Source organism: Rhinoderma darwinii, chromosome 3 (genome assembly GCF_050947455.1).
Source record: "Rhinoderma darwinii isolate aRhiDar2 chromosome 3, aRhiDar2.hap1, whole genome shotgun sequence".
Taxonomy (NCBI): Eukaryota; Metazoa; Chordata; class Amphibia; order Anura; family Rhinodermatidae; genus Rhinoderma; species Rhinoderma darwinii.
The window spans coordinates 189,475,977-189,616,570 of NC_134689.1; the positions used below are offsets into that span (position 1 = coordinate 189,475,977).

A 140,594-nucleotide genomic window follows, 5' to 3' on the forward strand; every position below is an offset into this window, starting at 1 on the left:
AGGAGGAACAGGAAAGGCAGGTATAAATAGACAGAGGGCGGGAGCTAGCTCCGTCTGGCCAGGCTGTGATAGGCTCTCCCACTCCTAAGCCTGCCATCCTGAGTGGTGGAAGATGGAATCAGTCTCACAGACATAGAAGCAGGTGCAGACTGATTACCTATGGGCGTGGTTACAGAAGCTGTGCCTGGCAGATCCTTAACAGTACCCCCCCTTTTATGAGGAGCCACCTGACCCTTTCTAGATGGACCTGGTTTATTGGGGAAACGAAGGTGGAACCTCCTGACCAATACCCCAGCGTGAACATCCCGGGCGGGTACCCAAGTCCTCTCCTCAGGCCCGTATCCTCTCCAATGGACCAGGTACTGGAGGGAGCCTTGGACCATCTTGCTGTCCACAATCTTGGCCACCTCGAATTCTACCCCCTCAGGGGTGAGAACGGGGACAGGAGGTTTCCTCGAGGGAGCCAAGGATGGGGAGCAGCGTTTAAGGAGGGAGGAATGAAACACGTCGTGTACTCGAAAAGATGGGGGCAACTCCAGTCGGAAGGAAACAGGGTTAAGGACTTCAATGACCTTGTACGGCCCTATAAACCGGGCAGCAAATTTCTTGGACGGGACATTAAGGCGCAAGTTCTTTGACGATAGCCACACCAGATCCCCGACAATAAACAAGGGGCTAGCAGAACGTCTTCTATCTGCCTGAGTTTTTTGTATGCTCTGGGACGCCTCTAGGTTCTCCTGAACCTGGGCCCAGACTGTGCACAGTTCCTGATGAACGACCTCTACCTCGGGATTGTTGGAACTACCAGGTGGAATGGAGGAGAACCGTGGATTAAACCCAAAATTACAGAAAAAGGGGGAGACCCCTGACGAGTTACTGACCCGGTTATTAAGGGAAAATTCGGCGAGGGGAATGAATGAGACCCAATCATGTTGACAGTCAGAGATAAAACACCTTAAATATTGTTCTAGAGACTGATTAGTCCTCTCGGTTTGGCCATTAGCTTCAGGATGGAAGGCAGAGGAGAAGGACAGATCAATCTCCAACTTTTTACAGAAGGCTCTCCAAAACAAAGACACAAATTGTACCCCTCTGTCAGAAACAATATTGACAGGGAGCCCATGCAGACGCAGGATGTGTTTGACAAACAAGGTAACTAACGTCTTAGCATTGGGTAGTTTTTTGAGGGGCACAAAGTGGCACATCTTACTGAAGCAGTCTACTACAACCCACACCACCGACTTGCCTTAAGATGGAGGCAAATCGGTGCTAAAATCCATGGAGATATGGGTCCAAGGTCTCTGGGGAATGGGCAAAGAACGTAGTAAGCCCACTGGTCGGGACCTGGGAGTCTTGGACCTAGCACAAACCTCACAAGCGGCGACGTAGGCCTTAACGTCTTTAGGCAACCCAGGCCACCAATAGTTTCTGGCAATGAGGTGCTTGGTACCCAGGATGCCTGGATGACCAGATAGTGCGGAGTCATGATTTTCCCTAAGTACCCTTAGCCGGAATTACAGGGGAACAAACAGCTTGTTCTCAGGAAGGTTCCCGGGAGCTGAACCTTGCTCAGCAACAATTTCAGAGACTAAATCAGACTCAATAGAGGAAATGATTATACCTGGAGGCAAAATACAAGCAGGATCTTCCTCCGAAGGAGGGCTGGCCATGAAGCTACGCGACAGTGCATCAGCCTTAATATTTTTAGACCCAGCCCTATAGGTAACCAAAAAATTGAATCTGGTAAAAAATAACGCCCATCGAGCTTGTCTCGGGTTTAGCCTCTGGGCCGATTCTAGGAAAACCAGATTCTGGTGGTCGGTAAGGACCGTTACCTGGTGCCTAGCCCCCTCCAGGAAGTGGTGCCACTCTTCAAATGCCCATTTAATGGCTACGAGTTCGCGGTTGCCAATATCATAGTTACTCTCAGTGGGCGAAAACTTCCTGGAGAAGTAGGCACAGGGACAGAGATGGGTGAGGGACCTGGTACCCTGGGACAAGACAGCCCCCACTCCCACCTCGGACGCGTCAACCTCCACGATAAATGGCTCCATTTGGTTGGGCTGAACCAACACCGGGGCCGAGATAAAGCACTTCTTAAGGACCTCAAAAGCCTGGACAGCCTCAGGAGGCCAGCAGAGGAGATCAGCACCCTTGCGAGTGAGGTCCGTAAGAGGCTTAGCGATGACCGAGAAGTTATCAATAAATCTCCTGTAATAATTAGCGAACCCCAAGAAACACTGTAACGCCTTCAGGGAGGCAGGTTGGACCCATTCCGCCACAGCCTGGAGCTTGGCGGGGTCCATGCGGAATTCATGAGGAGTGAGGATTTGACCCAAAAATGGTATCTCCTGCACCCCAAACACGCATTTTTCGGTCTTCACAAACTGTTTGTTTTCCCGAAGGACCTGGAGCACCTTCCTGACATGCTCAATGTGGGAGGACCAGTCCTTGGAAAACACAAGTATGTCATCAAGGTACACTACAAGAAATACCCCCAGGTAAACTCTTAAAATCTCATTTATGAAATTCTGGAAGACCGCGGGAGCATTACACAACCCAAAGGGCATGACGAGGTATTCGTAATGACCTTTGGGCGTGTTAAACACAGTCTTCCACTCATCCCCCTCTTTGATGCGGATAAGGTTATACGCCCCCCATAGATCAAACTTAGAGAACCATTGGGCCCCCTGAACCTGATTAAAGAGATCAGGAATCAAAGGAAGGGGATACTGGTTCCTTACAGTGACCTTATTCAAGTTACGGTAGTCAATGCATGGCCTAAGACCACCATCCTTCTTCCCTACGAAGAAGAAGCCAGCACCTACCGGAGAAGTAGGGGGGCGAATGTAACCCTTGGCCAGGCATTCCTGGATATACTCTCTCATGGCTTCACGTTCGGGACAAGAGAGATTAAATATCCTACCCTTAGGGAGCTTAGCTCCTGGTACCAAATCGATAGCGCAATCGTATTCTCTATGAGGAGGTAACACTTCGGAGGCCTCCTTAGAGAAAACATCAGCGAAGTCCTGAACAAACTCAGGTAGCGTGTTCACCTCCTCAGGGGGAGAAATAGAATTAACAGAAAAACATGACGTCAAGCATTCATTACCCCATTTGGTAAGATCACCAGTATTCCAGTCAAACGTGGGATTATGCAACTGCAACCAGGGAAGGCCTAAAACCAAATCGGACGATAATCCCTGCATCAACAGTACAGAGCACTGCTCCAAATGCATGGAGCCAACAAGGAGTGTAAAAACAGGGGTATGCTGTGTAAAATAACCATTAGCAAGAGGAGTGGAGTCGATACCCACTACCGGGACAGGTTTAGGCAAATCAATCAAAGGCATAGCTAGAGACATAGCAAATTCCACAGACATGGTATTAGCAGACGACCCTGAATCCACGAAGGCACTGCCGGTAGCAGACCTACCACCAAAAGAGACCTGAAAGGGAAGCAAGATTTTATTACGTTTCATATTCACGGGAAATACCTGTGCGCCCAAGTGACCTCCCCGATGATCACTTAGGCGCGGAAGTTTTCCGGCTGCTTATTATTACGCCTAGGACAGGTGTTCACTTGATACTTGTCATCCTCACAATAGAAGCAGAGACCATTCTTCCTGCGGAACTCTCTACGTTGTTGGGGGGACATGGAGGCCCTGAGTTGCATAGGTACCTCCGAGTCTTCCGTGGAAGAACGAAGCAACGGAACCTCGGGAGGCATCATGGGGGAGTCAGAGGAGAAAACACATAAACGTTCACGTTGTCGTTCCCTGAGACATCGGTCAAGTCGTACCGCTAAAGCCATAACCTGGTCTAGGGAGTCAGAAGAGGGATAGCTAACTAGCAGGTCTTTCAGGGCGTTCGACAGACCCAACCTAAACTGGCACCTTAAGGCAGGGTCATTCCACCGAGAAGCTACGCACGACTTCCTAAAGTCAGAGCAATACTCCTCAACAGGTCTCTTACCCTGATGTAAGGTCACCAGCTGACTCTCGGCAAAGGCAGTCCTGTCAGTCTCGTCATAAATGAGTCCGAGAGCAGAAAATAAAATATCAACGGAGGAAAGTTCAGGGGCGTCAGGAGCCAAGGAGAAGGCCCATTCTTGGGGCCCTTCCTGGAGCCGGGACATAATTATACCCACCCGCTGGCTCTCAGAACCTGAGGAGTGGGGCTTTAAACGAAAATAGAGCCTAAAACTCTCCCGAAAGGAGAGAAAAGTCTTCTGGTCCCCTGAGAACCGGTTAGGCAACTTGAGGTGGGGTTCAAGAGGTGAGGTGAGGGGTACTACCATGGTAGCATCTGGCTGGTTGACCCTCTGAGCCAGGACCTGGACCTGTAGGGAGAGACCCTGCATTTGCTGAACCAGGGTCTCAAGGGGGTCCATAGTGGTGTGAGGGACCAGGGTAGAGTAGGTATATGGGCTTGTGATTATGTAATGACAGGGATAGGGAAACCGACAAGTGAGCCCTAATCTACCCGCCACTCACTCCCTGCCTACTTGCAACGACCCGCCCTAAGCGACGGGGTACAACTGGGCGACGGTCCCTACACTCAATAAGTGCACGACAGACAACAGACAAGGAAACACAGAACAAAGGGAAACGGGGCAGTTGCCCACAGGAAACACCGTGAGCAACAAGAGTAGTAAACGAGCCGAGTCAAACCAGGAGAGTACGAGGTGCCAAACGTAGAGCAGGTGAGGAGTGAACAAGCCGAGTCAAACCAGGAGTGTACGAGGTACCAAACGCAGAGCAGAAGAGTAGTCAGTAAGCCAGGGTCAATACGAAGCAGGGACAAGTAGTACAAGAAGCTGCAGCAGGGCCAGGAAACCAACAGAGAAGAACCACAAGCAAGGAGGAACAGGAAAGGCAGGTATAAATAGACAGAGGGTGGGAGAACACTCCGTCTGACCAGGCTGTGATAGGCTCTCCCACTCCTAAGCCTGCCATCCTGAGTGGTGGAAGATGGAGTCAGTCTCAGAGACATAGAAGCAGGTGCAGACTGATTACCTATGGGCGTGGATACAGAAGCTGTGCCTGGCAGATCCTTAACAGGCGCAGTGTATGGTGCTATTATATATAGGGGCACAGTGTTTGGTGCTATTATATTTAGGGGCACAGTGTGTGGCACCATGATAATTTTATCTTCGTTTATAGGTGTGGAAATGTTGGAAAAGTGAGGAGCCGAAAGACATCTGAGTGGCAAATTCTGCAGAAATGGGTCATGACCAGGAGAAGTGATCATGAAGTCTGGACCAGATGGAAAAGGAAAGAGGGGAAAAAACTACTAGAATCTGAGAAGCCGTCACCTGTGAGTCACTGGATTTATAAAGAATCTGTCACCTCTCCTGACATGTTTATTATAGGAAATTATGTATTTCACAAAAGGTCTTTGTGCAGGCCAGGACTGATGGACAAATGGCTGTTACCATTCCCCTTGTCAGGAGTATGTGTCCCTACACAGTGTGATACTGACAGCGATAGTTGGAGACTGTCAGTATGTTGGGACTCAGCCCTTTGACGAGGGGAATCGTACCACCCATTTGTTAATGCTTGCACAAAAAGGTAATGCTAACAATAGTTACGAAGCGGCAGGGCAGAGGTGGAGAAGGGGGGCCGAAGTTTGGGTAACAGCCCAGGGCGTATGGTCTACTTAATCCGCCACTGGGCTGAGGCTACATGGAGAATATTTTTTTCATTGACACTCCAATAATAACAGCTGCAGTCCAGAGGAATGAGTTACATGCAACTCAATGGATTTCAGCTGTCAAGACTTATAACCTGTCTCCCCAATAATTACTGACCTGACCTTAGCCTGGATTAGCATAAGACCTGAGGGACTTTAACCTCCAAGTTGCTCTGGTGTCAAGGGAGATGGGAGAAAACATAGGAATTAAAAAAAGAGGTAAAGAAACAAATAGGGCAGGTTAAAGAAATACCGTAACTATCTAGTGATAAGTATCATCTGAGGAGATCTGGAGAGTATGTGCAGGGTTGTACTGGCCCAGCAGTGGATTTGAACAAATCTCATCTACCTGCTGCATAAAAGATAAGTGGAAAAAACGCTCAGAAATTGACGTGCAATTTTTTAATCCGCAGCATGTCACTTGTATTTGCGTAATCTCTGCTTTTTTGTTGCAGGTTTTCCCGATTGAATTCAATGGGAAGTAAAACCCGCAACAAATAGCAGATGTTGCGATTTTTGCAGGGGAATAGCTGCATTTCCACCGCAAAAATCACAACTCATGAAAAAAAATCTAATACTAACCCAGAATTCTATGCTTCTTCGTCAGGCTGGCCTCCTGGGATGACATTTCAACCCATGTGACCGCTGCAGCCAATCACAGGCTGCAATGTTCACGTGGAATGACATGTCATCCCAGGGCTGCAGAATGCCAAGACATCAAGACGTTGGAGGGACATGACGCCATGGCATGGTAAGTATATAATTTTTTTTTATTGCAGAATTTCCGCAGCGGTATTCCAGGCTAAAAACGATACCACAATTTGGTGCGGTTTTTCTGCCACAATTCCCTGCTGGCAACAGGGAGGATACACTGTGTATCTTTACCTGTACCTGTGTGAAATTACTTGAATTATTCAGATATTTGATTCTCAACAGAAACAATACAGAAACAATACTTGCATTACATGGGGAGTTGGTTTCACACATGTCAAACATAAGCCCCCGAATCCGGCCCGTCACCTCAGTTTATGTGGCCCACGAGATCCACTGTATGTAAAAACCCAAATCAGGTTTTTACATGCAGCGCCACAACAGCAGGACTTCTAAGTCCACAAAAACAGGTGTTTTTTTCTGCTGTCCATAGTGTCTAGTTCAATCGGAACATTGCACTGCACATGTGTCAAAAAGTACATGCGCAGCGCAAAGGAAAGAGTAGGCGGCCGAGGGCATATTTTCAATCTGAAAATATGCAGGCCGCGGCGAAGTGAGTAAGTCTGAGTGAGGTCAGTGACAGTAGTAGACCACTCCAGTTACCTGACCTGAGTCACCTGACCTTACGTCAGTGAAGTGAGGTCAGGTGACTGACTCAGGTCAGATGACTGGACTGGTTTATTCCCGGGCCGGTAGCGACCTCACTCAGACCGTCGCCTGACCTGCTAAATGTGAGTCACGTCAGGCAGAGCGGAGGGGCTCTGGGGCCTATGTGGCCTGCGGCACTTTGGGCCCTATGTGTGGGACTATCTACAAGGGGCAGACTGTGTGGGACTCTCTACAAAGGGGGCTGTGTGGCACTATCTACAGGGGGTAGCTGTTTGGCACTATCTACAGGGGGTAGCTGTGTGGCACTCTCTACAAGGGGGGCTGTGTGGCACCTCATACAAAGGGGGCTCTGTGGCACTCTACAAGAGGGGCTGAGAGGCACTTTCTACAAGGGGGCTGTGCGGCAGTCTCTACAAGGGGGGCTGTGTGGCACTCTGTACAAGGGAAGGTGTGTGGCACTTTCTACAAGGGGGGCTGTGTGGCACTCTGTACAAGGGGGCTGTGTGACACTGTACAAGGGGGCTGTGTGGCACTCTGTACAAGGGGGGCTGTGTGTTGCACTCTATACAAGGGGGTTGTGTGGCACTCTGTACAAGGGCGGGCTGTGTGACACTCTGTACAAGGGGGTGTGTGGCACTCTGTACAAGGGGGGCTGTGTGAAACTCTACAAGGTGGGGCTCTGTGTTTGGCACTCTGCACAAGGGGGAGCTGTGTGTGGCACTCTGTACAATAGGGGCTGTGTGGCACTCTGTACAAGGGGGACTTAGTGGCACTCTGTACAAGGGAGGGCTGTGTTGTACAAGAGGGGTGTTTGGCGCTATCTACAGGTGACTGTGTGTGTTGAGCTATCTACAGGGGGCTGTGTGTGGGGTGCTATCTACAGGGGGCTCAGCTGGGGCATTATTACTGTGTTGGGGCACGATTACTGAGGGGGCACTTTTATTGTGTCGAGCACTGAGGGATCATTTTACCATCAGGGGCACTGTGGATTAATCTAAATGTAACTAGCTGTTATATTTATAGAGTCTTTCAATTACAATCGGACCTTTAAAGGCAACCATAAGACTGATGTGGCCCTCTGTGAAAATGAGTTTGACACCCCTGCCCTATTTCTATCTATGTCATCTACATCTATAAATTAATGACTAGGACTGAATATGAATCTTTTTTCATTGGGTTTTTGCATTTTTTCGAAATATTAAATTGCAAATTATTTTTTTTCGAATTAAATTGATGTACTGAAATAAATATTCTAAAGCACAAATGCTAGCTGAATGCTTTTATGTGTGATATTTTATGTGAATCCTTATATTTGAGGAATAGAACATCTTCACAGGCCTGTGCTCCCTGTGGCATTTGTCTGTAAAGTGTTGTTCTGCATTGAACATCTCCAGTCTTCCACTTCATCACTTTCAATTAAGCCACATTTTGAGCAGTGGGTTCGCTGCTTTTAGCTAGACACAATGTTTGGAAAATAGAAAACTGTACCTCCGGTAAATATTCAAGACGGCAGGGCTCATTTTCTAGCTATATCTAGGGGCAATATTTTTACTACACTATAGCAACCCATTAGAACAGTGCTAACAGTTAGAAGATAAAAGTTAAGTTATTATTCGTGATTGTCTGTACTAATAACAATAATTTGTCCTGAGTGTACATTACATTTTTTGCTGTAGAGTGGTAGTTTCCCTTCTCAGCACGTAATGGCATATCGCTAATATTTTCTATCACTTTCTGATCAATGGGGGGCTCCCACTTTCTTATCTACCTCTGGAATTTCCACTGATCATGAGAATGAAGGGGCCATAGAGCTGGTTTAGCACTGCGCCTCCTTGAAATGCTACCCTGTACAGTGGCACTCCCAGGCTGTACTGCACTGTGCAAGGAAAAACAGTGAAGGGGCTGCAGCAGTATCAAGATTGGTGGGGGTCCCAGGGGTCGGATCCCCCCAGATACTAAAGTGATGACATAGCGATATGCTATCACTTTTTGAGATAGGAATATCTCTTTAAGTTTGCATTTCAGGTAACACTTCATTTTTTATCCTATTTCTCTTTATGGATAAGAAAGAATTGATGGTCACTATTGAGGGACAGTCCAAACATTGGGCAATATCTGACTCCATGAATGGCATTCATACTATACCTAAAGGGAGTTCGCCATTGAAATTATTTATTACTTTTTCATAATAATTTCTGAACCATGCTTTTTGCTAAGCAGTTTGCCGCTGTTAAGTTTCAGCAGAGGTCACCACAAATAACACGACTAAATCTTCACACTCTTGTGTAGATCCCACATTTTCCCCAGAGTTGGGACTGGAGGTGTGTATGCATAAGATACTCCATGTAACGTCTATGGCCACAGTCTGTCGTTCTAACTTACCCCTCGACGACCGCGGCCATGGACGTCCTGTTGCTGTGCTGCTCCGTCCTCCTGTGAGGTGCCGGCACTCACTTCCGGGTATTGAGCCTGTCTCCCGGAGGGTGCGCTCGCACGCTCGTGCCCGCTCTTAAAGGGCCAGCACGCGCACCTGAAAATCATCATCATCAACTCATGAATTCCTGGACTATAAGAGGGTCACCACCCTTCTTATCCTCGAATGAGCGTTGTTGTTGTTTCCCTTAGTCTGTCTTGCAAATGGTCTCCTAAGTGTCTTCCAGCTTCCCAGTGTTCCCCGTACCTGTATCCTATATCCTGTTTCCCATGCTATCAGTACCATCCTGGTCTACTGCCGTGCTGAGCTGTTGTCGTGTTTTTCTGCATCTCCACGCCTGTTCTACTGCACCACACCTGACGTCTACCTGCTGACTGTTCCCAGCCGAGCCTGCCTTGCTACTGTCTCAGGTACCCTTTTCTGGACTATAGACTTTGTACCATACCTGTTTGGCCAGCTGCCATCCCGCTACGCGGTATGGCTCAATGGGTCCACATCCCGTCCCGTGACACTCCAGTACTTCCAGTACCAGAAGTCAGAGGTGATGAAGGTCAGAACCTAATACTGAATCATGTATTTAGAGGACATACAGAGAAAAGTGAAAAAAAAAGTGGTGTTTTCTTTAATTCATCAAAACATGAACATGCAACATTTCAACCCTGTCAGGGTCTTTCTCAAGCATGCTTTCTTTGAGTGCTGTGGTCTCTTTTCTCTGTATGGATTTGTGATCCCTTTTGGAGCGGGGATACTTACCTGCGTGCGCACCCATTAAGTTGGGATACTGTTGTTTCATCTCAATTGCTGGTCGTGCTGCTGGATATTCACGTTTTGTGTTTAGAGGACAGATAAAGTCCAACTTTTTGTTCCCCTGTTAGAGTTGTAATTTTAACTTATTAATAGATTTCAATTCTATAAATTTATATATAAAATACTTATATTTGGTGAACACGTTAATACAGTTATTATTTGGTCCTGTAAGAATAAGATATGCCTTGAAAATTATAATCTACAGAATATGTAAATTTCTTAATATTTCATATAGAAAAGTATTGTTTAACTGTATTTGCAGCAGAACTTTTCACTATTTTCATATTAAAGGGGTATTATTATTTTTTTTTGCAAATAAATGAAGTTCTGCAACTTTTAATATACCTTGGGGCAGATTTACTAAGACTGTCTTTTCATACACCAGTCTTATCTTTCTTTTGCCCTGGAGCAAGATGCGACAGAGTTATTAAGAGCCGCATGCCTCTTAATAAATCTGTTGCATCTTTCCGCTGGCCATCCAACACAATTGCTTCGCAACGACTGGACATAATTTAAAAAAAAGGATGCTCACCTTACCACTTTTTGGATCCCTTCAGGCTCTCACTACAGGTCACAGATTATACGCCTTGACACCAATGAGCATCAGGACCTTATATGCGACGCAGCACTCAACATCATCATTGCTGCTTCACATACAATGTCCTGATACTGCCCAACATCAGTACATTGTATGACCTGCCTGCGGAATGTGGAGGGGAACCTGGGGGGGGGGGGCGGGGAGAAGCAAAGAAAGCGGTGAAGTGAGTATACATATTTATTTTTTTATTTCGATTTTTCTTTATTGTCCGGTGCGGGGTAGTTTGATGGGGGTAGTCTAATTGAGGGGGATATGGTACTAGGCCCAAAACATGCCTCTTCGTTGCTACACTCAGCCGTTAGAAAGAGAGGGCCCCCTCCCTCATTTCATCATCCACACCTCGCAATCTGGTTGCAGGGTGTCGATGGCTGTTACGGCAGTCTGGGGGTCTAATGGTTTTTTTTGTAATATACAAAGAAAAAACAAATATTAAAAGTTCAATAAAAACTAAATAAAAAACGTTAGAATTTCTATGTTTTATTTGTCACCTTAGCACCCCAAAAAATGTAATAAAAAGTTATCAAAAAGTTGTATGTACCAATTGTGATGGATGGTCTATTTGTTTATATTCTCTGTATTAAATTTCATTGTGAATTATCAAGCAGGATGCCAAATTATACAGAGATTTAGTTCATATCCCACCTGCAAGTCATCTGTTGCTTTAAAATAATCATAAGACAAGTATATTAATGCTGATGTTGTAAGTTAGTTATCCTTAGCCTTGGTTCTCATGCGAAGCTTGTGGAAAGAAGGAAAGGGGAGGGAGATAAGAAGGGGAGACACACTCACATATGTATGTGAGTAAAACTCCCCCATCTTAGAAGAACAAATCTATTATATCCTTGCCAAGAGAAATAGAACAGGTGTTACCTGATGTATAATAATGCATTTGAAATATTCTCATTGGCTAAATCAGAGTTATTGTCACATTGCCTCTGATTGGTTAGCCTCAAGCCTACACCCCTTTTGAATGATATTATTGTAATTAAGTTTGGCAATAAACCTCAGAGGAGCATACGAGCATTGTCTGTGTGTTATTCCTCTTCTCTCTATATATATCGGTATGAAATTTCCTGATTAGGATGCTGGATAAAGTTTCTGGCATGAGTATCTGTTGGAATACTCGTCTAAACTTCAGTATAATATATTTTGAGCCATTGACTTCCACAACAGTAATGGTGCCGAAACTCGGGAGATTGCTCGTCTGATAAGCTGTTGCTGGAGTAGGGCTTTACATATGTGAATTAAAAAAATTGCAGTAGGTAAGGACCTTATTCTTACACCATTCACACATGTATTGCGTAAGCCTTGGAATTTAGCTGTAATGATGTCACATCTTCTGGACGGGGCACTTTATCCAGTAATGGTATGAAAGGATGGATCCAAATAGGTATGTTGAAACTTTTTGAGTGATGAAAGATTGCAGGTGCGTAGGTGATCTTGAGTTGTTGTTGAAGATGTGTAAATCTTGAATTTACAGTAGAAAATGGTGCGTATTTTGCTGTGTTTTTCACAATGTTGGGAGATGGTCCAAAAAATATTTCTGCTCGGAATTGTTACACATCGTGTGGATGAGATATGTTAAATCTCATCCACTATGCTGCTACTGTATTCTGCTGCGGTTTTTACATCCAAAATTCTGTCCGGAAATAATGCGGCAATTCTGCAGCGTGTGGACGAGCCCTTACAGGGGGCCAAACTAGTGCCCCCAGTTAGAGTGCCCAACCTTAATATGTTGAGATATGTAGTTTTGAACCCTCCTACATTACTACCGCAGTGTCTAAAAAGGAGGGCGTAGTGATGAGACTGATCAGGTAACATTTTGTTTTGTCTTGTATTTTGTTTTGTTTTCAATTAATGAATTTGGTTCTAGGAGTATGAGACCCCAATGAGTAATCCAGATTAAATGTGTATGAGAGTAACCCAGATTTTGAGTTTTTTCTGTGTAGATGGTTCCAGATCCTTCCAGAATGGTAAATATGGCACTGGGTATGCTGTGGTGTAGTCTCCGCCCAATATGAGGTATTGTGTAAGAGACCACTCCCCTCCAGCAAATCTGTACAGAAGGCCGAAGTGACGTCACTCACAGACGAGTCTTTACAGATTTAGATGTGAAGGCAGTGGAAATTGTCTGAACATTGTTAATTTTATGCCAGATATTAGTAAAATAATTTTTGGTTGTTTTTGTATTAATCGGGTATTTACAGGACCTGATGGAGGTGGGATTTACAAGTGTTCTGAATCATCAGATGAATGTGGAAAAATAAACCTCCACCCTTTTTAAATAGTTTATCTATATGCAACATGGGTTTTCAATGTAAATTTGTAATGTAGAGATACTTCATCATATACAGTATGTACAAGACAGGATACATGGTAGTCACGATGCACGAGGTAAATCATACAGAAACCACTCCCACCTTCTTGTTCATCTCAAGAATCGGAGCTGGAGGTGCTCGCTGAGGCTTGTAACCTGGCAAAAGATATGACGGCCGACATTTACACTGACTCTAGGTACGCTTTTGGCATCGCCCACGATTATGGGCCCATTGTTAGTAGGACCTTTGTTGGATTATCGAGTGAAAGAAATGACAAGACAGACCTGACAACAAGAGTATGTGAAGCCAGGTATCAGCAAATTGTCTTGTTCCTGGATTCAATAATGCCACCACGAGTTTTGTAGCAGCCTGCATGATATGCAGACGGCATGACATAGGTAAAACAATAAAGGTACCTATAAAAAGTGCACCCCGCCAGATTATCCATTCCAGCGACTGCAGTACATACAACTACCCGAGGTAGGTGTGTATGAAAATGTGCTCATATGTGTAGACCTGTTCTCAGGGTGGCCTGAAGCCTGACCAGTATTTTCCCCACTGCTGATGTTGTGTGTAGTGACAGGGGAACAGTTTTTATCCCAAGTATTGAACTGGTGTTTGTACAATGACTAAGATATCAGCAGCTCTCTAGATGCCATCCCAAAGTTAGTTTGTTTGATAACGTTATTCAAGAATTGTTGTGGGAATATTAAATACTGAGGTTAAGTTTTATGTAAAGTTCTAGATCAGCGTGCCTTAACATTGCACTATTGGAGGCATGTGTCAGTGTTATAACTTGTACATGATAAAACTTCTCAGTGCAAGTAGATTCCCATTGCACAATATTAGTTTTGCTGAGGATTGAACCAGTCATTGACTTCCACAACACAAAAGAAAATACAGCTCACCCTACATGAAACAAGCCCTCACACTGCTCCATCGCTGGAAAAAAAAGCTTTGGCTTTCAGAATATGGCGACCCAAACAATTTTCTTCTCAACAAATTGATTTTTGCTTTGTAAAAGTAGTATATCATAAAAAAAAATACCACCCCACATTTTTATTTCAGTTTCCAGTACAATATATGGTGCATTAAATGATGCCATGAAAAGCTACAACTCGTCCCACAAAAAACAATCCCTCATACGGCAATGTTGAGGAAAAAATAAGAAAGGTATAGCTTTTGGGAGGTGCGGAGGAAAAGACTAGAATACAAAGATGAAAAATGTCGGTAGCAGCAAGATGCTAACAGTGTCATCGCCTTAAATAGAGCTTTCCTGCTGTCCCCCAATATTTATGCTTCTGCTGCCCCAGTATTGTGCCTTCTACTAGCCCTAATTCTGTGTTATACTGCTACAATACTATCTGTATATTTTTACATAGTATTCATGTAGTCTGCCCAAAAACAATAGTGCCACACATAGTAACCCCAATATTAGTGCTACACATAGTGCCCCCTTAAATAGTGCCACACTTAGCCCCAAAAATAGTACTGTATATACAGTGTATAAGACCATATATATTCAGTGTCCCTCAACCTCATCTGTCTCTGCTCCCACACGGCATGATGATCTCATTACACTAGCTTACACAAACCAAAAGGTTATTGCTGCGGAATAACTAGTCTGGGAACCTAGGGATCCTTTTTACATGCTGGTGCAACTTTGTCTATTCAATTATATCCTCATCCTGAGGACACAGATACAATTAAACCTAATTGGGTTAGGATACTAATCCTTCCTGGTTCTATTCTATTTTTACAACCTGTTTGGAAGAACCGGGAAGAATTGTCTGAATCCAATCCACCAGGGGTATAATTAAAAAGTGCAGATACCACACACATAATTAGAAAATTTAGAATGGGGGCATGAGAGGCATCAAACCCCAGATCAGATCCCTAAATGAATTCGGACCCCAGAGCAGGCCCCAATATAAATTCAGACACCAGACCTCTTTATTAATTTAGACCCCATACCAGACTCCTAAATTAAAATAGCCCTAGACCAGGCCCCTAAATAAATTCAGATCCCAGACCCGACCCTTTTATATACTAACCACTCCTCACTCCTGGCTCCTCTACAGCTTTAAGCAGTGCGGCACACAGGATCACACAGTGTCAGAACCCAGTATGGCGGCACCTGGAGCTAAAGAGGAGCCGGTAGTGGAGAGAGGTGAGAATTACTGGCCGTTATCTGTTGGATCAATCCAATAGGTAATGGCTGATTCAAAAAATAAATCTGCATTTTTGTTTAAGGGGTGAGCAATTGCCCCATGGCCCATTCCCCTAAATCCATTCCTAGGTAATTTTAACCAATATCCAGAAATTTACAGTATTTATTCATTGAATATGTACCCAATAACCACACTCCCAGACCTGTTCATCTTTTGACCTGCTAGATTTTTACATGAAATAACCTTTCACAGTTGAGCATTATTCTCCATGAAGAAATTATTTATGCCAATTTCGACAAGTTGGTGTCATAGGATCAGGGCTGGTTCTCGTATGTAAAGTACAATTTTAAGCTTCCACAGTGGTTCTACTCATCTGTGCTTAAGAAAAAAACCTGTCAGACTATAAATGCTTTATTATCTTTGAGCTCCTTCTAATTACCAGAGTACCATAGCAACCTCGTTGTGTGCATTGTTTAAATCCGGTACAGAACAAGGGACCAAGCTCTAATTGATCTTTGCGTGAATTAAATCTTAAAAAGGTCATTTTTTTTTCTTGTTCACACTTGATTCCCCTGAGGCACAAAATCTTGGATGAAGATTCAACACATTACTCAGGTTTTTGTGTGGTTTTATGAAAGAACTTGACAGTAATTGTACAATAATTTTCTATTGGATTGTTTAGTGTTCGTGACATATTTAGATCATCTCTTCCTCACTTAAAATTAATTGGGTATTGTATAAAGATTTCCCCTTCTGTTAAAGTTGTTTTTATTATCCCCGTTTATGTGAGAGTTTAACCCCCTTAATAACCGGCCGCCGTGTTAAAACACGGCAGCCATTAATGACTTTTTTCTCCTATAGCTGAGGTTGATATGAAATATAAGAAATACTACTACTACTACTACTACTACTACTACTACTACTACTACTACTACTATTACTACTACTATTACTACTACTACTACTACTACTACTAATAATAATAATAATAATAATAATAATAATAATAATAATGTCCATCAAAATAAAAATTGTATTTTAGTTTTTTTTTCTGTGCTTATAACAAAAAGGAGTTTAAACTTGAAAAAAAAATGCATTATTTTTCACAGATGAAAATCCCAATAATAATGAATTGGCCCCAAAAGTGGAGTACATTTTATTATAGTTACAAAAAAAAGAGCAAGGTGCGTCGGTACTGTTCCAGTTGTGTCGTGCAGCCTGATTGGGGTCTTTTGTCGTGAACCAAGGTGGTGCTTCAAGGCATTTTAGTCCATAAATATCCTTACAGAAATAGAGCAAAGAAGCGGCAGTCACCACGGTTATAATCCTTCATTCTTTTTTTTTTCAAATGGGAAACATGGTGGCGAGTACAGACAGTGAGCTAAATAAACAGCTGTTTTGTGTTGATACATGCTTTCTTGCTTACAAAATTTTACAAAACAGTTAAATAAAATTGTTAGTATGGTACAAAAATATATTAACATTTTAAAAAACACTAGTTTTCTCATTTTCTACTATATGTTATGTAAAAGTTACAAAGTTACATAGTTACATAGTTAGTACGATTTAACCCCTTCCCGCACCTGGACGTAACTGTACGTCCAGGTGAGCAGTAACTTTGCGCACCTTGGCGTACAGTTACGTCCGCGCTTTAACAGTTAACCGCCGCGCGGCGCTACACCGCAGCGGCGGTTAACTGTGCAGGGTGTCAGCCCTGCTCTCCCCGTTGCCGATCAGCAGCCTGTCGCCGCTGAAATCGGCAATTAACCCCTTCGATGCGGTGGTCGATTGCGATCACCACATCGAAGAGGTTTACAGCGGATCGGCAGCCCCCCACATGTATTTGCGGGGGCTGGCGATCCTTATCACGGCAATCGGAGGTCAGATAATGACCTCCGGGTTGCCATGTACGGAAGCCTCGGAGGATCAGCCCCCGGCCGGTCCTCCGATGCTTCCTGTCAGTGTGACTGTCACGTCACAATGACAGTTAGAACACATTACACTACGTGTGTAGTGTAATGTATTCCAGCAGCGATCAGAGCTGCCAGTCTAAGTGTCCCCTAGTGGGACAAGTAAAAAAAGTAAAAAAAAGATAATAAAAATGTTTTTAAAAAGTGTAAAAATAAAAGTTAGAAGTGACATAAACAAAGAATGCTTTTTTTCCTATAATAAGTCTTTTATTATAGGAAAAAAATTAACACGTTAAAAAAAGTACACATATTTGGTATCGCCGCGTTCGTAACGACCCCAACTATAAAACTGTAATATTATTTTTCCCGCACGGTGAACACCGCAAAAAAAATAAACAAAAAACAGTGCCCGAATCACAATTTTTTGGTTACCAACCCTCCCAAAATATACAATAAAAAGTGATCAAAAAGTCGCACGTACGCCAAAATGGTACCAATACAAACTACATCCCGTCCCGCAAAAAACAAGCCCTTACATCGCTTTTTTGACTGAAAAATAAAAACGTTATGGCTCTCAGAATAGGGTGACACAAAAATGTATTTATTTTATAAATAAGTGATTTTATTGCACAAACGCTGCAAAACATAACAAAATTATATACATCTGGTATCGCTGTAATCGTATCGACCCGCAGAATAAAGTATAATGGTCATTTATAGCCCAGGGTGAAGGCCATAAAAAAACGAATAAAAAACATTGTCAGAATTGATGGTTTTTGGTCACCTTGCTTGCCAAAAAATGGAATAAAACGTGATCAAAAAAATTTCTGGTACCCCAAAATGGTACCAATGAAAACTACAGATTGTCCCGCAAAGAATAAACCCTCACACAGCTCCGGTGGAGAAAAAATAAAACCGTTCTGGCTCTCAGAATATGGCGATGCAAAATGTGCGGAGTGTTCCAAAAGCAGATAAGATTGGGCGCCATTTACCAGTGCGACACCGGCCACACATCTGCGGATTATTATTTATTTACTGCATTATTATACCCTCTTATTATACCCTGATGTACCCCGCACAGATAACATGTACCCTGATGTACCCCGCACAGATAACATGTACCCTGATGTACCCCGCACAGATTACATATGCCCCCACATTACAAACTGAAACACCAGTAAAACCCCAAACAGAACAACTACCAAGCTACATCTGCGCCCCAAAAGCCAAATGACGCTCCCTCCCTTCTGAGCCCTGCAGCGTGCCCAAACACCAGTTTACGTCAACAGATATGGCATCGCCATACCCGGGAGAACCCGGTTAATATTTTATGAGGTATTTGTCTTCAGTGGCACAAACTGGGCATAACATATAGTGCACTAAAGTGGCATATGAGTGGAAAATTGTAATTTTCACTCCGCACCATGCGCTGCGCATTAACCCCTTCGCGCACCACAACATAGCATGTCTTAGTGTGGGGGGTGATGTATGGAGCGTCTCACGTGAAAAATAAAGAATTTAAAACGGCAAAATCGCTGTTTTTTTGGTCACCTTCGCTCTAGCTAAAAATGTAATAAAAAGTGCTCAAACAGTTGTATGTACCAAAAAATGGTACCAATAAAAACGACCGCTCGTCCCTCAATAAATAAGCCCTCATACCGCTCTATTGACTGAAAAATAAAAAAGTTGTGGCTCTTCGAACGCGGGGAGGAAAAAACTAAAAAGGAAAAGAAAAAAATGGATCAGTCCAGAAAGGGTTAATTACTTTCTAATGAAAAACCATTTATGACCACACGTGGGGTATTGCCGTACTCGGGAGAAATTGCTTTACAAATGTTGGGCAGCTTTTACCCCCTTTATCCTTTGTAAAATTTAAAAAAATGCAACATTTTAGTGGAAGAAATGTTGATATTAATTTTCATGGCCCAATTCTAATAAATCCTGCAAAAGACTTGTGGGGTCTAAATGCCCACTATACCCCTAGATAGATTCTTTAAGTGGTGTAATTTCCACTTTTGGTGGGTTTCCACTGTTTTGGCCTCTCAGGGGCTTTGCAAATGCGACATGGCACCCAAAAACCATTTCAGCTAAATTTGAGCTCCCAAAGCCAAATAGCGCTCCTTCCCTTCTAAGCCCCGCTGTGGGTCCAAACAGCACTTTATTACCACATATGGCGTATTTACGTAATCGGGAGAAATGGTTTTACAAATGTTGGGGTGCTTTTTCGCCTTTATTCCTTGTAAAAATTAAAAATGACTACCTTTTTTCAGAAAAAAAGTCGATTTTTACCTTTACAGAATAATTCCAATGAATTCAGCAAAACAACCGTGTGGTCAAAATGCTAACTTTACCCCTAGAAAAATTCCTTGATGAGTGTAGTTTCCAAAATGGGGTCACTTTCCGGGGGATTCCACTATTTTGTTCCCTCCAGTGCAATTCAAACGCGACATGGCACTGAAAACTATACCAGCAAAATCAGAATTTCAAAATCCAAATGGTGCTCCTTCCCTTCTGAGTCCTGCTGTGGGTCCAAACAGCAGTTTATTACCACATATGGGGTATTGCTATAATCAGGAGAAATTGCTTTACATATGTTGGGGTGTTTTTTCTCTTTTATTCCTTGAAAAAATTACAAATTTCTACGTTTTTTCAGAAAAAAAGTAGATTTTCACCTTCACAAACTAATTCAAATAAATTTAGCAAAAAAAACTGTGGGTTCAAAATGCTAATTATACCCCTAGATAAATTCCCTGAGGGGTGTAGTTTCCAAAATGAGGTCACTTTTGGGGGTCTTTATTGTTTTGGCCCCACAAGACCTCTTCAAACCTGACATGGTACCTAAAATATATGCTAGAAAAAAGGAGGCCCCAAAATCCACTAGGTGCTCCTTTGCTTCTGAGGCCGGTGTTTCAGTCCATGACCGCACTAGGGCCACATGTGGGGTATTTCTAAAAACTGCAGAATCTGGGCAATAAATAATAAGTTAAATTTCTCGGGTAAAACCTCCTGTGGTATAGAAATTTTTTTATTACAAATGAATTTTGTAAAAAAAAAATGAAATTTGTAACTTTCACCTCTACTTTGCTTTAATTCCTGTGAAACGCCTAAAGGGTTAATACACTTTCTGAATGCTGTTTTGAATACTTTGAGGGGTTCAGTTTTCAAAATGGGGTGATTTATGGGGACTTTCTAATATATAAGGTCCTCAAAGCCACTTCAGAACTGAACTGGTCCTTGTAAAAATCACCTTTTGAAATTTTCTTGAAAATATGAGAAATCGCTGCTAAAGTTCTAAGTCTTGTAACGTCCTAGAAAAATAAAACAATGTTCAAAAAACGATGCAAACATAAAGTAGACATATGGGTGATGTTAACTAGTGACTATTTTGTGTGGTATTACTATCTGTTTCACAAGCAGATACATTTAAATTGAGAAAAATGCTAATTTTTGCAAATTTTCTCCAAATCTTGGTGTTTTTTACAAATAAATATTGAATTTATCAACCAAATTTTTTCACTAACATAAAGTACAATATGTCACGAGAAAACAATCTCAGAATCGCTTGGATAGGTAAAAGCATTCCGGAGTTATTACCACATAAAGTGACACATGTCAGATTTGAAAAATCGGCTTCGTCCTGAAGGCCAAAACAGGCTCAGTCCTGAAGGGGTTAAAAAAGGCACATGTCCATCAAGTTCAACCAAGGGATGGGAAAATGGAAGGGAAAAATTTCTACACATAGGAGCAAATATTTTTTTATGCTAGGAAATTATCTAAGCCTTTTGTAAAGCCATCTACCGTAGCTACTGTGACCAGCTCCTGCGGTAGACAATTCTATAGAGTCACAGTTCTCACAGTAAAGAAGGCTTGTCACCTCCGCAGGTTGAACCTTTCTTTTTCCAGACAGTGGGAGTGCCCCCTTATTTTTTGAGGGGGTTTTTACATGGAACAGGATTTCACCATATTTTTTGTATGTGTCATTAATATATTTATATAAGTTAATCATGTCCCCCTTAGTCGTCTTTTTTCAGGGCTAAATAGGTTTAATTCTTTTAATCTTTCCTCATAACTTAGATTCTCAATGCCCCTTATAAGCTTCGTTGCTCTTCTTTGTATTTTTTCCAACTCCAGGGCATCCTTTCTATGAACTGGAGCCCAGAACTGAACTGATTATTGTAGATGAGGCCTCACTAATGCTTTGTAAAGCGGTAATATTATATCCCTGTCCCACGAGTCCATGCCTCTTTTAATACACGACAAAATCTTGCTGACCTTTGAAGCAGCTGATTGACATTGCATGCTGTTATTTAGTTTGTGATCTACAAGTACACCCAGATCCTTCTCAACAAGTGACTCCCCAGTGTAGCTCCCTCTAAGACATATGATGCATGCAGATTGTTGGTACCCAGATGCATAACTTGACATTTATCTACATTAAACTTAATTTGCCAAGTGGATGCCTAAACACTTAGTTTCTTTAAATCCGATTGAAATTCACGAACATCTGCCATAGACTGAACATTACTACATAGCTTGGTGTCATCTGCAAAAATAGAAATAGTGGTATTAATCCCATCCTCTATATCATTAATAAATAAGTTGAATAATAGTGGTCCCAGCACGGAACCCTGGGGTACACCACTTATAACCGGGGACCATTCAGAGTAGGAATCGTTGACCACAACTTTCTGGATACGGTCCTTGAGCCAATTCTCAATCCAATTACAAACTATACTTTCTAAACCTATTGTCCTTAATTTACCCATTAGACGTCTATGAGGGACAGTGTCAAATGCCTTTGCAAAGTCCAAAAACACTATATCCACAACGGCCCATCTGTCTAAGCTTCTGCTCACCTCTTCATAAAAAGAAATCAGGTTGGTTTGACAACTTCTGTCCTTAGTAAAACCATGCTGGCTGTCGCTTATAATACTATTTTTTTGTCACATAATCCTGTATATAGTCCCTCAATAGCCCCTCAAACATTTTCCCCATGATAGATGTTAAGCTTACTGGTCTATAATTACCCGGGGAAGACCTAGAGCCCTTTTTGAAAATAGGCACCACATTTGCCCTGCACCAGTCCCTTCTTTTGATCCCCTGTGACAAACTCCCTATTACCACTAATTAGGGGTCCTACATGTTCAGACCTTGGCTTTTTTGCATTTATATACTTCAAGAATTTTTGGGGATTTCTTTTACTATCCTTGGCCACCTGTCTTTCATTTTATATTTTTGCTGATTTTGTTACCTTTTTACAGATTTTATTAAGCACTTTATAAATTGAAAAGGCTACAGCTGTACCCTCAGATTTGTATTTTTCAAATGCCCTTTTTTTTATCATGTATTGCCCTTTTTATAGAAGGTGTAAGCCATTTGGGGTTTAATTTTAGTCGTTTATACTTGTTACCTATAGGAATCATTTTTTTCACTATAATAACCCAAAGTAGATTTTAAGATCTCCCATTTATCCTTTGTACCATTATTTGACATCAATTGCTCCCAGTCTATGTCCTGAATTGCAGCCCACATCCTGGGGAAATTGGCCTTCTTAAAACTGTGTTTCTGCCCTCCCAGCCTGTGTTTGTTTTTTACAGTATAGGTAAAATGTAACTATATTGCAATCACTGTTACCGAGGTTTTCACGAACATTGACATTCCCAACAAGTTCTGCATTATTAGAAATGACCAGATCCAACGGAGCCTCACGTCTAGTGGGGTCTTCCACAAACTGGCCCATAAAATTTTCCTGCAACAAGTTTTCGGAAATTTCTCCCCTTTGCAGTTGAAGCCGAACCATGACGCCAATTAATATCTAGGTAATTAAAATATCCCATTATTACTACAGTACCAGCCTGTGCAGCCCACTCCATTTGTTTATATATCTATCTCTTCAGTTATATTGGGGCGGGGGGGGGGGGGGGGTCTATAGATTACACCACAAGTAATATTTTCAGTGTTTACCTCCCTTTGTAATTCCACCCACAAGCTTTCAATCTCCTCGCAATCTTCACCCAATATTGTCTCTTTCACACTCACCTTCATATTAATTCTCACACACAGACATACACCACCGCCTTTTCTATTTGTCCTGTCTTCCTGAAACAGGGTAAAACCCTGTAGATATAGAACCCAGTCGTGTGAAGAGTCTAGCCAGGTTTCAGCAACACCTACTATATCTATATGTTCCTCCAGTACCAAGGCCTCTAGCTCCCCCATTTTGCTTGCTAGACTTCTGGTATTTGTGAACATATATTTTAACTTGCCTTTAAATTTTTCACTTTCAGTATCAGAAATGTGATTATTTTACATTATTTGGGAATTTTTATTTTCATTGCTGTTTTGTAATAAAAGGATCTAATTATCCTGTTGTCTAGTCCTCTCCCCACAGTCTGTTTCTCCCCCCACCAATATAGTCTGACCTAACTACCCCTTTATTTTCTACTTTGACCTCCCTCCTCAGCCCTAGTTCAAATACTCCGCCACCCCATCTAGAATTATCTCCCCCAGCACAGCAGACCCCCTTCCATTTAGGTGCAAATCATCTGCAGAATACAGTTTGTACCCCAATGAAAAGTCAGCCCAGTGCTCTAGGAACCCAAAGCCTTCTCCTCTACACCAAGACTTCAGCCATGCATGTAACTCCCTGAGCTCCCACTGTCTTTCCTGTGATGCGCATGGCACAGGCAGTATTCCTGAAAGACTACCTTGGAGGTCCTTCCCTTCAGCTTATAACCTAGTTCTTTCAAATTATTCTTAAGGCTCCTCCACCTACCATGTATTCTATCATTGGTACACCATGGACCACGACAGCTGGATCATCACCAGCCCCTCCCAGTCATTTATACACCCGTTCCACCACATGCCGAACCCTGGCACTAGGGAGATAGCAAACCATTCGGTTGAGGCAGTCTTGGCGACAAATTATTCTATCTGTCTTCCTGATTATAGAATCTCCTATAACTTCCAATTGTCCTGCTTTACCTGCATTACCATCCCGCTGACTACTAGCTGGGCTGTTCTCCCGGCTGTTAGGGAGAGAGTATCCACTAGGGTTGCCATTTCTGAGACCGACACCCTCGCATCATCACCCAACTTGGCAACTTTGCTTGGAATATCGGAAACAGGATTGGCCTTCCTTTTCTTGGACCGTCTTCTACTGCCCCTAACTACATTTACCCAGCTACTGGCCTGGTCCTGCTGACCCATGTCTTCACCCTCCAGTTCTACCCCACTAACTGCTTGCTCAGTGAGCAGCATGCCCCGCTCAAGATTTTCTATCGCCCTCAGTGTTGAATTTTGCTCCTCCAGATCTCTAATGCGAGCTTCCAGGTAAACAACATAATCACATCTGCCACAGAGGTATTCACCCTGTAACTCCGGCTCCAGTCGTGCATACATATGGAAAACTGTGCACTGAAGAAAACCTCCAATTTTGCTGTCCATTATCCCAGTTACAAAAAAACTGTGAACAAATGAAAAAGTAAAAGAGAAGAAGAGTACTTACAGTGGCTTTAACTCCTCTTTTCAACTCCACAATTCAGCAAGGCCAAAACAGAGCAAGCTCAACGGAGGCCAGCAGACTAATTTATACCACCTGAGAGCAGTTAACCCCTCCCCCTAGTCAGCTGCACTGCAGAGCAGAAGCTGCAAAGAAAAAAAGGTTTTTAACCCCTTAGTGACCACCAATACGCCTTTTCACGTGATTCACTAATGGGCTTTAGGCTAGGCTGACGCCTTTTCACGTCAGCCTAGTCTAAGTCCTGCACGGGTCTCCCGTGCAGGCAGGAGCCGGGGCTCTGCTGTCTGATGACAGCTGAGCTCCTGCTCCAACGCCCGCGATCAAAGTTTACTTCGATCGCGGCCGTTTAACCCGTTAAATGCCGCCGTCAATAGCGACCGCGGCATTTAACTTTGTTTACAGAGGGAGTGCGCTCCCTCTGTCACCCATCGGCGGCCCGCGAATGAAATCGCGGGTCTCCGATGGGGTGTCATGGCAGCCGGGGGCTTGATAAAAGCCCCCAGGTCTGCCCTGGACATATTCCTATTAGGACGCGCCGGAGGCACGTCCTAACAGATTGCCTGTCAGATTTACACTGACAGGCAATAATGCTCTGGTATACGAAGTATACCAGAGCATTATAGCAGCGATCGGAATATCGCACAGTAAAGTCCCCTAGTGGGACTAATAAAATCAGTCATCAAAGTGAAATAAATATTATTAATAAAAAGTACAGTAAAAAAATAAATAAAACCATTTTTTTCCATAAAAAGTGGTTTTATTTAGTAAAAGTGTAAAAAAAAAAAAAAAAGTACACATATGTGGTATCGCCGCGACCGTAATGACTCCATTAATAAAGTTAATAGGTAATTTAAACCGCAAAGTGAACACCGTAAAAAAAAAACGCAAAAAACCATGGCGAAATTCCAATTTTTTTCCATTGCCCCCCAAAAAAGTCATAATAAAAATGAATCAATAAGTCCCATGCACCCCAAAACAGTACCATTCAAAACTACGTCTTGTCCCGCAGAAAACAAGCCCAAAAAATCACTACATTGATGGAAAAATAAAAAAATTACGGCTCTTGGACAGCGACGATGCAAAAGCAAATAATTTTAGTTCAAAAGTGTTTTTATTGTGCAAAAGTCGTAAAACATAAAAAAAACCTCTACATATGTGGTATCGCCGTAATCGTACCGACCCATAGAATAAAGGTAACATGTTATTTACGTCGCATAGTGAACGGCGTCAATTTAAAAACGCATAGAACAATGGCGGAATTTCAGGGTTTTTTTATAATCCCCCCCAAAAAGGTTAATAAAAGTTAATATAAAAATTATATGTACCCAAAAATGGTGCCATTAAAAAGCACAACTAATCCCGCAAAAAACAAGTCCTCATACAGCTATGTAGACGAAAAAATAAAAAAGCTATAGCTCTTTGAATGCGACTATAGAAAAACGAATAAAATAGCTTGGTCATTAGGGCCTAAAATGGGCTGGTCACTAAGGGGTTAAATTGTGTCAGTTTTTGCTATCTTCTATTTGTAAGCACTCAATTCAGTTATCTCGCACAGTATCACACACAGGAACACAGCAACACAATCCGGTTTAATAACTCCACCTATATCACAATGCACTTAATTCAGCAAGGCCAAAACAGAGCAATACAATATCAAAACAAGTGATAATTGGAAGCTCTGCGCCTGTAAAAGTCCAAACTATTTGAATATAAGGTTAAATAACCCGAATGGTGAACGCTGAAAAAAATGTAAAAGAAAAAAAAAAGCCATTATTTCTGCTTTTTACTTACCTTGGATCCCAAAACAACGTGAATAACAAGTGATCAAAAAGTCGTGTGCACTCTAAAATGGAACCAATAAAAATTACAACTTGCCCTACAAGAAAAATAGCCCTGACACCGCTCCACCGATAGAAAAATAAAAAGTTAGAGCTCTAAGAGTATGGAGAAACAAAAACATTTTTTTTAACCAATTGTGTTCTTCTTTGTAAAAGTAGTACATCATGAAAACAAATTTATATCGATTTGATATGCAATTAACATGTGATTTTTATGGCATGGTGAACGCCGTAAAAACGAAACCCAAAAAACAATGGAGGAATCACAGTATTTTTCCATTGCCATTCCACAGAGAAATTTTTTTTTAGTCTCCAAGTACATTTTATGGTATATTAAATTGTGCCATTAAAAACTACAACTTCTCCCGAAAAAAAAAAAAGCCCTCATAAAGCTAATTTGAAAGAAAAATAAAAAAGTTATGGGTTTTTAATAGCGGGGAGGAAAAATGAAAATGAAAGACCGAAAAATTTCTGCAGTGGTAATGAGATAATAGCTCGAAAAAAAATAAAAAAATTATAGCTGTTTAACTAGTATAAATGGAAAATTCCTAAAATGTGTCCATTCACGAAATCCTAAAATACATGCAGTATTAAGGGTTTAAATAACGAGTTGTAAATTTTGATGCGTAAACGTAATATTTAACAGATTTTTTCTGTTGATTGTTGCGTAAGAGAGGGTATTGTGAGGTGTTTTATGGCAATTACATCAAGATCCTCATGCACAAGATAGTATTATGATTCTGTTTTATATGGAGTTGTAATACAGCACCCATAGAAGTGCATAGGGTGTTCCTGATTTCATATAATTTTTTTATTTGATTTGTATGCGGCATGCTCTTTTGGTCTTATTTTAGTGTATAATCATAGGGGACGCCGTATTTTGCCGTACAGCCTCTCAGATATATGCATAAGTCCTTAATGTGTAAAGAAAAGGGTGTTTGTTGATGCTCATAGCTTTTGTTTAACCTAATAGCAGTAGTGGGAGCCCTGGAGCCGCAGCACTTTGGGGGAGGTGTGGCTTGATCGGGAGGGAAGACACTGCGCATGACATCAGTGGGAGGCGTTTGGCAGAAGCGGCAAATGGAGTGAGGAGAAGGAGAGGTTTGGAGCACGCTGCTTGTACCATGTCGGTAGAAGAATCACCGGAGAGCGTGAGGGCACTGGCAGTAGATCGGGGATCTTCCTGGCTGGCAGCATAAGTTTCGGGAAAGGGGGCTGCAGCAGTGGTATCCAGTTGACCGGAGCATTTAAGCCTGATTGGGTCTTCGGCAGTTGGGAGGAATGAGGATCTGAGAGGAAGGAACACAGGGGGGGGGGGGGAAAGCAGTTGGCCGGCTGATGCCTTGCACCCTGTGTTTTTAATGCTCGTAGGATGGATGGCATACCTGGGTCTTCTCGTCAGTCCCCCAGAGATGGTCCAAGACAAAGACGGTCAGCAGGGAGAGGAATCGGTTGGAGTTCAGGAGGCGTGTTCCTAGGCAGGCGGACAGGTCCAGCCCTGGAGGTTTTCAGGTTTGGGGACGTCCGGCAAGTAGTGGTCGAGAGGACTCTAGTAGGAGGACCTCAGTTTATGGTCGGGAGACCTTATCACCAGTTCAGCGAGCTGGTCGGCGTCATAGACGGACAAACTCTGCTACTGTCCAGGCTGGGGTGCATCAGGAAGAAGTGCAGTTGGAATCCAATCGGCAAGTGCTGGCGGTCAGTGGGGGTCCGACGGGCTCAGCTTCTGTATCCAGAGGTGTTCTGTGGTATGTCTGGGGATTTGGTAGAATTGTTAGAGGAGGTTAGGAATTTATTGTCGTCGCAAGCGAGTCATCCGTAGAAATTCCAAAGACTTTTGGGAATTGGCTACGGGCGTTTTGCATTTTCGCGAGTATCTGGGGGGGCAAACTTTCTAGAAAAGTGTACGTCCTTGTTTTGTTATGTTGAGGGCCTATGGAACACTTGCAAGACATATGGGGGGCTAGCGTGCTGGCGGTACGATAAACAGTTTAATCAACATTTGCCCATCTATGCGGTGGGACCAATTGGACCTGCCGTCATGGATGTGGTTGATGATGTCGCAATGTCCGGTACCCTTTCAGAGAGGGGCCGGGGTACAGCCCTCCAGCCAGCAGGCTCTTAATAATGAGGGAGTGGTCTGACTGTTTAGTGACGGGCAGTGCAAGGCGGGAGTTTCGTGCAAATTCTGCCACGAATGCTCGGGCTGTGAGGGAGCTCACCCCTGCTCCAGGTGCTTTAAAGGCAACGGAAAACATGCAGGGAAGGATGGAAAAGGGAAAGACACTGGTGAACCTCAGCGTGATGCTGCCGTGGTTAGGTCGACATGGTGATATGACTCAGGCAGAGTTATTAACGGGATGGTTTTTATGTGGGTTTTCGGATAACGGGTGGCGCGGGACGTGTCTAAAATCAACGGTTCAGTATCCTTAGGTAGTTAGATCCAAGCTGGACACTGAGGTGTCTTTGGGTAGGATGGCGGGCCACTTCTTGAGTCCTCCCTTGGTTGATTTGAGGGTGTACCCCATCAGAGCAGTTCCAAAGAAAGAGTCTGGAAAGTTCTGGATTATGCATCAACTTTCCTTTCCAAAGGGGTCCTCAGTCAATGATGACATAGACAAGGAACTTTGTTCCGTGTCGTATGCCTCCTTTGATCGGGAGGTGGATTTGGTTCGGGAGGCAGGTCCTGGGACCCTGCGATGTTGAATTGGCGTTTCGGCTTCTCCCGATTCACAAGGATAGGGATCACCTTTTGGGCTGTTTTTTCAACGGGGGTTATTTTGTGGACCATTGCCTTCCCATGGGCTGCTCGTTGTCTTGCTTGTACTTTGAGGCGTTCAGTAGGTCTGTGGAGTGGGTGGTCCGTGAATCGTCAGGTTTTGACAGTATCATTCATTACCTGGATGATTTGTTATGCGTGGGCAAGGCTGGGTCTGTGATCTGTCATCACATTTTGGAGACTCTGATGAGGGTAGCCCGGGAATTTGGTATTCCGATGGCAGAGGACAAAACTGTGGATCCGGTTTCGTGTTTGATTTCTGGGCCTGGAGTTGGACTTGGTAGGGTGTGTTTGTCGCTTGCCAAAGGATAAGTTGGACAATCTCAGATTTGGGATATCTCGTCTTCTGGGGCTCAGGAAGGTCAAGCTTCAGGATTCTTAATTGGTTTTGCGTAAATTTAATTTTTAATGTCCAGTCATTCCGATAGGGAGGATTTCAGCAGGCATTTGAGTAGAGCTACGTTGGGAGTGTCGGAGCCACATCACTTAGTGAGGGCCACTGGGGAACATCGGGAAGATCTTTTGATTTGGGAGTCCTTTCTAGTATGCTTTAATGGGGTTTCGGTCTTCCAGATGGGATTGGTGGATTCGGTGGAATTGGGGCTCCAAACTAATGCATCGGGTAGCGTTGGTTTCGGGGCGCTACTGAGCTCTAGATGGTGTGCATCGAAGTGACCATTCTCTTGTATCGGCTCTCCTCTGTTGAAGAACTTCACCTTTTTGGAGTTATTTCCAATTCTAGCAGCGGTGAATGTATGGGAGGAAGAGTTCACGAATAGAAGGGTGGTATTTCTTTTGGATAATATGGGCGTGGTACACGCAGTTAATAACTTGACGTGTAAAGGATCTGCCAGGCACTACGTCTGTGGATACTCCCAGGATTAATCAATCGACACCTGAGGCCGGACCTCTTAGACTGACTCCGGCTCCCCCCACCAATCAGGGTGGCAGGCTCAGGAGTGGGAGAGCCTATCGCGGCCTGGTCAGTCGGAGTTAGCCCCGCCCCCTGTCCATTTATACCTGCCGTTTTCTCTTCCTCATTGCTTGTGATTCTTCCTGGTTTCCTGGCCCTGCTACAGCCTTGCTCCAGCCTGCTACTGCCTTGCTTCAGCCTTGCTACAGCTTCTGCTTATCCTGCTTCGCTCTGACCCCGGCTTGCTTCCTGCTCCTTGCTCTGCGTTCTTATACTTCGTGACATCCTGATTCTGACTGGCTCGTTGACCACTCTGGTTTCCTCACGGTGTTCCGTGGGCTACTGCCCCTTCCCTTGCTTGTTCCCTGTTTGTATTCCCTTGCACTTAGTCAGCGTAGGGACCGCCGCCCAGTTGTACCCCGTCGCCTAGGGCGGGTTGTTGCAAGTAGGCAGGGACAGGGCGGTGGGTAGATTAGGGCTCACTTATCCCCTTCCCCTCCTTCCTGCCATAACAGACGTCTGGTGGTTCAATTGTTGTGGATGCTGGTACTGCAATGTGTAACATCCATGGCCGCGGTCCGCCAGGTTTTCTCACCCCCTGACGGCCGCAGCCATGGTCCTGTGAGCGCTGGCCCGCATCTCCTCCTCAGGAGACGCCAGCGCTCACTTCCGCTTCACTCTGCTGTGTCCCGTAGGGTGCGCGCGCGCGCTCGTGTCCGGACTTAAAGGGCCATCTGAATCTGTTGTTAAATAGCCCATGATCCTGGACTATAAGAAGGGCTGTGCCCCTGTCTGCCTTGCCTGGGCTTTGTTGTCGTTGCCTATGTTCGTCTATGCAAATGGTCCCTTAAGTGTTCCCGTTCCTGCTTCTTGTAACCTGTATCCCGTGTTATCCTGGTCCAAATTCCATATAGTATTGGAGTCATGCTGCCCTGAGCCTACTCCTGCTCTGCTACACCAAGCCTGGTGCGTGCCTGCTGCCAAAGTCCTGTCTGAGCCTGTCCAGCTACTGTCTGAAAGTTACCACAGGTACACCTATTGAATTATAGACTTTGTCCTGCGTCTTGCTGGCCAGCTGCCATACCGTCAAGGCGGTACGGCCCAGTGGGTCCACGTACCCTACGTGACACAATGTCTTCGCCTCAACGTAATGTTCTGGGCGAGACATGTTCCCAGAGTTTTGAATAATGTCGCTGACGCTCTCTCGCGTTTTCAGTGGGTGCATTTTCTAATGGAGGCACCAGTGGCTGAAAAGATGGGGGACGTCTGTCCGCAACATCTGTGGTCCATTGTCGAACCGTGCTTGGGGATTTGGTGAGGAGATCTTTGGTGCCATCGACATGGAAACCTTATGAGAGGGCGTGGTTGGAGTTTGCTGTCTGGGAGGAGAAGTGGAATGGTGCTTCGGTCCGGCCTGGGCCTTTAGTCAAAAGTCTTGTGGCCTTCGTAGTCTAATTGGTAGACTTGGGCTTATCGGCGTTAGGAGTGGAGAAGAAACTGGCGGCGTTGGCCTTCTATTTCAAGTTGTCTGGACGGCCTGATGTGACGAAGGAGTTTCGTATACCGCAGACTCTCAAAGGGTTGAAACGCCAGAAGAGGTCGGTGGACACCAGATGGCCAATCACGGTGGAGGTCCTGCGGAGATTGATTGGGGGATTGAATGAAGTCTGTATTTTGGGATATGAAACCTCTTTGTTTTCTGTGGCATTTTCTTTTCCCTTTTTTGGGGCCTTTTGAGTGGGGAATTAGTGAGTAAAAGTAAGGCTCTGCCCGGGGGTATACTGTATAAGGATGTGGCATGGGATGTGGGGGCATTGAGGATATGACTGCAGGGTTCCAAAACTGACCAACTTTGCAACTTGACTGTGGTTTTATCATCCATAGCTGACGTGTCCATTTGCCCGGTGTCCACTTTTACTGACTTTTTGCGCGTCAGGGGGTCACATGGGCCGGAACCGCTTTCAATTCTCAAGGATGGCTCCACTCTTTCCCGCTTCCAATTTTTGTTAGTTCTCAGAAAAGTTATTAGTCAATTAGGGGGTGTTACAAGGAAGTATTGGTACTCACACGTTTAGGGTGGGGAAGGCAACTGAAGCCTCCCGGCTTGGTCTTGGAGTGGTGGGGGTAATTGCATTGGAACATGGAAGTCGAGGGCTTATAATCGCTATGTAGGTCCGTGGAGAGTGTGGGTACCCGTAGTTTGAAGGCTGGTTGGGGGCAGTTGGTATGGAGTTTATCGTTCTGTGGTTTGTGTTGGTTGTTGGTGCTGGTGGTGACTTTACTTTTGTCAACAGACTCGTGTCCAGTAGTGGCCTGGATTGTGGTGCATTCCTACATCTATTGGGCTCATTGGATGAGCTGTAGTGCAGCGGAATGCTTTGCTTTCCGGTGGACTAACTGGATTTAAGATAGTTTGGATACAGAGGACTTCGATTGGACAACTTGGTGAACGAAGTGGTTCAATTGGTGAGGTTGATTGGTCCTCCGAAGATCCTGGTGTTGCATGTCGGGGGCAACCACCTGGGAAAGTGGACACAGAGAGACCTGATTAGAGCCATGAACAGGGATGTGGTTCGATTGCTGGGATTATTGCCTGGCGTAAGATTGGTGTGGTCAGAAATGGTACCACGTATTGTGTGGTTGCATGCCAGGGACACTGTGGCCTTGTGCTGGTCCCGGGGCAAAGTGAATAAGGAGATGGCGGCATTTGTACAGCTCCTTGGGGGTGTGGTGTGCGCCACCACCTGCTGGAATTGTACCATACAGATGGAGTTCACCTGATGGAAATGGGATAGAACATCTTCAATGTTGGGCTGCAGGACGGCCTGGAAGAGGTCTGGGCATTTGGTTGAGGAGCGCAGCTGGCATGAGGTTTCATACGGCTGGCTCTTGGCGGTGGTGCTAGTCAGCCTGTGGGTGTTTTGGGCTGAAAATGGGGAGTCTGAGCGCATGTTCAATCAGTTGGTATACTGGGTGCGGCATGAGGACGATCCCATTCCGGGTCAAATATTAAACATGTTAATTTATGCAAATAAAGTTTATGTTATATGGCTGTCTAATGTTGTTTGTACTTAGGTACAGAGATTTTATAGTTAATGAATCACCTTGGCCAATTTTATTCCAACAAAAGTGTCTGTGTCTTTTGGAAGTGGGTGGGGTAATTAATAATGGAGCACGTTATCCCATTCATCGGTCATGAGATTAAAACATACACGTAGATCATTGTGACTCTCTAATCCTTCCCGTCATATGAATCTGAAAGGTACAGTATATCACATACTGCATTGGCATCTATCCTTAGGTCAGTCTCAGCTTCTGTCTCTAAGAAAAGATTGTATCAACAAAATCAATCGACAGCAAATTTGTTCATGTCAACAGATGGAATATTGAATTACATGCATATAGTTATTGTATATTGTACATGTTTCATTGCAAAGGGTGAAATCTTAAGCAATTCTGCGGTGGATTCATTGAAGCCAAATCCGTGGTGAAAAATTATGCCACGTGTTAATCCACCCTAAACTGGTTAAGGTGTAAATTGCTTAGTAGTATATGAGGCACTTGAGTTTATAAACTGGGCCTTTTTACGAAAATGCTTAGACAGCAAAATCACGTGTCAAGGTATTCCTTTGGTACAGTTGTGATCCTGGCAGCCAAGTGTGCGGAGATACTTATTCAATTTTGAATACTTTCTTATTCACATCTGATATTAATAGGTGAAGGAATTTTTTTATGCAGTTTTTTTAAGCCACAACTAGGAATGCATTAAAAATAAGTAGAATCTTTCCTTTATTCTTTCCTTCCATTTACGATTCACACCTGGCACATGGGACAAAAATGCTGCAGATTTTCAGTGCAGATTTGCATATGGAAAAACCGCATTAGATTACAGTACCAGCCATCTGGAGGAGATTATAACAAATCTCATCCAAATGCTACTGAACATTTTCTGCACGTAAATCAGAGCATGCTGCGGATTTTCAAATCTGCAGTATGGTATTGTTACGGATGTCCGCAACGGATTTCAAAATTTTTAATAGAAAAAAAACTAAATACATATGAGAAAGTCAAGTGTTTGGATGAATGTTATTGAACAGCAGCCAAACCAAAGGAGTTGAATATGATGAGTGCCTGGTTACAACACTGTGCTGACATTTAACATCAGTACTACTCCCAGCCATTGCCTTATATTTATGACATTTAATTTTCAGTTCTACAACTAGTTTGCAATAGATTTCACTAAAATTTAGATCTGGGGGCCTCCCATTTCTCTAGATGTTTCTCAATGTTTCTACACCTTAATTGGAGTCCACCTGTGGTAAATTCATTTTATTGGACATGATTTGGAAAGACACACTCCTGTCTATATAATGTCTCACAGCTGACAATGCATATCAGAGTAAAAACCAAGCCATGAGGAGGGAAAAACTGCCCGTAGCGCTCTGAGAGAGGATTGTGTGGAGGCACAGATATGGAGAAGGGTACGAAAAAATTCTGCTGCACTGAATGTTACCAAGAGCATAGTGGCTTCCCTAATTCTTACATGGAAGAAGTTTGGAACAGCCAGGACTCTTCATAGAACTGTCTGCCCACCAAACTAAGTCAGATGAGAAGGGCTTTGGTAAGAGAGGTGACCAAGAACCCAATGGTCACTCTGGCTGAGCTTCAAAGATCCTGTGTGCAGATGGGAGAAACTTCCAGAAGGTCAACCATCACTGCATCAACCATCATACCTAAGAAGAGTGGAGGCTGTTATCGCTGCTAAAAGTGCTTCAACTAAGGGTCTGAATTCTGTTTTAACTTTGTCTTTATGGGGTAATGAGTGCAGAATAATGAGGAAAAACTTGAATTTTTTTATTTTAGCACAACAAAATAAAATCAGACAAAAATTGAAACGGTCTGAAGACTATCCAAATGCATTGTATACTTATGGTTTCTCAGCTTATTTAGTAGAATATAGAGACAATTATAATCACAGTGTCCCCCCAGCATGTAGAAATGGTATGCTCTTGAGCTGGTCATGTGATGCTGTGCTGAAGCATTATGGGATTAATAGCAAAGCAGAGCAGAGAGAAAGCTGGGGAAATCTAAGAATCAATATGGAGGCTTTTTTTAAAGCACAGACAAGGCAGCAGTTTAATAAGTAAGTGTAGTATACATAAAAGAAGTGCAGAGTGTGGTATACAGTCAGGTGCGGGATGCAGACATGCAAAGTTGTGTTTCCACTTGGAATCTTCTTTAAATTGTATTATTGCTATATATTACTAAACTTATAAATGTAAGGTTCTTCGTAACAGATTTTGACCAAATTGTGGCTTGGCAGGTGGGCTCAGACAATTTGATCACAATGAGCATTAAGAACCTCACATATATTATAAGTATAGTAAATATAGCAGTAATGCCATTTAAATGAATCCATATATTCAATGTTTGCACATATCTTAGTACCTGCTGGGTGCTGCTGCATCTTTGTGTTTGTTATTGCCTTTCACTCACAGGGTATTGGCATCTGCCCGTTTATTTCACTTTGTTATGCGGTGCTGATTAACTTTGTCTAATGAATTATATCAAATATATAGTTTTTTTTTGTTTTACTTCTTTTCGAAAAACAAACGCACTTTCTGCATATCGAGAGCCATAACTTTTAAAATGTTAGTGGGACAAGATGTAGTTTTCATTGGCACCATTTTAGGGTTCATATCACTTATTGAATTACTTTTATTTTTATTTTTTGAGGGGATTGTAACAGAAAAAAGCAATTCTAAAATATTTTTTGTTATCATTATTTACCGTGCTGTAAAAACAATGTGTTCATTTCACTGTACGGGGTTATTACGATTGCGGTGATACCATATATGGATTTTCTTTTCAGTAAATTTTATTATACATTGTTTAGTCTCACTAGTGACTTGAAATTGCAATCCAATGATTGCTTATATAATACATTGCAAAACACCTTTTGGAAGTGTTTTACCTTTGACAAAGTTAAACTACTCCTTATAAAACCCTTTAAAACGCCTTAAAGTGTAGCAAAACGTTCGACAAACTTCTGACATGTCAAAGTGACATGTCAGAAGTTTGGATTGGTGGGGGTCCGAGCACTGAGACCCCCACCAATCGCTAGAACGAAGCAGCTGAAGCGCTCGTGTGAGCTTTTTCCGGAAAGCCGATGTATCGGAGTACGGGCTCAATAGAAAGTCTATAGGCAACTACGCTATTGCTTCCGGCAAAACGACGGGTCCGGTGCACAACAGAGACAAACGGAAACCATGGGCACCGGATCCGTCACAATTTAAATCAATGGTGATGGAAACGGAAACCTCTGGTGTCAGTTTGTGTCTGTTCAGGGTCCCGTTCTGACGGAAAGCTCTGACGGAGCATCAGAACGGGACCCCCAACGCAGATGTGAACGAGGCCTAAATGAGACCTGAACAAATCTCATCTACATGCTGTGGCATTTTTCTGGACGGCAGTTTTTAAAATCCACAGCATGTCAATAACTTTTTCATATTTTCATAGTGGATTTCACCCATTTTAATGGGAGTAGTGAAATCTGCATCAAATTATGCATCAAATTCCACATGTGTAATGTGGATTTTGCTGTAGATTCGGGGCAGATCTGGGATAAAATCTGCAGGCGGTTGTGTGGCAGGTTTTTCTGCCACGAGTGGACCTACCCTTACTCATTTTATATAACAATGTAATTAAATAAAAACATATTTGAAATATATGTCTATTACTATTGCAGAAGAGCAGTGATTTTGAATAAAAGAATTGGTGATATATATCAGCTTCCACATATGAACACTAGCAGTAAGCGGCAACAATAACATTTATCAAGGTCACAGTAATAACAATCGATAAACTGAATATGACAAACTCATGACTATAAACTTTTCTCAGCAGTGACATTGGATTTTATTGTTTTTTTTTTAATGTACTGCAACAATATAAAAAAATTGCAAAACAAGCACGTTGATAATTTGACTTCTGCTGTCACCGAACAACAGCCTAAATCATAGATAGGAACCTTTTCTATTTGAAAATATTACCATGTTAAATGTGACGGTCAAAAGTAAAGTCACTTGCTCATACATTTTAAATTTAGCCCCTTCTGTGCGGAAAATCCGCAGCGAAATACAGTTCTAGCAATGTGGATGAGAAGTGAACATATCTGATCCACATTCTGCTGAAATCAGAGAATGCTGCGGATTTTAAAAAAACCGCAGGATGCTTGTTCTGTTCTGGATGTTCACTGCGGATTTCAGCCTTTCTAATGTTAAAGGATGAAATCCGCAGCAAAATCCGAATGTAGAATAAAATTTTAGCCTTTTTGTCCCGTGTGAATCCAGCCTTATTCTTGCTTTATCAACCTAAACACCAGATGTAAATCAGCAGATAAAGTGCAGCGTTTTAAAGGGCTTCCACAACATTTATAAATAGTGTTCATTTGATGGGAATGTGCCATCTATACCACACCTTCTCTAAATAAGGACTCGCTGGCAACTAGCTGATTTCTGTGGGTCCGACAGCTGATATCCCATGGTGGTAGCTGTTCTCACCGAGAAAAAACTTGTGGGCGGCGCTGAGTCCCCCATGGTAAGCGATGGTCTTTGCCGCAGCTCTCTGCCCTGGCTAACGGAGAACTGTTCACGCATGGTACCCCCTTCTTTGCCATTTACATGCCCTTAGCGCATTTGGAAAAGGATTATTAATTATAATTAAATTCTTCTTTTAAAATGTGGTCCCTATTCTGAGAAGTCAGGGACAAGTCACATGAGCTACTATGGAACAGCTGTGTGCACATTGAACTCTATATCCAGAATCTGATTTCGTGCTGATTAAACACTTTGGTAAATAGTACAGAACCTCTTCTGGTCTTTAGAAGTCCTTGCATGGGATCACACACCTTCCATCGTGCACATAATAATTTAATTATTGAAATTATTTTTTTTATAACCTATACCATGCATGTATTATTCCACAAGGTATTCTGCTTTGCCAGTTATATTGTACGGCAGAAATTTTTCTCTATCTGCATTATACAACTAGTCACATATAACACAGCATATAGTACCCTGCACACCAGTGAAAGCCAGGTATATAGTAATAGAAGTGGACAATGTGGAGTTACATTTGTTAAGTATTAGGACATGGAATTATAACCTTTTTCTAGATATATTGTCAAACGATGATTATGAACGTAGGAGAGGTAAACTTTTAGTTTTTAGACTGCTGAAAAAAATGCATTTTTAAAGAGATCCTTTTTATGTGTCTAGATTATTATAACATCTCTCCTTCCACATGAATTCTTTCATGACATCTATAGTGTTTCTCTTGCCTGCCATATAAGCATTGAATACTATTTGGATTACCTACAGATAGGTAAAGTTTTTTCATTAAGTTCTTTAGCTTTTATAGGGTTTTGTGTTTTAGAACAGCTCTCCTAGGCCAGCTGTTCCTAACCTTTAATGCTGCCATACTGACAGCGATATACTTTACACTGCCGCCCTGCGTCACTCAAACTTATCTGAGCTAACAGAACTTGCAGATGGTCATTTGGCGTGGCTTACTACTAGTGAGTCAAGTGAGGACTGATAAAGTATGAGAATTCCTGGCCCAGTGGCAACATTAAAATTGATGAATTTCACTTGAAGGTGTAGAACCATACCAGAATTCTTTGTTTCAGTTTAGTGTATTCATGCATCTTTAACATTTGTCCTAAATTCAATTAAAATTATCTTCCTCCCAGCCCGAAGCCTAGCTGGAACTTTATTTGGCCTGGCTAGTGACTAAGGCTCATAAAATGAGGTAGGCAGAATGGAAACGAATTTCCTTTCTCATAAACCATATTTTGAAATGGCATTTTACAGGTTTGTAAAGTAAAACTGAATACAATACTCCATGAGCATGAGGAGAACACAGTCACAATCCCGTACAATTCCAATTAAACAGTTTAGCATCTGCCACTACATTTAATTCTCTTTGCTCATGGATAAAATGTACTAAGTCCAGTTCCATATGTCCTCTTAAAATGTTGATGCTAAGAGCCGTAAACTGCAGCCATAATTTATTTCTATACTTCCGTAGTGTTTTATCCTGGACCTGTCTATTTCAACTATAAAGAGTAAATGTGGCAATGAATGATAGCAATGTATGATAGCATCACATAATGTTAATAATATCATACTTACCCTACCAGGGAAGTTTATTGGGTTGATAGACGTAGGTCATAGGTAGCTCCTGCTCATGTTTATATCTGGTAGTGGTCATTTTCCTCCCCAATAAGCCATTTACAGTGGCTTTCTGCTTTTACACTTTTAGTATAGATTATTAGCATATTGCAAAGAGATCATGATAAAAATTGTGAAATGTTTGATGTATTGCTGTATAAAATATCATTTATTTCAATATGGAAGGCGGTTATCCTCACTACTATATTGTACCAATACATTTATCACATTATGAAATGCAACTTAACAACAGAAATAAAGAAACCCTCTGACTTAATAGAAAGATGCACGGCATCATGGGAGCACAGCAGTGGCATCACACATTAGACGACTTTAAGACGGTCATGATAGGCACCAGATGTCCTTTGGTCCTAACTTTCATTGTTTCACGAGTAACATGATGGGATATTTTGGAGTTGTACCATATATGTAAATCTCTATCTGTCTTTTGGCTATAGATTATCCTATCTGACATTTTGTATACTGTATGTTTGAATATATGATCTCAGTCAGCCTACTACTTTTCCCCCTTGTAAATCAGAGATGTAGTGAACTCCCCTAGATTGCCCTTTTGTCTTTACTTCCAGTCTCGATTGGCATCCAGAAGAAGGGACTGCTGAGGCACTGTCTGACAGCAGCTAGATATGTCATCCCTTGTCACTGACGCTCCACCCACATGCCCCTCATGTCGGAATCGCTACCGCTTCAGGAAGAGGGACTTGACCGTGGAATACTCAGGCACTACTGACATGTTTTTGAATGTCTGCAAGTCCAAAATTCCCCGTGATTTCAGTTACTTTTCATATAAACTCATATACATTATTTGGGTCAGCGTGACATAATTTTCCCACTCGCCCTTTTTTTTTTTTTTCTGTCCGTTCTTTCTTCTCTCCCTAATCTTCTACCCCATTAATTTTTTCTTCTCCTTCCTACTTGTTTGCTGTTGTGCCTCTGGACTGATGGTGAGGGCTCTCTGGCTTTCCATTGTTTTGGTAGTTTACCATTTGCTGGAGCAAATTTAATTTAAACATGAGATTGTGGGTCTTCCTGTTGATTCTTGATGTGACTGATTCTTCTCACAGTCGCATCAATACTTCTCATTATTGCTCTGTGGTTTCAGGCGTGGAAGTGGGATGTTTGAGGTGGTGGGGTATTGTTTATAATCTTGTATTGATTGTATTCCATTTGTATATGTGAATTTGCATTAAAAGGTATGCTTTATTTGACATGGGGTTATACTCAATATGCAACTGATTATTGAGTTTTTTGACTGGCATGGTTAACGGTGCAAAATTTATAATGCAAAAAACAATGGCGGAATTGCTGTTTTTTTCCATTACCCACAGAATGAGTTAATAAAAGGTAATTAATAAGTTGTATGCACCATAAAAATGTGCCATTGAAGACTCCAACTTATCTAACAAATAACAAGCACTTATACAGCTATGTCAGCGAAAAACTAAAAAGTTGTGGCTCTCAGAATGCATGGTCGCAAAATGAAAAAAATCCTGTGGTCATGAAGTCTAAAATAGCCTTGGTCCTGAACAGGTTAAACAATTGAGTTAGCTAAATATATTGTTTACATTCATTTTCTTTCACATACCACAGGATGGACTACAGAATCATTATTTTACCGCTGGGGGCCTTTTCTCATGTGCCCATTGTCTTTACCTGCTGATGTTTTTTGTATTGATACCAATAGGTGTGGGAATCACTCTGCTCATGTTTCAGGCACTGAAAAGTGGATTATCTTTCATGCTCTAGCACTACCTAATATAAAGAATATGTTCTTGAGCATGTAGGAAACTTTTCAGATTCTAGTAGTATTCTTCTGTAAATCATACGATATTGTAACAACATACATAATGTAACAAAACAACCTTTCCATTTTGGGAATCTCTGAGGCACCAGCTCATGAATGGATATGATATCTCAACTAGAGGTGTAATTTTTCCTATTTGCAACATATATGTGGCATATTTATCTGTCAGAATAACAGCCTAGAGCTACCCTACCGACATTATTGTTATGAGCTCTATGACATGATCTAAAATATTGGTATGTGTCATACAGAAAACAGACTATTGATTCATGACCCAGATAGTCGTTTATCCTATTCTAAGTCTTATGGTTGTTGTAATTTTAACAAAATAATACGGACAAGAATATTTCATAAAAACAAAATAAAATTTATTCAACAGCTAATTTTGTAAATGTTAAAGTAAACAAAACATTACAATATTTCAATTCAGTGCAAACCACCTTGGAGTATAATAATTTTATCTAATTTGATGTATATTTTAAAAAGTTACCATTGTGATTATCAAAAATCTAACAACTACCTATTTAAGGTGCAGAAACATGTTAATAGTTTCTTGGAAACATACCCTGTTAGGAGACCTAAAACATAATAAATACAGAAGATACCAAAATTGTTCTTACACAAGTCGAATGTTTCATTAAAAAATCATGAACTAAAAATCATTTAAAATGTATATCACAGAGTATTTACAAATAAAGTGAAAACTGACTATGTTCAGCAGTGAGTTCCAACTGAAGCAAATGTGGACATTTCACGACGTATAGTACTGAAAGGGGAAAGTTCTAGCTCTGTCGTATATTCATTGTCATTATCATCGCTGGTTGCAGTTGAGGACTTCTGAATGCATTCATCACAACAGCAACAACAGCATTCCATGAAAGCTCGGCTAAACGGCTTGCAAAGGCAAAACAGAAGGACAGGGGTAACACATGATTTAAAGAACAAGAGAAACTGACTGATTAGATGAAGAAGATCCAAGGTCTGCCTGGAGACACCAGTGGACATATAAGCTGTTACAATGTTACAGATATTTTCAGGGATTATGCAAAAACCATACAAAATTGTAAGGGCTACGACAGTACAGTTCATTTGACTCTCCAGTTGAATCTGACGTTTGTTACCTCTAGTACAGGCTTTCTCAGCTCTTCTGATTTTTCTTGCCGTCACCAAAGAACATGTTATTGTGAAAAGAGTGGGCAAACAAAAATAACAACCAAAGTACCACCACAGTCTAGCTCCATCATAGGTAAGGGCTAAAACATAGATGGTATCAGGGAGATCTGTGGAAATCTTAACAACACAGCGCTCACTGAGTGTGTTAGCGCTCAAAGCTGACTCAGCTCTCGTTAACTGCCGTAGGACAACCTCAGGCAATGCTAAAAGAAGAGCACCCACCCATATAACCGCTAGCTTGGCAGTTGTTGATGTGCAGTTCTCAATCATTTCATAATACATCTGTACATTAGTGGCAGCACGGAAACGGTCAATGCAAAGGGCACACAATGTAAATGTAGTAACTCCAAGCGAGGCCACCTGAAAAACAAGAAAACATAAATGTCAACTTACACCCATTGTAAAAATAAAATGTAAATCTTATCTTATATTCAAATAGGACAAAGGAGTTTAAGAAAATACGTTTTTAAGAAATGGCTTCAATTTCAATCGTTATGTCTACTTGATTGTGATTCATTTTGGACGTTCTGAGCCTCTGTCGCAGATTCTGTAGGATTTAACAGAAACATGACAAGTGCATACAGCGCTTTCTTTTTCCATCAAAACTAAATGTGGTCCATCAGGTTTTAGTATCTACTGTACAACGGATCCAGAACTGCGTTTTGGTTTCCGTTAAAGGGGGAAACCATGACGCAAATGTGAAAAGAGCCTTAGGCCTTATTCAGACGGTCGTGTTCGGTCCGTTATATATGGACCATGTGTTGGCCATAATTACCGGACCGACCACAGTTCAGGGAGCCGGGCTCCTAGCATCATAGTTATCTATGATGCTAGGAGTTCCTGCCTCCTCGCGGGAATACTGTTCCGTACTAAAAACATGATTACAGTGCGGGACAGTATTCCCTCGGGGAGGCAGGGACTCCTAGCATCATAGATAACGTAGACGCTAGAAGCCCGGCTCTCCAAACTGTGTTCGGTTCAGGAAATACTGCCGACATATGGTCCGTATATCACGGACTGAACACGGCCTTCTGTAGAAGGTCTTAAAGGAAAAATAATACAAAGGATCTCTTAATTGTTGATATTTGTTATACTATGCAATACTTTTATGAAGATGTCTATTATGCACATATAGACAAAAATAATTATAATGCAAACTGTCAGAAATATCAGGGCACGTTCAGTAATCTACTACAGCTTAGTTAATGTTAAATGAAAGGCATTCAAAAAATATGTGCATATGATGTGCCCCTGAGGAGCTCTACAGCTGATGTGGATGTTAATAATTTACATGGGGCAGCGTGAGGTTAGAATTTTATGTATCTATGGATTTTACTTTACTGAAGCCCATGTATAAAAGATGAAAGCAGAAATATCTACTCTATGTTCGTTCTGCAAGTCAGGCTCTGAGAAGGTGATGGAAAGAAAATAATTAATGATGGTAATATTAACACAAGCACATTTTTTCAGCTTCCCATCATATTTCTTTGTCAGTGAATCAAATATTCTTCTGTACATTTGTCTGTAACAATGAGGAAAGGACTAATAACAGTACAGTCAAAAAGAACATTTGAAGACACATAAAGAAATATTCAGGAAGGTTCTATGAAATGTTCCTGTGTACAAAACTTTTAATGTAGATAAATAATTATAGGCAAATCTACAACCACACAGAGGATGTCTGCACATATATAAAGTTGGCTAAGGACTTTTGAAGAGGGTTTGGGGTTTTTGAGATGGTATAACCTCATGCCATTTGTGAATGGTTCCACAATGTCACTAACATCCCAAAATTATGAATGCACGATAAAGATCTTTGGTGTAATTCAGTCATAATAAAATCATTGGTTTATTTGCCCAAAAGTTTCATGGACTCCCAACAGGCTTAGGATACATAATTTAGTATCAAAAGAAATACGGGTACCAATATCCCAAAATCCTGGGCAGGCCCTAAGTAGATGTAAGAATTGATTCAGGATATTTGAACTTGGGTGTAGTAGGACAGATGAATCAACATATACAAGTGTGAATAAGGCCTATGGATGGATTGTTAGCCCTGCACATGCCTGCAAGAAAGGCAGCCTATTCTAGACCAATAGTTACCAAAAATAGATCATAATCCTCCATTGTTATGTTATTTGTTTGAAACAAAAAAGGAAATTAAATTACCTTCTGATTTAGGGCATATTCACACGTGGCGGAATTGCTGTTGAATTCCGCTGTGGACAGTCCGCAGTGGAATTCTGCAGCAACTCGTTTTTTACATTTGTTTCTATACATTTTTAGGAAACTTAGTTCAGATGTTGCGGAAAATAACTGTGCGGAATTTAGGCTGCAGTGCAGAATTTCCCCTCCGCAGCATGCTCATTATGTTGCGGAGAAGAAGTGGAATTTCACTGCGGATTTCAGCCTCTGCAATGCAAAAACTGAAATCTGTGGCAAGTCCGCTGTGATATCTGCAATGTCTGCATTATATTGCATTAAATATGCAAATGTTGGTGCAGATTTGTTGCGTAATTGCCCCGAATCAGCACCAACATTTGCAGCGGAAAAATTCTGCCACGTCTGAACATGGCCTTAGGCTCTGTTCACATTTGTGTCAGTGTCTCTGTTTAACCCCTTAATGACCGCCGATACGTCTTTTTACGGCGGTCATTAGTGGGCTTTATTCTAGAGCGCCGACAAACTACGTCGCTGCATTAGAATAAAGTAAACAGAGCAGGGAGCCGTGAAATCTCCCTGCTCTCGGCTGCCAGAAGCAGCTGAGGGCTGGGAGCGTCCCTGCTCTGCCGGGTGAGATCGATATTAGTATCGATCTCACCTGTTTAACCCTTCAGATGCGGTGCACAATAGCGAGCACCGCATCTGAATGGTTTTGGAGAGAGGGAGGGAGCTCCCTCTCATCTCACTGACACCCGGCGATAAAATCGCCGAGTGTCTGTGTCTTCTATGGCAGCCGGGGGTCTAATAAAGACCCCCAGGTCTGCCTGCAGCGAATGCCTGCTAGATCATGCCGCAGGCATGACCTAGCAGATGCCTGTCCGTTTTAAACGGACAGGCAGTAATACACTGCAATACAAAAGTATTGCAGTGTATTATAATAGCGATCGGAGGATAGGGAAGTCCCCTAGTGGGACTAGTAAAAAAGTAAAAAAAAGTTTAATAAAGTTAATAAAAAAAAAAAGTGAAAAAAAAAATGAAAAACCCAGCTTTTCCCCTTACAAAATGCTTTACTATTAAAAAAAACTACAATAAAGCAAAAAAGTTACACATATTTGGTATCGCCGCGTCCGTAACGACCCCGACTATAAAGCTGTTACATTATTTAACCCGCACTGTGAACGCCGTAAAAAATAAAATAAAAAACAATGGAAAAATTGCTGTTTTCTGTTAATCCTGACTTAAAAAAAATGTGATAGAAAGTGATCAAAAAGTCGCATCTACTCTCAAATGGTACCAATAAAAACTGCAAGTCGTCCCGCAAAAAACAAGACCTTATACAGCTATGCCGACGCAAAAATAAAAAAGTTACAGCTCTTCAAATGTGACAATGGAAAAATCTAAAAAATGGCTTGGACATTAGGGCCCAGAATGCCAGCAGGGGGAAGGGGTTAAAGTCTCTGTCGCAAATTCAGATTTGACAGGAGTTTTAGCGTTGGATACCATGACAGAACGCAGACTGACCCATTATAAGTGAATTGGATCTGTCAGGTGCTGGTGGTATCCATCGTACAACAAATCTGGCAGAGCACAGTAGCTTATGTTATCTATGAAAGCCATGACACAAGTGTTAACATTGCCTTAAAGTGTTTGCAGAATATTTTAGGGAATAATTTAAACAGGAATGCTGAGGCATCATACAATAGTTTTGCATTTCTCCTTAAGCTGTGAAACTGCATAATAACATTATATCAGGGAACGTCAGTTTAAGCAATTCTCTAGTTTATTCTAAAAAATAACTTCAGTGACGTGATGGCTTTTTTTTTTGCATCAGTTATGTAATCTGTTCCTCATATAGATTAAAGAGCTTGTTTCATTACTTATAACCCCTCTAATATGGGAATTGCCACAGCGATCAACCGATCAATGTGGGTCTGGCTCCCAAGATCCCTGGCAAACAGCTGATTTTGCTGAGGGAAGCTGAGATTTCCCCTGCAGCAGCCGTTGATGGGGAAATATAGTGTGACATGCTATCATTTAGATGAATGGTAATACATAGAGGGTCGCGTCTGCCAGAGCGAGAGCCGCTGCTCTGGCTCATAGAGGGCGTCATGAGCAGAGGTCCCTACATTATGATGCATATGGACAGAAATTATTCTATTGGGACAACCCTTTTAGTGTAATAGAATGTAAATTAATAATTACTTTTTTTTTAAGGAGAGAATAACCACACATATCTCCACATAATAACTAAAATTAACATTTTCCTTTTTTTTTTTTAAATATCGAACGATAAAGTGAATAAAGTATAATGCTGATAAAAGCCACGTGAGTAAATGCTGCATGAAGTGGACGTAAAAATGGACAGTACACACAGATGCAGCTCAATAATGTTTCATGTAACATATAACCAGCCACGGTACAGAACACATTGTTCTAATGGGATGCTGCCATAGAAACGTGCTTTTCCTTACTCCACACTTAGATATCACGCTTCCTATCAATTAAATAATAATCCATTAACGTTGTAAATATTAACATGTTAATGAATGCACTGTAAATTATTCTGCTATCGTGTGAGACCATGAGTCTGTGTTTTTAAAGTGCAACCAGCTTTATCAGCTTTTTGTAAAGAAGCGTAAAGTTTGAAGGAGGGAGTACGGTACATTTTACATTTCTTGAGCATGATTGTTTATGAAAATATATGGAATATATAGGTGGGTAACAATATTCGGGTGAACTTATTTACAGAGCTGAATTCAATAGATATACTTTTGGTTATTATAGTAAAGAATATGAATTTCATCTGTTGAGTGATGCAATAGATTCCTTCTGACCTTGGAGCATTTGCAGTTAGCTTGGTATGTTTTTGTGGTTGGAATTGTGGACCTCTAAAGTGATGGTACACAGTTTCTTATGCATAAAGGAACTGTATAACCTTCAGGTTAGGTTCCACACAGAGCGGTCGTGATAAGGGTATGTTCACACGATGAGAGGCATTTACGTGTGAAAAGACAGACTGTTTACAGCTGCCTCGTTTCACACGTAAATGCTCCTCCTCGTAATTTAAGAGGCGTCTGAGATGCTCGTAAATCTTGAGCTGTGCTTCATTGAGTTCAATGAAGAACAGCTCAAATTACGTGGCAAAGAAGTGCCCTGCACTTCTTTGCCGAGGCAGTCCAACGACAGCTGTCAAACGACGACGCGTAAATTACAGGTTGTCTGCACAGTACGTTGGCAAACCCATTCAAATGAATGGGCAGATGTTTGCCGACGTATGGCAGCCATATTTTCAGACGTAAAACGAGGCATAATACGCCTCGTTTACGTCTGAAAATAGGTTGTGTGAACCCAGCCTAAAGGATAAAACTGCACCAGCATTCAGTTTTGCTAGTTTTGACGCTAATCGGCCCAGTTTTTAAATTGATTATTAAACCCTTAACGACCGGCGTATAGTGTTTTTACTTTGGCCTTTAAGGATACTTCTTCTGAAGCGCCGCCTTTTCAAGTGGGCGCTTCAGAAGAAGTTTTCCCACATCGGGTGGGGATCTCCAGAAGCCCAGCCTCAGGCTTCATCGCAACGATCGGAGACCACTAGCAGTGGTCTCCGATCATGCTTAACCCCTCAGATGCGACGCTCAATAGCGAGCGCCGCATCTGAGTGGTTTTAGAGGAAGGGGGCTCCCTCTCTCACCACACTGGCATCCTGCTATGAAATCTCGGGGTGCGGATGGTTTCTATAGCAGCCAGCTTGTTAGGCCCCCAGGTCTGCCTTTAGTAAATGTGGCCTAACAAATGCCTTACAGTTTTATACGGGAAGGCAATAATACACTGCAATACAGAAGTATTGCAGTGTATTATAGAAGCGATCAAAAGATCGCACAGTAAAGTCCCCTAGTGAGACTAAAAAATTTCACTAAAGTTTGTAATAAATAACTAAAATTCCCAAGTAAAAAAAAATTAAAAACCCACTTTTTCCACTTACAAAATGCTTTATTATAAAAAAAAAAAAGTGAAAACTTACACATATATGGTATCGCTACTATAAAAAGATTGCATTGTTTAAGCCACACGGTGAACGCCATAAAAAAAAAACAAAAAACAATGACAGAATTGCTGTTTTCTGTTCATCTTGCCTTAAAAAAATGTATTATAAAAATTTATCAAAAATTTGCATGTACTCCAAAATGGTACCGATAAAAACTACAAGTCGTCCCGCTAAAAAAAGTCCTCATGCAGCTGCATCGGCGGAAATATAAAAAAAGCTATGGCTCTGAAAATATGGCGACACAAGAACAAATAATTTAGAAAAAAAAGTAAAAGTGGTAAAACATTAAGAAAAAATACAACTTGTCCCGCAAAAATCAAGTCCTTATACAGCTGTGTCGACGCAAAAATAAAAAAGTTATAGCTCCTTGAATGAGACGATGGAAAAACTTAAAAAATTGCTTGGTCACTAAGGTTTAAAATACCTTCGGTATTAGGCCGGATTCACACGAGCGAGTTCGGTCCGTAATATACGGACCATATGCTGGAAGTATTTCCCGGACCGAACACACTGCAGGGAGCCGGGCTCCTAGCATCATAGTTATCTATGACGCTAGGAGTCCCTGCCTCACTCCGGAAAACTGTCCTGTACTGAAAACATGATTACAGTACGGCCAGTTGTCCTGCAGCGAGGTAGCGACACCTAGAGTCATAGATAGCTATGATGCTATGAGCCCGGCTGCCTGCAGTGTGTTCGGTCCGGGAAATACTGCCGGTATATGGTCCGTATATCACGGACCGAACACGCTCGTGTGAATCCAGCCTTAATGGGTTAATGATTGCACAATTTTGCAGCTAAACAGCAGTATGATTGTTAATGACCACATGGTTTTGTGGGTGAAACCGGTCTTTAGATGCAAAATTGTGCGACCATTAACAATCAATGGACAGCATTAGACAAGTCAATTTCAGAATGCAGAAGCTCATGACACCTGTAATGTGAGCAGAGGGGCTTATGAAGAAGAGTTATTTTTTCCATGTCAACTCTGTTTGCAAACGAAGCAATTTAGGTCACATCTATTACAATGGTCCCTCAATGGCCTTAGGTTAAAATATTTTCAATTTACAATAGTCTTTTGTGGGAACTTGAAACCACATTCGACTTACAATGCCACATACAGGATCAAGCCAATCACTGGGGGCATTTCACTATTAAAACACCAGTGAATCAATGTAACCTATTGGGGGAAAATAGGGCCACTAAACAGGTGCTTTATTACGGAAGTGAATGCACTGATTGGTTATATAGTAGCACCTCTCTACTGTACAGTACTACATGTCCTACATGTCATATCTGTTTATTGTTTGATAATCCTTATTTTTTATTTTATTTTTAGTTGAGATTTTGGGGCTACAGAACCAATTACAATTTTATTATGGAGTTATGTTCTCCAGTTACAATATTTTCAATAAGTTACAAAGGTCATCCTGGAACAAATTAATGTTATAACTTAAAGGAGCAATATAGGTCATTATATTGTTAACCCCTTAAAGAGAATCTGTCACTACTTTATTAATGCCCTGTCTCCTAACTAATCTAATAGGCGCTATGATGCTGATAACTACAGTGTGATTTTTTCCCAAAAATGTTTATTATTTACAAAGTTATGAGCATTTTTCTAAATATACTAATTATACTTGCCAAATGGGAGGTTACTCTGTCTTTTCACTCTGGGCGGCGTAATTTTTTCTGTATGACACTGTCCAATCAGTATACATCATCTCCCCCTCCCCTGCCCAGCAACACAGGGTACTCATATAGTATACAGGTTCCATTCCCAACTGTGTTTTCAACTAGTGATACCTCAGGTTGTTTCACAGCGAGAACTGCGATACTGGTGCCATATAAAAGATTATAATCTCATCTTTCATATACCACCAGTTCTATCACTGTTCTAGGTGGTCCACAGCCTGAGATATAGCTGTTTGAAGTGATCCCCCTTCCCTCCAGCCTCAGTCTCTCACACTGTGTGAAGCAGCTTTATGCTGATAGGACAGCATCAGAGGCTGTGAGGTAGCTCCACCTCAGGAGAATCGCTGGTGTTGAGACCCACTTGTCTAGTATAGCCTCATTTACATATTTAGAAAAAATCTGATAACCTTTAAAATAATAAACTTTTTGTGACACAATTTTCACTAGTATTATCAGTGTGACAGCACCTATTAGATTAGCTAGGAGATAGGGTAGTACTAAACTAGTGACAGATCCTCTTTAATGACCAGACCTGAAAAGTCCTTAAACGGCTCTGTTACCACATTATAAATGGCCTATATTGTACATGATGTGATTGGCGCTGTAATGTAGATTACAGCAGTGTTTTTTATTTAGAAAAATAATAATTTTTGACTGAGTTATGACCTATATTAACTTTATGCTAATGAGTTTCTCAATGGACAACTGGGCGTGTTTTACTTTTTGGCCAAGTGGGCGTTGTACAGAGGAGTGTATGACGCTGACCAATCAGCGTCATACACTTCTCTCCATTCATTTACACTGCACATAGCGATATAGCTATATCGCTATGTGCAGCCACATAAGCCCACTATAACTTTACTGTAGTGTCCTGACAATGAATATACATTACCTCCAGCCAGGACGTGATGTGTATTCCTTCTCCTGACACTTCGCTAATACAATCCCGACACTACAGCACAGCAAGCGTAATCTCGCGAGATTACGATGTAACCTGTCATTTCAAACGAGATTACGCTTGCCTTGCTCTAAATCTCACAGAGACGCTACAGAAGTGACAGAATTCTGAATACACATCACGGAAGCAATAGCGAAGCAATAGCGTAGTCGACTACGCTATTACTTCCGGCAAAACTACGGGTCCGGTGCACAACAGAGACAAACGGAAACCATGGGCACCGGATCCGTCACCATTGAAATCAATCATGATGGAAACGGAAACCTCTGGTTTCCGTTTTTGTGTCAGTTTGTGTCTGTTCAGGTTCCCGTTCTGACGGAAAGCTCAGACGGAACGTCAGAACAGGACCCCAACGCAGATGTGAACGAGGCCTTAGTCTGTAATTTATAGATACACTGTACAAACGCTACAATTGTTATTTGAAACCTTTTATAATATTATGGCACAAGTGCTGCATTAGTTTGTACTTGTAGAAAACTGTTGTAATGAGATGCATTAAGCTAGTTCCCCAGTTAGGCAGTTGGTTTGCATCATTGTCCCTACAGTTTGCAGTTGAGTTTGACAGTATATTGTACATCAGAGCACATAAGTCTGGCAACATCACCTATGTAGCTTAGGCCTGAATTAAAATGACCAGCCTAGTAGCACCAATAGCCTACCCTAACTAAACCTCAAAGTCTATGATGGCAGATGGTATGTTGTTCATTTACTATTCTAACCCTGTCTACATATATATACAAGAGTGAACGAGTCTGACGAAGTTGTACATTTTTGCCTGTAAATAATAATTGAGTTACTGGGGGAATTTTTTCACTGTGCATGTGCAGACATGGTATCAGCATGGAAAGCAGGTGACAAGATTGATGTAAGATTTTTTAAAACAGGACAAGGAATTCCTAGAAATAACAAAACATTTTGGAACATACATATAAGTAAGTGGCACCTGAATTTTTACATTAATTACTAATAATATGTGGTCTGATTGTTTTCTAGGTCACAATTATAGATAAAACACAATCTTTCTAAACTAATAACATACAAACAGGTGTACTAGTAATATATTTTATTGAGAGCATTGAGTAAACATCCACAGTGCAGGTAAAAAAAAGTAAGTGAACTTATGTGTTAATGACTTCTCCAAGAGCTAATTGTCAAAAGGTGATTCAATTAAGGAGAGGAGATTGGAAGTGTGGGTTTCACAGGTGCTTTGCCCTTTAATAAAGGCACACAAAGCCTGGTTACTGACAAATCTATTCTCAAGACAGATTGGTTAATGTAAACCATGCCTTCAGGCAAAAAACTGTCAGAAGATGTGTTATAGAGACACATAAAGCTGAAAAAGGCTACCAAAGCATTGCTAAAGACCTGGGTGTACATCAAACCACGGTTAAACACATTGGGGCAGATGTACTAATGTAGATACACCTAGGATATATTGCAAAATGCGGCAAAATGTGACACAATGTTGCATCTCGTTTTAGTCATATTTATTAAGCGAAAACGGCAAAAAGAACAGATCTTTGTGTCTCACTAGACACTTAAAAAGTGTCTCAGAAATGAGTTTAACTTGAAATCCGACCCAATGTGCCAAAATTGTGCTAATATTCTGGCACAAATTCTGTTGCAAAATAAGTTAACTCAAAGGTGGCATAGGAAAGAGAAAAGTGTCTGACAGGTCACGCAAGATGTGCCAAATTTATCATACAGAACCACTTACGAATTTACCACAACTGTGATAAATCTGGCACATCTTCCAACTGCTTTGCGTAAGTTTACGCTGTCTAACTCTTAGACAGCATTAGTACATCTGCCCCATTGTCTACAAATGGAGAAAATTCATACTGTTAATACTCCCCCTTGGAGTGGGCTTCCTAGTAAAGGGGGTCAGCAGTTTTAAGGCCTCAAAACTGCTGGCAAAGTGATATAGTGTAGGGTATTTTAAATATGCCTTTTAAAATGATGATTCATTCCCCCAGCGCGCCAATCGCAATTGCCACTAAGGCGGGCACTTGATGTGCAAGTTCCCCCTTCCCATCACACTGCCCCAACCTCTGCACTGATTGATGGCTCTAGCAGTCTCCTGGTTGGCCGCTAGAGCAGTCAATCAGGACAGAGATTGGCACTCGCGACACCATTTTCTTGGTATTGCAACTTGCATGACTGAGAAAAATAAATGTTTTTACAATGCCCTGCCCCTAACCTATATCGCTCTGTCAGCAGCTTTGAGGCCTCAAACCTGCTGACAGGTTCCCTTTAAGATCACTAAAAGAGCACAGAGGGCAACCCTGAAAAAGGTGAAAGAGAACCCAAAGGGTAACAGCAAAAGACCCACTGAAGACTTTACAAACTGAAAATACATCAGTTCATGAATCCACTATTAGAAAAACACTGAACAAGAATGGTGTTTATGGAAGGATACCACAAAGTAGGTAGCTGCTGTCCATCAAAAACATTGCGGCCCATCTCAACTTTGCCAAAGACCACCTGGATGTTCCACAATTCTTCTGGGAAAATGGTCTATGGATAGATGAGCCAATAGTGGAAATTTTCAGCACAAATGTACAATGCTTTGTTTTGAGGAAAAAGCACACTGACACCAACATCAAGACCTCATCCCAACTGTGAAGCATGGTGGAGGGAGCATCATAGTTTGGGGATGCTTTGCTGCCTTAGGCGTGGATGTCTTCTGATCCTTAACCCATTAGTGACCACCCGTAGGTGTTTTTATGGAGGTCACTAACGGGCTTTATTCTGCTGCAATAGCCTTTTTATGGCACTGCATCAGAATAAAGCAGCACTGCCAGGAGCAGTAAAAGCTCCCTGCTCTCAGCTACCGGTGGTCAATAGCGACAGCCACATCTAAGTAGTTTTAGAGGGAGGGAGGGGGCTCCCTCTCTCACCCCATGTGCCCATGGTTTTTATGGCAGCCGGGGCCAAACAAAGGACCCTAGGTCTGTCTTTAGTGAATGCGTCTTAGGCCATGCCAGAGGCATGGCCTAACAAATGCCTGTCACTTTTACAGTGACAGGCAAAAATACACTGCAATACATAGCTATTGCAGTGTATTATAAAAGCAATCAAATGATCGCATAGTAAAGTCCCATAGTGGGACTAAAAAAAAAAGTTTCATAAAGTTAATAAATAAAGATCCCAAGTAAAAAAAAATTTAAAACACACTTTTACCCTTACAGAATGCTTTATTATAGAAAAACATTTTTTATTTAATGTTTTTTTTAAAATGTACACATATTTGATATTGCTGCGTCCGTAACAACCCCAACTATAAAAATATGACATTATTTAACCCGCATGGTAAACCCTGTAAAAAAAATAAGAAACAATGGCAGAATTTTCTGTTCATTCTGCCTTAAAAAAAAATGTGGTTAATAGCGATCAAAAAGTCGCATCTACTCCAAAATGGTACCAATAAAAACTAAAAGTCGACACAAAAAAAGCCCTTATACAGCTGCATCAGCAGAAAAAGAAAAAAGTTATGGCTCTTAAAATATGGCAAAACAAAAACAAATAATTAGGAAAAAAATAAGTGTTTTTACTGTGTAAAAGTAGTAAAACATAAAAAAGTATATACATTTGGTACAGCCGCAATCGTAACGACCCGCTGAATAAAATTATTATGTTATTTATAGCACATGGAAATGGCATAGATTTAAGACACATAAAAGAATGGCGAAATTTCAGGGTTTTATTCCCATTACCCCCAAAAAAATTTAATAAAACGTAATCAATAAATTATATGTACTCCAAAATGGTGCTATTTAAAATAAAACTTGTAGTGCAAAAAAAAACAAGTCCTTAAACAGCTATGCCAACTGGAAAATAAAAAAATTATAGCTCTTCGAATGTGATGATGGAAAAACGTAAAAAAATGCTTGGTCATTAAGGCTTATAATAGGCTGGTCACTAAGGGGTTAAGGGACCAATAAATATAAAAACATTTTACAGGAGAATTTAAGGACAGCAGTGCATGACCTCAAGCTGAAGAGACATTGGATGGTGCGACAAGACAATGTCAGATGGAAAACAGACACCTCATACATCAGTGTGAAACTGAAAGAAAAAAAAGAATCCAATCCTCAGTCTAGACAAAAATAAAGAAAAGAATCCCCAAGTGAGTCAACTGCAAATACAATTTTATGGTGGTTAAAGCCCTTCTTGACGACAACAAATTGAACAGATCAGATTTATTCCCTGGATAAAACAATGTTTGTGAGAACACTGAATGCTGGAAAAATATATGAAAGAAATCCTCCAGCTCACCTTGTCACAAAGAAGGGTATAGGAATCAGCACACGGATCCTCGTGTCGGCACACGCAAAAGATACATCAAAAACAGGGAAGTTGGAACCAGCGCTGAGAGTGTAGTTTCTTTGTTAAAACGGAAATCTGTTTCCAAGTTTAATTTGGTCTTGGTTAAAATCGAAGCACAGGGGCTACGAACAAAAGTTAGGTGACGGGTAGGTATAGTCCAGAGTACAGAGAGAAGGAGAGGATAGGCGGTAGCCTACGCGTTTCAGACCCTCGCTAGGTCCTTAGTCATGGCTCATAAGCCCAAATTAAACTTGGAAACAGATTTCCGTTTTAACAAAGAAACTACACTCTTCCAACTTCCCTGTTTTTGAACACTGAATGCTGTTAAATTAGCCCAGAGTAATCCTCTTAGGCCTTATTCACACTAGCATGTGCAATTTGCTTCCAAAAACAGCACTAGGACAGAGACAGAGCTGTTTTCTTAAAAAACAAAAAAAAAAGCCAAAAGGAACCCTAGCCCCTTTTTGAACCCTACTGGTCAGACATTAGTGACATATCTCTTTAAAATGCCATCAATGTTTCTGGTCGGAAAACCATTTAGTGTATGTCTGGTGCTATGGGTTCACCGGACCCAAGAGATGGCGATTCATTACCCATTTCTGCATTATATATTAACAAATGTTATTTACAGTTACATTGGTATAAACCTGAATGTTAAATCGAGTCTGGTCAATAAAGATTGAATGAAATGTCTAAGCTTCCCTTAAACTTTCCTTCCATTAAAGTGGTTGTTCAGACACGAGACAAGATAGGTCATCAGTATATTATTGGTGGGGGTCCGACACCTGGACCCCACACCGATCAGCTGTTCCAGCTACCTCCGGGCACCAGATATCTGTGCCGGAAGCAGGTGGCTCTGGTCACAGTATAGCGGCCGTGCTGCAGTACTGCAGCTCTGCTCCTATTCAAGTGCTGCTATGCAATGTACGGAGTCATCTGCTTCCGCCACTGAGCACTGCATAACAAGGAATTTAGGTTTATATGAATCAATAATAGAACTTAATAGTCTAAAACAGTAATGAACGGAGACTGGGACCCCGGGCAAGAAAGATCAAGGGCCCCTTTATATTCACCAATATAAAAAAAAAATGTTTACATTAATCGGGTATGTTCACACGTAGCGTAAATACTGCAATGGATTTTCCACAATGCTTTTTTATTGTGAGAAATCCACAGTGGCAGCAGAGTAGATGAGATCTCATCCACACTCTGCATAAAAAATCAGCCTCAAAAACATTCATAGATTGACCTGCGGTGCAGTTTTTTAATCCGCAGTATGTCAATATATGCTTTAGAACCGCTGCTTTTCTGTAGCTGCTTTTCCATTTAATTCAATGGGAAGGTAAAACCTGCAACAAATAGCAATTCTTGTGTTTTTTGCGGAGAAAAAGCTGCAATTCTGGCGCAAAAATCGCAACTCAGAACAAAAAATATATACTTACCCGGGTCCCCAGAGTCCAGCATCCACCTGTTCTCCGTCGGCTGTAGCAGTTAAATGGGATGAAACGTCATCCGAGGAGGCCAGGCTGCATGGAGAACAGGAAGACGTGTCGCCATGTCTACAGAGACCGGGTAAGTATAAGCTTTTTTTTCGTTTTCAATATCTGTTTTCTGCAGCGTATATTCCACCCGAAGTACTGCACCACAACTTGGTGCTGTTTTTCGTCCGGAATTCCCTGCGGGTTCCAGGGCGAATACGCTGTGTACTTTTAAGCAGTTTATCCGCCCTATGTGAACATGGCCTAATACTGATAACAATACCAGGCAGTAACGGGATCTCCTTCACCACTGGCAGCTCTGTGTTATCATTTCACATCTATTTGCCCCATGCCACATTTATTAAATTACATATTACAACATGTCCTGACATTCATAAAGGAAGGAATAGTTGACAACAATATAAAACAGCTATTCTGTTCTATTCCATTCTCTTCCATCAGGATTTTTCCTGGACATTTTCTTGCCGCAGGTAGAATATTTTCAGACATCCATAAATGCAGCTGACTTCACCTCAGAGCTTTTCTCTGGCAGATTATTTTCCTAATGAATTATAATTAATATGCAGAGCAAAGCTTCTCATCCCCAAGGTTTAGAATTATTTCCATAAACCACTGGTTCAAAATTAACTTTCAACTTAAATGTAATGCTTCAGCCCTCTAAGGAAATGTACATGTTTCACTGTCAGTGTGGCTGCAATATTTATTTATTTCTATTATAATTCTAACCATTTGCTTTACAATGATATCACTTTAGAATAAAATACCATTAGGGCCTGTTCACATCAGAGTAGGGTTCCGTTTGGGTTTTCCATTCATCCATTCCGTCAGAGGAACCGATTAACGGTAAGCCTATACTATAGGCTAAACTATAGGTTCCATTTGCATTACCATTGATTTCAATGGTAATGCTTCCGTTGCAGTTGGTTTCCATTTGTTTACGTTCCGTAAAGTTTAATTTTTTCACTAAAACAATAGCACAGTCGACTACTCTATTGTTTCCGTGAAAAAACCTGAAACTTTACAGAACAGAAACAAACGGAAACCAACTGCAACAGAAGCATTACCATTTAATCAATGGTAATGCAAATGTCAGCTATGGTTTCCATTCAGCTTTCCGTTCCTAAAGTTCCTCCGACGGAAAGGTTGAACGGAACCGATGAACAGAAGCTCAACGCTGATGTGAGATATATATTGTAGTCACCCAGAAAGCATTTGGCTGGAACCAATAGCCAGCCAGCGAGGTGCTCCTTTGTACTACAGTTCTGTGGATCAGTGGCTGGGCACTAGATACAATGAGGGACCAGTCAGAGGCATATTACACATAATGGTGCCCAATGACATAGGGCATATGGATAAACAAATCAGAAAACATTACATTGTAATCACTTCTGTCATGCAGTCTAATTAGGCCCTGTTCACACAGAGTTTTTGGCATGCAGAAAATTCTGCCTGGAAAAATGAGCTCCGTTTTTTTAAAGTGGTTTTGCACCACAGACGTTTTTTGCGGCAAATTTTGCCGCATTTTTTTACGTCTTTCTTCAACAGGCAAAGGAAAAACCTGCAAGCGTTTTTGCCATAAAACGCATCAAAAACCGCTGCAGCCATTCAAAGCGTTTTTTCCATGTCCCATTGATTTCAATGGGGTTTTTGAGGTGGAAAACGCCTTAAGATGGGGCATGTTGCTTCTTTTTCCCTCCACCTCCTATTAAAAAAATAAGGCTGTTTATGACATTTCAAAAGTTAACACAATTATTTATACAGTCCCCACTATCAGAATTCTAATTTTCTTTATTACATGAACAAGAAATTGACATAGCAATGCTTTACTTTTTAGAAAGCTAGAGGGGTTGTCATCTAGCTTTCCACAGACTCCAGTGTGCAGTGTACCCGGTGGCTCAGTGGTTAGCAGTGTTGTCTTGCAGCTCTTGAGCCCTGGATTTAAACCCAACCAAAAGCAACATCTGCATGGAGTTTGTATACTTTCCCTGTGTTTCCTCTTACTCCAAAAACATACTGATTACTATTAGGCTGGATTCACACGAGCGTTGCGTTTTTGCGCGCGCAAACAACGCGGCGTTTTGAGCGCGCAAAAACCATTTGACAGCTGCGTGTGTCATCCGTGTCTGATGCGCGGCTGCGTGATTTTCGCGCAGCCGGCATCATAGAGATGAGGCTTGTCGACGCCCGTCACTGTCCAAGGTGCTGAAAGAGCTAAATCTTTCAGCACCCTCGACAGTGAATGCCGAACACAACAGCGAAAAACCTGTAAAAAAAAAAATAAAGTTCCTACTTACCGAGAACTTCCCGGCCGTTGCCTTGGTGACGCGTCCTTGGTGACGCGCCTCTCTTGACATCGGGCCCCACCTCCCTGGATGACGCGGCAGTCCAAGTGACCGCTGCAGCCTGTGATTGGCTGCAGCCTGTGCTTGGCCTGTGATTGGCTGGAGCTGTCACTTGAACTGAAGTGTCATCCCGGGAGGTCGGACTGCAGGAAGGAGACAGGAGTAATCGGTAAGTTAGAACTTCGGGTTTTTTTACAGGTTCATGTATTTTGGGATCGCAAGTCACTGTCCATGGTGCTGAAACAGTTTAACTCTTTCAGCACCATGCACAGTGAATGTCTCCGGACGTCGCGGACCGGAATTTTTATTGACGGGATCAAACAAAACGAGAAAGGCCGAACCCGGTGAAGTTAGCTTCGGCTGTCGGGGTTCGCTAATCGCAAAGACACTCCGTTTGGATGTTCGGAAACAGAAAAGCACGCGGTGCTTTTCTGTTTACATTCATCCTTTTGACAGCTGTTGCGCAAACACGCAGTTCGCACGGAAGTGCTTCCGTGCGACATGCGTGGTTTTCACGCACCCATTGACTTCAATGGGTGCGTGATGCGTTGAAAACGCTGAATCAACGGACATGTCGTGAGTTTTTTGCAACGGAGCAACGCTGCGCAAAAAACGCTGCCATGTCTGCACGGCCCCATTGACTAATATAGCTACGGGCAACGCACGTGAAAATCACGCGCGTTGCACGTGCGTAGTTTACGTTCGTCTGAATAAGCCCTTAGGCTATGTTCACACGCTAGACTAAAAACGGCTGTAAAATACGGAGCTGTTTTAAAGGGAAAACTGCCTCTGATTTTCAGCCGTTTTTTAAGCATCAAGCGCTTTTTGATGCGTTTTTGGAGCTGTTTTTCTATTGACACAATGAAAAACGGCTCCAAAAATGTCCACGGAAAAAAAGCCCCGTGGGAACGGAACGCCGTTTTTCCCATTGAAATCAATAGGCAGATGTTTGGAGGCGTTCAGGCCCGAAAAACGGCTTAAAATAAGCCGTGTGAACATACCCTTAGGCTTCCAATAAAACGTACCCTAGGGTGAATGTCTGAAGTAGGGAAATAAGATCGTAAGCCCCATTAGGGACAGGGACTAATGTGAATGGCAACAGTCTGTACAGCACTGCGGAATATGATGGTGCTATATAAGCAAAATAAATAAATAAATTGTTATTCAGTGTTGCTTCCTCTCTCCTCCTGTTCTGTAAATTTGACAGTATACCTGGCATTACTACATAGCCATGCAGATCAATAATTTTATCCCTTTATATCTGTTCCAGAAACTGAAGAGTTGGAGTGGATGTAATTTTAAGAGGACATCAGGAAGATAATTTAGTGTTATCTTGTACCACATTATTTATTTAGTGCCAATATACTTTGTAGCACTGTACACAAACTCAGGACCCTAGTGTTGCTGCAAGCCCACTGTGCTGCCCATGGTAAGTACATTTTATTGTTAATTATCAATAAGCAATGCTATATCTGTGACCTTAAACTCCGGGGAGGGGGCTTCTGGAATAGCTCTTTAAGGCATGTAGTGCATGTCATGTAGCAATTACAGTAAACTTGCCTCATTGTGGCACTTGAGGAACTTGGAGATTAGCTGGTCCTGCATTAATGCACAATACTTAAATAGGCCTTGCACCTTGAACAAACTTTGCATAAATTAAGCAAATATAAGAGAGAGACTTAAAATATCTTAATAGAGAAAATGTGTCTTTCTCGACTAAATCAGCCCTTTCCCCACCCCTCCTAACTCCTAATTATGAATTTACTGCTTTTTCCATCTCCTCTAGATGACAAACTATCAGCTCACTGAAGGATTAGGTCACAGCTGCCCATAGAACTCAATTTAGAGAGGAAGAGGTGGAGGAATGCAGGAGCAGAGAGAGGTAGAGAGACACACACTGCTGCAGCAGCTTACTAGTGAGTGTTATAGCTCACCCCAGTGATGGATTTACAACTATACTGCATATTCCTCCTTTATAATCACCTTTGGGCTGCTGCAGCTTCTAAATATACACACACAGTATATATGTATGTGCAGTGGCGTAGCTATAGGGGTCGCAATTGCGACCGGGCCCCTCGCACCACATTAATAAAAAGTTACTATAGTAACTCAGGCCGAGGGCCCCTGTTACTATAGTAACTGACAGTACTTACCTTCCTGGTTATGGAGTGCAGCGGAGATCCTGACATCACAGCGCTGTGCGCAGCGCATGTCGTCACAACACTATGCGCCGCGCACAACATCGTGATCATGGATAGAGTCAGGACAGAACTTCCGCCGCGGTTGAAAAGGAGGGTAAGATTAATATCCCTGTCTGCTGAAGCTGATTGACGGGGTCCGACTTCCGGGAGCCGGCAAATGAGCTGTTTTGAAGGGGCCGCAGCACTCGTATGAGAGCTGCTTCACCTTCATTCCGGTCACTTCATTTCGGTCACTTGCTCTCACTGTGAATCCATGTCAGCGATTCACAGTGTGAGCGAGTAAGGGAAAGGAAGGGGAAGCAGCTCTCATACGAGTGCTGCGGCACCTTCAAAACAGCTGATTGTCGTGCTCACGATAGTCAGACCCCGACACATCAGCTATTGATGGCCTATCCTGAGGATAGGCCATCAATGTTTAGGGACTGGACAACCCCTTTAAGCCTACGATGTAGCAGGCTTAGAGGGCCCATGAGACAGGATCAGAGATTGTGTGATGATGTCTGCTGGGCACTGTATCTAAGCCAATCACATTGTACTGTATAAGATTACTGTCTGCTGGACCCTGTATCTAAGCCTACCTTGTGGTAGGCTTAGATACATGGTCCCACAGACAGAATCACACATGGGCCCTGTATCTAAGCCTAACACATGTGTTACTAATCGTTTTTTGTGTGTTTTCTTACAGGGTCGGTCGTTGGACTACATTGGATTCCAGGACTACTTCGATGACGGCTTTTTTTATTATCAATAAAATGGTTAATGAGGGTTGTATGGGGTTTTTTTTTTAATTTCAATAAAATATTTTTCCTATGTCTTTGTGTTTTGTTTTTTTTTAAACTATATTACTACCGCCTTAGTAATGGCCGCCGGCTGATTGACAGCGTCCATTGCTTAGGTGGGGCTTAGTGTTAGCCAGTGCAGAGGCTAACACTAACCCCTTTTATTACCCCAGTACCCACCGCCACCAGGGGTGCTGGGAAGAGCCAGGTACCATCCAGTACTTGACTATCTGTAGTGATGGTCGGGCAATGGGGTGGCCGCAGGCTGTATAATCAGGCTGGGAAAGGCCAGAAATAGTGGCCCTTCCCATCCTGGTAATGCCTGCTGCTGCTTTATTGTATTTGGCTGGTTATGAAAAATGGGGGGGACCCCACGTCATTTAAAAAAAAAATAATAATTGGAAAGAACGCTGTGGGGTCCCCCCCAATTTTCATAACCAGCCAAATACAACACAGCAGCAGCAGGCAGCATTACCAGGGTGGGAAGCGCCACTCTTTTTGGCCCATGATACCAGCCTGCGGCCGCCCCGGTGCCCTACCATCACTACAGATGGTCGGGTACTGGTTCCTACCCGGCTCTTCCCAGTACCCCTGGTGGCGGTGGGTACCGGGGTGATAATGGGGTTAGTGTTAGCCTCTGCACCTGCTAACATTAAGCCCCACCTTAGTAATGGAGGTTGTCAATCAGCCAGCGGACATTACTAAGGCGGTAATAATAAAGTTTATAAAAATACAAGCACATAGAAAAAATATTTTATTGAAATAAAAAAACACAACCCCCATTAACCATTTTATTGAGAATAAAAAAACGCTGTCATCGAAGTAGTCCTCGTATCCGAACTTGTAAAAAAAACACAAACACACAAAAAGAATTAGTAACACATAAAGAAGCAAAACAATTATTATTCTTACCTTTCCTGGGTCCAGCGCTGGAGCCGCAATGTCAGCGAGCTGAGTCCTATATCTAATCCTATCATGTGTGATACTGTCAGCTCAGCCACTGTATCTAATCCAATCATGTGTGATACTGTCTGCAGAGCTGTGTATCTAATCCTATCATGTGTGATACTATCTGCTGAGCCCTAGCTCTAATCTTTTCGTGTGTAATACTGACTTCTGAGCCACTGTGTCTAATCCTATAATGTGTGATACTGTCTGCTGAGCTGTGTATCTAATCCTATCATGTGTGAAACTGTCTGCTGGGCCTTATATCTAATCCTATCATGTGTGATACTGTCTGTTGAGCCACTGTATCTAATCCTATCATGTGTGATACTGTCTGCTGGGCCACTGTATCTAATCCTATCATGTGTGATACTGTCTTCTGAGCCAATGTATCTAATCCTATCCATAGTTGATAGGGTCTTAGTGCTATAGATATGCTGTCTCCTATATACACACACACATTTTTTTGGGCGGACACATATGTATTGGGGCTATGTCCCCTGCCATTCCAAGACCTTAGTGACGCCCCCGGCTGCTAGTGCTGCATTGTTGGGTCACTTAGGAAACCCAGCGATGCAGCTGAAAGCTGCGGACCGTCGGCCATGAGAAGTTTGCGGGGGGGGGGGCCAATAAGAACTTTCGCATCGGGCCCATGAGCCTTTAGCTAAGCCCCTGTGTATGTGTGTGTGTGTGTGTGTGTGTCATAGATTTGAAAGCAGGATTCTCCTCTTCTCTGTGTGCCATTTATAGAAGACATGATAGAAGCTAGGCTCTGCCCACTAGCTCAGAGAAAACTGAGAATTGGAGATAGAGCCTGCAGAGGAGAAAAATTATGAAAAGATTCCATATACAAGTCATACAATTGCCATTAACTATTCCTCTTGTACACACATACGACAGCTTAATCTGAAAAGTCACCTGACTTCCAAAAGTGTAGGTACAGGCATTAGGTAAATGCTGAGGTTCATAATAACCAGCTTTACAACTCGGCAGGGTCAGTTCCAGGGAGGTTTACAGTTATCTTTTACTGCCTTTTGATTAGATGTTAAAAAAATGTAATCTGGAATAATATTAGTCCTCTCAATCCCAGACTAACAAAATTTAACTGCACTGATACATAAGATAAATTACAGTCAGTATACTCTGAGAATTAGGAATTAGGAGGTAGTTTTCTCTGTAGACAAATAGATATTTTTTACTTTATCTGGGTTAGTATCCCTTTAAGCGCATAAAAATTGGTAGAAGTGACAATCTATTCTAAACTTACAAATGTAGATTCAGTTTCCAGGAAATTCGACACATGCCATTTCATATTCTATTGGATACTCTTTAACAACAGACCACCAACTGCCGCATTGTAAGCATCCTCTAGGAGCTGTCCAGTCTTACGTACATAAAGTTTAAATACTTGTATAATGAAAGGTTAAACAAATTTTGTCATATTATTTCAGTCTTTCACTAAATTCAAAATCTTTTATTAACATCAGTGGATGCTTACATTTTGTTCACATTCAGAAGCTGCACAACGATCCTGACCTAGTCCTGCTAACACAGCTGATGAACTTTCTATGCATCAGTCTATATAAAAACTCTCATTTAGGCCTCTGTCACGCTGCATTTATGGTCTCCGTTTGACAGATACCGTACATGTCACAAACAGCGCTGCTGGTGCTGTTTCTTACCCTTCTCTTGCATTCTCTTGGCAGTTCCGCTCCGCTGCTAGGCACCGGCAGGACACCATTTGATCCTGTAGGCACCCTTGGTGAGTGGTATGCTGACTTCTTTGGGCATGTAACCACATCTTTCTGCTACAGCTTGTGTTGTTTAAGGGTAAGGCCCATGGAGTGCCATTGACGCGGCCACAATGTGGCCGACAGCCGCACTAATGTCCTGTTCATCGTGGCTGTAAAATTCCTCGTTAATGGCTACGCGTTGTTGACATTAATGAATACGCCCTTTATGGCTGCACAATTTGGCAGTAAAACAACCTTTTTACCTGCAACAACACATGGCCATTAACGAGAAATTTGACAGCCGCTCAGGAGTTGGGTGCCGGTGTGACTGTCGACCGCATCAATGCCGTTAACTTTAACTCCAACTGTGCTGAGCTCTGTTGCCTTGCAGCTGTTTCTGATGAGCCATCAGACCTGCTATTTAAACCCATTCAGATCTCACAATTATTGTCTGAGTGTCAGTTCAGTTAGTCTCTGCCTTCAGACTGTGAAAGTCTTATATTCAGAGATTTGTAGAAGGGAATGAGGGAATGGGAGGAAACCTCCGGCTCACCAGCTCCACGTTCCTGTGTCCAAGTCTCGCCCGGATCTCCGTGACGGCACACGGCAGACAACACAGAAAAAAAGAGAAGTAGGATCCAGCGATGTATATATAAATGTGGAAACTCGGTTTCCACTTTATTGATCACGCACAATAAAAGGTGAACACAGGAGAGATGACAAGGTGGTTGAATTGGCAAATGAAAGGAAGCCTACGCGTTTCGAGCACAGTCTGTGCTCTTATTTATGGCACATTGAATCAGCCATGAATAAGAGCACAGACTGTGCTCGAAACGCGTAGGCTTCCTTTCATTTGCCAATTCAACCACCTTGTCATCTCTCCTGTGTTCACCTTTTATTGTTCGTGATCAATAAAGTGGAAACCGAGTTTCCACATTTATATATATATCGCTGGATCCTACTTCTCTTTTTTCCAAAGTCTTATATTGACTGCTTGTATTTGGCCTAGCTCTGATCCTGGACTCTGCGTATCACCTTGTTCTTTGGATTTGTCTGACTGGTACCTGTCGTTCTACACCCGAATCCTTCTCCTGACTTTGCTCCTGCCTTGCCCTTCGGATACCCCGTCTAGAACTTGAAGTTCTACTCCTGTTTCTAACTACTGGATCTGTCTGACCACATTGCAGTCCTGTCTTCTAGCCTGTGTCCTGTTGTTGCTGCTGTGTCTGGTTGCGGACTGTTGACTAATCTGGGCACCCCAAACTGGGGATTCCCTGTAGTAAAGTCCACATCTCCATATAGGGGTTAAAGGGTGAATACTAAGGGACATCTTAAACTCTGCAACCCAGTGTAGTCTGCGTTAAACCAGTTGCGACCTCATTGGTCAAAGTGCACATGCTTCTCATTGGTTTGTGATCTCACACCCACAATTGTAGCTGTGGAGTTCCTTTAATACGTCAGGATATCGTAAGTCATGTGAGTGGCTCTATATAAGGATCGGAATATGAATAAATGGGTAATTGGGCCACATATACCCTAGGATGAAACCAGGGGTTATGAAACCAGGGCCCCCGTAGACTATCTACACATCCTCCTTCATTGTCGACAAGGTGGTTGTGCTCACTGGAAAACCCAAATTTAATAAATTCTATACCCTAATCTGTGATCATGAAATCACCTCTTTATTTTATGAGCAATCACTCTTTATCTAAAAAGGATACATTTCCTATACAAGTAATGACTGTGACAGCCCTTATATTCCGAAAGTCATAAGTCTTATGATATCTTAGGTCTCCACTTATAGGCGAATGGGACTCCAGGGCTTCAATTGTGGTTGTGAGCTTACTAACAAATGAGAAGCGCCTGCACTTTATCCAATGAGATGGTTTGTTTAGATGTATCCTAGTAACCACTGCACTGGCTCCCTTCACATGCTTGTCTTTCTAAAGCGCCCGTTGACTCTGAAGCTGCCTTTCCACCCAGGCGCTCCTTCTCTGCAGTGGGGTAACTACCGCTGTAGCAGCCATAGCTGCTACGGGGCCCGTGGCATGAGGGGGCCTGTGCTGCCTGCCGGCAAGGGCCCCCATGCCCTGTGGTGCCGCTGGCAGCCGCTATGACTGCTACAGTGGTAGTGACGCCATATTCAATAGTATCTGCAAGCTTAGGAGGCCCGACCCTGCTAGTAATGAACTCAGAAGCAGAAGAGAGGGATCTTGACATGCACAATAGCTTTGTTTATAAAAGGCTATCATGAGGACATTTGAGCCGATTGTCAGCTACACAGCCCATCTTCATGCTTGAAATAATTCATTGTATCTATCACTGGATAAATTATGTATGTATAGACACAATATTTGCACTTTTTGATGTCAGAATTGTCATTTATCGTTATGAATATTTTTTAAATGCTCCTATTGGCTAATTGGACTGATACTTTGATTGGCTATGTTTTATATAAAATGGGGGATCATACAGTGACATTAGGGTTAAGGAAGGCCGAAATAGTTTTTGCCATTTTTGTACGTACCTATAATTGGCTTCATTGCAATGAAGATACTGTCGTCTACTCAATTTTCTGTTTAAATACGTGATTGGGAAGGAACCATCCCATTTAAGATGGCATCCATGACAAGCTGTGAGGAAGGGGTTGCTGTTCCTAATTTTTTTGTATCCTGGATGGCATAGTGGCATTCATCACCCTTAGGCTTCCATGTGTACAAAACGTATACCGCACAGTATAATTATTATTATTTTTTTTTAAAGGATAGATCTGGATAGAAAAATTTAATAGACTACGAGAGAGAGAGAGAGAGAGTCCTCTGTAGATGCTGCCACAGTGCCCTCTGTAGATTCTGCCACTGTGCCCTCTGTAGATGCTGCCACAGTGCCCTCTGTAGAAGCTGCCACAGTGCCCTCTGTACAAGCTGCCACAGTGCCCCCTGTAGATTCTGCCACAGTGCCCTCTGTAGATGCTGCCACAGTGCCCTCTGTAGATGCTGCCACAGTGCCCTCTGTAGATGCTGTCACAGTGCCCTCTGTAGGTGCTACCACAGTGCCCTCTGTAGATGCTGTCACAGTGCCCTCTGTAGGTGCTACCACAGTGCCCTCTGTAGATGCTGCCACAGTGCTCTCCGTAGATGCTGCCACAGTGCCGTCGGTAGATGCTGCCACAGTGCCCTTCGTAAATGCTGCCACAGAGCCCTCCGTAGATGCTGCCACAGTGCCCTCCATAGATGCTGCCACAGTGCCCTCTGCAGATGCTGCCACAGTGCCCTCTGCAGATAAAGCCACACACACCCCAAGTAGATAGCTCCATTGAGGCTCCCTCTAGGAGTGGAATCCCTTTGGCTGGGATTTCCTCTGCTGTTGGAGCCCCTGATGTCACTGTCCATACACTGTTTCATCAGGGGATCCTCCTGGATGGGAATGTGATATCAGGGGCAACCCCACAGCCGGTGTACCGGAGCAGAGCACTAGTATAGGCTCTGCGCGGAACTCTGGGGAAGCCACTGACATCAGTGTCCATATATGGAAAGTGATGTCAGGGGCTTGCACAGAGCTGGGGTCCCGGAGCAGAGCCACTTCTAGCACTCTGCCTAGGATTCCAGCTCTGGTCCTGACATCACTGTCCATATATGGACATGGATGTCAGGGGCAACCCCAGAGAATGAGTCCCGGGCAAAGCGTAGGCTCTTCCTGGGACTCCAGCTGTGCTCCTGACATCACTGGGAGTCCTGGTCTAGGGAAGCCCCTCACATCACTGTCGATGTATGGATAGCAATTTCAGAGGCTTCCCCAGAGTCCCGGAGCAGAGCCCATACTAGCGCTCTGCCCGGGACTCCAGCTCTGGGGCAGCCCCAGACATCACTGTCCATATGTGGACAGCGATGTCAGGGGATTCCACAGAGTCCCGGAGCAGAGGCTATACTAGTGCTCTGCCCGGGACTCCGCTCTGGGGAAGAACCTGACAACACTGTCCATATATGGACAGCGATGTCAGGGAATTCCACAGAGCCCCGGAGCAGAGCCAATACTAGCGGCTCTGTGTCCCGCGAGCCACAGATGACTGCCCCAGGGGCGACATGCGGCCCGCGGGCCGCGTGCTTGAGACCCCTGTTCTATGTGTTATTTGTACCCTCTTTTTGTAGGTTATATATATATATAATGCTGTGTTTAGCTCACAGGATTGTCTAGGCTGACACATAACCTCACCTGTAAGGGTATGTGCACACACACTAATTACGTCCGTAATTGACGGACGTATTTCGGCCGCAAGTACCGGACCAAACACAGTGCAGGGAGCCGGGCTCCTAGCATCATACTTATGTACGATGCTAGGAGTCCCTGCCTCGCTGCAGGACAACTGTCCCGTACTGAAAACATGATTACAGTACGGGACAGTTGTCCTGCAGCGAGGCAGGGACTCCTAGCATCGTACATAACTATGATGCTAGGAGCCCGGCTCCCTGCACTGTGTTCGGTCCGGTACTTGCGGCCGAAATACGTTCGTTAATTACGGACGTAATTAGTGTGTGTGCACATACCCTAAGAACGATTGGGTCAGAGAGCGTTTGCAGCCTCTGAGTAAAAACAGTGTTTCCATTCACTGACAGCAAGTAGAAATCTTCAAAATGGTGGAAACATAAACAAAACGTATATGAGAATGTTGCATAACTTATCATTATACCACATTTAAGCTTCACAGGTGTAACGTCTGTGGTCGCTGACCCCGAACTCCTTCCATCTGGTCGACGCCCTTCTCTCCAAAGATGTCTGCACATGCGGCCGTCCTGTTCCACAGTGACCACCAGGGTGCGCTCACGAGCTCAGTCCAGCCTTGGAGCCAGAGCGCACACAAGTGTGAGATTGAGCTGATTGCTCCCAGAGCACCCTCGACTATAAGAAGGGCTCTGCTCCTCCCTGTCTGGCCTGAGCCCTGTTGTCGTTATCCTAGTAAGTCTGTGCAAATGGTCTCCTAAGTGGTTTCCAGTTCCCAGTGTTCCCTGTTCCTGCTACCTGTAACCTGTATCCCGTGCTATCCTGGTCAAGTGCCGTGTTGAGCTGAAGTCATGCTGTGCTGTGTTCCACGCCTGTCCTGCTACACCATGCTTGGTGCCTGCCTGCTGCCTAGTCCCAGCCGAGCCTGTCTTGCTACTGTGTGAGCTACCACAGGTACACTATACGAACTATAGGCTGTGACCTGTGTCCTGTTGATCAGCTGACATACCGTAAAGGCGGTACAGCCCAGTGGGCCCACATACCCAACGTGACAATAGGTTAGAGGCTAGGATCACACACAAGCAGTTTTTGGCTCTGTTTTATTTTTTAGCCAAACACAGAAGTGGGCACAAAAGAAAGGAGATTATTAGTATTAGTCTTTTCTTTTTACCTTTCCTTTCCTTCCTTTTGGATCCACTTCTGGCTTTAACTTAAAAAAACTGAGCCAAAAACTGAGTAGTCTGTTGCACATGCTATACATTGTACTTGAATGTACTTTGTATATTAGTATTATAACAATTTCTTCTACATCTGACCTATATCTACATAAAATTCTAAATTATATTTATGTTGGTGGTTTGATCCTGAAAGAAGTGGGGTATCACAAGATAAAGAGCAGTACGAAATAACATCCACATGCAATTAGTTTTTGGATGGTTTCTAAAAGATTAATGGTTTGACAAAGCTTGTGTACTTTCCCACCATTTCTGTAACAAAGTGCATTGTTACTTGACATAGTGCTGAAAAACAGAGGACTTTTGTTGAGCCATTCATTAGAACAATTTATTAATAAATGCACATCTTGACCACAAGCAAAATGCTTCACTCTGCATTATTTATGGAGTTCGTTAAACTAATTTTTATACAGTTTTTCTGCCCAAGCAGAATCAGGCATAGTGAAGAATAATGCATTCCATAGTGTGAATTTCCACATTAATTTTAATGAGTTGTGGTCTCATAACTAGCATTTATAACACTCAAAGATGCTATTTACTAGCATTATACTAAAGCAATATGCAGTATAAAAACTTGATATATGGGATATGCCTCTTTACAATTAAAACCGGCAGAACACTGCCCAATATGTCTAAAATATTCTGACAAACCTTTTATGAGACACTAATTGACTTTGTGGTACTATGCTTTCACAAAAACTTTGTTTTACATGCATGACATTCAGAAATGTTATAACTAACTAATACTTGGGGGTAAAAAAACCTTTCTGAGTCTGTAAGTTATTCATGCTAAATGTCAGGGTAAGAGTATTATTTATGTATTACTAGATACTTGTATAATATGTGCATTGACCTGAATAGAGGCTGTAAACCAAAGCTAAGTAAGGATAGCAACGCTCCGAAGAGGTGGCAGAGTGGGCATTTGACAACATGACAGCAGCCGGGACCTGTTTGGTTATCAGCCTAGATAGTTACATAGTTAAATAGTACAGTTTTAAAAAGACACATGTCCATCAAGTTCAACCAAGGGATGGGAAAAGGGAAGGGAAAAATTTCTACACATAGGAGCTAATATTTTTTTGTTCTAGGAAATTATCTAAGCCTTTTTTAAAGCCATCTACTGTCCCTGCTGTGACCAGCTCCTGCGGGAGACTATTCCATAGATCCACAGTTCTCACAGTAAAGAAGCCTTGTCGCCTCTGCAGGTTGAACCTTTTTTTCTCCAGACGGAGGGAGTGCCCCCTGGTTTTTTGAGGGGTTTTACATGGAACAGGATTTCACCATATTTTTTGTATGTGCCATTACTATATTTATATAAGTTAATCATGTCCCCCCTTAGTCGTCTTTTTTCAAGGCTAAATAGCTTTAATTCTTTTAATCTTTACTCATAACTTAGATTCTCCATGCCCCTTATTAGCTTTGTTGCTCTTCTTTGTATTTTTTCCAACTCCAGGGCATCCTTTCTATGAACTGGAGCCCAGAACTGAACTGCATATTCTAGATGAGGCCTTACTAATGCTTTGTAAAGTGGTAATATTACATTCCTGTCCCGCAAGTCCATGCCTCTAATAATACACGACAATATCTTGCTGGCCTTTGAAGCAGCTGATTGACATTGCATGCTGTTATTTAGTTTATGATCTACGAGTACACCCAGATCCTTCTCAACAAGTGACTACCCAGTGTAGCTCCCCCTAGGACATATGAAGCATGCAGATTGTTGGTACCCAGAGGAATAACTTTACATTTATCTACATTAAACTTTATTTGCCAAGTGGATACCCAAACACTTAGTGTGTCCAAATCAGCTTGCAATTTACGAACATCTTCCATAGACTGAACATTACTACATAGCTTTGTGTCATCTGCAAAAATAGAAATAGTGCTATTAATCCCATCCTCTATATCATTAATAAATAACTTGAATTATAGTGGTCCCAGCACGAAACCCTGGTGTACACCACTTATAACCGGGGACCATTCAGAGTAGGAATCATTTACCACAACTCTCTGGATACGGTCATTGAGCCAAACTATACTTTCTAAACCTATAGTCCTTAATTTACCCATTAGACATCTATGAGGGACAGTGTCAAATTACTTTGCAAAGTCCAAATACACTATATCCACAGCGGCCCCCCTGTCTAGGCTTCTGCTCACCTCTTCATAAAAAAAATCAGGTTGGTTTGACAACTTCTGTCCTTAGTATTACAAGTGACAGTCAGCACGGTTTTACTATTTTAGATAGAACTACCTAATCATTGTGCATGCAGTGAATTCATGCTACTGATTAAACATGACATATAAAGAGAATAGATTATATTTCAGAAGCAAAGGTTCCTGGCATCAGAGAGGCTGCCCAAACTCGCTGAATATCTGGTTACTAAAACCCACAGAGTCCAGCTGTTATCTCCTGGGAGAGATTTCAACTCTGGCTAATACAAGGTAGAGTACAGAGTACAGAGTAGAATATCCCCCTCCTACATCATCCAGTTAATAACAACCCCCTTTAAATCTTACTAGAACAACAAGTATTCTAAGTCTATGAGGATTCAACTGGTCATAGAGTCAAAGAGTTTTTGTTAAATGTTGACAGTTAAAGCGAGACTCCTCCTTACTATTGGCACCAACAGTGGTAAAATCTAGCATGTCTCAGTTCATTTTTACGCTTTGCAAAACAGGAAAAAAATCTCCAGTTGTTGAATAAATATGGTCAACAAGCTGGATCTATTTTTCTTTACTCCATTAAGTACTAGAAGTATACATGAATGTGCACTGCTATTAAAGGGGTTTTCCAGATATTTACCTGGCATGGGAGATACCATGATCACTAAGATGAGATTGGGACTTTCTTGCCAGGTTCTTGCTCCTCGGTCTCTGGCTTAGACCATGTGTAGTAGGGTCCTTATCTGAGGTTAGTCATCATCTCTGCCGGTGGATTGGTCACCATCATAGAGGGATGATAGAACGCCAAGAAGAGGGGCAGAGAACCACATGGTTGACGCTATCGGTCGGGTAGCTGGAAAGTTTGAGTTGCTAAGTGCCACAGGAGTGGTGACCCTGGGGTGCCCGAACTCACTGGGTGTGGAATCCCACTGAGTGATGCACATTTGCACGCACTTGTCTTTCACGCTATTTGAGCACACACCTTTATTTTCCCGGCCTTCTGCCTGGGAAATGAGGAATTTTTATATATGGCGAATGTCCAGGCTGTATCTCAGCGCACATTCACTTATTTTATTTAGTTTTTTCACTGTGTGTTTGTCACGTGTGTCACAGGATTTTTGGATGCGGTGTGGCCTTCTGGTTCCTTTTTCCCCTGCAACCCGGCCTCCCTTCTTTGGAGGGGAGGCGCAACCAGACGCAGGCTCCAAGGTGGACACTGGGGTGGCAGCCCAGGTAGAAGCTTTGGAGTGTTGTTGGGTCCCCCTAAGCTGTGGCAAGGGGGATCATTGATCCTCGACACTCTTGGCCAATGGTTTGGAGGGTCGGGGAATGGTAATGCGGGGCCTCTCTTCTTTAGGAGTAGGGCTGCAATAGACCGCATCCTTTGTGCACTTTTTTTGCACTTTGGGTGACAGAAAGCACGACTCAGACTTTCTATAAGAGGGGTTTTCCGGATTCAGCAAATTAATGTTATTTTTTGAACAATTAAAAATTATACCATTCACATACAGACCCATATATACCCACACAGGCACATATATACACAGTGCAGATAATGCAGTAGATGTTACCTCCAGTCCTATGTACCACAGCAATAACTCGGAGGACAGATAATGTAGTAGTATTACCTGCAGTCCTATGTAACATGATAGATAACACAGTGATAACTCTCTGAGTGCAGATAATGTCAATATTACCTTCAGTCCTATGTAACACCACAGATAACACACAGTGATAACTCTAAGTACAGATAATGTAGTAGATGTTGCCTGCAGTCCTACGTAACACAACAGATAACACACTCTGATAACTATACACACACACAGAGGCATATATATATATATATATATATATATATATGTATGTATTTGTATACACACAGAAGCATATACATCTATATATCACAGAGACATATATACACATGCAGGCACATGTATAGGCAAACATATACTACAACATATGCACATACAAACACAGAGGCTTATATACACAAAGTCACTTACTGCAACGTCTATGGCCGCGGTCCGTCGTTTTGACTTACCCCTCGACGGCCGCGGCCATGGAAATGCGAGTTCCCTGCAGTGTCGTCCTCCTGTGAGGCGCCGGCACTCACTTCCTGTTATCGAGATGGTCTCCAGAGGGCGCGCGCATGGTCTTAAAGGGCCAGTGCTTGCATAAATGCAGGAAGTCTGCAATCAAGCCCAGAATGCTACTGGACTATAAAAAGGGCTCTGCCCTCTTGTTCTTTGCCTGAGTGTTGTTCGTTACCCAAAGTTTGTCTTGCAAATGGTCTCCTAGTGTCTTCCAGTTCCCAAGTATATCCTGTATCCCGTGCTGTCCTGTTCAAGTGCCGTGCTGAAGCTGTTGTCGTGTTCTGCTACTCCACGCCAGACGCCTACCTGCTGCCTGGTCCCAGCCGAGCCTGCCTTGCTACTGTCCGAGTTGCCACAGGCACCCTTTCTGGACTATAGACTCTGTACTATACCTGTTTGGCAAGCTGCTATCCCACTACGCGGTACGGCCCAGTGGGTCCACACCCCGCATCGTGACACTTACCATCTCTTCTTGCGGTTGGGCTCACAGGTTTCTTGCAGGGGCGGGCTGTGGGTGGAGCTTCCTCCTCTTCTCGTCTTTCCTCTGCTCTTGTCTGTAACCAAGAGCATGGAACAGAGCACACGGAGCCTAGTGGCACCCCCTACATTCTGGGAGCGTGCATCATCCTGTGCACTCGCACAGGTCGCACACCCCTAAGGCCGGCCCTGGTTGAAGCCATTGCCCAACAAAAGTCTGTGTGTAGCCCCAATCTAAAGCAAAAGTTAGATTTGACTTCTGGAAAGGTACTTTATATAATTTTCATTTCCAAATGGATGCTTCACAGAAAATCTTTTGCGAGCATATTGTATGCGTATAATTCCTGATGCTAAAATTTGAAGCGTCGACTGCACAGATTAAAAGAACATAGTTTAGAATGAATATATGTACACTTAAATGGTCAAGACAGCATGATATATTAATGTAAGATGGAACCAGTCTTGAGGGCCCTAGGGGCTGAAGCGTCTCATTGTATATGTTCAGTGAATAAAGAAATTTCCTTTTTTGCATTATCTTTATGTGGACGCTGCAGCCTCACTTTTCTTTATTGAAGATGGAACGTCATGACTCACAAAGGGCAGCCTGTGTACTTATTAAATGGACAAGTAAAACAAATACAGTTCATTGTAACCATCAGCTAGCTTAATGTGGGCTCGATACATTTATTGTGAATAGTTCTATATAGAACTATCATTTTTCAATGCATAACATATGAAATATGTATAAGAATTGGGAATACATGATAATGCAGAGTATTAAAAATGTAGGATATACTAGTAAATAAGCTTAGTTTATAATAGAAAAACCCTATTAACAAAATACCTTTTATTTTACATCTTTTTTTAAATTCTATTCGACTATAGGGATGGGCGTTACACTTCAAGGCGTATATAAGAGAACACTACTTACTCTAATGTGTGTACATGGTATAGAGTGCTGTGTTCATTATATCAAATTTTGCTGCCTGAGAGCCACTGAAGCTTAAGTCGAAAATTACCTACTGAAGTCACTCTGTATATCTGTGAAAAAATGCAATACTTATAAGTAGAGATGAGCGAACTTATGAAAAGTTCGGTTCGGCAAGTTCGCCGAATTTCGTGCAAAAGTTCGATTCGGACCGAACTAGTTCTGACCGAACCTGTAATACAAGAAAGCCCCTAAAAATCGTGTATAACACTGTTTTAAAGCCCTAGAAGCCCTGTATAACACTCTTAGGTCACCCATGAGTGTATCCAAGTACTTTTGAGCTGTCTTTAATGCAAAGTTGGTGTCAAAGTTACGCCAACATGTATGGCTCTAGGAAAACGGATGGGACACGGAGATAACTAACAGAAACCACTGCACTTGTGCATGTTGTATGCTTAATGCATTGTTAAAAAAGGTACAAAAATTTACCATTTTAGGCGGCTGATGCCTGCCAGGGTTCATACATATAAGGTGGTAAAAGAAGAAGCAATGGCTTTTGACAAGCCCTCCAAAAATTGACCCTTTTTATTGGCAGATGCCTGCCGGGGTTCATCCATACATGGATGTAAAAGCAACAAGCAATGGCTTTTCACAAGCCCTCCAAAAATTGACCCTTTTTATTGGCAGATGCCTGCCGAGGTTCTTCCATACATGGATGTAAAAGCAACAAGCAATGGCTTTTCACAAGCCCTCCAAAAATTGACCCTTTTTATTGGCAGATGCCTGCCGGGGTTCTTCCATACATTGATGTAAAAGCAACAAGCAATGGCTTTTGACAAGCCCTCCAAAAATTGACCCTTTTTATTGGCAGATGCCTGCCGGGGTTCTTCCATACATGGATGTAAAAGCATTAAAGCAACAAGCAATGGCTTTTCACAAGCCCTCCAAAAATTGACCCTTTTTATTGGCAGATGCCTGCCGGGGTTCTTCCATACATGGATGTAATAGCATTAAAGCAACAAGCAATGGCTTTTCACAAGCCCTCCAAAAATTGACCCTTTTTATTGGCAGATGCCTGCCGGGGTTCTTCCATACATGGATGTAAAAGCATTAAAGCAACAAGCAATGGCTTTTCACAAGCCCTCCAAAAATTGACCCTTTTTATTGGCAGATGCCTGCCGGGGTTCTTCCATACATGGATGTAAAAGCATTAAAGCAACAAGCAATGGCTTTTCACAAGCCCTCCAAAAATTGACCCTTTTTATTGGCAGATGCCTGCCGGGGTTCTTCCATACATTGATGTAAAAGCATTAAAGCAACAAGCAATGGCTTTTCACAAGCCCTCCAAAAATTGACCCTTTTTATTGGCAGATGCCTGCCGGGGTTCTTCCATACATGGATGTAAAAGCATTAAAGCAACAAGCAATGGCTTTTCACAAGCCCTCCAAAAATTGACCCTTTTTATTGGCAGATGCCTGCCGGGGTTCTTCCATACATGGATGTAAAAGCAACAAGCAATGGCTTTTCACAAGCCCTCCAAAAATTGACCCTTTTTATTGGCAAGGGTGAGTAGTAGCAGCACATTAAAAGACACTGGACGACAGTCACAGGACAAAGCCCTGTGGTGGGGCAGGCCTGCTTGTAGCAGACGGGCGGCAGTGGAGGTTTATTGGTGGTAGTAGTCGAGGTAGCCAACACAGACAGCAAGGGTGCAAGCAGTAGTAGCAGTAGTAGCAGCACATTAAAAAAAGAGACTGGACAGTCAGAGGAGGACAAAGCCCTGTGGTGGGGCAGGCCTCAGGCCTGCTTGTAGCAGACGGGCGGCAGTGGAGGTGTATTGGTGGTAGTAGTCGAGGTAGCCAACACAGACAGCAAGGGTGCAAGCAGTAGTAGCAGTAGTAGCAGCACATTAAAAAAAGAGACTGGACAGTCAGAGGAGGGCAAAGCCCTGTGGTGGGGCAGGCCTCAGGCCTGCTTGTAGCAGACGGCAGTGGAGGTGTATTGGTGGTAGTAGAGGTAGACTAGCCAACACAGACAGCAAGGGTGGTAGGACTGGTAGTAGCAGCAGCACATTAAAAAAAGAGACTGGACGACAGTCACAGGACATAGCCCTGTGGTGGGGTAGGCCTGCTTGTAGCAGACGGGCGGCAGTGTAGGTGTATTGGTGGTATTAGAGGTAGCCAACACAGACAGCAAGGGTGCAAGCAGTAGTAGCAGTAGTAGCAGCACATTAAAAAAAAGAGAGACTGGACAGTCACAGGAGGACAAAGCCCTGTGGTGGGGCAGGCCTCAGGCCTGCTTGTAGCAGACGGGCGGCAGTGGAGGTGTATTGGTGGTAGACTGGTAGTAGCCGAGGTAGCCAACACAGACAGCAAGGGTGCAAGCAGTAGTAGCAGTAGTAGCAGCACATTAAAAAAAGAGACTGGACAGTCAGAGGAGGGCAAAGCCCTGTGGTGGGGCAGGCCTCAGGCCTGCTTGTAGCAGACGGCAGTGGAGGTGTATTGGTGGTAGTAGAGGTAGACTAGCCAACACAGACAGCAAGGGTGGTAGGACTGGTAGTAGCAGCAGCACATTAAAAAAAGAGACTGGACGACAGTCACAGGACATAGCCCTGTGGTGGGGTAGGCCTGCTTGTAGCAGACGGGCGGCAGTGTAGGTGTATTGGTGGTATTAGAGGTAGCCAACACAGACAGCAAGGGTGCAAGCAGTAGTAGCAGTAGTAGCAGCACATTAAAAAAAGAGACTGGAGAGTCACAGGACAAAGCCCTCTGGTGGGGCAGGCCTGCTTGTAGCAGACGGCACTGGGGTGGATTGGTGGTAGAAGTAGTAGCAGCTGCAGCACCAACAGCGGCACATTAAAAAAAGAGTGGACAGGACAGAATCCCATAGTAGCAGGCGGCAGTAGCAGGCGGCAGCAGCAGCAGCAATGTAAGATCTAATCAGTGGCATCAGGCACAGGGGTTTTAAAATCCTCACCGATCCACGCTTGATTCATTTTCAGAAACGTGAGATTTTCCAAGCTGTTGGCGGACAATCTTGTTCGCTTAGGGGTGACGAAGCCCCCTGCTGCGCTGAATACCCTCTCTGACGCTACACTGGAGGGTGGACAAGACAGTACACCCATGGCAAACTGGGCCAGTTCTTGCCAATGATCCAATCTGCTGACCCAGAAGTCCATGGGGTCTGGGATCAGCATTTCTGACGGAGAAAGGGCACAGTCCAAGTACGAGTGAACCTGGTTGTTTAGGTGCTGCACCTGGAGATGGTGAACATCCCTTTGGTGACTAGTGCTACGATGTGTGTCAGGTCGGGGTATTGGATGTAAAAATGTTGTCATCATATTTTCCAAACTGAATTGGCTGCTGCTGCTGCTGCTGCTGCCGCTGCTGCCACGGCTGCCGCCTATTGCAGAGGTAGCTCTGCCAGAGGCGGTGGAACGATGAGACAGTGGGGAGCGGAGAGTGGCCCCCCGGTCAGACATGCTTGCAGCGGGTGTCTGCCGTTTGAAAGCCATGACAAGCTGGCTGCATAGCTTCTCTCTATAATAAGCCAATTTTGCCTCCCTCTCGGAAGGCGCAAAAAACTCCCCCATTCTGGCTTTATACCGAGGGTCTAAAAGTGTGGCTATCCAGTAGTCATCTCTTTGCTTCATGCTAACAATACGACAGTCAGCGCGCAAGTAACGAAGCATACAGCTCGCCATCCTGGCCAGCGTTTCAGAGGGCCCGGTTGGTTCCATCTCCGCCCCATACTGCCATGGTTGTCCATCATCAAGGTCGTCGTCAGACTCGTCATCACCACCATCACTGTCATGTTGTGCGGCTGCCTCGTCCCCTATCCCTTCCTGTGATTCCATCTCCAAATCCAGCTCCTCTTCAGGTCCTGTTTCCTCATCCTCCTCCTCCTCCTCAACATCCATAGCCAGATGTGATCCTTCCTCCATCCTTTGCTGAATCATCGCTGTGAGCGTTTGCTCCATAATGAATATCAGCGGCATAACATCGTTCATTCCGCTAGCGTCACGGCTCACAAATCGTGTGGCCTCTTCAAAGGGCCTCAAAACGCGACATGCGTCTCTAACCAGCTGCCAGTGCCTGAGCTCGAAATTACACTGGCTCCAAACGCTGCCCGTCTGCTGCATCAGGAAATCATTCACGGCTTTCCGCTGTTCGTACAGACGGTCCAACATGTGCAGGGTGGAATTCCATCGTGTTGGAACGTCGCAAATCAGGCTGTGTTCTGGGAGATTGTTTTGACGCTGCAAGTCCAGGAGGGCGTGCTTAAATGCATACGAACGTCTAAAGCGAACGCAAACCCTCCTGGACATGGCCAGCACACCCTTCAAACCAACATATGACTTTAAGAAGCGTGTTATGACCAGATTGATCACATGTGCCATGCAAGGAGCGTGTGTCAGGTGACCTAGACGCAGTGCAGCCACAACGTTCTTGCCGTTATCAGAGACAACATTGCCCAGTGTGAGTTTCAGAGGAGACAGCCAGCGTGCGATTTCCTCCTTGATGCACAGCAGCAGCTCCTGCCCTGTGTGGCTTTTCTCGCCCAGGCTCAGCAGGTGTAAGACAGCGTTGTGGCGCTTCACCTTGCACCTATGAAAAGAGGAGGGAGGAGGAGTGGAAGATACGCTGTGTCCTGTCGGGGACGGGAAGACCTCCAAGGAGGAAGGCAAGGAGGAGGAGGAGGAGTAGGAGGAGAAGGATGGTAGGCGCCTGGTGTCCGGAGTTGAACTAGAAACATACAAGCGTGGAGGTGGTAATGCCTGGCATTGCTGCGGTGGTGCATCGGACTGCAAAATATTGACCCAGTGGGCCGTGAAAGACATGTACTGTCCCTGCCCATAGTTGCTGCTCCACGTGTCGACGGTGGCATGTACCCTGCTGCACACGGATAATTGCAAGGACTTGGACACCTTTTCCTCCACATGCTTGTGCAAGGCAGGGACAGCTGTTTTGGAGAAGTAATGTCGGCTAGGTATTCGCCACCTAGGCTGAGCGCACGCCATCAATTGCTTGAAGCCGGCGGAGTCGACCAGGTGGTATGGCAGCGACTGCACCACCAACAACTTTGCCAGGTGTGAATTAAGCCGCACGACAAGTGGATGACTGGGTATATATTGTTGCTTATTGGACAACGATTCCGTAATGGATAACTGACGGGACATAGGAGGAGCACTAGATGACAGTGATGATGATGATGACAACGACATGGTGGATAAGGCCTGGCTACTACTTAGATGACAGGGACTCGGAGCAGCAGCAGCAGCGGAAGAGGGGTCTTCATTAGATGTACATGATGGTGGGGCATGTTGATTGTCCCACATGGCCTTGTGATGCCGTTCCATGTGTTTACGTAGAGCAGTAGTTCCTACATTGCTGCCCTGCCCACGCCTTACTTTCTGCTTGCAGATACGGCACTGTGCCATGTTTTCCTCCTCTGGGAAGGTACAGAAAAATTGCCACACGGCAGAGTACCGTAAAGAGGTAGTACCACGTCCACCACCACCACCACCACCACAACCACCCGAGCTTGCCCCTTGTCTGGCAGGCTTTTTTCGGGAACCTACACCAGCATCTGTGTCGCCGTCACCGGCTCCTGAGCTGACCCTACCGCTGCAACGTTTTGCAGATTGACTTCTGCCCCTACCTCGGCTTGGCTGTTTATCACATCCAGTGCCGCCACTACTACCCTCCTCCTCTGACGCCGTCATCACCTCGTCACCTGGTTCCCACGTCCTGTCTAAAACAACATCATCATCATAGCCTTCCTCATCATCCCCGCCACTTCTGTCACTGTGTTGTGAATGTGATGTGACATCATGGCGGGCTCCATGCCCCCCCTCATTACTGCGTCTGCCACCACGGCTACCACCACCAACACCCCCACTACCGCAGCTATGCGTCTCGGTCACCGCTTCCACCTCCACCACCGCCGCAACACACTCCGTTGGCTGACTCGCGGAAAACAAATCATCATCATCACTATGTTGTTCAGTATCTTCCTTCGCACCCGAGGAGATGTCTCTTAGGACTCTCAGGAAAGATGGCTTCCCGCTAGGAAGGGGGAGCGAAGACATAGATGATGGAATGGAAACGCTAGAAATACCTATATTACTACTGTCACCGTGCCAAGGAACTGTAGAGGATCTGGAATCCAACGAAACCTGGCTTGAAGCCAGATCGTCAGAGTCTTCCTGCTGAGATGACCGCGAGCCAGCCAACCAGTCCACAATGGCCGTATTGTCTAAAGTAACCCGCCCACCGGAGGAGATGGACAAGTCTGGCTTGCTGATACTACTACTAGCAGGCACATGGCAGCTGCTACTAGTGGAACTGGGCACATGTCTTGTGCCACAAATGCTGCTACTGGGTCTGGCACCAACAGATCCAACATTTGGACTGGAAGAGGAGACGGCATGGGTGTTTCTTCCTCTACCCCGTCCTTTCACAACCTTTTTTTTCCCAGACATTTCAGAGCCCCTTTTAAAAGCGTATTCACACACGGACACTGGCTTGGCAAATGGCAATGAATGAGAATTTCAATCAGCCTCGCTGCAGTGCACTCAGGGAATGCTGGGCCTTGTAGTACTACTAGGCTGCCTGTATGGCAAGTTGGATTGTTATTCCAGGGATGAGCCCCTTTTAAAAGCGTATTCACACACGGACACTGGCTTGGCAAATGGCAATGAATGAGAATTTCAATCAGCCTCGCTGCAGTGCACTCAGGGAATGCTGGGCGTTGTAGTACTTCTAGGCTGCCTGTATGGCAAGTTGGATTGTTATCCTGTTAATAACGGCCAGGGATGAGCCCCTTTTAAAAGCGTATTCACACACGGACACTGGCTTGGCAAATGGCAATGAATGAGAATTTCAATCAGCCTCGCTGCAGTGCACTCAGGGAATGCTGGGCCTTGTAGTACTACTACTACCACTACTACAAAGGCTGCCTGTATTGCAAGTTGGATGCAATGGGGATGAGCCCCTTCTAAAAGCGTATTCACACACGGACACTGGCTTGGCAAATGGCAATGAATGAGAATTTCAATCAGCCTCGCTGCAGTGCACTCAGGGAATGCTGGGCCTTGTAGTACTACTACTACCACTACTACAAAGGCTGCCTGTATTGCAAGTTGGATGCAATGGGGATGAGCCCCTTCTAAAAGCGTATTCACACACGGACACTGGCTTGGCAAATGGCAATGAATGAGAATTTCAATCAGCCTCGCTGCAGTGCACTCAGGGAATGCTGGGCCTTGTAGTACTACTAGGCTGCCTGTATGGCAAGTTGGATTGTTATTCCAGGGATGAGCCCCTTTTAAAAGCGTATTCACACACGGACACTGGCTTGGCAAATGGCAATGAATGAGAATTTCAATCAGCCTCGCTGCAGTGCACTCAGGGAATGCTGGGCCTTGTAGTACTACTAGGCTGCCTGTATGGCAAGTTGGATTGTTATTCCAGGGATGAGCCCCTTTTAAAAGCGTATTCACACACGGACACTGGCTTGGCAAATGGCAATGAATGAGAATTTCAATCAGCCTCGCTGCAGTGCACTCAGGGAATGCTGGGCGTTGTAGTACTTCTAGGCTGCCTGTATGGCAAGTTGGATTGTTATCCTGTTAATAACGGCCAGGGATGAGCCCCTTTTAAAAGCGTATTCACACACGGACACTGGCTTGGCAAATGGCAATGAATGAGAATTTCAATCAGCCTCGCTGCAGTGCACTCAGGGAATGCTGGGCCTTGTAGTACTACTACTACCACTACTACAAAGGCTGCCTGTATTGCAAGTTGGATGCAATGGGGATGAGCCCCTTCTAAAAGCGTATTCACACACGGACACTGGCTTGGCAAATGGCAATGAATGAGAATTTCAATCAGCCTCGCTGCAGTGCACTCAGGGAATGCTGGGCGTTGTAGTACTTCTAGGCTGCCTGTATGGCAAGTTGGATTGTTATCCTGTTAATAACGGCCAGGGATGAGCCCCTTTTAAAAGCGTATTCACACACGGACACTGGCTTGGCAAATGGCAATGAATGAGAATTTCAATCAGCCTCGCTGCAGTGCACTCAGGGAATGCTGGGCCTTGTAGTACTACTACTACCACTACTACAAAGGCTGCCTGTATTGCAAGTTGGATGCAATGGGGATGAGCCCCTTCTAAAAGCGTATTCACACACGGACACTGGCTTGGCAAATGGCAATGAATGAGAATTTCAATCAGCCTCGCTGCAGTGCACTCAGGGAATGCTGGGCGTTGTAGTACTTCTAGGCTGCCTGTATGGCAAGTTGGATTGTTATTCCAGGGATGAGCCCCTTTTAAAAGCGTATTCACACACGGACACTGGCTTGGCAAATGGCAATGAATGAGAATTTCAATCAGCCTCGCTGCAGTGCACTCAGGGAATGCTGGGCCTTATAGTACTACTAGGCTGCCTGTATTGCAAGTTGGATGCAACGGGGATGAGCCCCTTATAAAAGCGTATTCACACACTGGCTGAGTAGTGAGTAGTGGATGAGCCCCTTCGATTTCTGAATTCCTGCCTTTTAGATTCCTAAAGCTTTCCCTTACTGCACAGAGATGCTATTCCTACAGCTCCTGTCTGTAAAATGGCCGCTGAGCTCCGTGCATAGACTTTTATTGCAGGCTTGAGCCCGCCCCTATGCTGCCTCCCGATAGGCTGGGAGAGCCGTTTGCAAGGCATTATGGGGTAGCCTGATGTCAGGTGATCTTCTGTAATCCTCCATTTTAGATGTAACATGTGGCAGGCGCCAAAATGTAGCCGGGTTCGGTCAAAACGGGTTCGGCCGAACCCGGTAAAGTTCGGATTCGCTGCGAACCGAACTTTTCCTGAAGTTCGGACCGAAACCGGGTTCGGTTGTCCCGGTTCGCTCATCTCTACTTATAAGTCATTGTTCAATGATGAAACGTGTCTTTTGTGTTATAAGTATCAGAGAATCTGCTCTGGCAGTCACTTTGTATTTGTAAGGCCTCCTTCACACACACTTTTAGGGTAGGAACACACGCAGCATATAGACTGAGGATTTTCCGTAATGGATTTCATTGTGGAAAATTCGCAGCGTGGTACAGTAGCAGCAGAGTGGATGAGATATGAACAAATCTCATCCACACACAGCGGAAAAAATCAGCCGAGAAATCGTTCTGAAATTGACCTACGATACTGTATTTTAATCCGCAGCATGTCAATATATGCTGCAGAATCACTCCTCCTCTGTTGCGCGTTTTCCCCAATGAATTAGATTCCGCTTCAAAAATCACAAATTAAAAAAAAGTTTTTTTGATTTAAACTTAGAAAAAAAGTTTATACTTTCCACCGACCGTAGTCATATCGAGACGATCCTCTGTTCTAAGCGCAACCCGCACTCCTGGGATGACGTTCCATCCCATATGACTTTTGCGACGGTCACATGGACTACAGCGTCATTCCAGAAGGCCGGGCTGTGCTCAGAACAAAGGGATGTGTCTCCATGACAACGGCCGGGTGGTAAGTATAAACTTTTTTTTTTCCCTGCAATATTTACGCAGCAAACATTCCGTCTGAAAAACTGCACCACAATTTGGTCCGGTTTTTCGTTTGGAATTCTCTGAGGTTTCCAGGACGGAAACGCTGTGTACTTTTAGACAGCGTGTCCGCCCTCTGTTCCTACCCTTACAGCGTTTCAAAATGCATGGAAAAAAAAGCCATACGTTTCAAGCATATTTACATGCATTTTTAGTGCCATTTTTTAATTTGTCTAAAATTGTACAGGTGGTTTTCCTGGCATTCTTGACGTCCTATAGAGAAGCCTATAGAAAAAATGCCAGAAAAAATTACTATAAATAGAGTTTGCTGCGTTTGGAAAAACAAGGACCCCCAAAACGCTACAAAAACGCCACAAATCAAAATGCTGTGTGTATAGGCTTTCATATTTTACTATAGACTTTAAAGTAACATCTGGTCATAGCGCCTTTGTGCAAAAAACCAAAAACTTGCACAAGAAAAAATCCCGACTGAAATGAGTAAATGTTGTGTGTAAATTCAGCGTAACAGAAACCCTTTCAGATGATGACCATTATACTGTACAATATTCATAGCTATAGTGAACTTCCATTAAAAAAAAACAAAAAACGTTTACATAAGTTACAATGCCATGATCTGTCTTTGCATATTAACCCATCAAAATGAATGCTACCTTTAGGATAGAAATTACAGACAGAAATTTTAAAAAGCTTATGGATTTCTTTATTTTTGCTCATTTAATTGTAACTATTACTTAATGAAGGAGTGCTTACTCGTGCTGTGCGATAATTATTTTTTTTTGCCTTTGGGTTGTTTGGTTTTTATCTTGCTTGTTAAACGAAATTTATAAAGTCAAATATTTAAAATGCATTTTTGATATGTGACTAAACAGTAGTACTGTAAGCAATGGCATATGTATCACAGTGAACTTCCATGTGAAACGGGGTGGACCTAAGAAGAAAGGAGGTAAGAATGGTGAAAGACTAAGCAGGGCCCTCTCTTTGCACAGGCACTACGGCATAAGGGAAGGAAGTTACTGTCGAATGGGGAGAGGGTGGTGGAACTATCACCTAGAGAAGGCCAAATCTCCTTTAAAGAGACTCTGTGACCACATTATAAGTGGCCTATATTGTACATGTGATCGGCGCTATAATGTAGGTGACAGCATTGCTTTTTATTTCGAAAAACAATCTATTTTTACCACGTTAGGAGCGATTTTAGCTTTATCTTAATTGGTTTCTTAATGCCCAAATGGGCGTGTTTTTACTTTAGACCAAGTGGGTGTTGTACAGAGGAGTGTATGACGCTGACCAATCAGCGCCATGCACTTCTCTCCATTCATTTAGTCAGCGCATAGTGACACTGCGTTGTTCACTATGTGCTGCCTTACAGCAGAGCAAGCGTAATCTATCGAGATCACACTGTAAATGACAGGTTACAGCGAGATTACACTTCCTCTGCTGTAAGTACCACAGAAACGTTAATGAAGTGCAGGGATTGTGAATAGACATCCCGTCCTGGCTGGAAGGAATGTCTAGTCATGGTCTAAACACTTCAGTATCGTTAATGTGTCAGTATAAGACAGCACCTAGTGAATAACGCAGTGTCACTATGTGCAGAGTAAATGAATGGAGAGAAGTGCATGACGCTGATTGGTCAGCGTCATACACTCCTCTGTACAACGCCCACTTGGTCTAAAGTAAAAACACGCCCAGTTGGGCATTAAGAAAGTAATTTGCATAAAGCTAAAATCGCTCCTAACGTGGTAAAAATAGATTGTTTTTCTAAATAAAAAGCACTGCTGTCACCTACATTATAGCGCCGATCTCCTTATGTAGGAGATCGGGCACTTATAATGTGGTGACAGATTCTCTTTAAGTATACTATTAATTTTGTGTTACATGTGTCTGCATAATAGTGCTTCAAGTAATGCATGAACTGCTGCTCTTGGACAGATTTTAAATGCTAGTTGCAATGTATCCCTTCAGAATCTTGTCACACATAATAATGCAAAGGGGTCCTATAGTTTCCTAAAAAAAAAATTTTACAAATCATTCGTTTTTTTATTGAATAATTCAAGTGGTTTACACAAATACAAAAGTTTCAAATGTATAAAGTACAAACAGTACAATGAATGGTGTTGAAAGCAATCGGGTGAACAATAACGGGAGGGAGGAAGAGGGAAGGGTTGGGAAGGGAAGGAAGGGAAAACCAGAATGAGCACCAAGCATAGATCTATACATCCAATTATATGTCATGACTCTGATACATAGAAGAAAATAAACAAAGGTAAGAAGACATCTGCCATCCCCCCAGGGAGAGGGCATTTTCCCAAGCGCAGATCTCTCAGCAAGGGAACATGGTTGTCCACGAGTGCCACTGGATATTAAATCGTCCCACTCTATTCTTACGTCTTACGGAGTGCAAAAAGTCTCTCATACACACAGTGACAAAAACCTTATCAATAACCTCTCCCAGAGAAGGAGCCATGACTGATTTCCACAGTTTAGCTAACAGAAGTTTAACCGATGGACCGGCAGAACAGATATCATATCTAAGGACAGAAGGGCTAAAGCTGAATTCAAAGCTAGTGGAGTACCTAGTAGTTTAGATAGTAGATCAAAGACTGCCACCCATAGCGGAGCAATAACCGGGCAACCCCAGAAAAGGTGATAAAGGGATCCCACACCCCCACACATCCGCCAACACAAGGGAGTAGAAGTCGGGAAGATCTTGGCCAATTTAGATGGAGTATAGTACCATCTCAATAGGAGTTTGTGATAAAACCCTGAGAGATTCGAGTTCATACTGGATCTAAGCGTCCACTTAATAGCCTTAGACCATTCAGTAAAAGGGTAAGTAAACCCCAAATCTTCCTCCCACTTTAACATTAGAGAGGTTTTTTTAAATTGCGAACTCCGTTCTCAGTTCAGAGAAGGATTTAATATAATCACTCTGGAAAAGATCCTCTAGTTTTACAATCCCTAAAAGGGGCCAATCTTTTATCTTTAATTTAGGAATCAGGAGTTCAAGAGAATCAACTGGCAGAGGAAGCGTGTGTGTGTGTGTGGAAGCAGAAAAGGGAATATGTTTTAACCGGTTAAGGACTAGGCTGTTTTACAGCTAAATGACCAGAGCAAATTTCACAATTTTGCTATGCGCTTCTTTACATGACTATAACTCAGCAGGTGAATAAAGTTCATCTTTGAATTTTACACTCTTTTTAAAGGACAGATAGGGCTTTGTTTTAGTGGCATTTGTCAGTATATATCATTTTTTTTTTTTTCACTAAAGTGGGCAAAATTGGAAAAAAATGCAAGAATTTAACAATTGCGTCGGTTTATGCTAGCATTTTTCACACACGGTATGAACCACGGCCAAAATTAATCTCCTTTCACATTCTTCCACTTCTCCCGTGCATGGGGATACCAAATATGTGAGCCTTATTCACTGTGCGGGCATGTGCCAGGGCTTGGCATAAAAGGAGGCTTTTTGGCCTTTTCGGTCCAGGAATTTTGCATTTGATTTTATAGCCGCATACTGTTTTCTGGGGGGCCTAATGCTGCTGAAACATTAGAAACACCCCATAAATGACTTCATTCACACAAGTAGACCCCACAAGGTTTCCTTCAAGGGGTTTATCATATTTTTAGCAAGTCCAGTTATCTTCTGAAAGTTTCTTGAATAAGATGGAACAAAATAAAATCAGCACTTTTTTAGCAAATGCGTCAGTTTAGGCTAGTATTTTTCACACACGGTATAGACCACGGACAAAATTCATCTCCTTTCACGTTCTTCCACTTCTCCCGTGCATGGGGATACCAAATATGTGTGCCTTATTCACTGTGCGGGCATGTGCCAGGGCTTGGCATAAAAGGAGGCTTTTTGGCCTTTTCGGTCCAGGAATTTTGCATTTGATTTTAGAGCCGCATACTGTTTTCTGGGGGGTGTAATGCTGCTGAAACATTAGAATCACCCCATAAATGACTTCATTCGCACGAGTAGACCCCACAAGGTTTCCTTCAAGGGGTTTATCATATTTTTAGACAGTCCAGTTTTCTTCTGAAAGTTTCTTGAATAAGATGGAACAAAATAAAATTACCTTTTTTTTTTAACAATTGCGCCAGTTTATGCTAGCTTTTTCACACACAAAATGGACCACGGACAAAATTCATCGCATTTCACATTCTTCCACTTCTCCCGTGCATGGGGATACCAAATATGTGTGCTTTATTCACGGGCATGTGCCAGGGCTTGGCATAAAAGGAGGCTTTTTGGCCTTTTCGGTCCAGGAATTCTGCACTTGATTTTATAGCAGCATACTGTTTTCTGGGGGGCCTAATGCTGCTGAAACATTAGAATCACCCCATAAATGACTTCATTCACACAAGTAGACCCCACAAGGTTTCCTTCAAGGGGTTTATCATATTTTTAGACAGTCCCGTTTTCTTCTGAAAGTTTCTTGAATAAGATGGATCAAAATAAAATTAGCAATTTTTTAGCAAATGCGTCAGTTTATACCAGCATTTTTCACACACGGCTTAGACCACGGTCAAAATTAATCTCCGTTCACATTCTGCCACTTCTCCCGTGCATGGGGATACCAAATATGTGGCCTTATTTATCACATAGAGATGTAGGAGGGCGGACGATAGAAGAAGATTATTTCACAAATCGCTTTTTTTCAAAGCTGGTTTTACAAAACTCAACAGAGTTTCTATAACACTTCCAAAATATCTGCTCTTGAAGCAGAAATCCCAAAATATTCATCTAGGGGTATAATGGGAATTTATTTTTTGGGGTTTTCTAAAATAAGAAATTTCAGGTTAATGCAAATGGAGCTCTCCAGCAGATGAACTTTAGAAAACATCAAACATGACATCCACCCCCCACCCATTCCCTCCCTCACCCTTGGAGTAAAATCATGGGAAAAATAAAAACGTAATGTAGGGCAAATATATTTTCAACAAATTAACTAAAATCTAATAATTCAGAACAGTGTGGTATTTTTTAAAACATGGCTCAATGCACAGGCCTGGTTGTGAGGGACATGAGGGACAGAAATATCGGGAATCTTTGCGGTGCCCGTCTTTTCTGCAGACGCGGCACTTTTTCTGGGGGTTGCTTCTGGTTGCTGTTGGGGGAATCCGACTGACGAAGTGTCTTTCAGTCAGTCGCGTGACATCCTCAGACTGGGGGCATTCTCGGGTGTCCTGAACATCAAAAATGAGGCCTTCAATAATTTTCTCCTGGAAATCCAGGTATGTGTCTCTGCCTCTGTTTTTTTTATAGAGCACAAATGAGTTGTGGATGGCCACCTGTAACAAATAAATGGCCACCTTTTTGTACCAGGTTTTAGTTTTGCGTTTTACTAAATAGGGCTGTAAAACCTGGTCGCTTAAATCCACCCCCCCCATGTACTTGTTATATTCGGACACGCTCACTGGTTTGTGCTTGTCCGATGTTGCCCCTCTTTCCCTCACTGCCACTGTTCCTGCGGTATGAATCGTGCTTAGCACATACACGTCTTTGCGATCCCTGAACTTGACCGCCAGCAATTCCTCAGATGCATAAGCACAGGAGTCCCCCTTTACCATGCGCTTCCCCACTAATTGCTGTGGAAAACCAATTCTGTTTTTGCGCATGGTACCACATGCCCCAGTCCTTGCAGCATGCAAATGCCTAAACAGGGGCACACTGGAATAAAAATTATCACAGTACAGGTGGTACCCCTTGTGAAGCAGAGGCTGCATTATCTCCCACACGATCTTACTGCTGGTGGAAAGATCAGGGGGGCATCCAGGAACATTTATTGTGCGGTCCCGCCCTTCATAAATCCTGAAGGCGGTGGTATATCCTGACCCGCTTTCACACAATTTGTAGAGCTTAACGCCATATCTTGCCCTTTTTGAAGGTAGATATTGGCGAAAGCTAAGTCTGCCATGGAAGTTGAGGAGGGATTCGTCCACACTTACATTCTGCTCAGGGGTGTAGAGTTGCAGAAATAAATTATTCAGGGAATTTATTAGCGGTCTTATTTTGAACAACCGATCCCGGTTTGCATCGGTACTTGGGGGGGCCTGTGCGTTGTCATTGAAGTGGAGGAACCTCATTATTGTCTCATAACGAGACCTGGGCATTACTGCAGAATATACTGGGGTGGCTTGGGCGGGTCTTGTTGACCAGTAAGACCTAATGGAGGGCTTTTTGACAATACCCATATTTAGGGTGAGCCCCAAAAAATGTTTTAATTCCAGCAAATTGGTGGGCGTCCAATCTCTGGCATGGGTGGATGAAGGTTTCTGCCTTATATATTGCGTGGCATATAAATTTGTTTCGTGGACAATCTGATTTAGGATGTCGTCCGTTATAAATAAATGGAAGTAATCCATTTGGACAAAATTTGTATTGTCCACGGTTATGCCAGGAGTGGCCGTAAATCCGTGGATTCTAGGCCCAAAAGATGGGGCAGGTGCCCATACAAGAGCCTGGACTGGAGGGACCAGGCTGTCCCGTGCTACAGCGCTACTTGGCCCTGCACTTTCATGTTCTGCAGTTTCGACTGCATCAGGGACAACGTCCCCTGAAGATGAACCTGAAGTGACGCTGTCATCGTCACTACCTAAAACAGGTTCCATCTCGGACGCCATCTCTGATGCGGTCTCCGACTCAGACCACAGCATGGCGTATGCCTCCTCGGCGCTAAACAACTTCCTCGCCATAACGTAACTAACACTAACACTAACTAAACAAATTTTTTTTTTTTTTTTTTTTTTTTATAAAACACACAAACTGCTATATATATCTACACTACCGCTAACAAAAAAATAAACCGCTATTGCTATATATATTATATATATGTGGATATATATATAATTATATACTCCCTACCTGCCTATTCTAATAGAATAAAAGAAAGAAAGGTAGATAGATAGAAAAAAAGATAGATGGATAGATAGATTGTATAGATAGATAGAAATCTATCTATACAGAGAATGTTTTAGTGTAACTGTATTTTTTTTCACTGTATTCTTCTGGCAGCAATTCTCCCGAGTCTCTTCTTCTCCTCAAACTGAAACAATGTTTGAGGAGAAGAAAAGAGGCAGGAGATTTACTGCCAGAAAAGTCAAAATAAAACAAATGTGGTCGCTGTGATAGGTTTTCACAGCGACCACATGATCAGGGACCATCAGATTGGTCCCTGATACTCTGCCCAGTGCCCAGAGCTGTTGGTAACAGCGAGGGCACAGGGCTGTGTGCACGCGATCGCGTGCACACTGTTTTCTATGCAGAAATGCATGTGATCGCTGTGATTGGTTGTCACAGCGATCACATGTTCAGGGGCCAAAAGATTGACCCCTGACATTCTGCCCAGTGCCCATGGCTGTTAGCAACAGCCAGGGCATAGAGCTGTGTGCACGCGATCGCGCGTGCACAGTCTCTGAAGTGCGGCCGTATATATACTATACGCCGGACTTTAGAGACCCTGGCCGCTGGCCGTATATTTACGGCCAGCGGTCGGGAACCTGTTAAGGTCGCTTTCCACTCTTGAATCGAGACTCGCAACATAGGATATTTCGGAATCAAACTATTGGGGAATCTCGCATGAATCAAAAGTATTGAGGGAAGAGGAACATCCCTGTTCAAGTGTCGTTCAATCGCAGGCCAACTTGAGCCTTCGAATGGGAGGCAACAGTTTCTCAATTGATGAACTACAATAGCTTTATGATATGCCTCAAGGTTTGGTACACTCATACCCCCCTCTGTCTGTGTGTGTATAGTCTATGTCTAGCAATTCGAGGCCTACCATTATTCCATATAAATTTCATCAGTTGATCTTGTAGTTTTCGGAGTAAAGAACCAGGTTTAGGGACCATAAAAGTCCTAAAAACGTAGAGTATCTTGGCGAGAATAAGCATTTTATATAGTACCATCCGACCCATCCATGAATGTTCAGTATCTGATAACCGTGTTAATTTGTCTTGTAATTTAGCATGTAAGGGGAGAATGTTAATGTGACCCAGCTTAGAAGTCGGAGAACACAAATTGACACCTAAGTATGGAATCGACACCTGCTCCCATCCAAATGAGAATTCCCTCTGTATGTCCTGGCGTAGTGCTGGGGAAACTGACAGACCCAGGTTCTGAGACTTGAAGGCATTAATTTTATAATACGAGACCCTACCAAATTGCGACAGAATAGCAGACACTTTCCTGAGTGAAGCTAACGGGTCCGTCAGGGTTAATATAACATCGTTGGTAAACAATCCAATTTTATGCTGCCTATGTCCTATAGAGATGCCTCGCACCTCTATATCCAGTTCTGCCATAGGTTCCATCACCATGGTGAAAAGCAAGAGGGATACCGGACACCCTTGTCTGGTGCCGTTAGTGATATAAAATGGTTTGGACAGCATACCATTCGTTAAGACCCTAGCAGAAGGGGAAGAGTAGAGGGCCCCAATCGCCCGAAGTATTGAACCGGAGAAACCAAATCTCTTCATAGTCAAAAAGGCAAAATCCCAGTGTATCCTGTCGAATGCCTTCTCTGCATCCAAGGTAAGGAGGAGAGAAGGCATCCGACTTGTTTCTGCCTTGGAAATCAAGTTAATGATGCGTCTGGTACTGTGTGGCGCCTGTCTCCTTTTAGTGAAACCCACTCGATCATTATGTATAACAGTAGGCAATATAGTTAAAAGGCGGTGGGCCAATATTTTCGCATAAAGTTTTGTGTCACAATTTAGCAACGATATAGGCCTGAAGTTGGCTGGAGAGGTGGGAGGCTTCCCCTGTTTAGGGATCGTTACAATGGTGGCTTGAAGCATCTCATGAGGAAGTCTGCCCTTAGACATCGCGACATTAAAAATACGAGATAGGTAAGGGGTCAAAACAGTCTCGTTAAGTTGATAGTATTCGGAGGAAAAGCCATCCGGCCCAGGAGCTTTATGTGGTTTGTCTAGTCTAAATACCTTGGTTACCTCAGTTGGCGGAATAGGAGCGTTTAGTTGGTCAAGTTGAAGGTGCGATATCTTAGGCAAATGGATCTGGTCTAGAAAACTTTCTATAGCCTCCAAATTAGGTTGAGGTGTATTAGGATCTTCCTTTAAATTATAGAGTTCAGAGTAGAATAAGCTAAATCTATCTGCAATATCTTGGGGTTCTATATTTTAAGATCACTGCCCTCTGCTGACAAGAATGGTATCGTAGATTTTTGTTGTTTCTGTTTAACTCGTTTCGCCATAAATTTGCTAGTTTTATTATGCGAAGTGTAATAAATAATGCGAAGGGAGGTTAAATGTTTGTCATAGTCTGCTATTAAAAGCGCTCTCAACTCCTGTCTGAGTTTTGTCAAGGCGTCGTGTAAAGTGTCTGAAGGGTGTGTTAGTTGTTGGGACTCCAGGGTCTTAATCTGAGCCAGAACTCTTTCGGTATCAGCCCTTTTTTGTTTTTTATAATGAGAACTCTGTTGAATCATAAGGCCTCACATAACCGCTTTGTGGGCATTCCACAATACAAAGGGGTCTATATCTGGGGAGTCATTAACAACAAAATATTCCTGCAACTGAGAGGATAGTCATAGTTTGTACTGGGAGTGGGACATTAAGAAGGTATTGTTGCGCCAAGATCTGTAGGGCCGGGTCAAGGGCGAAAGCGCAACTTGTATGGAAACAGGGACATGGTCCGACCAAGTGATCACACCTATCTCAGCTTTAGTAACCGACTGAAATAACCATTTATCCACCAGAAATAAGTCTATCCTAGAAAAGGTATGATGACATGACGAGTAAAAGGTGAATTCTCTGGACAAAACATTGAGACATCTAAACACATCATAAACATTTTTCGTCTGAGCCCATGGTGTTAGTGTAGGGAGACATATCTTGCTCCTACTAGTGGTGTCCAGAAACCTATCTGGGATGGTGTTGAAGTCTCCACATGAAATTAGTTGACCTTGTTCGCTTTTGCGAATTTTCCGCATGGTTTTGTTTAAAAATTGAATCTGCGAGGCATTTGGAGCATATATATTGACTAAGGTAAGTAAGGAATCATTGATAGAACATACCAGAGCAAGAAACCTCCCCCCAACATCAACCAGAGACCCAAGAAGCTGGAAACTAAGAGTGTCCCTAATCGCAATCAGGACCCCAGCTCTTTTACGATCTGAGTTTGCCATAAATAAATGAGGATATTTAGCATTCACAAAAGTAGGGCTCTTAGATTGTTGGATATGAGTTTCCTGCAAACACAGGATATCTGCCCCAGAAGTCAAGGCTTCTTTCCAAGCAGATGATCTTTTAAATGGACTATTCAAGGCCTTTACATTAAGCGAGACAATCTTAACTGACATAAGCGAAAATAAAGAGATGCAGAGGAAAACCAAAGAGTATTCAGCATCTCCTCCATAATGACATATTTGAAAATACGTGAAAAGTTATACTTGATGAAGCACATTAAACATGGAAATAGGGAGCAGTAGAACAATAGTAACAAACAAAGGTATCAGATATACAACATAACCTGGTGTCAGGAAAAGTTTCAGCAGGATCTGTAAGGTCCCACAGGTCCTGTAAATAGCTCGGAGAACGAAAGTCCGACCGAATGAGACTTGACCTCCTATGTCCCAGAAAAAAAAAAAAAAAGAAAGTACCTTAGTGAGAAGTAATCGTTTTCGACCAGTCTGGAGAGATTCTTGAGGATCCTTTGGGAAAGGATTTCACCAATGGGTCAGGCAGCAAAAGGCCCCACTCTTTCATCAATTTAATTATATTTTCAGGCTTAAGGCCTCATTTACATGAGCATAGTTCACATCCGTGATTTTCACGCGCATCGCACGGACCTATGTAACTTAATAGGGCCGTTCAGATAGTCAGTGATTTTCACACAGCGTGTGTCCGCTGCGTAAAACTCATGACATGTCCTATACTCGAGCGGTTTTCGCGCATCACGCACCCATTGAAGTCAATGGGTGCATGAAAATCACGCACGGCACACGGACGCACTTCTGTGTGCCGCGCGTGATTCGCGCAACAGTTGTTCAAGAAATGAAGGCAAAAATAAAAGCACCTCCTTCATTTCTGTTTCTAAACATAAAAACAGTGTCATAACGATGCCATATGCGCGAAAATCACGCAGCCACGCACCATTCGCTGATGACACACGGAACTGCAACGCGCCCAAAACGCTGCGTTTTTTGCGCGCGCAAAACGCATATGTTTGTGTGAATTTCGCCTAAGAAGAACTTGTGTGCAGCCATATCTATGGATCAGGAACTTTGTAGGAAAACCCCATTTATATGGGATTTTGTTGTTGCGAAGCGACAGGGTAACAGGAATGAAGTTCCTCTTGTAGCGTGGCTTGAGATAGATTTGCGTAAAGATGACTTCCTCCATATGGAGCAGGTAGCTTCTGAGCCCTTCGCTCTGTAAACATCAGTGATTCCTTTACATGAAAGAAATGGATGCGGGCGATCCCATCACGTGGAATGTCTGCCGGCAAGACCTTTGCAAGACCTTTGATTTAGGTAATCTGTGTGCTCGGTAGATAATCAGGTCTTGAGTTTGGGAATCAGGCAGTAAAGTTTTAATCAGAGTTTGCAGATAAGAAGGGAGGTCAGTTGATAAAACGGATTCAGGGATTCCCCAAAATGTAACATTGTTCCGTCTATTTCTGTCCTCCATGTCCGCCATTTTGTGTTTCATAACCTCCATCTCCTCTTCCAAAGCAAAGTGGGCGTGCACCAAGTCGTTATGAGCCTGAGTGATGTCCCCCATCTTGTTCTCCACGTGGTCCACTCTGGAACCTAATTCCTCTATGAAGGCATTGAGTGTAGCAGTAAGTTTTGAAAGATCGTTTTGCATGGAACCTCTTAGCGCCATTATAAGGCCTTTAATAAACGTTTCAGAAGCCCCTTGATCTGTGGTAGGTAGATTAGAAATAGGGTCCTCTCCAAACGAGAACGAGTCCGACTGCAAGTCTTCCATAAGAGAAAATTTGGGTCTCTGTTTTGCTGGACTTCCATAGAGTCCATATGAGGATCAGCCACCATGTTAGCTGGGCGGTCAGATGACGCAGTGGAAGATTTGGGAGATGGAGGCTCCCCGCTCACCTTGCATGGCCAGCAAGGTAAGTTTTGGGTGGTCAGAAGCGTGTGTGGACTCACCAAGAGAGGGAGAAGGAGAAACCGGTCCTGAGAAAGGTTCATTGGCTTGAGAAAGGTTCCTGTTGAACCGAAACGTTGCTGTATTGAGGTGAATAAATCCACTTTTTGCTTTCATCTACTCTGAAGTCCTGGTGCCGTTGCTGTGTTCTATGCTTCTTCCTATATATATATATATATATATATATATATATATATATATATATATATATATACACTACCGTTCAAAAGTTTGGGGTCACCCAGATAATTTTGTGTTTTCCATGAAAACTCACACTTATATTTATCAAATGAGTTGCAAAATGACTAGAAAATATAGTCAAGACATTGACAAGGTTATAAATAATGATTTTTATTTCAAATAATAAATTTTCTCCTTCAAACTTTGCTATCGTCAAAGTATGCTCCATTTGCAGCAATTACAGCATTGCAGACCTTTGGCATTCTAGCTGTTAATTTGCTGAGGTAATCGGGAGAAATTTCACCCCATGCTTCCAGAAGCCCCTCCCACAAGTTGGATTGGCTTGATGGGCACTTCTTGCGTACCATACGGTCAAGCTGCTCCCACAACAGCTCTATGGGGTTGAGATCTGGTGACTGCGCTGGCCACTCCATTACAGATAGAATACCAGCTGCCTGCTTCTTCCCTAAATAGTTCTTGCATAATTTGGAGGTGTGCTTTGGGTCATTGTCCTGTTGTAGGATGAAATTGGCTCCAATCAAGCGCTGTCCACAGGGTATGGCATGGCGTTGCAAAATGGAGTGATAGCCTTCCTTATTCAAAATCCCTTTTACCTTGTACAAATCTCCCACTTTACCAGCACCAAAGCAACCCCAGACCATCACATTACCTCCACCATGCTTGACAAATGGCGTCAGGCACTCCTCCAGCATCTTTTCAGTTGCTCTGGGTCTCACAAATGTTCTTCTGTGTGATCCAAACACCTCAAACTTCGATTCGTCTGTCCATAACACTTTTTTCCAATCTTCCTCTGTCCAATGTCTGTGTGTTTTTGCCCATATTAATCTTTTACTTTTATTAGCTAGTCTCAGATATAGCTTTTTCTTTGCCACTCTGCCCTGAAGGCCAGCATCCCGGAGTCGCCTCTTCACTGTAGACGTTGACACTGGCGTTTTTGCGGGTACTATTTAATGAAGCTGCCAGTTGGGGACCTGTGGGGCGTCTATTTCTCAAACTAGAGACTCTAATTACTTGTCTTGTTGCTCAGTTGTGCAGCGGGGCCTCCCACTTCTCTTTCTACTCTGGTTAGAGCCTGTTTGTGCTGTCCTCTGAAGGGAGTAGTACACACCGTTGTAGGAAATCTTCAGTTTCTTGGCAATTTCTCGCATGGAATAGCCTTCATTTCTAAGAACAAGAATAGACTGTCGAGTTTCACATGAAAGCTCTCTTTTTCTAGTCATTTAGAGAGTTTAATCGAACCCACAAATGTAATGCTCCAGATTCTCAACTAGCTCAAAGGAAGGTCAGTTTTATAGCTCCTCTAAACAGCAAAACTGTTTACAGCGGTGCTAACATAATTGCACAAGGGTATTCAAGTGTTTTCTAATCATCTATTACCCTTCTAACACAGTTAGCAAACACAATGTACCATTAGAACACTGGAGTGATGGTTGCGGGAAATGGGCCTCTATACACCTATGTAGATATTGCATTAAAAACAAGACATTTGCAGCTAGAATAGTCATTTGGCACATTAACAATGTACAGTATAGAGTGTATTTCTGATTAATTTAATGTTATCTTCATTGAAAAAAACTGTGCTTTTCTTGCAAAAATAAGGAAATTTCTAAGTGACCCTAAACTTTTGAACGGTAGTGTACATACATACATACACACACACACACACACACACACACAAATATACTAGTCCTTCTCAATGAATTAGAATATCATCAAAAAGTTAATTTAGGTCAGTAATTCAATTAAAAAAGTGAAACTCATATAGATTCATTACACACAGAGTGATGTATTTGCAGCATTTTTTTTATTTTAATTTTGATGATTATGGTAACAGTTAATGAAAACCCAAAATTTAGTGTCTCAGAAAAAAATTATATAAGCCCAATTTAAAAAAAAATTTTGAATACAGAAGTGTTGGCCTACTGAAAAGTATGTACAGTATCTGCCCTCAATACTTGGTCGGGGCTCCTTTTGCATGAATTACTGCATCAATGCGGCGTGGCATGGAGGCGATCAGCCTGTGGCACTGCTGAGATGTTATGGAAGCCCAGGTTGCTTTGATAACGGCCTTCAGCTCGTCTGCATTGTTGGGTCTGGGGTCTCATATTCCTCTTGACAATACCCCATAGATTCTTTATGGGGTTTAGGTGAGGCGAGATTGCTGGCCAATCAAGCACAGTGATACTGTGGTTATTAAACCAGGTATTGGTACTTTTGGCAGTGTGGGCAGGTGCTAAGTCCTGCTGGAATATGAAATCCGCATCTCCATAAAGCTTGTCAGCAGCGGGAAGCATGAAGTGCTGTAAAATTTCCTGCTAGACGCTGCGTTGACTCTGGACTTGATATAACACAGTGGACCAACACTGCTGCTCAGTGGTACAAAAGCCTGTTTTCAGATGAAAGTAAATTTTGCATTTGATTTGGAAATCCAGGTCCCTGAGTCTGGAGGAAGAGTGGAGAGGAGTCAATCCAAGTTGCTTCAGTCCAGTGTGTAGTTTCCACAGTCAGTGATGGTTTGGGGAGCCATGTCATCTGCTGGTGTTGGCCCACTGTGTTATATCAAGTCCAGAGTCAACGCAGTCATCTACCAGGAAATTTTAGAGCACTTCATGCTTCCCTCTGCTGACAAGGTTTACGGAGATGCTGATTTCATTTTCCAGCAGGACTTGGCACCTGCCCACACTGCCAAAAGTACCAATACCTGGTTTAATAACCACAGTGTCACTGCGCTTGATTGGCCAGCAAACTCGCCTGACCTAAACCCCATAGAGAATCTATGGGGTAATGTCAAGAGGAAGATGAGAGACACCAAACCCAACAATGCAGATGAGCTGAAGGCCGCTATCAAAGCAACCTGGGCTTCCATAACACCCCAGCAGTGCCACAGGCTGATCGCCTCCATGCCACGCTGATGCAGTAATCCATGCAAAAGGAGCCCCGACCAAGTATTGAGTGCATATACTGTACATACTTCTCAGTAGGCCTACACTTCAGTATTAAAAATCATTTCTGAAATTGGGCTTATTTAATATTCTAATTTTCTGAGAGACTATATTTTGGGTTTTCATTAACTGTTAGCCATAATCATCATCAACATTAAAAAAAAAATGCTGGAAACAGATCACTCTGTGTAATGAATCTATAGAATATGAGTTTCACTTTTTGAATTGAATTACTAAAATAAATTAACTTGTTGATGATATTCTAATTCATTGAGAAGGTCTAGTATATGTATATATATATATATATATATATATATATATATATATACACACATACACACACACACACACACACTACATTTTATTTCAATTTTGATCTTTTGCCATTTTCTTTGTATTTTGGATATTCTCCTAATTTCTTTAAGCTCTGTTGACAGCGTCATGGATTCCGTTCATAACGGAGCATTGGCAGCTATAACAGGTTTCATTGGCTTAAACTACAGTTGCTCTATTCTAGCTGTCTTGGAGCCCCTGATGGAAACCTAAAAATGCTAGTGTGAACAGATCCTTTTTACTGCATAGATCTTCTTACAATTACCTAATTTAAAAACAATATTCATTTAGTCTTTATATTGTGTGCTGGAATCCATTGAGATATTCTACTTTGTCGTATTAAGGCCTTAAGCACACATCCGTGGCCATTTATACAGCAGCAAATCACGGATCCGCAAAACACGGACCACACATGGATGGCTTCCGTAGTTTTAACAGAACCATGAATAGAATAGCCGAGACTGATCCGCAAAAAAATGACAGAATGGGACCTGTTCTATGCTTTGCGGAACGGCCGCACGGTTCTGCAAAAAAACCAAAAAAACGGAAGTGTGCATGGCCCCATAGAAATGAATGGGTCAGTGTGCTATCCATTAAAAAAACAGATAGCACACTGAAGCATTTCACTGAAGTGTGCTTGAGAACTTAAAGATTCTGTATGAACAACTTTAGGCCAAGTTAAACCTTTACATTTTGATACAGTTCTACAGTTTTATAGTACTATAAAATGTTCCTAGATTTGCTTCTGTGGGGAACCGCGTTACCGGTTATAAAAATACAGTTTCCAAATGGGACATGCTGCACTTTTAAAAAGCCAGTAAAACCTGAAAAGCTCATTCACATCTATGTAACATCTAGACACTACAGTTTTAAAGCTGAGTTTTTCAAGCTGCATTTCTGCTAAAAGTTTGAACTTATTATTTTTAGGCCAAAACTAGTAGTGGGTCCATAACACAGAAGACTTAAAAATGTTTCTATTATACTTTTTCTCCTTGTTGGTTCCAATCCTGGTTTTGGCTTTCAAATTCTGATGCACAATAGTGACCAAAATATATTTCCATGTGAAAGTGTCCTTAGGTTACTGGATAACATGCCAAGTGAGAAGAAGATAAAGGTCTGGTCATTAGCAATTACTGCAGATATGGTGTATTGTTTGTGAGACTACAGAAACTTCTTTATATACCATTTTCATGAGATTCGTACTCTATACCAGCTAGAATAGGGCAGATACAACAGACCATTGCAATCTAGCCTGTCTGCTTTATTCACAAATACCCCTGAATGTCGCCACAACCGAGTTTTGCATAGCAGCGCAGGACTTCCAAAAGGGGGGGGGGGTGCACATCAGGTGTCTGATACCCTGCCTATGGTTCAACACCTCTATTTATTTAAACCTCCTCAGGACATTCATTCCTTACTTGGCTCTTTTGAAGGTGTTTCTATTATTTGGATTTAGTCAGACAGTTTCCTGGCTATGCTTATTGATCGCTGCCCGCTCTGACCCATGCCTGTGTACACAAATTAGCAGGAATTTTGCCAGCCTTGACCTTTTATGACTACTCTTCTGTCAATTGATTCTTGTACCATGCCTCGTAAATCAATATCCACTAGCTGTTGCTATTGGACACTACTCCAAATAACCTAGGGATTCCCATCGGAATGTCTGTACCCCCCACGACTAGGCACTAGAGAGACTTTTTTCCTTCTCCCGAAGGAGAGCGTATTGCAGACCTTTCCAATGGAGCATAGCCTGTAAGACTCCAGCTGTGTTCTTCAATGAGAACCAGCCGCCCCCCCCCCCCCCCAGAGACTTACATCTAAGGCCTCATACCCAGCTCAGTATTGACAAGGGGAAAAATACAAAAACAGCTGACTACAGGTGAGTTTCTCAATCTTTTGGAGAAGACTCTGGCTTGACTAAAATCTCTAGTTATGTTTTGAAGCTCTCCTACGGATCAGACATTGACTTACAGGATAGCTACCTCCAATAGGTGGCACTAAAGCGTTTTCCTTCTCCCGAAGGAGAGCTAATTTGCATACTTTTTCCCATGGAACATGAAATTGGAACCAGCACCCCCTGACTGATAGTTTATAGCGCTGCGCATGCTGTAAAGTAAACAAATCAGACCATATACAAAAGTATGCAATATAGTATGCGTGAGGCTAAAAAAAAAGATAAGTCCACCCAGTTCAACCTATTATCCTGCAATGTTGATCTAGAGAAAGGCAAATTCCCCCATTAGGCAAAAGCCAATTTTCCTCATGTTATGGAAAAAAATTCCTTCCCAACTCCAAGTAAAGCAAAAAAATAAAATAAAAGACTATTGAACAAAACCAGCACACTTTGGGAAAGCAATAAGTGCAAAATACAAATTTATTTAATTATTAAAATATTAAGCATTTACCAAAAATGAAAATACAATAAACATAGTGATATTTCATTTACATTGTACGGGCGCTATTCCGATATACCGAACAATAGATGCATGTATCAAAACAATTCTTTAGGCAGTATTTAATTCGGGGGAACAGTCATCCACATATCATCCATATGTTGCTGGAGATGGCCAAATAGTGAAGGCATGTGCCAAGAGAAGAACCGATCAATCTCTTCGTGTGTTTTTAGCAACATCCAGTTCACTTCATGTGTTTGCGGGAGAGGCGTATAAGACACTCCCCAAGTATGCTTAGAGAAAGTAATTTGCAACTCTTAGCTAGAGGTTCGTTCACCGGTACCTTTATGTTACAAGTGCAGTCTAGGTTCCAACACGTCTTTTAGGACGGGATCCAGTTAGCATAAGGTCCGGGCAAGCCTTTGTCCTCCATAGTATTTCACATAGCTTTTACGGCTTTGTCCAGATCTATCTCCCCTTGTGCCTCCTCACGTTCAGGTGTGGTGCAGGTTAGACTGAATACATTACAGCCTCGAGCTAGATCCAGCACAGGTACACGGTGTGTGACCTCAAACACACACGTGTCAAAGAATAATTGGCTAATGCGTTTCATCCAATCTTGGACTTCCTCAGAGCCAAGTAAAGCAACCAGAATAAATCCCTGGATTAACAAACCATCTACCGTAATCTAGTAAGCATAACGTGTAATTTTATTACGCTCAAAAAAGGTATCCAGGCGAACTTTTAAACACCTTTTAGTGAAATCCCCATGACAATTTCCTCTGGCAGTTCCATAGAATCACTGCCCTTACGGTAAAGAATCCTCTTCTATGTCGGTGTAAAAATCTTCTTTTCTCTATACACAGAGGATGCCTTCCTGTTAAAATTACGGTCCTTGGTTTAAATAGTTCATAAGATATCACATTTTGATAATCATTCTGGATACTGTAGTCCACCCATTCCATTTACTTTGGCTGCCCGCCTTTCAAACCGCTCATGCTCTACTATGTCATTTTTGTACACTGAGAAATGTACACAATATTCCATGTACATTCTGACTAGTGATGTACGAAGTGGTAGAACTATGTTCTTGTCATGTGCATGTATGCCTGTTTTGATACATCTAATGATCTTATGTGCCTTGGCAGCAGCTGCCTGGCACTGGTTGCTACAGTTACGTTTACGGTCAACTAATATTCCTAAGCACTTTTCCACATCAGTTTTACTCAGTGTTTGCCCATTTAGTATGTAATGATGACATTTATATTCCTTTTCCAAGTGCATAGTCTTACATTTAAAAGTGTTAAAACTCATGTGCCACTTCCCTGCCCAAGCCTCCAACTTATCCATATCCAATGTTCTAGAATACTGTCTTCCGTTGTGTGAATTACTTTACACAGTTAAGTATTTTCTGCAAAATTGCTATTTTACTATGCAATCCCTCTACAGCAGGTGTCTCAAACACGCGGGCCTTTGGCCGCATGCGGCCCCTGAGGCTGTCATCTGTGACCCACGAGGCATCATTTCTCACTCGGAAGAGGAGAGAGCAGGTCGAAGGAGGAGTGCTCCGGCGCTCCTTCATGACGTCTCAGAGCAGAGCTTATACTAGCACTCTACTCCGGGTCTCCTGCTCTGAGAAAGCCCCCAACATCCCTGTCCATATATGGACAGTGATGTCAGGAGCAGAGCTGGTGTCCCTGCGGCTCTGCTCCGGGACTCCAGATGGGGTTGCCCCTGACATCGCTGTTATTATATTATGGATTCTGATTTGCTGCCTCATCAATTTTCCTTAGTAGTAGATTTGGTAGATATTCTGTCTATACAGGGTGCTAAAAGTGCACTAGAGTAATGAACTTTGGGTCTGCAAATCTACACTCCCACATTTAGAAAAGATACAAGAAGGTGGCTCTTTGTGAATGCTTGAATAATCAGAAGAACTTCTTCCTTTTCTGAATGCAAAGAAGAAGAAAAAAACGTATTCTTGTTCCTGCCGATGTCCCTTGTTAATATGATTGGTTCTTCCGATCTTTGGTCGATTGTTTTATATCACAATAAAATTCAAAAGATCGAAATAAAGTCCATAGATTCAATGTAGTGTTTTAAAACCGCAACGCGTTTCGAGAGTGGACCAGTCTGTTAGGCCTGATGCACACGACCGTAGCCATGTCGACGGCCGCGAGTTTCGGAGTGTCACCCGCGAGCCACCCGCAAATCGCGGGCCGTGTACATGGCCGCGTCCATTATTTCCTATGAGCCTGCACCGCAGAACACGGCCGTAATAAGACATGTCCGTTCTTTCTGCGGTCCAGGCTCCTGGGCCATGCACGGACCGTGAAAACCATGGTCGTGTGCACGGGCCCATAGAAAATAATGGGGCCGCAATTCTCCCGTGGATTTTCGGGGGAATTGTGGCCACAAAAGCACGTTCGTGTGCATGGGGCCTTAATCAGGATAAAAAAAAAACATACTTATGAAATGGACTCTAGCCTGCCATTAAGAGCATATAAACTTTCTTTAACTATGTTACTTCTTCTTGTATCCAGTTTCTATATTTATATTGTAGCCCCAAATAGCCTGCATTTCTATGATGTTAATTCAAAATAAATCTCATGTTGGATGGCAGAAGACCTTTATCATTGTCATCCACCAATTACATTGACATTCCAATGCTAGTTACATTACATCAGTGAAAGTATGTGGACACAAAGCATACATATGATTGTTAAACCTCTTGTTTCAAATTCATGGGGATTAACATGCAGTTGGTCACAACTTGGCTGGTATAACAGCCCCCACTCTTCTGGGAAGGCTTTCTACTAGACTATAGAACAGGGGTATCAAACTCGGCCGGGTAAGTGGGTATAGAAAAAATGGAAAGTTGACGGGCCGCATTACTTTCAAATTTGATACAATACAAAATTATTGTTAACCCCTTAATGACCGGGCCATTTTGCACGTTAATGACCAAGGATTATTTTTTGTTTTTTCACGGTCGCATTCCAAGAGTCGTAACTTTTTTTTAATTCTGTCGACATAGCCGTATAAGGGCTTGTTTTTTGCGGGACGAGTTGTATTTTGTAATTGTACCATTTTTAGATGCTTACAATATATTGATTAACTTTTATTAACTTTATTTTAGGAGAGAATTGAAAATAAGCAGCTATTCCAACATTGATTTTCACGTTGTAAATTTACGCAGTTTACTATGCAGTGTAAATAACATGTTAACTTTATTCTATGGGTCGGCACGATTACGGGGATACCAAATATGTAAAGGTTTTATATGTTTTCCTACGTTTGCAAAATAAAAACCCTTTTAGAAAAAAATTACTTGTTTTTCCATCGCCGCGTTCCAAGAGCCGTAATTTTTTTATTTTTCCGTCTATGTGGCCGTATGTGGGCTTGATTTGTGCGGGCCAATGTGTAGTTTTCATTAGTACTATTTTGGGGTACATAGGACTTATAGATTAACTTTTATTTTATTTTTTATGGGGGGAATGGGAGAAAAGAGAGAATTTTGCCGTTGTTTTTTGCGTTTTTTTTGGACGCCGTTCATCCGGCGGTTTAATTAATGTGTTCATTTTATTGGTCAAGTTGTTACGATCGCGGGGATACCATATATGTGTATGTGTTATTTGTTTTGACACTTTTACTGAATAAAACCACTTTTTGGGCAAAAAAAGTAGTTTTATTTGATTTTGACTGTAATAATTTTTTTTTTTTCCACCAACTTTATTTAACTGATTGACATTTTTTTTTTTTAAGTCCCACCAGGGGACTTCACTATGCGATGTGCAGATCGCATATATAATGCTTTGGTATACTTCGTATACCAAAGCATTATTGCCTGTCAGTGTAAAACTGACAGGCAACCTGTTAGGTCATGCCTCCGGCATCACCTAACAGGCATTTGCTGAAGACAGACCTGGGGGTCTTTGTTAGACCCCCGGCTGTCATCGAAACCCGACGGCGACCCGCAATTTGGGGGTGCCGATCGGGTGACAGAGGGAGCTCCCTCCCTCTGTCAAACACATTAGATGCCGCTGTCACTATTGACAGCGGCATTTAATGGGTTAAACTGCCGGAATCGGAGCGCGCTTCGATTCCGGCAGTTGCAGCAGGAGCCAGGCTGAGTATAACAGCTGTGCTCCTGCCGCTGATCGCGTGGGTACACTGGCAGTACCCGCGCCATCACAGGACGGATATATCCGTCCTCCTGCGCGAATTAGCAGCTGCTGAGGATGGATATATCCGTCCTTCGGCGTTAAGGAGTTACATAGTTACATAGTTAGCACGGCTGAAAAAAGACACATGTCCATCAAGTTCAACCAAGGGACAGGAAAAGGGAAGGGAAACATTTCTACACATAGGAGATAATATTTTTTTGTTCTAGGAAATTATCTAACCCTTTTTTAAAGCCATCTACTGTCCCTGCTGTGACCAGCTCCTGCGGTAGGCTATTCCATAGATTCACAGTTCTCACTGTAAAGAAGCCTCTGCAGCTTGAACCTTTTTTTCTCCAGACGGAGGGAGTGCCCCCTTGTTTTTTGAGGGGGTTTTACAAGGAACAGGATTTCACCATATTTTTTGTATGTGCCATTAATATATTTATATAAGTTAATCATGTCCCCCCTTAGTCGTCTTTTTTCAAGGCTAAATAGGTTTAATTCTTTCAATCTTTCCTCATAACTTAAATTCTCCATGCCCCTAATTAGCTTCGTTGCTCTTCTTTGTATTTTTTCCAACTCCAGGGCATCCTTTCTATGAACTGGAGCCCAGAACTGGACTGCATATTCTAGATGAGGCCTCACTAATGCTTTGTAAAGTGGTAATATTACATCCCTGTCCCGCGAGTCCATGCCTCTTTTAATACACCACAATATCCTGCTGGCCTTTGAAGCAGCTGATTGACACTGCATGCTGTTATTGAGTTTATGATTTACAAGTACACCCAGATCCTTCTCAACAGAGTTAATCAATTAGTTATTTGAACTACTATAACACTATATTACTATAATAGTAATACTACATTACTATAATAATACCGCTAGGTTTCAAATTTGAGATATTTCTCCACATGCTTATTTCAACAATCCAGCTTTCCAATTTAAGTGTCGCTAAATGCAATCCGGCGGCTCAGTTAGCACACGTCAAGATTGGGCAGCCCCTTTTTAGATAGTGCCACAGTGCCCTCGGTGGATGCTCCACAGTGCCCTCGGTGGATGCTCCGCAGTGCCCTCTGTGGATGCTGCAGCTGTGCCCTCTGTGGATGCTGCCACAGTGCCCTCTGTAGATGCTGCCACAGAGTCCTCTGTAGATGCTGCCACAGTGTTCTCTGTAGATGCTGGCACAGTGCCCTCTGTAGATAATGCAACACACCCCTAGATAAGGCCACAGTGCTCTCTATAGATAAGGCCACAGTGCCCTCTGTAGATAATGCAACACACCCCTATATAATGCCACAGTGTCCTCTGAACATACTGCCACACACCCACTTGTAGATAATGCCACAGTGCCCTCTGTAGATGCTGCCACAGTGACCTCTGTAGATAATGCAACACACCCCTAGATAATGTCACAGTGTCCTCTGTACATACTGCCACAGTGCCCTCTGTAGATGCTGCCACAGTGTCCTCTGTAGATGCTGCCACAGTGCCCTCCGCAGATGCTGCCACAGTGCCCTCCGCAGATGCTGCCACAGTGATGTCAGGGGCTTGCTCAGAGCTGGAGTCCCGGAGCAGAGCCGCTTCTAGCACTCTGCCTGGGATTCCCGCTCTGCTCCTGACATCACTGTCCATATATGGGCAGCGATGTCAGGGAATTCCACAGAGTCCCGAAGCAGAGCCTGTACTAGCGCTCTGCCCAGGACTCCGGCTCTGGGGAAGCCCCAGACATCGCTGTTCGTATGTGGACAGCGATGTCAGGGAATTCAAGAGTCTTGGAGCAGAGCCGATACTAGCGGCTCTGAGTCCCGCAGATGACAGCCCCAGGGGCCGCATGCGTCCCACGTTCCGCGTGCTTGAGACCCCTGCTATAGAACATTGCTGTGAGACTTGCATTTATTGATCCACAAGATCACTAGCAAGGGTAGTAAAACCTGGCTTCCACACAGAGTTCTAATTCATTCTAAAAGTGTTTGAGAGGGTTGGGGTCAAGGCTATGTGTGGATCAGTTCTTCCACACCATACTTAGTAAACCATATTTATTGAACTTGCTGTATGCAGGGGGGCATTGTGATAGCAAACAAGCAAATGGTTTTCTTCAAACTGTTGCCAAAAAGTTATAAACATTCTTTTGAACGTCATGGTGTTCTGTAGCATTACGATTTTTCTTCATTTGAAGCTAAAGTCAGAAAAAACAGCCCTGAACTAGTAATTAATACTCCATATTACTTTATAGACAGCACTATGTATTTTGTCAAGAAGTGTTCTGGCTCCCACCGAAACCAGATTCATTTATCAGACTGCCATATAGTAAACCATGATTCATCACCCAAATCAAATGTACAAGTTTCTGTTGCTCCAGAGACCAATGGTGTTGTGCTTCATACTACTGCTTGCCCATGAAGTGTTTTCCACTTCACAAGAACACCAATTAGAGGTGAATGTGGCAGCACAAATGGAGGACATATTGGATAAATGTACTTAATGAAAACGTGGTATCCTATCACAATCCCATAGTCCAAATTCCACAGATCTCGTTAAAAGAACCCCTTCTACTGCGACATAGTGACCACTAATACGCCTTTTTACAGCGGTGACTAACTGGCCCTTCTCTTCAGCACCGCCAATACGCCGTGTAGAGCAGGTGTTCTAGTGTCTAATGATACCAGAATTCCTTCTCTAAAAGGCAGGGATCAGAGGATACTCCTATTCCAGCCATTTAACCCCTAAGATTCCGTGGTGAATAGTGACCGCAGCACCTAAGTGGTTTCAAAGGGCCCTAGGTCTACCATCAATGTATGCCTATTAGGCCCTGTCAGAGTCAGGGCCTTATAGGATGCCTGTCAGTTTTACACTGACAGACATAATACACAGCAATACAGAAGTATTGCAGTGTATTACAAAAGCGCTACAACGATTGTATAGTGAAGTCCCACAGTGGTACTACAGAAAAAGTTGAAAATAGATTAATACCAAAATGAAAAATCCCAAGTCAAAAAAAATGTGAAAAAATGTTCTCCTTATACATGCTTTATTCTAAAAAAAAACCGAAATAGATAAAAAAAAATCTATACTTAATTGGTATTGTCACTAAAGACAAAGAAAAAAGAAACTCAAAAAAGCTCACAGGACAAAAAATCTCAAGCAAAAAAAAATTCTAAACCCATTTTCCTCTACAAAATGCTTTATTTTAAAAACAAAAAAGTAAAAGAAATCCTACACATTATTGAAATTGCTGCATCCATAATGACCTAAACAATAAAATGTATAAAGTTACTTATGCCGCACGGAGGACTCCAGAAATAATGCCAGAATCATTGCGCAAAAGTAGTGAAACATGAAAAAATTATATAAATTTGGTACCGGCTTAAGAATACTCACCCAGAGAATAAAGTTATCATGTTATTTATACCAGATAACAGCATAAAACGCAAAAATAGATGCAGAATTGCTTTTTTTTTTTTCATTCTTCCTCCCAAAAAATTTATAAAAGTTAATAAATAAGATGTAACCCAAAATTGTTGCATTTATAAATACAACTCGTACCACAAAAAACAAGACCTCATATGGCTACATCGACAGAGATATAAAGTTATGGCTTTTGGAATGGGATGATGAAAAAAAAAACTGAAAAAATTGCTTGGTGACTAAAGCCCAAAATAGGCTGGTCACTATGGGAATAAAAGGAGTGCACGCATCTTTTGCCATTTATTTGATTAGGAATTAAAATAATCAGTTCTGTGTCACTAAGGCCCCATGCACACGAACGTAAAAAGCCCGTAATTACGGCACGTTTTTACGGGCCCATGGACTTCTATTGGCCACGGGTACCTCTCCGTATGCTTACGGGAAGGTGCCCGTGCCGTTGAAAAATATAGAACATGTCCTATTTTAGGCCGTAATTATGGCACGGGCAGGCCCATAGAAGTCTATGGGTCTCCCGTAATTACGGCTCACTACGTGTGTGCACCCGTAATTACGGGAGTGTTGCTATGCGACGTCAGTAAATAGTCAATGTCCAGGGTGCTGAAAGAGTTAAACGATCGGCAGTAACTGTTTCAGCACCCTGGACAGTGACTTCCGATCACAATATACATCAAACGATAAAAAAAAAAAAAGATGTTCATACTTACCCAGAACTCCCTGCTTCTTCCTCCAGTCCGGCCTCCTGGGATGACGTTTCAGCCCATGTGACCGCTGCAGCCAATCACAGGCTGCAGCGGTCACATGGACTGCCGCGTCATCCAGGGAGGTCGGACTGGATGTCAAGAGAGGGACGCGTCACCAAGACAACGGCCGGGTAAGTATGAATTTATTTGACTTTTTCTGCGGAAAGGGCTGTCCCTTCTCTCTATCCTGTACTGATAGAGAGAAGGGCTGCCGATTACTGCAGTGTAATTTTGCAGCAAAAACATGCCTGTAAATACGGGTGTAATACGGGTGACACCGGACCCGTATTTACGGGCACAGGTCCGTAAATACCGGTGCAATACGGGTCGAATACGTGTGACCAAGGACCCGTATTTACGCCAGTATTTACGGGAGGACAAAAATACGTTCCTGTGCATGAGGCCTAAGTGGCGGAACATAGGGGGTACTTACTGTGTTGCTAAATACAGATGCAATTGCTTGACCGGTGATGTCATAGATTTTATCAAGGCAGAAAAGGCCAAGGGGCTGTTTGAAAATTCCTGTGCCCCCCCCCCCCCCAACATATTATGTCAGCTACATTAAATGTTTGCTGTTTAAGTGTCTGGTGTCATTCACAGGAACATAATTGGTTTCATTTTTGAATACACACAGATTTGGTGAGACATTTGCTATATATCATAAGCAGATGCCAAGTTTGCTCTGTAAAACCTAAGAACAACAATGCCAAGTAAAAGGGATTCTTAATATTCTTGGAGAAGATATACAGGGTTGGTTTTCCATATGGTTACCCATTTCCTTTGGGACCAAATCCATATAAAATTTTCTTTATGCTTGTTTTATAAAAAATAAAAAAGGTTTGCGAAGTTGTCTATTTTTCTCTTAATTTTATCATTTGAAGTATATTCTATATGCATGTGGGTATTTTATTCACTATCCTGTCAGGTACGTAAGACAAAAACCTCCTCACAAAGTTGCGGATGCAGGTCACAAGCAGAGGCTTTTATCAGGTACTAAAATATGATTACATAATCGTTGTAGGGACAGCATTATAAATTATGGGGCATATCATTGTGTAGGACAACAGCCTCACATCGTGTTTCACCCTTAAAATGTATAATTTCATGTAACAGTGCCAATTCATAACAAGACAGAGATGAGATAATTTTTGGTGATCCCTCCAATTTGTCAGGACTCGCTGTCAACTGGCTCTTGTAGCTGGTAGACTGTCTACTGTTCAGCGCCTTTTTTTCTCAAAGATCATATTGCATGTAAGGAGTTAGTCTGCTTCTTATATATAGATCTTAACACCTTAGTGACCACCAATACGCCTTTTCACGGCGGTCACTAAGGGGCCTTGGGCTAGGCCGCCGCGTTTTCATGGTGGCCCAGTCTAAGTTTTACACGGGTGTCCTATGCAGGCTGGAGACGGGGCTCTGCTGTCTGATGACAGCTAGGCTCCTGCTCCAACACGTTAAATGCCGCCGTCCATAGGGACCGCAGAATTTAACTTGTTTACAAAGGGAGGGAGCTCCCTCTGTCACCCATCGGCGGCACTCAAATGCAATTGCGGGTCTCCGATGGGGTGTCATGGCAGTCGGGGGCCTGATAAAGGCCCCCAGGTCTGCCCAGGACTTATGCCTATTAGGACGCGCCGGAGGCACCTCCTAATAGATTGCCTGTCACATTTACACGAAGTATACCAAAGCATTATAGCAGCGATCTGAAGATCGCACAGTAAAGTCCCCTAGTAGGACTAAAAAAGTAAGTAATTAATGTGAACTAAAGATGATTAATAAAAATGACAGTAAAAAAATAAAAATAAAACATTTTTTTTCATAAAAAGTGTTTTTATTTAGTAAAAGTGTAAAAAATAAATAAAAGTACACATATATGGTATCACCACGACCGTAATGACTCAATTAATAAAGTTAATATGTAATTTAAACCACAAGGTGAACACCGTAATAAAAAAAATGCAAAAAACAATGGCGAAATTGCTATTTTTTTCCATTGCCCCCAAAAAAGTAATAATAAAAATCAATCAATAAGTCCCATGTACCCCAAAACAGTACCAATTAAAACTACGTCTCGTCCCGCAAAATACAAGCCCAAAATAATCACTACATTGACGGAAAAATAAAAAAATTACGGCTCTTGGAAAGCGACGATGCAAAAACAAATAATTTTAGTTCAAAAGTGTTTTTATTGTGCAAAAGTCGGAAAACATAAAAAACATTATACACGTGGTATCATCATACCGACCCATAGAATAAAGGTAACGTGTTATTTACGCCGCACAGTGAACGGCGTCAATTTAAAACGCATAGAACAATGATGGAATTTAAGGTTTTTTTTTTCAAATCCCCCCCAAAAAAAGTTAATAAAAGTTAATCAAAAAATGATATGTACCCTTATATGGTGCCATTAAAAAGTACAACTAATCCCACAAAAAACAAGTCCTTATACAGCTATGTCGATGGAAAAATTAAAAAGTTATAGCTCTTTGAATGCGACTATAGAAAAACAAGTAAAAAAAGATTGGTCATTAGGGCCTAAAATAGGCTGGTCACTAAGGGGTTAAGATCTATTTTTTTTATATATAGTTAACCAAAACTTGTTCTGTTCAACAATTACTTAATGGCTGAAATGTCTATGGTAGACAATAACTTAAAATATTTGTCTTACCCACTTGCAAGCAAATAAGTACTTCGTAATCAACTGTCCAGTCATGACCCCAAAAATGATATGCAAGTCAGTACCTATGGGTGATGCTTACCTGCTATTTATTTTCTTTAATTTATGCTGCTCGGATGCTTTTTAGCTCAACTCCATTAGGGCAGAGCTGTGATTTGTGACTACAGATTAGCTCCACTATATACAGGAAGTCTAAAGGGTAGTCTGAAACACACCTCCAGTCTCATCATTGGCTCAGGCTGCTGCCCCCTCCCTCCTGCACCTCTGCCTTCTCAGATTGGTAGCTGTGTATAAACACAAGATCACCAGGAAGTCAGAGTATGGAGAGATGATTTCTGGTACAGGGGCAAAATGATTATAAAAATACAGGCTACTAAACCACCAGGGAGAAAAATGTGATTATTCGGTCACATGTACGGAGGCGAATAAGCCTTACTATCTATCGGATCTATCAAAATAATGGTTATGAAGTTATATAAACAGGTTGGGTTTTACAAACTAGTACAACCATGAAGTATTTATGTGGGTCAGCTGCCCACACATTTTTAAAGAGAACATAATAAATTATTCAGTACTTTTTATATAACCTGAATAATGAAATTAGAACTATCACTCCTATTATACTGTTACTCTATCATAAGAAAATGAATATTATTCCAATCACATATATTGGTACATATTGTGTTTGTGATTTAGAGCAGTTGTTGGCCAGTTTGCAGAAATAGGATTTTGTTAATTTCCAAGCTTATATGTTAGATGCCAAACAATGTAGAAATCTTAAATTATAAAGCAAACTATTTCTTAAATGTGCTACTACAGCATTGAGAACAAACAAATAAGTTGAAACACATGAAAAAAAATGTGAATTCCATCACCACATAGCTCAAACTAAAGCACTGCAGAAAGTGAGAAAATAAATATTTTATGTATATATCTTTTAGGACAAATATTTTTTTTAATATATACTCTTCTAAATAAAGAAGTGCAATGTTGGCAGTTTAATGGATTTTAATATCTTGTTTTCGTCTTCCTATCATGCATAATTTGAGTGATAGTGGACTATAGCCAGTTAGCTGTGAGGTTGGCAGAGATACAGACTGAATGGCACAAATCTGGCACGGATGTAAAGCTGGTCACTTTTAAATAAGGAACAAATATGCATGGCAATCGGAGACAGGCAAAACAGCTTTAGGAGTCCAAAGCGGAGAGAAAACCTTGGCATCCTATCTCTCCTGCTCATCTATTTCTTGATATTGTGCCAGTTGTGACTTAGGTGCAACTCTATAAGATCAAATACATGTTTTTTTTTACACATACATAAAAATTTATCATTTTGCAAATAAAATAAAGTAAAACATTTTTACAAATCCTAAAACTAACCCCTTATGGACACGGCCAATTTTGGCCTTAAGGACAGAATTTTATTTTTATATTTCCCTCTCTGCATCCTGGCGCTCATAATTCTTTTATTTTTTTTTCGACGTAGCTGTGAGACTTTGTTTTTTGTGGGCCGAGTTGTACTTTATGTAGGTGCCCTTATTTGGTACATTTACATCATTTCATATACTGTATATGTAGAAAAAAAGCCGGTCTGCTACAGTTTTCATTTATTATTTTTTTACACCATACACCGATCATCCTAAATAAGGTTATACATTTGTTGTACAGGTTGTTATGGTAGTGGCGATACCAAATATGTTTATATTTTTTCATGTTTTGGGACTTATTAATTGTAAAAAAATTTGCATTTCTGTGTCGTTTTTAACAGATTTTTTATATTTAACATTACTTTTTTTTTTTAATTCATAGGGGGATTTTTCATTTTGATTTGTTTACTTTATTGCACTGGCATGTATCTATATGCAGTATATTAGCCTGTGTACTGATTGTACACAGGCAGTCGTTAGGGCATACCTAAGTATGCCCGAACAACAGGAAATATGCTCAGACAGCCCTGGGGTCCTTCAATGGATCCTGGACTGTCTATATATGGCATGTCCCTCGATCGCGTCACAGGGATTCCCTGTGAAGTGATCAACGGTGTGTCCCCCTTCTCATTTTCCCTTTGAATGCCACAGCCTGCTTTGATTGCGGCATTTAAGGGGTTAACGGTAGAGAGAAGAGGTCTCTCTTATCTCCGCCGTTAGAGCAGGGCTGCGGCTGTGTATTTCAGCCGTTGCCCCACTCATGATCGCGCTGGCACACTGTGTGTCACACAGGACAAGAACGCTCGTCCTAATGCAGCAAGCACCCGCCGCTCAGGACGAGTATTCTCGCCCTGTGTCGGCAACCAGTTAAATGGGTTGTCCAAGGTTAGAAAAAAAAAATAATCAGTTTGAGCGTCCCATAGGAATGCATAGTAAAAGAGACTTCCGGTCCACACAGCAGACTCTGTAGGAATGGGTTGATTACAGTGGGGTCATGTGACATAATTGCGGCTGGGATATTTCAGCAACAAAGCACCTGGTAAGAGGATGACCTTCCCTACTTTTTACAGAGTGTAATTTACAAACTGGGGCCGCAATAAAAAGTGTCTCTTTAAGTCTCATTCACTTGTGTGGGGATAAACTGCAATACACAGCCCATGGACAGACTAGGCTCTGTTTCTGGAAAAAAAAACTGTTTTTTTCTAATCCTGGACCACCCTTTTAAGTGTGCATAAAAGAAATGGGGTGCGGAACAGTGTTAAGATGTCAAATAAGTATGTCAGCAATATTTTTTTTACTTGAAATAAACTGTACGAAACAGGAAATGTAAAGGCAATACGTCACCAGGCAGGGTATCTATATGATGCACTAATAGTGTTAGGACAGTGGATGCAATAGTAGCCACTAAACGGCTTCTCGACCTTCTGATTGAGGGGAGCGGGATGCAAAACATTACTGTCCTCCTGCTGATTGGCTGAGGCGGGGTCATCTGCCTTACTGCTTTACAAGGTGCTAAATAATCAATCGGTGCCAAATACCCGATTGGGGTAGTTATGCGCATTCCCCTAATCGGGTATTCAGAGGTGGTTTATTGGCAGCTATTGCATCCACAACCATAGCACTATTGATACATTATATAGCTGCTCTAGTAGAAAGAAGTCTTGAACATTATCCAAAACAATATACTGTATAATATAAAATATATCAGTCTTTACTCTATGGCAAAACACTTAAAAGGGGTATTAACAACTTAGACTTGTATGGCATATCCACAGGATAATCCATAAATGTCTTATAGATACGGGTCCCAGCTCTATGACCCTTACCTATATCGAGAACAGGGGTCATGTGATGCCGATTGCAGGTGGGGACTAGTGGAGAGCGGTAGAACATATGCATGTGGATCTCTCGATTCTGTTGTATGGAGTTATGGAAACAGCCGAGCTGGTCTTGCTTGCCGGTCTTTGTAACTTTCATACAACTTAATGGATAGTGCTGCGGGCATGCATGGAATAGGCAGCCTGCAGGCGCCACACTAATCAAAATAGGGTACCGTTGACCCCCGCTCTCAATATAGGTACAGGCCACAGCGCTGGGACCCACATCTATTAAACATTTATGGCATATGCTGTGGATATTCCATAAATGTCTAAGTTGAGAATACTTCTTTATGCATACACATAATAAATCTGATATTAAACATTCATGGTGCATTGTAAATAAATGGCAGTTAGTTTTAGGCTTTACCAGTAATAGGCGTACCTATTACACAAACGTAAAAAATATTATTACCTCAATATATGGAATGATTTTGCACGAGAAATCCTCCAGCAGCCACTTTTTCGTGAGTTCATGAAATATTACCAATGGAAGGCAGAAGAAAATGATCAAAAAATCCCAGAAGGCCAAATTTGCCAAAAGTGAGTTGGAAATGCTTCTCATATAGTAGTTATGGCAAACTATGCACATTACAGCCATATTACCCATAATGCCAATAACAAATATAATGATGGATAAACACATGACTGCATATGCTCCATATGAATCTTCTGTTAAAGGGTAAAACGGGTTCTTTATGTGCAGCTTTTTGTTTGTTGTGTTCTTTGGTACTAAAGCTTGGTTAACTTCCATATTATCGGCGAACACTTTCAAATCATTGGTAGCAAAGGGAACTGATCCATTTAAGGACAACGCACGAGGTTCTGTCTCTTTTCCAACATTAGAACTCTGCAAAGTTTCATTCAAATCCACTAAGAATTTTTTTTCACTGTTGGTTTTGTTTGAACTGTCATTTCCCTTCTTCCACTGGCGCTCATATGTTTCCCTTTTATTTCTAGCACTGATGTATACCATGGCATTATGGTCCTTAGGATGCTGCTCAGGTGTTTCATCCTTATACCTGGTTTCCATGGCTGTGTTGCTCAGCTTTTTATGCTCTCCGGGAAAGGTTTGTGATGGCATATTTGGTGCAGGTGTTCTCGGTTCTTGTTTGCCATTTTGCTGATGTGAATTCTGTTCAATCACTGCAGATTTTACAGGCTTGCTTAAGCTTGGATGTAAAAATTTACATATAATGTTCCTTAAAACGCCGTCCGGGGTAGACTTGTCTTCAACAGTTTGACTCCTTGTCCTTTTAGAATAAACTTTGTCCAGAAAAGGAGATGGATCATGGCACCAGGTTGTGCCATCTTCATGTTTCACCTTGCTTAAATCATCATGCAATTTATGATTGCTCACGATTGATGCTCCCAGAAAAAGAAAAAATATTGTGTAGAACGGTAACTGCATGTTTAAAAGAAAACATTCAGTTAAAAAGCAAGAAATAAATTGCTGTTTCCATGCATGTCACTTGATTCCAGAGTGCCAGACAAAAGCAGCGAGAACAGACAGAGTAATAATATGGTGTAAATAAATTACACTCTCCTTGGAGTAAAGTTTCACCTCTGAAACATAATGGAAATGACACTGCAATTCAATGAGTTGAAGTTATTCCAGCATCAGTGCACAAGCTGTTAGTAGAAAAAGTTCAGGTTGCCAACGCTGTACATTCATACAAATACCAGGGCTCCACCCTTTTTGTGCCACTGTCTTTGTAAGAACTGTTCGCTTTGCCCTGGCTGCTCATTTAAATTTTCTTTCAGTGCTTCATTGTGAGGACATCAAGGGACAGATCTTCCTCCTCTTAATAATCACAAATGAAAATAATCCCTCCCAGGCTCAGAGTAAACAGGTTGCAGAGATGTCATCAGATCAGATTAAAGGCTGGACATAAAAAGACAGACAACAGGCTTTGACGGACGGAAAAAAAAAAGAGACCAGACTTGGCAATTTCCTTGAATTTTCCTTTGTCTGAGTTCTAGACAGTGGAGGTGAGGAGAAGGTGAAGAAGCCCTGTTGGCTGTCAAGGTGCAGGAGAAGAAGGACCTCTGTTTGAGAAGGCTTCTCCCTGGTTTCACTGCTGCTGTCACTGAAAAGAGCCCCGCCTGCAGGGTTTCCAAGCCTATTCTCTGCGCCTGTGTGTGTGGCTGTACATGAGACAGCCTCTCTCCTCCCTTCTATACACTATCTCCCCATCGAATGTCACTCTAGATAATTATCACACCTTGCCGGGTGCCCTCACATGTATTTGCTTGCATCCCCAACAAGAAGGGAGAATGTTTAAAACCAAGACTGGCATTTTTAAGGCAGGATCACATGCCCTATCGGATTTCTCAAACAAAGAAAAGATAATCCTTTACCTCAGTACATTGTGGTAGTACTTGCGGCAGCGGTGCCATTCTCTGTCTGGGCAAAGCATAGCTAGTTCTTTTAGCACTGAAGCTGACACAAAGACTGTGCAGGAGGGGGAGAGGGGGAATGAACAGAAGCTGTTAATGCTGCAAAGTAAGGTCTAGAAGCAGCTGGCACAATTCTTTCCTAGGAATACGGAATCTCTGCAGAAAAAACAAAATGGTGATACCTTTAACTATCTAAACTAGGGGAAATAACACATTTACAATATTCGCTTTGTTTTATATTTGCACTGTAAGTTTAGATGAAGAATATTACATCCTTGAAGTGTATTTGTGTTCATAGAAATATCAAATTTATTTGGAAGAACTAGCAAAACTGCAATAAAATAAAAAATATATTTCTGTACTAAATATAGCTCCTGGACAGGATTATTAAGCAAAGGGTGGGGGAAAAAAAGACACAAATGGCTACAGGAGGAGTTAAAACCCAAAGTTTACATAGCCTGCAGGCAAACACATTCTTCCTCGGGTCTCCAGAGGTGACAATACATTTCACGTCATATTCAGTATAGGATCTTGGGATACATGATAAAAACTGAACATGGAGTCAATAAATCAAGTGAATACGGTAGATCTAGCAGTCCAAGGCTTCAAACTATCATGTGGAAAGATAGATTTATAACATTTCAATGCATTACTTTATACACACAGACACACGATCTCTTAAACAGAACACTGGTTATCATTATAAAATTTAAATAAAAGTAAAAAGAAAAAAGTTTTTACATTTGCGTTAGTTCTTTTCCATCAAGTTACCCTTGCGTTTTGATGGTCAGAATAGCGGAACATGCTGCAGTTTTTGATCAAGAAAAAACCTGGCAGACCAATTTTAAGTCAGTGGGGTAAACGGGGATCATAACTGATCCGTCAAACAGATCCATTGTGTTAGTCAAAACGGATACGTTCATACTCTTTAAATCTCCTTCAACCAAACGACAACTGTCCCCTGCTCGGTTTACATTGCTTTAGCAATGACGGGCCGTATCGGGCCGTATCGGCATGTAGCAATCACGGGCTGCAGCACTCACGTGATGGACATACTGACATCACTGCTGCGGCCACTTCTTGGCAACAGAGGTCACATCATTGCTGCAGTGAAAGACCAGCGGGGGACACTGGGACCGACAGTGATGGATTTAAACCAGGAGTAAGGCGAAATTCACACAAACGTGTGTGTTTTGCACACGCAAAAAACGCAACGTTTTTTGCGCGTTGCAGTTCCGTGTGTCATAAGTGATTTACACACATATGCCATCCTTATAACAAGCGGTTTCAATGCTTAGAAACTGCAATGAATGTGGTGCTTTTTTCCCCCCTTCATTTATCAACTGTAACGCGAATCATGTGTGACACACGGAAGTGCTTCCGTGTGCTGTGCGCGATTTTCACGCACCCATTGACTTCAATGGGTGCGTGATGCGCGAAAACCGCTCAAGTATAGGACATGTCGTGAGTTTTACGCAACGGACACACGCTGCGTGAAAATCTCGGAATGTCTGAACGGCCCCATTGACTTACATAGGTCCAAGCGACACGCGTGATTTTCACGTGCGTATCACGGATGTTAAATACGTTCATGTAAATAAGGCCTTAGAGCATGTTTTTATTTTTATTTTAGGACATTCTTTTTGAAGCTGGTAAACTTCTTTAGAGGTATAGAAACAAGAGACCTGAGTAGATGTACCTTTTTATATGATTCGTTGGTTTATCGTGACACACTAAATGGAGAATAGTCGTTATAAATGGTATGCTTGTGATATAAAAAGACAGAAGCAGCAGTGGGGGTGGTCCATAGCCTGAGAGCCCAGCTTATCACTAGAATGAAGGTACCCCCGGTACTCTTCTAAGCGTGCCTTTATTGGAATTGGCTTTTTTTCTTATTTAAGGAGTTTTCTTTTTCTAGGTTTTTGCACGTCATTTTACAATGATATAGTCAATATATTCTATGTTGAGGGTTATTAAATTCACATAACTCCCAAATTTCTGTGTTTCTTATTTAAAATAACTGATCATTAATATTTATTAGGGGTTCTGTACCGGATTATCCCTCTAAGAAAACAATCTAGAATCTTCCTCTACATGGTGACAGCTAAGCCAAGGTGACCCACATACACTGTAAAGCCCTTACGGAAGGTCCAGCCTTAAGACTCAATTAGAGACAGACACACCTCTTAGACTCATTCACTCCTGAACCAGCTAAATGTGACACTGGAAAAGGTAAAAATTAATTAATTTGAGTACTCCCATGAGAATGTATTGTATTAATTATGGCTCAAAATGCTTCTAATGTGTCCCTTGTATTTCTCACTAAAGTTGTAATAATGTTTTGCATAGGCATGACCTGTTAATCCAAATTCACTAGTAAACTTCCTTACGGAATTTGGAACAGTATTCACACAACATCCCAAAAATGTAGACCACCCACAAACGTACACAAGCCATCAACCTTCACGTGTGGTAGTAGCATCCGCTTCACACAATGTTCATGGGGCTGCCCTCTTTGTCAGGCGTGAGCGTATGTTTCTATTTATTAAAAAGAATCCTAGGTCTATCTCTAAGTACAGGCACTCCGCATTAATATTCAACAGATGGGAAGTCAACAGGACAATTAAAGTAGTTTGTAACCCAATATACAGTGTTGCTTCTCATATGCTGCTGCCTGTAAATTCTTGTTACTGGGCATACAAGCAATGTAGTCACATTGCCACCTGGATTGAAAAAAAACCAATTTGATATTAGACCTAGTTATTTCACCCAGAGGAAAGCAAAACAAGACCTTTTGGCAATTGCAGCCAATTTTGCTTCATAAGGAAAATATCCTTCCTGACACCACAATCGCAGTTAGATTATTATCTAATATTAAACCTCCACCCCACATATTCCTAGTAATTATAGGTTTTGTAAAAAATAAATGTCTAGAAATTTTTGCAATTACTAACCCTTACAATAGAGCGTTTCAAAATTTAACCACTAACTGTAATAAACTTCCTATAGTGATGATGGCAATGTCTTCACATGCAAATGTGAAATGCTGTACTATTATGGCATCACGTTAACAGGCTACTGTGTCTACAGACACAATTTTAACCCCTTAATGACCGGGCCATTTTGCACGTTAATGACCAAGGATTATTTCTTGTTTTTTCACGGTCGCATTCCAAGAGTCGTAACTTTTTTTTTATTCCATAGACATAGCCGTATAAGGGCTTGTTTTTTGCGGGACGAGTTGTATTTTGTAATTGTACTATTTAGATGCTTATAATATATTGATTAACTTTTATTAACTTTATTTTAGGAGAGAATTGAAAATAAGCAGCTATTTCGGCATTAATTTTCACGTTATAAATTTACGCCGTTTACTATGCAGCGTAAATAACATGTTAACTTTATTCTATGGGTCGGCACGATTACGGCTATACCAAATATGTAAAGGTTTTATATGTTTTCCTACGTTTTCACAATAAAAACCCTTTTAGAAAAAAATTACTTGTTTTTGCATCTCCGCATTCCAAGAGACGTAATTTTTTTATTTTTCCGTCAATGTGGCCTTATGTGGGCTTGATTTTTGCGGGCCAATGTGTAGTTTTCATTAGTACTATTTTGGGGTACATAGGACTTATAGATTAACTTTTATTTTATTTTTTATGGGGGGAATGGGAGAAAAGAGAGAATTTTGCCGTTGTTTTTTGCGGTTTTTTTGGACGCCGTTCATCCGGCGGTTTAATTAATGTGTTCATTTTATTGTTCAAGTCGTCACGATCGCGGGGATACCATATATGTGTATGTGTTATTTGTTTTGACACGTTTACTAAATAAAACCACTTCTTGGGCCAAAAAAAATTAGTTTTATTTGATGTTGACTGTTTTTTTTATTTTTTTTCCACAAACTTTATTTAACTGATTTACATTTTTAATATATAATGCTTTGGTATACTTAGTATGCCTAACAGGCATTTGCTGAAGGCAGACCTGGGGGTCTTTGTTAGGCCCCCGGCTGCCATGGAAACCCGACGGCGACCCGCTATTTCTTTGCGGGGGCGCCGATGGGGTGACAGAGGGAGCTCCCTCCCTCTGTCAAACACATTAGATGTCGCTGTCACTATTGACAGCGGCATTTAATGGGTTAGACTGCCGGAATCGGAGCGCGCTTCGATTCCGGCAGTTGCAGCAGGAGCCAGGCTGTGTATAACAGCCGTGCTCCTGCCGCTGATCACGTGGGTACAGTGGCAGTACCCGCGCGATCACAGGACGGATATATCCGTCCTCCTGCGCGAACTAGCAGCTGCAGAGGACGGATATATCCGTCCTTCGGCGTTAAGAGGTTAAAGCAGTGATAGCTTAACGCTATCCACTGCTGCAAGGCCAGCACTGGAGTTAGCCTCTGATCCGGCCGATTAACCCCTTAGATGCAGGGCTCAAAAGCTAGCGCTGCATCTATGGGGTTACTAGCAGATCGGCACCCTGCGATACAATCGCGGGATTACCGATGGCTGCTTTGGCAGCTGGAGGCTTAACAATGTTGTCCTGTCTGCAAAGTACGGAGGCCTAAAAAGCCTCCGATCGCAAAAAGATGATGGAGCGGGCTCAGAAGCTGAGCCTGCACCATCAGCCGAGGGTGGCAGACCAGGAGGCCATTGTTAGGCCTCCGGTTGCCATAGCAACCATCGGCACCCCAGTGATCGCACTGCGGCAATGCCGATTGTTTACAAACCACTAAGATGCCGTAAATAATCAGTATCGCTGTGATGCGATCATGGAGGTGATGATGGTTGCCATGGCAACCGGAGGCCTTACCTCGGCCTAACAACGGCCTAACAATAGCCTTGTGGTCTGCCACCTATGGAAGCCCATTTGGCCCCATCCGGAGGCAAAGCCTAATAGACTTGCTGTCAGTGAATGACATATACAGTGAATGAAATATGTATTTGATCCCTTGCCGATTTTGTAAGTTTGCCCACTGTCAAAGACATGAACAGTCTAGAAATTTTAAGGTTAATTTTACCAGTGAGATAGATTATATATTTTAAAAAAAAACAGAAAATCACATAGTCAAAATTATATATATTTATTTGCATTGTGCACAGAGAAATAAGTATTTGATCCCTATGGCAAACAAGACTTAATACTTGGTGGCAAAACCCTTGTTGGCAAGCACAGCAGTCAGACGTTTTTTGTAGTTGATGATGAGGTTTGCACACATGTTAGATGGAATTTTGGCCCACTCCTCTTTGCAGATCATCTGTAAATCATAAAAATTTCGAGGCTGTCGCTTGGCAACTCGGATCTTCAGCTGCCTCCATAAGTTTTCGATGGGATTAAGGTCTGGAGACTGGCTAGGCCACTCCATGACCTTAATGTGCTTCTTTATATGTTTCGGGTCATTGTCGTGCTGGAAGACCCAGCCACGTGCCATTTTTACTGTCCTGGTGGAGGGAAGGAGGTTGTCACTCAGGATTTGACGGTACATGGCTCCATCCATTCATCCATTGATGCGGTGAAGTAGTCCTGTGCCCTTAGCAGAGAAACACCCCCAAAACATAATGTTTCCACCTCCATGCTTGACAGTGGGAATGGTGTTCTTTGGATCATAGGCAGCATTTCTCTTCCTCCAAACACGGCGAGTTGAGTTAATGCCAAAGAGCTCAATTTTAGTCCCATCTGACCACAGCACCTTCTCCCAATCACTCTCAGAATCATCCAGATGTTCATTTGCAAACTTCAGACGGGCCTGTACATGTGCCTTCTTGAGCAGGGGGACCTTGCGGGCACTGCAGGATTTTAATCCATTACGGCGTAATGTGTTACCAATGGTTTTCTTGGTGACTGTGGTCCCAGCTGCCTTGAGATCATTAACAAGTTCCCCCAGTGTAGTTTTCGGCTGAGCTCTCACCTTCCTCAGGATCAAGGATATCCCACGAGGTGAGATTTTGCATTGAGCCCCAGATCTATGTCGATTGACAGTTATTTTGTATGTCTTCCATTTTCTTACTATTGCACCAACAGTTGTCTCCTTCTCACCCGGCGTCTTACTTATGGTTTTGTAGCCCATTCCAGCCTTGTGCAGGTCTATGATCTTGTCCCTGACATCCTTAGAAAGTTCTTTGGTATTGCCCATGTTGTAGAGGTTAGAGTCAGACTGATTAATTGAGTCTGTGGACAGGAGTCTTTTATACAGGTGACCATGTAAGACAGCTGTCTTTAATGCAGGCACCAAGTTGATTTGGAGCGTGTAACTGGTCTGGAGGAGGCTGAACTCTTAATGGTTGGTAGGGGATCAAATACTTATTTCTCTGTGCACAATGCAAATAAATATATATAATTTTGACAATGTGATTTTCTTTTTTTTTTTTTTTTTTTTTATATGATCTATCTCTCACTGGTAAAATTAACCTAGCCTAAAAATTCTAGACTGTTCATGACTTTGACAGCGGGCAAACTTACAAAATCAGCAAGGGATCAAATACTTATTTCCTTCACTGTAGCTCTAATGCATTGCACTATGTGGGTAGTGCAATGCATTAAAATAAAGATCAGGACTTCAGGCCTTCAGGTCCTCTAGTGCGGCATCAAAAATAAAAAAGTAAAAAAAAAAGTTAATAAAAACATTGTACAAAAGTCTAAAAATAAAAGTCAAAGTGAAAAAACAAAAACTGCCCTTTTTCCTATAAGTCTTTTATTATAGGAAAAAAATGAAACCGTTAAAAAAAAAAGTATACATATTTGGTATCACCGCATTCGTAACGACCCAAACGATGAAACTATAATGTTATTTTTCCCACACTGTGAACACTGCAAAAAAAGAAAACAAAATAAAAAAAAACAATGCCAGAATCACTATTTTTTGGTCACCGCCACTTCCAAAACATAGAATGAAAAGTGATTAAAAAGTCGCATGTACCCCAAAATAGTATCAATAAAAACAACCCGTCTGGCAAAAAATAATACATATGGTATCGACGTAATCGTATTGACCCGCAGAATAAAGTAAAATTGTCATTTATAGCCCATGGTGAACAATGTAAAAAAAAAATAAATAAAAAAAAAAAATTTCAGAATCGCTGTTTTTTAGTCACCTTGCTTGCCAAAAAATAGAATAAAAAGCGATAAAAAAGAAAAATTGCATGTACCAAAATGGTACCAATGAAAACTACAGATCCGGCAACAAATAAGTCCTCGCACAGCTCCAGTGGAGAAAAATGTAAAAAGATCTGGCTTTCAGAATATGGTGACGCATAATGTGCAGAGTGTTCTAAAAGCGGATAAGATTGGGCACCATTTATCAGTGCGACACTGGCATCACAACTGCGATTATTTACCGCATTATTATACCCTCTTATCATGCCCTGATGTACTCACAACTTACATATGCCCCCACTTTATAAACTGAAATACCAGCAAAACCCCAAACAGAACTACCAAGCAAAATCTGCACTCCAAAAGCCAAATGGAGCGCCCTCCCTTCTGAGCCCTACAGTGTGCCCAAACAGTAGTTTATGACCACCCTTGTGAATAAAAAAAATGCAACTTCTGTTGATGGTCATTTTTACAGCCGAATTCCAATAAATTCTGCAAAAGACCTGTGGGGTCTAAATGCTCACTATACCCCTATATATATTCCTTAAGGGGTGTAGTTTCCCAAATGGGCTAAGTTTTGAGGGTTATCTACTGTTTTAGCCCCAAAGGGCCTTTGCAAATGCGACATGGTGCCCGAAAACCATTGCAGTAAAAGTTTACCGTTAAAAGCCAAATGGCGCTCCTTCCCTTCTGAGCCCTGCTGTGGGTCCAAACAGCAGTTTATTACCACATACGGGGTATTGCTGTAATCGGGAGAAATTGCTTTTCAAATGCTGGGATATTTTTCACTCACTCGACTAAGTTCAGCAAAGGGGTGTAGTTTTCCAAATGGCGTCTTTTTGGGGGTGTTTCGAATGTCTTGGCACCACAATACCTCTTTAACCCCTTCTCGCTATGTGATGTAACAGTCCGTCACAGGAGCTGTTCTGTTAACGCAAACTAACGGACTATTACGTCACAGCATTAACAGGGTACTGTGTCGGCAGACGGGTCTGCAGACAGTTTTAAAGCAGTGATATCTTAACGCTATCACTTCTTCAAGGCCAGGACCAGAGCTAGCCTCCGATCCGCCCGATTAACCCGTTAGATGCAGCCCTCAAAACCAAGCGGTGCATCTATGCTGTTTACAAGCAGATCGGAACCCTGCAATGAAATTGCGGGGTTTCCGATGACTGCTTCGGCAGACCGCAAGTCTAACAATGGCCTCCTGTCTGCCTAGACTGGAAGCCTGCTAGGTCCCGACCTGAGGCGGGGCCTAAAAAGCGTCTGGCCGCAGTTTCAAGATGGTGCAGGCTCAGAAGCTGAGCCTGTGACATCAGCCGTTGGTGTCAGCTGTATGTTACAGATGACACCGTGCTGTAACAGAAGGGAACGAAGCTAGCTCCGATCCCTGCCATTAACCCCTCAGATGCCGCGATCACTGCATCTTAGTGGTTTGTAGCAATCAGCATCGACATGATGTTATCGTGACGAATCCGATCGCTGCTATGGCAACCGGAGGCCTAATAATGGACTTCTGGTATGCCACGTACGATAGCCTATTAGGCCCCGCCCACAGACGGGACCTAATAGACTTGCTGTCAGTGAATGACTGACAGTTCCAATGCATTGCACTATGTGGGTAGTGCAATGCATTAGAGTAAAGATCAGAGGTGCAGGACCTCAAGTCCCCTAGTGGGACAAAAAAAAAAAAAGTTGAAAAAAGTTAATAAAAAAGTTGAATAAAAGTGTAAAAATAAAAGTTTCAAGTTAATAAAAACAAACACTGCCTTTTTTCTTATAATAAGACTTTTATTATTGGGAAAAAATTAAAATGTTAAAAAAAGAAGTACACATATTTGGTATCGTCACGTCCGTAATGACCCAAACTAAAAAAAACGATAATATTTTTCCCTAAAAGTGAACAAAAAAAAACAAAGAAAACACAACAAATGCCAGAATCACTAATTTTTTATCACCACCCCTCACACAACATGGAATAAAAAGTGATCATAAAGTCGCATGTACCCCAAAATAGTACCAATAAGAACAACCCGTCCCGCAGAAAACAAGCCCTTACACATCTTTTTTTGACCGAAAAATAAAAAAGATCTGACTCTCAGAATATAGCGACACATAATGTGCAGAATGTCCAAAAGCGGATAAGATCGGGCACCTGAAATATTATTTATTTACCGCATTATTATACCCCCTTATTATATCCTGATGTACTCCACACAGATTACATATGCCCCCACATTATAAACTGAAATACCAGTAAAACTTCCAAACAGAACAACTGCCAAGCAAAATCTCTCTTCTGAACCCTACAGCATGCACAAACAGCAGTTTATATCCACATATATGGCATCACCATACCTGGGGGAACCAGCTTAGCAGTTTACGAGATGTGTGTCTTCGGGGGCACAACATATTGCGCACTAAATTGGCATATCAGCGGAAAATTGCAATTTTCACTTTGCACCATCCACTGCGCATTAATTATGGAAAAACACCTGTGGGGGCAAAATGCTCACTACACCCCTTAAAATGTCTTGAGGGTGTCGTTTCCAAAATAAGGGTCACTACTTGGGGGTTTGTTTTGCCATTTGACCTCAAAGCCCTGAAATTGTGGGCCAATGCAGTGAAAATCAGCAAAATGGACCTCAAATGCACATGTTGCTCTTCACTTCTGAGCTCGGTCATATATCCAGGCAAATGATAAATGCCTTGAGGGGTGTGGTTTCCAAAATGGGGTCACTTCTTGGGGGCTTCCACTGTTCTCTGGTACCTCAGGGTTTTGCAAATGCGACATGGCACCCAAAAACCAATCCAGCAAAATCTGCATGCCAAATACAGCTCATGCCATTCGGAGATCTGCCGTGTGTCCAAACAGCAGTTTATGACCACGTGTGGGGTATTGCCGTACTCTGGAGAAATTGCTTTACAAATGTTGGATTGCTTTTTCCTCTTTATTACATGTGAAAATGAAAAAATTAAACTTTTTAGTGGAAAAAATGCGGATATTCATTTTAATGGCTTAATTCCAATAAATTTAGCAAAAGACCAGTGGGGTCTAAATGCTTACTATACCCCTAGATAGATTCCTTAAGGGGTGTAGTTTCCCAAACGGGGTCACTTTTGGGGGGTTCCTACTGTTTTGGTCCCGCAGGCACTTTGCAAATGTGACATGGCCCCTGAAAACCATTCCAGCTAAATTTGAGCTCCAAATGGTGATCCTTCCCTTTTGACCCCTGCTGTGTGTCCAAGCAGCAGTTTACAACCACTTATGAGGTATTGCCGTAATCGGGAGAAATTGCTTTTCAAATTTTGGGGTGCTTTTTCTCCTTTATGCCTTGTAAAAATTTAAAATTTCTTTGTTTAATTGGAAAAAAATTTAGATTTTCATGGCTTCATTCCACTAAATTCAGCAAAAAATGCTCACCATACCCCTTGATAAATTCCTTGAGGGGTGTAGTTTGCCAAATGGTGTCTTTTTGTGGATGTTTCCACTGTTTTGGCATCACAAGACCTCTTCAAACCTGACATGGTGCATAAAATATATTCTAATAAAAAGGAGGCCCCAAAATCCTCTAGGAGCTCCTTTTTCTTCAGAGTCTGTGTTTCAGTGAATTAGCACGCTAGGGTCACATGTGGGATATTTCTAAAAACGACAGAATCCGGGCAATAAATATTGAGTTGTGTTTTTCTGGTAAAACCTTCTGTTTTACAGAAAAAAAAGGATTAAAAATGAATTTCTGCAAAAAAAAATAATTACATTTGTATATTTCAACCCTACATTGCCGTAATTCTTTTAAAACGCCTAAAGGGTTAATAAACTTTCTAAATGCTGTTTTGAATACTTGGAGGGGTTAAATTTTTAAAATAGGTTGATTTATGGGGGTTTTCATTGTATAGGCCCCTCAAAACCACTTCACAACTGAAATCATCCCTGTAAAAATGGCCTTTAGAAATTTTCTTGAAAATGTGAGAAATTTCTGCTAAAGTTCTAAGCCTTGTAACGTCCTAGAAAAATAAAAGGATATACAAAAAAAACGGATGCCAATCTAAAGTAGACATGTGGGAAATGTTAATTAGCATTTATTTTGTGTGGTATAACTATCTGTCATACCAGCAAATACATTTAAATTTAGAAAAATGCAAATTTTTTCAGTTTTTCGCTAGATTTTGGTGTTTTCCACAATAAAATACTAAATGTATCGACAAAATTTTACCACTAACAAAGTATAATGTGTCACGAGAAAACAAAAAAAATTAGTGTCGGTGCTTTTTTTGGGACCATACTAGAGGATTCACCAACTATGGACCCAATTTTTTGGGCCAAAGTCAAATGTGACCAGTTTTTTTAACATAAGGTTACGAAGTAGGTCCCAGTGGAAACCATATCAGGAAATAAACCTCACTCTATCGTCCGTCTTTGTGTCTTTTTTAAGTTATCCTCCCTATTTGTTCTTAGTGCTTTATTGTAACCATATTTAATAGATTTTTTTTGAGTATCCCCTCTTTTGGAACCGTTCAGACAGATTTATAGCCTCTTCTTTAAAATCCCCAAAACTGGTACAGTTTCTACGAATTCGGAGGAACTGTCCAACTGGGATTCCCTTTATTTGGGAAAAATGATGATGGTTGGTAGCATGAAGTAACGTATTGCCTGCCGTTGGTTTTCCATAAGTGGAGGTAGTCAACCTATTATTTTGTTTATGGATATTAAGGTCCAGGAAACGGATTGTGTTTTCACTATATGTAAATGTGAGGTGTATGTTTAAATTGTTACAATTTAGCCCTTCAACAAAACTCTTCAATGTATCATGTGTTCCTCTCCAACAAAGCAATATGTCTTCCATATATCTTAACCAGCTAGCTGCATTCTTCTTGAAGAATGGATGAGTGTAGACTAGGGGACCTAATCCTAAAAGGATATTAACCCACGGCTCTACAACCTGAAGTAAGTATCTTGTATGCATGTTACAACAATTTCCCACTTACCTGTACCTGGGAACTAACCCACTTCGTCACGGATGAGAAAGGAGGGGAGCAATTCACTCCTTATACAATCTGGAGCTTTTTGTTGGAACCAGGAAAACTCAACTAAGGTCGGATGTATGTTGCTATCCAATTGCACTAAATTCCGAGAGTGATACTAGATTGACTCTGAACTGACGAACATACAACAGATGAGTATACTGAAATCTATTGTGGATCTCCTATATGCTCACTGTTTATTCTATCTTACCAGCCGTACTTTGGCTCTTTGATGTGCTTAATATTCATCCCGTTCCGACAAGCTTGATATGCCTGCCTGCCTTTCTCTGGTTGTAAATGGTTACATGTATTTTACTGACCTATCCAAATTTTACTTTATTCAGTATATATATATATATATATATATATATATATTTACAAGTTATCGATTTCTTCATCCAATAATTGTAGCAAATTTTTCTGTCCGAGTATTATATTAACCGGCTATACTTTCACCAATTGATATAGATATATATATACTGTATAGTTGTAATTCCTTGCTCCAATTAAATTTATTCCTGGCCAGGTAGTTTTTCAATTGTGTTTCTATTACTGTATAAGGAATTTTTATGGGAATTGGTCACCAAATTTCCTTTCTTTTTTCTACAAATAAAATTATTATATCATATTATCTATAAATAAATCTATTTATCATATACTTTTATACTTGATCTTTATACCTGGATGAGTGCTTGCAATGTCCTGGATAGCTTTTTTGGTTTATTGTTTTTGGTTAAGTTACTAGGACGGCACCGTGTGGCATTCTAGCCACAAATTATTATTTATTTTTTTTCTATCTTTTGTTTTTTCAATATTTCCCAGCCTTTCATTGTCAGAAACCTCTCATTCCTTTTCCTAATCCAGTTGCCAGACTTTGATTCATTTCAAGATCACATTTTTCTCACAGTGTGGTGCAGCAAACTGTACTACATATTTGACATGTGGCCATGATTTTGGAGGCGTTACATTATTTTTGAATGACTGGTGTCCATTTCTCTTTTTGAACCACAAGGCTACGTTTACACATACCGTATTTGTTGCAGATTTTCCGTTCGGATTTGCGGACAGAAAATTTGCAGCATATTACATACATACACCTATACAGCATAATACCTATACTGAGATATGGGCCAATAACTATATGTATCCTAGAAAATTATTGGACAATAAGGGATCTAAAGTGGATGGGATTCCGAGACATGACCTCCTGAAAAATCGGAAACAATTGCCTTCCCATAGACTAACATTAGTGTCCACATATTCTCATAAGAGCAATGAAATCGCTAACATCATTAAAAAAGAATGGGGGATACTTAGGAGTTCTTTTGGCAAAATCCCGGAATTTGAGGCTCCACCGCGTATGGCTTATCACAGGACCAAAAATCTAAGAGATCGTCTAGTGCATGCAGATGTGGGCTCTATGGCTAAGAATCATCAGTCCTTGTTGGCCCCCAAAAAATTTGGTTGTTTTCCCTGTCTAGGGTGTAATAATTGAAAGAATATGGTCAAGGGCGAGGTATTTATTCATCCCACTAAAGGTTCTACCCATAAAATTAAACATCATCTTACATGTAAATCGGATCATGTAATATATATCATTCAATGTCCTTGCAAATTATTGTATGTAGGCGAAACTACTCTAGATTGCAGAAAACGCATAAACAATCATAAGTCTACTATTCGCACTAAGAAAATTGACCTACCCCTACCTAAACATTTTGTTGAAAAAAACCATGGGGAGAATGACTAAGTTATACATCGTTGACCATGTACCGCGCCATAGACGCGACGGAGACAGGATCTCTAAATTGAAAAGGTTGGAGTTGGAATGGATTTTTAAACTAGACACCTTATTCCCTAGAGGTCTTAATATAGATTTCAAGATCTTCCCAAGTTTCTCTAGATAGCCCAGCGTTATACTCCGATATGATTATCTGCCCGTGGATTCATCATTTTCCCTGTATTCCTCCCCCTCCTCTGTGTGTTAGGAGACTAACAAATAGTTTGACCATCTTTTTACTATAACAATATTTTATATGTCATCTATAACATTTAGGTCTGATATATACTGCTAATGTACTATAAATTATCTAATATTCTTCTCTTTCTTCTAGATATTACTCTCAAGGTTTTGCCTCAAGGATCGGTTGAAGCTATATATATGCACTACTCCTATGTTTGACTATATGCATCCTATCTTGAAAAGTTTTTCCATACATGTTTGTCCACGATTTCCCTCTACAATATCTCTTTTGGTGATATGCTAGTCTTTATATATATATACATCATGAGTCTTATATTTAGTCTAATGTGTTTAAAATCCCCATCTCTATCTTTTGATATGAGGTATGGTAATTAATGATCTGTGACATAATATCTACCCTTAGTTTTCGTTCACATTTTTTACATTTTATATTATTATATATATGGCCAATTAGATTTGAGAGTGGATAGGATGGACTTGTAATGTATGGAGTGGTATTGCCCTTCTCTAAAATGGCGCCGAGGATCCTCAGTGAGCATTGCGCAGTCGCGAATTGACGATATGTTCCGTGACTCACATCCAAAACTGACAGGATCTGACGCCTTTCATGTAGAACATGTAAGGGTGTATGGCCCTCTTCCAATATGGCGATTAGCGCCTTCAGTGGGCCATGCGCATGCGCTCAATGACGCACCATGCGATGACTCATACTCACAGGTGATAGGATTGCGTAATGTTTAGATCTACGTAGTAGAGAGTGTATGATGCTATCAGCCGATCCAGCGAGGGTAAGATGTTTTTAATCTAAACTTTACTATGTACACCTGTTTTTTAACATTGTCACATGTTATTATACACATGTAGCCCATCTGATTGATTGGCCCTATTATAGTAAATGCACTATTTACACTACACACATGTAAAATTTTAAATTCTTTTTCCTATGTATGTATTAGCATATACATAGGGGATCCTATTGTTATAAAGTTATGTATATTTGCTGTATCACTACTACACAATTTTACTATGTATGTTTAATTGATTTTTGATTTTGTATTGCATATATATGCAGCTTGAGTGTCACACTATTATGCTTGAGAAAGGCTCGTATTTGAGCTGAAACGTTGCACCGTGGAATAAAAGGATCTTCGCTTTGAAAATTTGGTAGTGCTGTCTCAATTTCTTTTTGCCTTAAGTTATGAACTTAGATGTGATCGATACAAGATCGATAAAAGTCAATTAGAAAAGTTATCCAAAACACATTGATTTAATAAAAAAAATTATTTACATTCAATGGTACAGCTTTGCAGCTGCTGCTTGGCATTAAATGCAGCGTCTTAGCTTACTAACCTGCCTGCCCAAGTCCCTCTCTTCATGCGTCCTAGACGCATAACATTTATCACCATGAAATTTAATTTGCCATTTAAATAGTCCTGCTGTCTAGGTTGTTTTTTTCCCCACAGCTTTTGGTAATATTTTGCAATACGGTTGTTTTCATTATTATACCTGATTATGTGTACCTACCAGGGACCATTAAATATCTTTGTGCTACATTAGCAATAACATAATTTAGGATAAAAATCCTAATGGCCAGTACCACTTCTTCAGGACTAGCCCATTAGACAATACTATACAACACTACTACAATGATACATGAAAAGCTCCATGAAAATTATCATTAATTCCTCACTTAAATAGTTATAAAATTATTTTTGGTGGAATATGGAGGTAGGACAAACAGATAAAAAAGTAGTATAAAGTGTAAATAAAATAACGAACATACCCAAAATGGAAACATATAAACCGTTCATTTGACAGTTCTAAACTTATAAACAAGCCTTGATGATTCCCAAACAGTGTTTTTACCCAGCAATGTCTTTAGGCATTAGACGCAAGCGACAGCTGAGCTTAACAGGCAGCGTTCTGAGCTGATTGAAGTGGACAGTGAAGAAGCCAGGGTATGTGGATGTTTCACAGAAAGAATATACACCTGCAGCAATAAACATAGCAGTGGGGGAAACAGAAAAGATCAAATAGGTTTTGCTTAATGAAAGCAGTCACTTAGAGTACATGCAGAAAGGCTTATGCAATAGAAAATAAGACAAAGGGGCAAGTGAAATGACTTGAGATGGGTAAAAGAATAGTCTACTTTCAGATTATTATTTTCCTCACAAAAGTCTCCATTAGCAAAAGACAACATGCTGTTTAAAGGAATTATTTCAATTATAAAAAAAATTGTTGACCATGCAGAAGTTATTGACTGGTAAATCAAGGCAGCAAAGAACTGGAAAATAATCTCCAGCAGTAAAAGGGTTAATAAATGAGTTAGTTAAGAGCCAGCACTAGCATAACCTCATTGCCTAGATCTCCTAGAAATGCTATAAATATGGCTACGTTTTACTAGACCAGTAGGTCGTCTGACTATCCATCATCTTAAAAGGGCTCTGTCACCACATTATAAGTGGCTTATATTGTACATGATGTGATCGGCACTGTAATGTAGATTACATCAGTGTTTTTTATTTAGAAAAACGATAATTTTTGACAGAGTTATGACCTAGATTAGCTTTATGCTAATGAGTTTCTCAATGGACAACTGGGCGTGTTTTACTTTTTGGCCAAGTGGGCCTTGTGGAGAGAAGTGTATGACGCTGACCAATCAGTGACCAATCAGCGTCATAAACTCCTCTCCATTCATTTACACTGTAGATAGCGATATAGCTAGATTGCTATGTGCAGCCACATAAACACACTAGAACGCTACTCATGTGTCATGACAATGAATATACATTACCTCCTGCCAGGACGTGACGTGTATTCATTCTCCTGACCACTTCTGTAGCGTCTGCGATTTACAGCACAGCACAGCACAGAGAGATCTCGCTGTAAATGACAGCTTACAGCGTAATCTCGCGAGACTACGCCTGCTATAACTCACAGAGACGCTACAGAAGTGGTCAGGAGAATGAATACACATCACGTCCTGGCTGGATGTAATGTATATTCATTGTCATGACACGAGTAGCGTTATAGTGTGTATGTGGCTGCACATAGCGATATAGATATATCGCTATCTGCAGTGTAAATGAATGGAGGGGAGTGTATGACCCCGATTGGTCAGCGTCATACACTCCTCTGTAGAATGCCCACTTGGTCATATAGTAAAACACGCCCAGTTGTCCATTGAGAAACTCATTAGCATAAAGCTAATATAGGTCATAACTCCGTCAAAAATGATCGTTTTTCTAAATAAAAAACACTGCTGTAATCTACATTACAGCGCGAATCACATTATGTACAAGATAGGCCACTTATAATGTAGTGACAGAGCCTCTTTAATGCAAGATCTTTACTTCCATCTACTGGATTCAAAATTGAGGAAGCATTTAGAAACCAACAGTAAATGTATAAACAAATCACCCCTCTCCATTCCTGTAGTGGAATGATAGAGATACAGATATTACAACTATGTTCATTTTATCTGTATATCTTGTTATTAATGCCATGAGCGGCCTTAGGATAGATGCCCCCCCACACCCATCGTAAAAAAATTGGCGCGTAAAAAAGTACAATGCCCCTTACAGTACCCCCACACAGTATAATTCCCCTTTAGTGCCCCCACACAGTATAAAGCCTTGTTAGTGCCCACATACAGTATAATGCCCCCATAGCTGCCCCATACAGTTTAATAATGTTTAATACAATATACTATAACCCCTTCAAGGATACAGTATTTTGTCCTCTAGTGTGCTCACAGTATTATGCCCCCTAAGTGCCACACACAGTATAGTGCCCCTACACAGTAATGTTGTCTTAGTGACCTCCACACAGCATAATGCCCCCCTTTCCTGGTTGTCACACAGCCCCCCTTGTAAACCGTGCCATAATTCCCCACCTCCTCCTTGTAGACCGTGCCACAATCCCCAACCTCCCCCTTGTAGACAGTGCCATACTGCCACCCACCTCCCCTTTGTAGAGTGCCCCCCAAACAATTTTTTTTTTACTCACCTGGGCCCCATTCCCATGACTAATGGATCTGCTCCGCAATGCAGACGATGGGATCCTTGCGTAGGCTGGCGTGATCCAGTGACATCATGCCAGCCTGTGCAGGGACCCTGTCCCTGATGGGCTGCAGGCCGGATGGCCTATAGCCTAGTAGATGACCGAGCTGGGAGATATCTCCCTGCTCTGCCATAGTGTTGAATAGTATCTGCGTCGTAAGGGTAGCAGATACTATTGAATGTGGCGCCCTCATGCCGAACAGGCGCCCTCATGCCCAGTGATGCCACTGAGAGAAGTGCCCAGGTGGAAAGGCAGCTACAGAGTCACCAGGCCATTCTGAAACACATGCAGGGGAAGTGAGCCAGTGCAGCGCCCTCTTCCACCTGCTGGAGTGATGCGCCCTGTGCAATGGCACAGGTCGCACACCCCTAAGGCCGGCCCTGGCCATGAGCATATGGAAATTTTTTTCGTTGATGGTACCTGTCTAAGAGGATTCGAAATGGTGCAAAAGAACTAATGCAGATGGGTCAGAAAATCAACTATAACCTCAAAGATATTTTAAACGTTGAAAAAGCCACACATTGTGGGATATTTAATACTGGTTCACCTTATGAATGTTGCACTAAATTCTCCCCCAGTGTATTGTGCACTAGATTCGACAGGGTGCATCCCTCGTGGATAAATCTGCTGTAGATGGAAAACCATGCCAGATCAAACCGGATGTTATTTGCGGACTCCTTTTTTCTACTTTGAGAAACAAGTAGCACTTGGCGCAACTCTCAAATCAGACCTAATTTTTTTTTAAAGAATATGTGGCCCGAATGTCTTATTGTTCAATGTAACTGCACCACACAACTGGTGTAAATACACTGAAAAATTGCCCCACTATATGCCAATTTGGTAAAGAGGACAAAAAACAAACCATTATATAAATCTGATCAGATGTCAGAAAACATAGACTACGTTGTTGCGAGTAAATGAGATTCCAGTTAAAGGGTTATTCCGGTCACAGACAGTAATGGCATATGATATGTGGGGGTCTTACTGCTGGGACCCCCAATGATCCAGAGAATGAAGAGGCCTCAGTGCTAGTTTAGTGCGGCGGGCCCTTCACTGTTTTTCCTGCCCTCATGGCCAACCTCAGTGCGGGGAACTGCAGCACAAATCCAGTAAATGGGCACGTGCTGCTGTTCCCTGCACAGCGGCACTGCAGACAATTCAGGACCTTCACAGGATCAGTCCAGGCAGTCGGACCCCCAATAATCAGAAAACTAAACAAATATCCTAGCGATATGCTAATACTTTCTGTGATAATCACTTAATACTTCAAAAGCCTCTTTATACCATGTTTGTTTGCACCATTTGTACAGTTATGAAATGAGAAGGCATACTAATTTAAATTGCTGTGCATAATCCTGGCTTAATAAGATTATTTTCATATCTGTATATCATATATGCTGAATAATGTTAATAACTTGTATTCTTTTAAGGAAAATATAAGTCCACAAAAACTCTTGGTGGCAGTGAAGACTCTTACGAGAACTCCCTTCCCCCACTTCAACTGCACTATTTGCTTTATGTTCATCTGTTCCGTGCCCCAAAAACAATGGAAATCTAACTTTTACTGGAGTATCCCCATATACAAAATTGAGGAAAGTTAATTTTGGGCAAGTTACCTTTATTTAAAATTTGACAACCATTATAATTAAATGGAGTTCTGTTTTTGGTTTTCATTAAAAAAAAAAACAAAAAAAAAAACAAGTGCAACACAACTGATATCTAAATCTGCCCTAAATGTTTCCCTGCTACAAAGTAATAAGAATTTTTTATCTTGACGATTTATAAAACCCAAAAAATTGGAATGGAATATCAGGAATACATTAACAC

General features: G+C 42.2%; 1 protein-coding gene across 1 annotated transcript; it reads right to left on the reverse strand.

The window, feature by feature from the left end:
* Positions 1–41,705: 41,705 nt before the first annotated feature.
* Positions 41,706–120,599, reverse strand: GPR37 (G protein-coupled receptor 37). Its single transcript, XM_075855059.1, has 2 exons — positions 118,626–120,599; positions 41,706–42,892 (listed from the first exon to the last, which is right to left on the reverse strand). The coding sequence occupies exons 1-2, from the start codon at positions 119,619–119,621 to the stop codon at positions 42,074–42,076; spliced, it is 1,815 nt and encodes a 604-aa protein (XP_075711174.1). The 5' UTR covers positions 119,622–120,599; the 3' UTR covers positions 41,706–42,073.
* Between the last annotated feature and the right edge of the window lie 19,995 nt (positions 120,600–140,594).

Excerpts from the sequence above, each read along its gene's own strand:
- GPR37 (XM_075855059.1), bottom strand. The coding sequence starts at position 119,621 with ATGCAGTTACCGTTCTACACAATATTTTTTCTTTTTCTGGGAGCATCA. Across the intron at positions 42,893-118,625 it reads AAATCATTCCATATATTGAG|GTGGCCTCGCTTGGAGTTAC; the intron begins GTAATAATATTT and ends CTTGTTTTTCAG.